Source organism: Zootoca vivipara, chromosome 12, assembly GCF_965207765.1.
Source record: "Zootoca vivipara chromosome 12, rZooViv2.hap1.1, whole genome shotgun sequence".
Taxonomy (NCBI): Eukaryota; Metazoa; Chordata; class Lepidosauria; order Squamata; family Lacertidae; genus Zootoca; species Zootoca vivipara.
In genome coordinates this window covers 25765644-25909822 of record NC_142595.1, presented here as the reverse complement: position 1 = coordinate 25909822, position 144179 = coordinate 25765644, and the positions used below count along the sequence as shown (strand labels likewise).

The window sequence follows — 144179 nt, the reverse complement described above, 5'->3', positions numbered from 1 at the left end:
TAGGTCCTGCCTACCCACAAAAAACAACAATCAATTCCTCACATTCTGTCACACTTTAGCATCACCCAGAAAGAGAACCCAGGGTGGCACTATGAAGGGTCAAGTCTGCTTAGATAGAAGCAGGTTTGATACTCTAGCTACTGAGTTTCCCAGGGACCATAGGTCAGCCTCAGCCTTAGCCTCAGCCTCACACATGCCCCTGGATATATATACCCCTTTACTTAGTAGTGACTGGTCCCCTTTGGGGCTGGTAGGGCGGAATGCTGGGAGGCCAACAGGAGGTGGCACCAGAGTTAATTACAGGAAGTCAAATCTAGTCCCGCCCCCTTTCTCCTCTCTGCTAAGTTCTACGGGAGCAAAACTGAGCCTAAGGAGGAGCAATCCGACAGCCAGAGCCGCCCCCCCCCCCCCCGGACTAATTGTATGTAAGAAGGCAAGTCAGTGGGGGTTAGCTGAGGGCAGATGGAGACTGGTAAGGCAGAGGCCCCTTTGTCCTTATGGACTGGCTTCCAATGCCTTCACTTTCTCCCATGCAAGTGAATGGATGCCATTCACAGACACATTATGACAGGTGTTTTGATAGAAGTCCGTTCCAACACTCTGCCACACTCCTGTGTGCTTAAAGAAGAAAATGCAGGGTGGGAGCAATGCAGAAAACATGGAGTCACTAGGGGCAAGGGGCAGATTTAGCTCTCTGCCCCAGGATTGTACCCTTTTATTCCTCCCATGTAATTTACGACAATTCCGTCTACGGGGAGAAATAAAGCGCAACATTTGGGGCCACTGTTAACAATGAGGGGAGGGGAGGGGGTCTTTGATGCATACAAGTCTCCCCCTTTGCCATCCCAATGGGTGTTTTGCTGGATTACATCTCAGCATGAAAATCGATTTCGGCTAAAGAGGCAGCCATGTGCATTGTCCTGAGATCCTTGGATAAAAATATCATATGTTCATGCACGCATATAAAGCCTTCGCTTGCAAATGCTGCAGGCTGTGTGCACAACGTACCTTCAAAGCACATTGGAAGCGCATTTCCATCCCCACCCCCCCAAAAAGAATTATGGTCACTGCAGTTTGTGAAGGATTGCTGGGAATCGTAACTCTGGGAGAGGGGTATACTTTTTTTGAGGGTGGAAATGTGATTCAAATGTGCTTTAAAGGTGTTGTAAAGGTACACAGCCTCAAAGTTGTGACAGGGTGGGTGGGTGACCTACGTGTATTCTACCTCCCCCCACCCCCGAGGCACACAATATTTACTGAAACCATCACTCCAGCTTCTCCTGATCCCTGTTTACCCCCCCCCCCTTTCCTTAAAAGCTAGCAAAACCATCAACTGACCCTTATTCAGTTCCTGGTTTGCTTTGCCAGCAAGAGGAAGGCGGGGTGGGGGTGGTGGGGAGAACCCTGCAGGGATCAATTTCAGCTGTGTTTTGGAAACTCGGGATGGATAATAGCAGGGTGAGTAAATGCCGAGGAGTGCGCAACATAATAGGGTGTCATTAGCACACGTCTCAATACATCTTTATTTCTTTTCATCTGAAAAGCTCCCATTAATCAAAAGATTCCATGGGCAGCCTTGTTTTCCCTTTGCACTCTCCAAAGAAAAGTGACCCATTAATAAGCAGTGGCAGCATTGGATCCTCGCCGATCCTCAATGGCTTTCAGCCAGCTAAAACTGCACCAACCCAACAAAGCCAGTGGGTTTGGTGCCTTTGATAGGAATGTGCTTTTAGGCCCAGTTTTAGGCCCATTTGGCGAGTGTCAATAGGCATGCCAGTCAGCCAATGCTAAGCACTTTACGGGGTTTAACTCTCCTGCTGAAATGAATGGGCCTATAAAATGCCTAACTTTGGCTGGATCGTGGCCAAAATGTACAAAAAGAGAGAGGAATTCCAGTGGAATATCGCTGTTCACATAATTCAGAATCCCGCTCTGAAAATTCTGCTGGCTAGGCCCAATCTGCCATGATTTTGACAAATCTGCAACATATTCAGCCTGGCCTGAGAAGCTTTTATCGTTGTCATGCTCACTATAGCTATATGCATCTTGTAGTCTTGCAGCTAAATCTGCCCCAAATGCTTTAACTCTTTCTGCTTCGTTTCCCGTAAGTTCCCAAAATACAGTGGTACCTTGGTTTACAACCATAATCTGTTCCGGAGGTCCGGTTGTAAACCAAAACAGGTTGTAACCCAAGGCGTGCTTTCGTCAAGGGGGGGTCTCCCCCCCCCCAAAAAAGAGTTGTAATCCAAAATAAGGGACATGCACTTCCGGGTTTGACGTGGTTGTAACCCAAAACAGCTGTAATCCAAAATGGTTTCAAACCAAGGTACCACTGTACCTTGGCGTCACCTTTTAAAGGGCGGCTGCTTACATCTTTCCCTTTTTACACGCCTGTCGGTCTTCTTGTGACCTACAAAGAGCAGGTGGTCTCCAAGGGGTTGTGAGGCCTGCGACCCACCCGAGTGGCAGATTCCAACCCATCCACCTTTGGGTCTAGCCTGCAAGCACTACAAAGCCCATGAAATAAACACGTATGCTCACGAGGATCGGCCAAATTGCACTTGCGAATCTGAAATGTTTTGAGTAATCTGTTTCTGGGTTCATTTGTCAGGGGCTTGTGGGTGCCCGTTGTGAGGTGGTGAGTAGATGACCTTTTAGTCTATTGTAACTATATTGTTCTATCTCAGAACACTTTTAAAATCTCCTTATATGGGTGGGTGGGGCCTGGCAGGCATGTTTCATCCTTCCACTGCACTCAGCACGAAAACCAAGAGGGTTGCCAGAGGAGGAACAAAATTCTCCCTCCCTCCTCTAACAGCCCTCAGTAGGCTGTTTTATTTCATTTTATTGGAGAACAATTTTTGTGAGTTTAGTTGCAAGACTACTTCGCTGTCAGCAACATCGTGTTCCTTTCCATAGGACTGACAAGAGGTGCTCAGTTCTCCGACTGGTGGTTTTGGTGGGGCGAGATATGTATTTTGCCTTGCAAATGGACCCCCACCCCACCCAAGCTGGTCAGGTTCAATAATACAACTGGTGGCATCTAGCAATAAAGGTTTTGAAGTTGTGGGGCATGCTCCAATAGAGGCATTGCATACAAAACCCCCAAGTGTTAACATTAAACTTTGGGCTATTCATTTCTAATCATTTTGACCCTGCTTTTCTGTATAGAAAATCATCGTGTGACAAGGAGCAAAGTTCAGCATAGGTTTCGCCCCAATGTGCATTTTTACTAGTTGCAAGAAAGGGCTTTTGTGTGTGTGTGAAGAGGGGAAGCATTAAAATGCAGCCACCCACATGCAGCCCAAAATGCCATAGTTCTATTTTACTTTCCTCCTCCTCCTCCTCCTCCTCCTCCTCCTCCTCCTCCTCCTCCTCCTCCTCCTCCTCCTCCTCCTCCTCCTCTCTCTTCTTCTTCTTCTTCTTCTTCTTCTTCTTCTTCTTCTTCTTCTTCTTCTTCTTCTTCTTCTTCTTCTTCTTCTTCTTCTTCTTCTTCTGTGATCACTCGTAGCTGAGTAAGATTGTCTTCCATGAACACAGTTTTAACAGTGAGTCCGTAAGTGACTGTGGAGGCCAATTCTGGAACCACACATCCTTCCACAGGTTTCCGGGCAGGAGTTGATCACGGTGAGGGTTTGCCAAGAGTACCTTCCTCTTAGCGCATTTCTCCTTTACATCCTGAGTTCGAGCGTCTTCAAAGCCCATGACACCTTTGGTAAAGGCTGTTCTCCAATTGGAGAGCACACAGGGCAGTGTTTCCCAGTTATCGGTGTTTATACTACATTTTAAAAGATTTGCCTTGAGAGCATCTTTAAACCTCTTTTGTTGAACACCAGCATTATGCTTTCCATTTTTATGTTCGAAATAGAGTAGTTGCTTTGGAAGATGATCATCAGGCATCCACACAATATGACTAGTCCAACGAAGTTGATGTTGAAGAATCATTGCTTTGACACTCGTGATCTTTGCTTCTTCCAGTACACTAGCATTAGTTTGCCTTTCTTCCTAAGTGATATATGTATAAATCGGTCAGAGGTAATGAAATGTAAAATGAACTGAGTACTTTGGAAAAGGACTTCGGAGATATTAGGAACATAAAATGGTGACTTGCGTTGCATCAAGCCACTGGTCCATCTGGCTCAGTACTGTCTACTCTGACTGGCAGTGGCTCCCCAGGGCTCCAGGCAGGGAGTATTCAATCCTCACTTCAGTGTGGAGGTTTCTACAATGACCGCTTCCCCAACATAAAAGGGAGGCGCATTTTGCGCAGTCACGCGCAGCCCCCCTTGGGAACCCTAGGGCAGACCTGGAAGTTTGGAGGCTGGCACTGCCTACCTGAGGCTGGAGGCTGGAGTCACCGCCCACTCCATCAGCCAACCAATCCGGCCGAAGGGGGCGTGCCAGGGGGATTGGCCAGGTAGGATCAGGTAGGCTTACCTGCACACAAAGAAGAGGAGCCATTCTTGGGAAGCAGCCGACGGATTCAGAGCTTTCCCACCCTCCACTCCCTAACCTTGTGCTTGCTTTACAGGTCCATTAAAAATAAAAAAATAAAAAAATAAAATAAAAAATATTTACTTCCACAGGCTTCTTGCTTTTCAGGTTTTCTTCCACAGGCTTCTTGCTTTTCCGGTTTTTCTTCCACAGGCGTACACGCACGCAGGCGCTGCTACGACCGGTCGCTGTTAAAGGGCTGGAAAGGACTTTCCCTGCATTGGCAGGTTTCGCCCGTAGCAATTCGTCACAACTTTGGCGATGCAGGCCTTGGGCAGAATCCTTTAGTCATTTACATAAAGGGGAGGGGCGTGGGGGCGGTGACCCCCCGCCCTATTGCGGCGGCGATAACAGGGGTTCCCGTAATCGGGCATCAAGGGGGGGGCATTTGGCGATGCCACTTGGCTGGTTATTGCCCTCCCCTTCCAGCGGCGTCGATCGGGGGGGGCGGGCTATCTGCTTGAACATATGTTCTCCAGAGTTAGCCCAACCCCCACTCATGCTGGACAACCCTGAAGATCACCCCACCCCCTGCTGGGGGCTGGGAGGGATATACACCCAATGCCTGCGCCAAGGTCTTCCTACATCTGAATTTTAATAAAGTTGTGGCCAATTTTTAATCCCATAAATACGTGGTCCTGTGTCATTATTCCACTCGGGGCTGCCCTGGGGGCCGGGGGGGGACTCCGCCTGACTGCGCAAAATAATAAAAAATAATAATAAATCTTTAAGTGACAACTTCCAGCCTGGGGAGTTGGGAGGAGAAGGTGCCCACACAACTTTGAAGACATTGCCAAATCAAGTTAATGGACTATTCCGAAATGGCAAAATTAACTGGGAAGTTCAGGAACCAAGAGGACAAGAAATTCAAAAAAGAATGGGAAATGTTTAGAATATATGTATAAAATCATTGTATACGGGTTAAAACATTAGCAGGATTTTAAATACACTTATAATTTAAGAGAACTTATAAACAACTTAGGAAGATGAAGAAATGGAGAAATATAGATATGCAGTTGAAAATAGAATTCAAAGGACCCATGGACAGGAAGGGGGGGGGAAGTCAGGAGATTCAGAGTAATCTCAATATTTGGATTTTGTACTGTTTTTTGATGTATGTATATCTATGTTTTTTCTCCTTTTTCTTGTTTTACCCTTTTTCTTTTTACTTTCTTTTTCTTGTTATTCTTTTTGAAACTCAAATAAAAACATTTCCAAAAATAAATAAACAAAGGCACACCAACATCGTGGACATGTTCTAGAAATTCTAGAAGATTTCAACACCGTCGTCAGTGGATTCAATGGGTTACAAGAAAGAAGATTCCGGCTAAATGTTAGGAAAACCTTTCTGATGGTAAGAGCTGTTCAACAGTGGAATGGGCTACTGTCCATTGGAAGTTTTTAAACAGAGGATAGTTGGCCATCTCTCAGGGATTCTGTAGATGTGATCCCTGCTTTGCAGTAGTTTAGACTAGATGACTCTGTGGGATGTGATACACAGCAGTCAAATACAACATTCCTAGAGTGGACATGAAAGGGGATGTTTGCTCCAGCCAGTAGGAACTTCCTGTTTCCTCCTGAGCTGGGACAAACTTCCTCTGCATGTGACTAGAGGTGGGTGTGATCTTACCTGCCTAGGTAATCAAAGCCACAAGGCACATAGCCCTCCCTCTCTCTTTGACTCCATTTGTCGCAGAAGCAACAGATTTTAGCTAGAGATGTCCTGTTGGGTATCTTTCAGCCAACAAAGGGACTATCTCCATATGGGAGAGATTCCACATGTATATACGTTGTAACCTAAGTCTGCCTTCAGGGATCCATCTGTGAACTGAATTTGTGAGTAAACCTCTTTAATACTTTTTACACAAGACTGTGCCTATTCTTTTTAAGGGGAAGAAAAGGGAATTACCAGGAATCATATATTGAGAAATTTAAACAAGCTTGCAACAAGCTAACCGCTGTGTGTTTAAAAGAGGAATGCACTCTGCTAAGTAAAGGGAATTGCTAGCGTAAGTTAGGAAGGATGTTATTAAACAATATATCCTCTCCATCCCTGAACATTCCCACAGACCCTTCCAAGTCTGCAATCCTGTGACTCTATCTATGCAAGCAGAACTTTCTTTGGCCATACTGGGGGCCCTCTGGCGGCAGAGGTGCCATCTGGCCTACTGACTGCCCCTCTCGACTGGCAGAGCAGCAGTTACGCCACATTCCTAAGGCTCATCAGTTGGCCTCCCAAGCAGATACACAGAATTAGAAGCGCAATGCTTGCAGCTTGCATAGGTTTACTTGGATGGACATCTCAGAGACTTCAAAGGGGTTTTGATGCAGGATAATTGTGCCTAGGATTGGAGCCATATCAAGGATCGATTGATTTCAAATATTTTGATTTGACTAACAAGGTGTGCCCAGTTAATCAGGCAGCAGATATTTAAATTGGTAAAATTACTTTTTAGTGCAAGTACTTATAAAAGGGGTTCCTCTTTCAAGATGATGTCTTATGAGAGAAATGTTTGGCATCGTCTGAATCAGGAATGGGGAACATGTGGCTGTTCAGGCAGCATTGGACTACAACTCCCATCATGCCTTAACACTGGGGAATGTTGCCTGGAGCTGATGAGTGTCCACCAACAACAAACACCAAGAAGGACTTCATAGGTTTCCCATCACAGAATTATGTATGCTTCCACCATTTTAGGACTAATTCTTCACATGCAAATTCATGGCAATTCAGCCATTCGGCTGATCTGCTAAAACTCACAGAATAAGATTTCTTTCACTAAATGACAGTCCTAAAAATAAGTGATCCGTGTGACAAAATTAGGAAAAAATATATCTGCCTATGTGAAGTCTCACAGGGGATTTTCATTTTATTTATTAAATTAATGTGTTTCTGTACAGTTTCCTGTGCTGGCTCATCATTGGCTAATGATCCCATGGTGAGTTACATAGGAGAAGGAAATACATATGGTAAAATGTTACTGAATGAAATTAAGCGGCCTTAAAGCAGCATAGGTAAAGGTAAAGGTACCCCTAACCATTAGGTCCAGTCACAGACGACTCACTCTGGAGTTGAGGTGTTCATCTCGCTCTGTAGGCCGAGGGAGCTGGCGTTTCTGGGTCATGTGGCCAGCATGACTAAGCCGCTTCTGGTGAACCAGAGCAGCGCACGGAAACGCCGTTTACCTTACCGCCGGAGCGGTACCTATTTATCTACTTGCACTTTGACGTGCTTTCGAACTGCTGGGTTGGCAGGAGCTGGGACTGAACAATGGGAGCTCGCCCCGTCCTAGTGATTTGAACCGTCAGCCTTCTGATCGGCAAGCCCTAGGCTCAGTGGTTTAGACCACAGCGCCACCCCCATCCCTTTTAAAGCAGCATAGAGCAACATAAAACATGTCCGTAAACTCACTTAGTAACCAGCTCCTTCTCAACATACCACAACTGGCCTCGAGAAAACATGGGCATAACCCAGCCTATCCTAACCTGATGCACTGCAGATGATTCGGAGTCCAGCTCTCATCAGCACCAGCCATATCAATGAGGCACATGGAAGTTGTACTCTAAGATATCTGAAGTGTATCAGCTTTGGGAAGTCTGCTGCAGTCTCATAAGTGAAACAGCTCAAAGCAGCTCAATTTAAAGCAGAAAGTGATGGCTTTTTGAGATTATGTAATGGCTACATAATCAAGGGTCTGGAAATCAAGCCTTATGAGGAACGGTTGAAGGGGTTGGGTATGTTTAGCTTGGAAAGGAGGAGACTGAGAGGAGATATGGTAGCCACCTTCAAATATCTTAAGGGCTGTCACATGGAAAAGGAACAAGCTTGTTTTCTCCTGCTCTGGAGGGTAGGACTCGAACCACTGGGGAAAGCTTTATGACAGTAAGAGCTGTTCAACAGTGGAACGGTCTCCCTCGGAAGGTTGTGGACTCTCCTCCTGGAGGTTTTTAAGCAGAAGTTGGATGGCCATCTGTCATGGGTGCTTTAGCCGAGATTCCTGCACTGCAGGGTGTTGGACTAGATGGCTCTTGGGGTCCCTTCCAACTCTACTATTCTATGATTCTATTATTCTAACTATCAATATATACATAACAAAGACAGCAGCTATAGGAAGTTCTAGGAAATGCAGTGATAAATCAGAAACAATGGAACATATAATAGCAGGCTGTCCTGGCTTATCCAGTACAGAATATTTTGCCACATGCCACCAGGTTGCAGAAAACAAAGCCTATTCTCTATCAGTGTGCCAACCAAGCAGTTCGGAACAATCCTGTTTGTAGAAGTGGAGTCGTGACTTTAAGAATGATATCACTCTTTGCACTGGGCTGAGCCTATTATAACAGAGAAAACAAGAGATGACAGTAGGCCAAACATATTTCTGGAGAACAAAAGGATGAAAACAGCTCCTATAATAGATGTTGCTATATGTCTCGCATATGGCATCAGGGGAAAAACACACACCTGAGAAAGAGACTGCAGTCCCAAACCCACCTACCCATCAAGTAAGTCTCATTGAACTAAGCGGAATTCACTTGTTATTGTTATTGTCTAAATCAGGGGTAGCCAATGGGGTGCCTTCTAGCTGTTGTTGGACTACAGCTCCCATTGGCCATGCTGGATAGGGCTGATGGGAGTTGGAGTACCACAACATTTGGAGGACACCCGTTGACTACCGCTGCTGGAAACGAATGGCTATCCAATTTTAGGAAGGAAATCCAAAATCCACTTTGGGGCATAAAGCCTAACTGGAAAACGAGGGGCAATACATGTACAGACTTCCCTACGAAGTAGGTGGGGGAGAATGCCCTTCTCAAGATTTGACATTCTTTATTTTTTTTAATGATTTTCATTAGTTTTACATATATTCACAATATGCCACATTGTATCCTCTTATTAAAACTCTTGGCTCAACCAAGCCTAAACGACTTCCCTCCTTCCCACCTAATGGTCTACAAAATTAAATTTTACTTCTTTGCATTTCACTTCCTTTTCTATTCTTGTTTATATCATTGCTTAAGATATTAAATTACTCAACCTGAATAGGTAACTAGTTCATCTTACAAATCTTCAGATAACCCTGCTAATGATGTTAATTGCTTACAGCCGTCTTTCAAATATAATATATATATTTGTTCCAGTCTTTTTGGAATACTTGATCTTGCTGGTTCTGGATTCTTCCTGCCAGTCATTTTCATCTGCCACTCTTCTTTTGTTGGTACTTCATGCTGTTTCCATTTCTGGGCTAATAAAAGTTCTTGTTGCAGTTGTTGCATATAAGCACAATTTTTTATCTTGTCTCGGTATCTCTTTACCCACAATGCCCAGTACGAAAGCTTCTGGTTCAGATTTGACATTCTTAGGCAGGACATTCTTATGCAATGGATGAGTCCCCTTATAGAAACAGCCTGAGCATTTAAGATCCTTGAGTAAATGCCAGAACACTCATGGAAAATAATAACCACGGTGGAAATGATATTGTTAGTAATGATTATCCTATGAGGCATAGTGGTGCCGGGGCGGGGGCTTTTCTGTGGTGGCTCCCCCAGGCACCAAGATGCATCTGGCACCATCATTGCATGCTTTTAGAGCAGTGTTTCTCAACCAGTGTGCCTCCAGATGTTTTGGGACTACAACTCCCATCATTCCTGACCACTGGTCTTGCTAGCTAGGGATGATGGGAGTTGTAGTCCCAAAACATCTGGAGGCACACTGGCTGAGAAACACTGTTTTAGATGGCTGGTCAAGACGCACCTCTTCACACAGACTTTGGTTACCTCCTGCACTGATGCTATTTCATAGAATCATAGAACTGTGGAGTTGGAAGGTACCACACAGGGTCATCTAATCCAACCCCCTGCAATGCAGGAATCTTTTGCCCAGTGTGGAGCTCAAACCCACAACCCTGAGATAAAGAAGTCTCATGCTCTACCGACTGAGCTATCCCAGCTTGTTAAGTTCGTTATAGGTTTCTTTGTGATTCTCTCACTTTAATATAATGGACTTGTTTTCTCCCATGTTTTCATTGTCCTATTTTTATAATCCCTCCCCCAGGACCATTTGGTGAAGGGGGGGGCGTGGAACTGTAAGTACAAACAAACAAACAAACAAATAAATAAATAGAAAACACTACCAATAACTATGATGATCGTGATACTACTACTAAAAATAATAAATGGGGCCCAGGGGAAGGTAAGAGGAAGGGCACAAAGGCAGGTATTTATGATTGTACCCAATGGTAGTCCTACTGAGAAAAGACCCTTTAAAGAAATGGCGATTAAATTAAATCCATTCAATTCAATGGAACTAGCCCAGGACACAATCCTTGGTCTTGCCTGTCAGCCAGTCTGGGCTTACTGTCTGAAGTGGTTCTTTAGCTCCTTCTCCCTTCCAAGAAGCACATTCTGAGCCCAAATCCCCAAGCATTTTCTGAAAGTCCTCCACCTTCCCTTTCCCTCGAAAAACATCACTCATGCGGCCCTGATGGAGCACACCACTGTTGTCCATGTGGCCGCTTGCCTCGTCCTCTTTTTTTGCCGCCAGGGCCCGAGGGCTGCTTGAGTGTGCTTGCAGGCACCCTTCTGCTCTAGTGCCTTCACATTGAGGAGATTGACGGTGATTTTCCTTGTCTTAGCACATTAGGAGCCACAGCTCACCTCCCAAGCTATCTCCAGAGAGCAGGAGCTGGCATAAGATGGCAGGAAGGAAGGAAGGAAGGAAGGAAGGAAGGAAGGAAGGAAGGAAGGAGAGGTTTAGCGGAGCCATATCTTAATGGGACGCGGGTGGCGCTGCGGGTTAAACCACAGAGCCTAGGGCTTGCCGGTCAGAAGGTCGGCGGTTCGAATCCCCGCGACAGGGTGAGCTCCTGTTGCTCGGTCCCTGCTCCTGACAACCTAGCAGTTCAAAAGCATGTCAAAGTGCAAGTAGATAAATAGGTACCGCTCCGATGGGAAGGTAAACGGCATTTCCGTGCGGTGCTCTGGTTCGCCGGAAGCAGCTTAGTCATGCTGGCCACATGACCTGGAAGCTGTACGCCGGCTCCCTCAGCCAATAATGCAAGATGAGTGCCGCAACCCTGGAGTCGGTCATGACTAGACCTAATGGTCAGGGGTCCCTTTACCTTTATCTTAAGGAAGGAAAGGACTGTTAACCAGGAGGGAAGCCAAACACATTGAGAAAAGTTTCCGTGCAATTTCTCCCAGTCCGAATTGTTATGTATGCATTCAGCATTCCCAGTTATGGATGCTCTTTGACTGAAAAATAAATAAAATAAAGGGTGCAATTCAGCAACAGGAAGCTTTCCTGCCCAAGACCCCACTGAAATGAATGGGAGCTGTGCAAGAGGAGTGCTTGAGGGCAGCTCCCATTCACTTCAATGTGGGGTGTGTCACAGAGGAGATTCTTCCCACTAGATTGTGACTTGGGCTTGTTGTTGTTTAGTCGTTTACTTGTGTCCGACTCTTTGTGACCCCATGGACCAGAGCACGCCAGGCACTCCTGTCTTCCACTGCCTCCCGCAGTTTGATCAAACTCATGTTCGTAGCTTCGAGAACACTGTCCAACCATCTCGTCCTCTGTCGTCCCCTTCTTGGGCACATGTGGCTTGGGCACATGGGTTCAATTTCAAGTACTTGGCAGACTTCAAATTTCAACGGCACCCTGTGTGAGGCCAAAATTCAGCACCCGCCCACCTCTCACCTTTCATTCTAAGTCACTGTTGTGACACCTCCTGCAGTACACTCTTGGGTCAGTGCCCAGAGCGGGCAAACCGGTTGCACTCCCCTAAATCCACCTCTGAGGCTCATTGTCATCTAACGTCCCCGCAGACAAATCAGAAAAGGTAAGGTAAAGGTAAAGGACTCCTAGGTGGTTAAGTCCAGTCAAAGGCGACTATGGGGTGTGGTGGCTCATCTCACTTTTTAGGCCAAGGGAGTTGGTGTTTGTTCATAGACAGCTTTCCAGGTCGTGTGGCCAGCATGACTAAACCACTACAGGCGCGCGGAGGACTGTGGCGAGTGCCAAAGCACACAGAAACCTTCCCGTCACAACGGTATTTATCTACTTGCACTGGTAGACTTTTGAATTGCTAGGTTGGCAGAAGCTGGGACAGAGCAACGGGAGCTCACCCCATCACACGGATTTGAACTGCTGACCTTACAATCGGCAAGCCCAAGAGGAGGCCCAATAAAGACCAGACATAGCCAAACCTCTACAGAAGCTTTGTGCTAGCAAATTGGGACGACTGCAGAAGGAACAAGTCGTGTGCAGGACGCTCTGTCCCCAGGTGTCTTCCGCATAGCGTTGCTTGAGTGCTTGGGAAATTTGATTGGCACCACTTTGATATTCTGCAATGCGAATGGCCTAGTCTGAGATCAGGCCTTTAGCACAATCCTTTCTCTCCCCCCCCTTCTCCCCATCAAAGAGTGTGTTGCGCACACTCGCATGCATGAGCAAACAGGAAGGTGGTGCCCATTAGAGGAAGTCCATAGCGCAATTAGGAAACAGTTGGGTTTTCATCTCCAGTTTCCTCCTTTCATCTGGCAGATCTTTTTTATGTCTTCACTTTCTTCTCTCCTCCAGCGGCTGTGCTGACTGATGAGAGGAGTGGGGGGCTGGAGAGAGAAACCCATGCTAACAAACCTCAGATACTCATCTTTAGGTAATTAGTCTTTGAAAGGCTCCTTTCTCTTCCCTCCCTTCTTTGGTCACATGGACTTGAGGAGAGATCCAGTCTTGGCTCTATGGCAGGGATGAGGAACCTCAGGCCCAGGGGGCCCATCTGCAGCCCTCCAGCCCTATATGGTCCTTGAGACTCCCCTCTCCCTAGGCCACACCCCTTACCAGCCTTGGTAGGCATCCTCCACAAGTGTTTCCCAGCCTGGCTGGAATGTGTCCTCTTCCTGCTTGCCTAGATAGAGAGCGCATGAGTGTATGTAGGAAGGTAAAACCCGCATTCGTTTCTCTGCCCACTTTTTCCATTGGCCCTGCCCACCATTTGCCCCCTGGAAGGTTACTCAGGAGGTAATTTTGGCCCTTGCACTGAAAAGTGTTCCGCACCCCTGCTCTAAGATTTGGGGATGGGTGTACCCGGGCATGGCATTCTCAGTGTGTCCTTTTAACTTTGAGGAAGCTGCTCTCTCATGCTGCTTTCAGCTCCATCCAAAGGGAGAATGGCGTTGCTGTTGAGGAAATTGACCCTTAAACAAGAGCAAGCCAGTTGTAAATCACACTGAGCTAGTTGGAGTTAACTCTTTATTAGCAAAGCAGGATCTGCACAGGAGTGTCAGGTCTAATGAGAACAGCAACTCATCTCCGTCAGGTTTTGCCCGATTAAGCAGTTGCCGAGACTAAAGGTTCCCTACCTCCCCACAGCCAGCTATGTCTCCTCTTTTCCAGGGCTTTCCCCCAAGCAATTAGAAACTGTGCCTGTGTCTGTCTTTGCTCCTCCAACCTCATGCCTCTCCTGGTTCTGGAAGGCCAATGGGGAGGGGAGCTTGTTGCAGCAGGAATTGGAGACACCGATGCCTCTTCACAAGCCTGACCCACCTCTGCCTCTTGGCTTCCCTCCTCTCCTACTTCACATAGCTGCCAAGTTTTCCCTTTTCTCGCGAGGAAGCCTATTCAGCATAAGGGAAAATCCCTTAAAAAAGGGATAACTTGGCAGCTATGCTGCTTCAGCTTCTGCCTCTGATTCTGGACTGCTCTCTGCCACCAACTCTCCCAGCTCACTAAGCCCTGTTACCTCCTCAGCTTCCGATACTTCCTCCTCCCCATCTTCTCCCTCTGACCACTCATCATTGTCCCATCACCAATCCCCAGGCTCCGAGTCTTCTTCCCTCGGTGGTTCCCCAGCTGGTTCCTCCCACCACTCCTCTGCAGCCAACCAGTCCATGATGCCCTTTGACAAGGTCCTGGCAAATTCCTGACTTTGCCAGCTTCTGGAGCCATCGTTCTTAACCTTTGTTCCACTGAGGACCAGATCCCATTTTGGTTTCCCGGTACTACGTACGGTAGGTACCAGTAGCCACTCTTTACCAGTGTTAGCAATCATGCCACAGGATGATCGAAACTGTTAAAACTCACCTGCTGAGAAGGCTACTGTGTACTCCCTAATTCTTATCACAGACCCTGTTAAAAAAAGATGTATATTTTGCATGCCAGGCCTCCACTCTGGGAGATGCAAAGTAGTCATGAGAAGATTCAGTCTCTGGGTATGCGCAGAGGAACAAGAACCAGTTCACTCAAATCTGGGTGATTATGCCACAATTCAGGACTCTTGATTTTGCTGGCACGCAGAAGACCGAGCTCCATAGATATATGTCTTTTGTTTGGTTGTGGGTGTGTTACAAATAGAGCCATAGCTAACCTCACTTCCTCTGTGATGTTCCTCCATTCTTGCTGTGTGGCAGAGCAGCTGTGGGGTGGGGGGGGAGAGTCCTGGGCGGTGGGGGGTGAAGGGGGTGAAGTGAAGAGAGAGGAGGAGGGAGATGTTTGGTAGTAGCGCCAGATGGAACAGCCTCAATTCTGCCGTATTTCTGGGAGGTGAAGGTAAGAGACAGATCACAGTGACAAAGTGTGTAATGGACTCATTGCACGGAAAGGGGGGGAGGGAACGAAAAGTCAGTAGAGATGTGGGGTGCAGGATGGGGAGGCTCGCCCCTCAGTTTTCCACACCACCCCATAACCAACATGCGCACACGCACACACGTGCACGCAGATGCTCAGATTCCTCCAGTGAATAAAGGAGCTTCCTATTTAGGCATCCCTGCGGGGGTGCAATTCATTAATACCCCTCCCTTCCCCCCACCTGCCCCCCCACATCCCCACATCGATGCAGATGTTTCTAATGGGGCACCGGCGTATTAATAAGCCACCGTTCCCACTCCATCACCCCAGAGCATCTTAACGATAGACAGCCGGGGCTGCGCAAAGGGGATCTGGCTACCAGCCAAACTGGCGAGCTGCTGGGGGAGGGAGGGATTTATGGTGGTGTCAAAGCACGGTTGGTCTGTTGATGGTAGAGGGTGGGTGGGGGGATATGACTGGGAATCACAGCAGCTGGGTTCCATTCCCATCTGTATATTTTGATATCTGATAAGCCGTTCCTTGCCTCTGTGAGCTTAGCGAGACAGTAGCTCAAGTTTCCTTTCTCTTCTGTCCGGGGCATCCCCTAGCCTAGCTCTGCTACTGACTTCCATTAACACCTTGCTCACATCACTTCCCTTCCCTCATCTTTCCCTTCCTCCCTTCTTTCTGTCTCTATTGCACTTTGGGATCACCGCTTGAGGCAAATACCGATGACCATTCCCTGGACAATTCAATGGACTCCCCACGGGCCATGAGCTTGGAACCGCCAGTCGTAAGCTGCATACCACCCTGCCAAGTGATAAAGAATGTTAGCCCAGCCTAGATTTCTGACCAGGTTATAGAATAAAGAACTCTTCTCCCATTAGGTCTGGCTCCAGAGTATCATGAAGGGAGATGGCGCTGCACAGAAAAGCTTCCAAGCCTATTGTCCCCTATGGACAATCTCCTGCTTGGGCTAACTTGATAGCACCCAGGATCTATGGCCTGATGGCAGGACAGGCCCTGACTTCCGTCAGTATCTCACTTCTGCTGAGTTTTTCAGCAATGTGCAAATGTAGTGGCATTTGTCCAATTAGCTTGTTGCCGAAAAAGCAAGACGGTGTTCTTTTTGTCGGTAAAGGTAAAGCGACCCTTGACCATTAGGTCCAGTCATGACCGACTCTGGGGTTGCGCCGCTCATCTCGCTCTATTGGCCAAGGGAGCCAGCGTACAGCTTCCAGGTCATGTGGCCAGCATGACAAAGCCGCTTCTGGAGAACCAGAGCAGTGCACGGAAACGCCGTTTACCTACCTATTTATCTACTTGCACTTTGACATGCTTTCGAACTGCTAGGTTGGCAGGAGCTGGGACCAGGCAATGGGAGCTCACCCCATCGTGGGGATTTGAACCGCCGACCTTCTGATCGGTAAGCCCTAGGCTCTGTGGTTTAACCCACAGCGCCACCCATGTCCCCATGTCCCCATGTCCCCATGTCTTTTGTCGGTAGGTAGCCCTGATTGTGACTTAAGTCAGGGGTGGAGAATGACAGGCCTGGAGGCAAACGGAGGCCTCCCAAGCCCTTCTCTCTCCAGCCCTTAGGATGCTCCTCAGTCCACATCCACACACCCCTCTGCACCCTCCTCAAGAGTTTTGGCCTGGCTGGAATTTGCCCTTGCGCTGCTCCAATGGCTCTCACTCACCCGGACAGAGAGATACATAGTCTGACTTTTGCGTAGGTGGAATCAACCCTACTGTGCAACAGAAACAGCCATTGCTCTACCCACTTCTGCCCCTGGCCCCACCACCCATTTTATCTCTAGCTACACCCGCCACTGGCATGCCACCCCCAGGAAACTGCCTGGGTGAGAATACACCTGGCTAGCTATTGCCTACTCTGACTGGCAGTGCTGGGGATTGAACCTGGGCCGCTTTCTCCATGCAGAAAGTTGGGCACTGTGTCACTGAGCTACAGTACTTCCAGCAAAGGGCATTTGCACGGCATCAAGGTGAAGAATCCTGCCCCGGTGTCATTGCTAGAGCCCAGATTGTATCTCTCTTTCTCTTTCCCCCCTCCTGACAAAGGCAATGTTGGTGGCTGCTAGGATGCATCTTCCTCCCCCTTGTTTTCTCCTCGCTAATTTTGTTTGTCTGTCTCAATTTCGCTGCTGTCGCTCTCTGGCTTGATCTCTATTTCCTCGGCACTCTCTATAGCCAGAGTCATTCAGATGTTTTTGTCCCTGCTACCCAGCTGTGCCAGGCCAATACAGCTGCTGGGCTCCTTGTCCATCTCCCGACACCCCCTTCCCCTTCTGTGCCTTCCCCTGGCTTTGACCGTTTGCCTCTTTGCAATAGATGTTTTCTGATTTTTCCTGTGTTTTTAATACGCAAATACCCGTTTTTTCTCATACAAGCCCAGAGTATTAGATCTCAAATAACAGGCCATGCTGGACAGCAGCCTGGGAAGGACACAGGAGGCACCAAAGAGCCAAGTTTTCCGTCCAATGGCATTTTTGCAATCAAGTGTCCTTTCAGTCTCTCAGCCAATCAAGTGGTTCCCTGGGGACAGTGGGGGAGAAAATATTTCTGCTTCTTTTGGCTAAGCAGCTCTATCAGGGAAGTTAGAATTCGGCATTATTGTTATTATTTTTAAGTCTCATTTTCTGCAACCACAAAATTCTAATTCAGCAATTAAGATATCTTGCACACAATGGGCATATTTGGAAAGAGGGAGGGAGGGAGAGAAACAGGATATATTTGACGAATACATTATCTTTCCATCAACACAAAAGGCTGGAAGCTCAGGGAAACTCTCACATTCAAAAAGACCATGTTTTCAGCCCCCACTTGACTGGTGGGATCTCTGGGAAAAGCCTATCCCCTAGATCTTAACAGATGATGGCAGAGGCCAGGTGGAAAGAGGAGTTCCCTAGGCAAGGTTTCCCCAAACTTGGGTCTCCAGCTGTTTTTGGACTACAACTCCCATCATCCCTAGCTAGCAGGACCAGTAGTCAGGGATGATGGGAGCTGTAGTCCAAAAAGAGCTGGAGACCCAAGTTTGGGAAACCCTGATCTAGATGATGTAGAATCATATGTTATACCACTCTGACCCTTGGCCATGCTGGCTGGGGCTGATGTTGGAATTGTAGTCCAACAGAATTTGGAGGGCACCATGACATCATCCCCTCCCAAAGGTATAAAAGACTTAGCTGGATTGTGCATTAAGAAAACTTCTGCTCCTGTGGAAACTCTCTCTTCCAAGTTGAAAATTATACATGTCGGGCTCTTCCCACCACTGATTTTTCCAGGGGGTGGCAAGGTGGGGCTCTGGTGAGCTGGGACCCAAAGGCCAACGAGGATCCCACAGAGAAAGCTGGAAGGCGTCTGGTAAAGGCACTGCCTACTCTTGGCTTTTCCTTCATTCCTCATTAGGCTTCCCATTAATTGTCTTGCTATTTTAACCATGTTGGTGATATCTTATGGCACACATTTGGTGCATACTTCCTTTGGTAAAATGAGGCTAGGGGATCTCTCTAAACTTAGGTTTTTCAGTATGGATGCAGATATTATTCTAGAGATGAATGGTCCAATATAAAGGTGTAGCCTCATGCAGATGTTCCAAGTGATTTGAGAAATATCTAAGCAGAGAGTTGGAACGTGTATTTTATTTAAAGGGGGAATGGCAGAATTTGGCACGTGAATAGGCTTGTTTGCATAAGTGATCTGGGCTAAAGATTGAGGTGTGATCACCATTGTGATCATTCAGGGCTCCCAAAGCTTTGGATTAACACCTGGCTCCTTCAAGGGACTACCTAGTGTCAGACTGGTTCTTCTGTTGTGGGCTTTCTCAGGAGCTCTCCAAGGTCCTGCAGAGCTTTTTTCTGGAGGCTGCTCCTGCTATCTGGAACTGTTTAAGCAAAAGCAGTGGTGTACTGGTAAAAGCAGTGTGTGTGTGTGTGTGTGTGTGTGTGTGTGTGTGTAATGATAATGATGACTCCTCCTGCCCCACTCACTGTAAAAATACTGGTCTACTTTGCAGGACTGGTGTAAAAATGATAGAGACTGTCAGGCCCAACGAGCTCATTAGCTCATCCCCTGTAGGACTTACCCCATGAATCTGTCCTCTCATCTCGAGAGCTTTCCCCAAGCAATTGGAAACTGTGCCTGTGTGCAATTTGCCACTGCTCCACCCATTTCAGCCCTCTTCTGTTTCTGGGAGACGGGGGGAAGGGAAGCTTGTCGCAGCAGGAGGGGGAGACACCTGCAACTCTTCACCAGCCTGACTCATCTCTGCCTCTTGGCCTCCCTCCTTCCACTAGCCTGCTTCAGTTCCTGCTCCCAGTTCTGGACTTCTCTCTGCTACAGACTCTCTGTTACCTCTTCAGCTTCTGACACCTCCTCTTCCTAGTCTTCTCCCTCTGCCCACTCATTTTTGTCCCACCACCTCTCCCTGGGCTCTGAGCCTTCTTCCCTTGGGTGTTCCCCAGCTGGTTCCTCCCACCATTCATTCCTCTGTATCCAGTAAGTCCATGACCTGGGTCTGAGCCCCTCTTGGAGCACAGAAGGATCAGAACATCAGTAGAGCCCTGCTGGATCAGGCCAATGGCCCATCTAGTCCAATACCCTGTTCTCATTGTAGCCAACCAGATGCCTAAGGGAAGCCCACTAGCAGGACCTGAATGTAACAGCCCTCTCCCCATTTGTGAGTCCCAGAATCTGCCATTCAAGGTCAAGGTAGATCATCCCTTGTAAGCAAGTGGCACACAGTACGGCAACGTTGAGGGAATCTGTGGCCCTCCAGATGTTGTTGGACTTCAGCTCCCAACAATCCCTTGCAGCATGGCCAACTATCAGGGATGATGGGGGTAGCAATCCAGCAGTATCTGGACCCGGCCCTACAGTACAAAGCCTCTTGATTGGCCAGGCTTGGAGTGTGGAGAAGCTTGCTGGCCTCCTGCTCTAGCCAAGTCGAACACAGCAGGGCCTCAGCTCTCAGCTTCATCATCTGACTGTTCTGACATCAACCCACCCCCACCCCACCATAGCTGCCAAGTCTCCCATTTTTCACGGGAAACCCCCGTTTTTAAAGCCGTTTCCCGCTGACAGCCCAGATTGAAAAAAATCCTGGAAATCCCCCGGATTTCCTACCTGCCAGGGAGGCTCCATTTTGGGTCCTGGCGCTGCCCGATTTCCGGTGCCCATACATGGGTAGCGCGGCACCGGAAGTCGCTTCTACGCATGTCCGGACATGCCTAGAAGCGACTTCTGGTGCTGCTCCGCCCATGCCTGGGCACCAAAAATCGGGTAGAGTAGCATCGGAAGTTGCTTCTACGCATGTCCAGACATGCATAGAAGCGACTTCCGGTGCCCATACATGCTGGTGACCCTGCATTTTTCAGCAGGAGACTTGGCAGCTATGCACCCCACCCCAGTCTGGAAAACTCCAGCCCCAGGCCCAGATTCCTGACCCCAGCCTGGCCCAGAAATCTCATTTCTCCCTTTCCCCCATTTTCAGTCCACCTCAAGAACTGCCTAATTCTTGCAACGACGACAACCAAAGGGTGGGGTGTAGGAGGCAGCAGCAGAACCTCATACATTTGCAACCCGGAATGGAAGCGACATCTTTTAAACATGTTATGCAAATCTCCCTGTTTTACATAATTAATTCTGATTGCAAAAATAAAAAAGGGGGGATGCTGCTGCTGAGGTGGGTGGGTCTGGGGGTATGAGTGGAAGATCGGTGGTGGTCAGGGCACGGTTTTTTTTTGCCTTGGCCTCCCACAACACGAGGGGCGAGAGTGATAGGAGAGCACGAGATGATATCCTCCAGCACAGCAGCCGAACTGGGGAAAAGGGTAGGTTTTTGCAGCCCAAATGCATGCTTGGCACCCACACCACCACAGTATGTCATGGATTAACAAGAGCTCTTTTGGCACTCGCCAGAGCCAGTCTGCAGGGAGAGAGAACAAGTGCTAAAAAAACCCTCCTCCCCCCCCCCATTGCCCAGATGGTGTCGGCTTAGTCCCATTTCGAAGGACGTTGTGCAATTGAGCTGGCACTGCCAGTTTCAGAAAATGCTGGAGCTGGGGAGGGCTGTGGTGTGTGTGTGTGTGTGATGACCCCATTTTCCATGGCAGCACTGCCAGATCGTGGCTGGTCCCTTTTCCCTCAGCTGCCCCCATGGGATGGGCAATAACCCCTCTCTTCTTTGTGCCTCTTGCTCCAGGCCCTCGCAATCCACACCTCCCCTTTCTTTCTCTTTTGCTAAACCCAGGCAGCAGCACCGTATGGAATATTACAGAGTTGGCTGCCTGCCACAACATTTGGCACAGAGAGGAAATGGTGCTATCTATCTATCTATCTATCTATCTATCTATCTATCTATCTATCTATCTATCTATCTATCTATCTGATCCCTTTTACTCCTTATTAATTTGCACTTTCCACTTTACCTCTCTTATCTCCCTGGCAGTCTTCTGCATGAATGGTTATTGTTATTTCTTCTCTTTTTATTGTTTTCCCTGCCCATCTTTCTAGGCAAGGCTGGAAACCCATGGTGGAATACAGCTTTGTGGACTGGAGACAGAGCCAGCATAAGGTACTGGTTAAAAGCACACACTATGAGCCAGGAATCTCTAGTTTAAAACAAGCTGCTATCTTACTAAAGGGCATCTGCACATTGTTTTGAAATAGCCCAGTCTGGGACATCGGATGATGGAGGAAAGATCTTCAAAAGATCTGGAGGAGCCACCAAGAGCGCTTTTATGTCTGCAATCAGCACAAATGCCCTAATTCATACTGCACTGACTGGTTATGTTGCATGATCCATTGAGCAAGGAGTTGGACCAGTGTCCTGATCTATGCAAGGATTTCTTCTACTAATTCAGCATGTAGTGCAAGAACTCTGCTAGATCACACCAAAGGCTCTGCTGGATCAGGCCAAGTCCTACACACTCAGCATCACCGTATCCAAGCTCTAGTTCTCAATGAGTTGATAGACCTGTGCTTGGACCATACCATTTCAGCCTTCAGGTTGAGGGCTCCCACAACTGAATGTTCTTCCATCAAAATATTTCCACACTCACAGTAATCTGGCATGCCAAGGAAGAGGCTAGGCAATAATCATTCTCCTGGACATCTTGTTTTCATTGTGCAGAGATGATTTTATTTACATCTGACATTGAGAAGCATTCGGTTATGTGAAACCACACCTGGTGAATGAAGTGGCACAGCCCAGTTGCAATAGGTGCACAGCCTGATGATGGGTATTCCAGATACCACTGTTGTTCAAATCCACCACTGAAAGTAAGATGCAGTTCTCCTGGGTGCAATATTTGGATGCAGCTTTTCTTCAAGGCCCAAGTTTAGGGACAGAGGAAGAGGAAGAGGAAGAGGAGAGGAAGACGAGGCTGCATTGCAGAAGAATAAAAAGATGGGTGCAGTCTTGCTTGGTGTCACCCAAAATAGGTGCTCTGTGGGTCATAGAGTGTATGGGACGATTTCACACTTTATGTTGCCATGTGTCAGGGCTGGGCAGAGGAGGAATGATGGAGGCCGCCTCCCCAGCACGACCCTTCCAGAGAAGAAGAAGACAATTCACAATAACAACAGAAGTTTGAGGGAGATCACAGCTCAGAGGCAGGTGAAGGGAAAAGCTGGGAAATAATGGGAGAGGAGAAAGCACCACCACCAGAGGGGTGACAGCTGATGGACACAGTGTCTTCAGAAAGCATTCCAGAACCTGGCAAGCCTTGAAAGTAGGAAAGCAAAAAGCTCAGAGGCAGAGGGCACTTCTCAGCACCCTTCGTGATGATGCATGAAGGGGGAGAGGGAGGGGGTGGAGACACACTCTGGGCAATGCCATTATTCCAAGAGGCTGAATTTCCAAGCCTCTCTCTTTTAATATTGAATAAAAAGCAGTTGGTAAGAACTTTTCATTGACTTATCTGTTCCTGGCAACCTGCCGTGGAGATTGGATTCTCTACCACTGGACACCATGAAACCTGAATTTAAACTTGCCAAGTCCAGCTCTTGATCAAATGAAGGATATCTGTATGCTGATCTGCACATCACTACATGTCATTAAATAATGGTGCACAAGGAGATTGAAGCATGCACTAGAATTTATCAGAAAGTTTGATTCTATTCTCACTCAGGAATAGTGATGGGCAAACTCGCCTCCACTTGATTTAGAATCAGGTCAGCAATTAAGTTTACTATCATAAAATTGATGAAGAAAGTGTCCCCCCCCCCACACACACACTATTATTATTTTTTACTGAGTTCACTAACTAGCCTGCAGTACTTTGCACACAAGTGTTCTCACAATGCTGCTTGGGAACTTTAGTGCAGGGCCAGGGGAACTGTAGCTTCTAGCACAGCCATGAGGGAGAACCACTTGTAAATTCAACTGCTTTCCTCCCAAAGCCAAAATAACCTGGGAAGAAGAGAATGTTTTAGATCTCGTTGTGGCATACCAGCCACATTGATCATTTGCCAGAAAAAGAGCTGACTCGGGTAGAGAATTTGCCCAGGAAGTGAAAGAAAGCTGGTGTGGTGTAGTGACTAGAGCAGGGGTCAGCAACCATTTTCAGCCGTGTGGTGGGCCAGACTATATTTTGAAAAATAATAATGAATGAATTCCTATGCCCTACAAATAACCCAGAGATGCATTTTAAATAAAAGGACACATTTTACTAATGTAAAAACACGCTGATTCCTGGACCGTCCGTGGGTCAGATTGAGAAGGCGATTGGGCCGCATCTGGCCCACGGGCCTTAGGTTGCCTACCCCTGGACTAGAGTATCTGACTAGGAACTGGGAGACCAGCACTCAAATTCCCAAGCAGCCATGTAGCTCATTGGGTAACCTTTGGCTAGTCACTGCCTCTCAGCCTAACCTACCTCACAGGGTTGTTGTGAGGATTAAATGAGCAGGGGGAGAACCAGGTCAGCCACCTTGAGCTTCTTGGAGGAAAAAAATGGTAGAAAATGTGTGTGTGTGTACACCAAAGGCTACTTGGTAAGGTGTTCTGATCACATAGTTCCTAGCAATCCACTGTGAACTGCAACACCTACAGCAATCACAGAGAGTTTCAAAAAGAATAAAGGGGTTTGGTTTGGTTTGGTTTCCAATAACCGTGGACTGCTAGAAGATCAAACCTATCCATTCTGAAGGAAATCAGCCCTGAGTGCTCACTGGAAGGACAGATCCTGAAGCTGAGACTCCAATACTTTGGCCACCTCATGAGAAGAGAAGACTCCCTGGAAAAGACCCTGATGTTGGGAAAGATTGAGGGCACAAGGAGAAGGGGACGACAGAGGATGAGATGGTTGGACAGTGTTCTTGAAGCTACGAACATGAGTCTGACCAAACTGCGGGAGGCAGTGCAAGACAGGAGTGCCTGGCTGCTCTGGTCCATGGGGTCACGAAGAGTCAGACATGACTAAACGACTAAACAAACAAACTTTTGCACGTGGGCCTATAAAGTAGCCAGCTTTGAGTGTGACTGGCTGTCTGATGGCACATGAGCAAAATCTCATTTTTCACTCCGAGCTGGAGAAGAACTTTATAATGGGTGGGGAACTGGCTCTGAATTCAGAATGCAGCCTGTTGGACAAATGCATTCAAATGGTTATAAGAACACAGCCCTGTGTTTTTCTCCTCGGGAAAGAATGTGTATTCCTACCAGAGTTGTAACCATGTACTAGAATCCGGCTTAATGCAGGGTACGTAGGCCATTAGCGCAACTGTACTCGCATAGAATGAATGCGCATATAGTTTGTGAAACTATGTAGTTTGTGAAACAATGAAAACACTGTTATACTTTAGGTGACCCTGTAGCACCCTGGAAAATGCCTGGAGTGCAACACTTTTTCGGCCCTGAGGAGCTGCCCTAGGAGACACTGAGGAGGAATTTTGGTGAGGTAATTCTGAAGGCGAGGGAGTTTAGACAGAGGGAAAAGATGGCGAAACCATAGGGAGAGTGACTAAAAAAAGCACCATCTAGAGAAGACAGTGGAGAAGAGAAGCTTTTTTTCCCTCACACACACACACATACAGAAATTCAAGAAATAAAAGATTATCCAGCAGAAGTGAAGGAGCAACAAAGGCTGCATTCTAAACTAGGCCTGTATATCAGCAGATAAATGATTTATCAGACTTCCAGTGCTCCCCACCCCTTACTTTTGTTTGTTGATTTGTTTACAGATTTACCTTAAATGGAATATTTATCTGAATTTCCCTCTAATACTTCCTCCCCAATTCCCACCCCCTCCCACTTTGTGAAATAAATCCTTTCCAGAGGGGTATTTATTTATTTACGACATTAAATTCTGCCCTTCCTCCCAAAGGAAGCCAGGGCAGCAAACACCAAAAGCAGCAATACAATTAAAAATAAAATAAAAACATACTAAAGACATCTGAAAATAATTCAAACCATTAAGAAAACCTAAAATCACTTAAAAACATCTGCATACACTCACATCTGATAATTTCCAGGTAGTTGGGAATGGTACTTTTCAGCCATCAAACGTCGGGGTGGACAGGAGGAAGGTTTTTCTGTTCTTCCTGAATGTTAGTGATAGGGGAGGCAGACACTCGCCTCAGCTGGAAGGGTATTCCACAAGCAAGGAATCACCACCGAGAAGGCCCTGTCATGCATTAGGGCAGCACCCAGAGGTCATAGCTGCCAAGTTATCCCTTTTTTAAAGGGATTTTCCCTTATGCTGAATAGGCTTCCTTGCGAGAAAAGGGAAAACTTGGCAGCTATGCCAGAGGTGGCTGCACCAACAGGGTCCAAGATGGTTTACATTGTGGGAGGAAACTTGAGTTGCACACCACTTTGGGCTCTCAAGCCATTAGTCATGCCTTGAAGTGGGTAGCCATGAACCATGTTAAGTAGGTTGTGGGAAAGAAAGGAGTGCTTTAAGAGTAGCAAATGTATTATGGCATAAAACTGGTTTCCCCTACCTCAGGCATCCCTAAACTTCGGCCCTCCAGATGTTTTGGACTACAATTTCCATCATACCTGACCACTGGTTCTGTTAGCTAGGGATCATGGGAGTTGTAGGGCAAAACATCTGGAGGGCCGAAGTTTGGTTATGCCTGCCCTACCTGGTTCCTTAGGACACCCTCAGGCACTCATTCCTCTTTGCGCCTGCCAAGGCCAACTGCCCCTCTAAATATTTATAAAAATTGATTTTTAGTTGCTTTTTTAAAAGGAGTTCTTTGTTCTGAGGGCATTGCCTTGACAGTGGGCTGTCGCCTGCTTTTTGTGTGTGTCTGTTTTGTTTAGGCGGCACCTGAACATCCCCTGCTGTGGGCAGTTTCTTCAATTTCCAGATGTGCCTCTCTGGCCCCAAAACATTAAGGACCAACTGGACTACATCGAGAGCCAGCGTGGTGTAGTGGTTAAGAGTGGTGGACTCGTAATGCTGCAGCTTGCTGGGTGACCTTGGGCTGGGCTAGTCACACTTCTCTGAAGTCTCTCAGCCTCACTCACCTCACAGAGTGCTTGTTGTGGGGGAGGAAGGGAAAGGAGATTGTTAGCCGCTTTGAGACTCCTTAAGGGGAGTGAAAGGTAGGATATCAAGTCCAAACTCCTCCTCCTCCTCCTCTTCTTCTTCTTCTTCTTCTTCTTCTTCTTCTTCTTCTTCTTCTTCTTCTTCTTCTTCTTCTTCGCTATACACCTAAAAGAATGTAATGTGTGACAAGCCCCCATCATGGTAATAAATGGCAATCACACCCCCAGAACCAGCCTTTCCGTCAGATAGATATTGCAGTTGACCCATGTTGACCTGGAAAGGGCATCAGGAAGGGGCTGAACCCTGTTTCCTGGAGGTTCTCCTTCAAGGCTACTGGCTGAGCTTTGGCCAAGAGGTGGAGCCTTCCACAGAGAAGAACACTGTGGATATATAGCCTGAGAAGAAGTCACCATGGAGATGGGCCTTGGTGGAGACAGGCAATGTGGAGATGATGGCACACAACAGCCATTGCCATGGCAACAGTACATAACGATGGCAGTTGCCACAGAGACAGTACATGGCAATAGCAGGGGGCAGGGGGAAGAGAGATGGGATGTGGCCTGGGCCATCACTGAAGATGAGTTGTCTTTGCAGAATTTGAGCCCAAAGTGAGTTTTAGTGAGGAGCTCACTCCAATTATAGTGGGAAGTGGGACTTCTGGAGTTGGGGGAGGAGGTGAATGGAGATAAACTTAAAGGTGAAAGAAGGTGACTCAACATTTCAAGGTGTCTCCATTGGCAATAGCAGGGCTCCCCATAAGGTGTTTCTGCTTTGAGGGAACGGCAATTTATCAGTCCTGAAAACTGCCCTGAATACCAAATTCCAAATTGCCCCAGTATCCAAGATATTGCTCCTTATAGAGAGGCATGGAGAGAACAGTACCAAGGGCGATAGTTGCGGGACTGCCTATCATTTGATGTAAAATGCCACAAATCCACACCATTTTGAAAAATTCACTTTTTAATTAAATAAAAAATAAAAATTTCGCCCCCCTGCTTTGCCTTTCTGAAGCCTGTGAGCTCACCCTTTGTAGCATAACCTCCTACATGTGAATGATAATATCACAAGTCATTCCCCACCTTGGCAAGGCTATCTCTAGCTGCTAGGAGTCAGGATCAGGCCAGGGCTGTAGTGGGTATATCCAAATCCAACCTAGAGTGTGTGTACCTACCCCCCGCCCCCAATCCAGAGTCCTCAAGGTCAGTTGCAAGCGCCAGACATTGCAGCAGACAGAAGGTATTGCTTTATTGACCAGCTAAGGGCAGGAATCCAGCCTCCTAATATTTCTATTAGTCCCACCTGGCCAACCTGGAGGCATCGTATTGCCTAATCGACTTTGGTTCTGATGCTGTAGTCTCCTGTCTCCATTCTGTGCTCAAAGAGGCATCTGAGAACCTTCTGGGAGAGGAGCTGCAGAGCTAACCATCTTGGCTTCTGGCAATCCCAGGCATGGTGTTCCTGCAAAAGAGCCTTGTAACTGCAATGTGAGAGCCAGTGTGGTGTAGTGGTTAAGAGCAGTGGACTTGTAATCTGGTGAACCGGGTTCGCGTCTCCGCTCCTCCACATGCAGCTGCTGGGTGACCTTGGGCTAGTCACACTTCTCTGAAGTCTCTCAGCTCCACTCACCTCACAGAGTGTTTGTTGTGGGGGAGGAAGGGAAAGGAGAATGTTAGCCGCTTTGAGACTCCTTAGGGTAGTGATAAAGTGGGATATCAAATCCAAACGCCGCCTCCTCCTCCTCCTCCTCCTCCTCCTCCTCCTCCTCCTCCTCCTCCTCTTCTTCTTCTTCTTCTTCTTCTTCTTCTTCTTCTTCTTCTTCTTCTTCTTCTTCTTCTTCTTCTTCTTCTTCTTCTTCTTCGTCATGGAGACAGGTCTTGCTGCCTTCTGGAAAATGGGGCAAATAATAAAATTTGGGGGTCTGCATGCTCCAAGAGAGGTTTACTGGGAAGCAGCAAACATCTACAGGCAAGTCCAGGGTGCAAGGCTGCCCCAAGATACAACCTTGTGCACATGGCTATCAGAGGGGAATGACCAGACGGGGTGGCTTCTGTAATTCAGGGATGTCCTGGTCAAATTGGGATGGTTGAAAGGTATGTGTTGGGCACTCCTGGGCCACAAACACAATCTCTCTCTCTACTCGACATCATTTGCTGTATGCAGGAAGAAGATCTGGACAGATACTCTGTGCCATTAAAAAAAAAAAGAGGTCCAGTCCACAGCCTGTGTTTTTGTGATTGAATTATTATTGTTATTACTACTACTAAGTTATTTCCCAGCCTTACACTCCCATGTGTTACATTCAGATGATTAGCAAGAAGAAGTCCACCTCGTGATTTTCAATTTTGACTTCAAAAATCTCTGCAGCTGGCACTGACAGCTGCTTGGGGGGAGGAGGGAAAGTGTCCCAGTGGCCAAGGAACAAGCTTTGGATATTTCTGACTCAAGACTTCCAAGGAATGCCTGGATGCCAGCTATCTTGATAAGGGCTGGCCCTACCATTGGGCGTTCTGCAGCAGCAGCAGATTGCAGTCAGCCAGCACTTTTGCTGTAGCAGCAGAGAGCATGTTTTCACACCCCACATTCCTACTGCACTGTTATGCTCCCCGCTTCTCCCCAAAAGGAGGGAGGGAGGAAAGGATACAACAGGGAACATCTAAGCTACAGGTAAATGATTCCTTCCCATATCAAAAGCAGAAGCAGAAGAACTCAAGCTGCAAACTGTAGAGGGCAGCCACCCCCATCATGTCCTGCTCATGAGCTTCTCCAAGGTATCTGTTTGGGCTCCTGTGGGAAATAGGATGTTGGTCCAGATCAGGGATGGAGAAACCTGTTGCTCTCCAGCTGCAGATCCCACCATCCCTGACCACTGGCCAGGGCCAGCCCACCTAAGAGGGAAGCTGGGGAAGTTGCTTTAGGTGGCAGATCAGGGGCTGAGGAGCACACTGCTTGCCACTTCTGCCTTGTGCTTTGCTCCTGCCACTGCACCCTCCCTGGTGGCATGGGTGAGGGTGCAGAGGCGGCATATGGGCGAAGGTGTGGACCTGAATCTGCAGGGGGTGGCAGTGGGGCATTTTGCAAAATGCCCTGTGCCACTGATCATCCTGGCTGGTGTTGATGGGAGTCCAGCAACAGCTGGAAGGGGCAGGTTCTCAGGATATTACCGGTAGGAGCCTCCCAACATGAGGGTCAGGAGGGTAGTGGTGTAGCGTGGAGGGAGCACAGGGGCAGTTGCCCCGGTGCAAAAGTGTTAGGTGGTGCAAAATTTCAACACCCAGTGTTGCCTCAATACAGCTGCATGCTTCCGTATGGGCTCTGTTGAGAATGGCTTCTCCATGCAAACCAGGAAGTGACCTCTCCAGACAACAGAACGACTCTTCTTTTATTATTTCTGAGGCTGCGATCACCTGGATGCTGCGGACGCCATTAGGCAGTTGAATGTGCATGCGTACTTTGTCCGTTTCTCTCCCTCTCACCCACCCCTCCACATGGCCCTGGGTTCTGGCAACCCACGCTACACCACTGCAGGAGGGTTATAAAGTTTACCCTTGGCTGCCTGTTCCCCAGTTCAGATCTGGAACAGAGTCCCCTGAGCAAGCCTTTTGATGCTGGATGTTGAAGTGCAGCAGGCAGAAGATGGTGGTTTTTCAGTTTGGGTGTCTATAGATAGGTTCCTCCTGGTACTTGGGCTTGGCCAATCCAGAGGCTTCATACTGCTAGCCAATAGCCAGGGCTATTACTTTCCTTTCCCATTTCCTTCTATGCCAGTTGGGAACTCTGAATACAGTAAAACTGTGGTATTAGGAGGTGCATATGCTTTTGCAACAAATAAATATTTAAAAACTGGATTTTGTAATTGTGTAAAGCAGGCACTATGTTGTACTATGGTCAGACCACACCTGGAATACTGTGTCCAGTTCTGGGTCCCACAATTATGAAGGTTATCGACAAGCTGGAACATGTGTAGAGGAGGGCAGCCAAGATGATTAAGGGTCTGGAAACGAAGCCTTAGGAGGAACAGTTGAGAGAATTGGATATGTTTAGCCTGGTAAAGAGGACACTGAGAGGAGACATGATAGCCATCTTCAAATATCTCAAGGGCTCTCACATGGAAGAGGGAACAAGCTTGTATTTTCCTGCTCTGGGGTGTAGGACTTGATCCAATGGCATCAAGTTATGAGATTCCGACTAAACATCAGGAAGAACTTTCTGACACTAATTGCTGTTTGACAGTAGAACGGACTCCCTTGGGAGGTTGTGGCCTCTCCTTCCTTGGAGGTTTTTAAGCAGAGGTTGGATGGCCATGTGTCATGGATGCGTTAGCTGAGATTCCTGCATTGCAGGGGATTGGACTAAATGACCCTCAGGGTGCCTTCCAACTCCGCGATTCTATGTTTAATTTCTTCTCTTGCTGCTTGCCATTGAAAGAGGCACATCGCAACGCAGGCTGCCGAGGCCCTCCACTGGCTTTGCAGATGTTCTTCATGCCCTTTCGAGCCTATCTTATTAACCTTGAAGGCTAGGAGCCAGTGGCGGAGCAAGCCGATTGGGCGCCTGGGGTGGCGTGTGTGCCCTACGCCCAGGGCCGGCTCTAAGGCAAGGCTGGGTGGCGCAAGGCGCCAGGGGGGCTCCGCGTGGCTGCGCCCACTGCAGCGGTGCTGCACCCGCCAGACAGGCGCGGTGGGAAACAGGGCGGGGGGGCGGCGGAGCGATCTTCGCACCACGGCGCCCCGGGCGCCCGACATGCTTAAGACGGCCCTGCCTACGCCCAGGGGTGGGGCCAGCTGGGGCAGGACGCTTTGCAGGGCCTCTGAGGAGTCTGCCTGCCTCCTCCCACTCAGTCGCCCTACAGCCGAGGGGGAGATGGTGGGCGGACCGTTTGGGGTAGAGCGGAGCGTGCACATGCCCAAGGCATCGCATCACTCCCAGGAGAGACGCGTGGCTCGGGCGCACTGCAGGTCCCATGGTGAGTGCCGCCTGGCATTTTGTCTGTAGCTGCCCGGCATTTTGTCACCCCCCCCCCTCAGTGGTGAGACCTGGGGCGGATTGCCCCCACTGCACCCCTTCCTCCGTCCCTGCTAGGGGCTGAGGCTTTTTCAATTAAAATGGAAAGCTGCATTCTGTGTTCGCTTCCAACTCCCTATTCCAGAACAGTGTGGTTGCAGACAGAGAAGCCTGGGAAATAATAAGGGGAGCAGGCAAGACTGTGCGGGTGTGAGAAGGATGTCTTCCTGCAATTACCATTGGTGGTACACATACCACAGTCACTGGGGCACCCTTCACAAACACTCAGCATTATGGGAGTTAATGCCAAGGGTGGGATATAGTGGTAATCGCTTGCCTATCTGGGACTGTATCTTTACCATCAGTATCAGAACTGTTAGCATACAAAGCACTCTGGCATTCTTGCTCATCTGTTTATGCGATTTATGTTTAATTTTTAAAAGCAACCCCACCAAACCATCCTAAGTTAATTCTTCAGGTTGGCGGCGATCGCCAGCTTGCCAGCATGGGAGCTGTAAATGTGAAACATCCACAAAAGAAGATGTACAGAAGAGGAAAAAACAGAAATAGGGTCCGGCACCTTTAAGGTGTCACTGCTACGATACCAGGCCCGGGTTGGGAAACAGCTTGCGTTATCCCATTACACATAGCTTAGCTACGAAAGGGAAGCGTAATGCATGACAATAAGGTTGGATCTCAGCAAAGTTGGAGCCGTGCCATCGGAAGAAATACATGAATAAAAGGGAGCTTTTCTCCCCACCCGTTTCCACTGGAAAGGGGTTGGTGGAGTGGGGCGGGCAGTGTGGGGGAGAGGAGAGATTTTTGCAGCATAGACAGCTTTGATCTAGCACATGTACAAGTTTGCAGGGAGGGGAGGTTGGTGCAAATCATGTGTTCTTACAAAGTGCAAATCCGCCTCGCCTTTTCCTCCTACCGCACACCTAACCCCTTTCCCTTTCCTTTCCTCCCCCCCCCCAATCAAGGCCTTCTGTCTGTCTGTCTCTGTGTGTGTCTCCCTCTCCCCTGCCTGCCGTGCGAGAGGCTGTTTAAAGTTCATTTGCACACCCCTTTCCAGTCCAGTTCACACCAACATCTGACAAGCCCAAGTTTCTCATTTTCAGAGTAATCACTCCACTGCGCTAATTGCACATGCAAATATGCAAATTCGTATTAATTAATTACTATACTAATTAGTTCTGTGGTATTTGCGAGTAATAAATCATTCGATGGGAGCGAGGAAGCTGGAGACTTGCCCCATTTACACTTCGCATAAAATTTTAATAGGCGCTTGGGCTGATCCAGGACAACGGCGGCATCTTAAAGGGACAGAGGCCTTCTTCAGGGGTGGGCACTACAGATATAGATTAGATATAGATATATCGGTAGATTTGCTCTTTGTCTCAAAGGCTAAAAGCAAAACCAGCCAGCAAAGGATTTCCATTGAAAGGTTCGCAGATAACAGATGGACCGCGAGGACAAACCGTAGGGCTGTCACTATCGGGAAGGAAAAAGGAGCTGGGAAAGATTTTAAACCCAAAGAAAAGAAATGCAGTCTCTTGACCACTTCTAGATCACATGAAAAGTCTACCTTCCATCTTTGAATGAGACTGAAGTTCTACTCAGCTATGTCAGCTACTAGCCATACAGAGACCGGGTCACTGGGAAGCGTTCTTCATTTTTAAAGCCATCCAAGTTAGAAGTGACTCCTGCCCCCAATGCCACCCCAAGGGACGCTCTTGGCATTAGGATGGGCCACTGCACCTCCCATTGCAGAAACCATCTGAGACAAGGAATAGCCAATGATATAGCTCCCTCCAGATGCTGTTGGGTTTGAAGCCCCATCAGCCTCACAGCTGATACGACTAATGCTCAGGCATGATGGGAGTCGGGAGCCCCAACAACAGCACGTTGGCTACCTGCTCTTTAAGCCTGCAAGACCTGGTCCCTGTTCTCTGTCTGTCCCATTTCCACCTGGCCTGGGACAGAAGAACGCTGAGCAGCTTCTGCTGCTTCTGGAGGTGCCTAGTGACCATCTAGCTGGCTGTGGGTTCTGTACAACCTAGAACAGGCATCCCCAAACTGCGGCCCTCCAGATGTTTTGGCCTACAATTCCCATGACCCCTAACTAACAGGACCAGTGGTTGGGGAAGATGGGAATTGTAGTCCAAAACATCTGGAGGGCTGAAGTTTGGGGATGCCTGATCTAGAATCACAGATAGGGTTGCCAGACTCAATAGAAGACAGGACTTCTATGCCTTTAATTGCCCTGCTCTCTTTTGAGTCTGGAAACCTTAAAGAGAAACCAGCAGACCCTTTGCTTGGAAATTATACCAAGGGTCTGCTGGTTTCTCTTTAAGGTTTCCAGACTCAAAAGAGAGCAGGGCAATTAAAGGCACAAAAGTCCCGTCCTCTATTGAGTCTGGCAACCCTATCTGTGATTCTAGATCAGGCATCCCCAAACTTCAGCCCTCCAGATGTTTTGGACTACAATTCCCATCTTCCCCAACCACTGGTCCTGTTAGACTTCTTCAGATACACTGAAACGGAAGTCACCAGACCTTTATGTATAGTCAGAGGGTGGGGAGGGGGTATTATGATTGGGTGTAACAGCGTTCATTTTTTAACCGGTTCTGTGCTGGTTTATTTGGCGCTTTGGCAAACTATGTCGGTGCTGCGTGTTAGTTCCAGCGAAGGTAGTATTCGTCATTTATTTCTGTTCTCTTTCCCGCCCCCCCCAAAGCAAAGCAACTTTTGCACCCCCCAAAAAAACCTCCAAAAACTTTGGTCAGCAGCTCCCTCCAAAAAGCTCAACAACTCTGGGCACTTTGTGATAAATAAGGGTGTTTTGGTTTGGTTTGGTTTGGTTAAATAATTAGGTTTTGGTTTATTAAATACAGTTATTACAATTATACATTTTTGTTATTTAAACTATAAATATTGCGAAATTATGATTTTTTTTCTCGAAGTGACACACCACCTGAGTTATGCTCGGTTTTTTGGCGAATTTTGACACACCAAGCTCAAAAGGTTGCCCATCACTGTGCTATACCAACAACTGAGGACCTGGTTCCTCTGTCTGACTCAGCTCCATCGGGCCAAGTGAGGGACTTCAGCTACAAAGGCTGCAGCTGCCAAAGGTGCCCAGGAATGCTTAGGGGAATTTTTGATGTGAATGTTTTTCTCTAGCTTGCCAATGCGTATTTAAAGTAGTATTGCCATTGTTTCTTAAATGGTGGGGTTAGGGCCACTGCTGGGCTTCCATTTCCCATTCAGCTGGGCCTCAGGGTCCCATCCTGCCCATGGTCTCCTCACTTGCCTGCCCTGTCCTCTGGCTGTGCTGATGTCAACCCCAGCAACTCCCCATACTGAGTAAGACCCCGTCCATTCTTCCATTTGTCCTGTGCTTTTTAGGCCCGAGCCTACAACATCAGAAAAACCTGATGTTTACCACTGAATAGTAACAAACATCAATCAGGTATTCTGCAGATTGATGTTCGTTCCAATTCAGCTGCAAGCCGTTGGTTTTCCCAGGGAAAGCAGCCAGGCAAATGAAAAACTTCTCCGACCGATGCCTAGACAAGACGCAATGTGGATGAGGCCTAAAGGAGGCCAGGAGACAGATGGATTTTGGGGAGGAGAAGTGAGGGAAAAGATGTCTCTGTGGGGAAAAGAACTAGAGGAGGTGCCGAAGGAAATTTTTTAAAGACAGAGTTTATATTTTAAAAATAGTAATAAACTGGGAATAGAAAAGGAAGGGATAAGAGAGGGAAGGAGGAAAATGTGAATGTGAACGGTGCGGGGCTGGATGGTTGAAAAAAGCCGGCAGTTGGGGAAGGGAAAATGAAGTACAAGATAAATGTGGAAGACGAAGGGAAGAAGAAATCTTAGGAGATGGGTAAAAATACTTTCAGAGGCATCTTGAGGGGGAAGGGGAAATATAAAATAAGAAGCCCTTTCTTTTAAAAGCCTCTGGATCAGCTACTTCTGCCTAAAATGGGGTGTTGATTCACAGTACCTCAAGAGCCAACGTTTGGCCTTAGCACAAGCAAAGCTGAATGATGGAACTCCTTGACACAAGAAAATTGCTGTCGTAAAGAACTTTCCAAAAAGAGAGTCGCTATCAATAGAAAGCTATGTCAGTAGCTGCTAGCTAGTTATGTGAAACTGCAACTCCATCTGCCACCATTTTGTGGCCTGTGCGTCTCAACAATTTTCACCTCTCCCAAGTGGGCCCTGGGGGTAGAAAATCTGAGAACCCCTGTACTATTTGAAATGCATCAATATATCTTTGGGTGTGTGGGTGGGTGTTTGTACTTATATATTGATGAATTGTTACTGTTACTGTGAGGTGATCTGAGTAACATTTGGAAAAGCAACATAAATAAACATTACACACACAAACATGCACATCTTGCTTAGTTCACAGAGATGCAGGAATGGAACAAGCCCCCTATAATTCCATAAACAATCACAGCTAGTGATGACTTGATTTAGGGACAGACGTACTGACTGCATGTCACTCTTAACTCCCCGACAGGCCATCACCACAACTGTGGCAACCAGTTCTGGAAGATGGAAAGTTACAGACATAAAATAAAAAAATTCCTTCCAGTAGCCCCTTAGAGACCAACTATGGTAAGTTTGACTTTGGTATGGAGAGACCTGGTCTGAGAGACCTGGTCTGAATAAGGACATTGGATTCTTATCTCATTATACATGATAAAGCTTTCTTTAGCACCTCACCCCTTGCTTTTTCCTGCAAGACCAATTACAGTCTGCAAGACCAATTACTGTTAACAGTCATTAACAGTAATCAACAGGTTTACCACTCCTATCAGCCAATCACCCATTCCCCCTACAATCAAGCTATCTAAATTTTATGAAATAAAAGAAATAAAATACACGGTGCTACTGAGGATCTCTGAGGAACTAGTTTTGGCATTAGTGGTTAAATCAGTGCAGTTTGAAAGGTGCGGCCTGCCATCTTGATCCAAAATGGCGTCCAACTGTATCCAAACACAGACGGAAACCTGCTTCTTGAGCTCAGGAACCATCACACAAAATTTGGTAAGAATTAGTGCAGTATTGTAAGATTCATTCCATCATCTGGATTCAAAATGACATCCAATTGTACCCATCAATTGTATAATAGCCTAACCTCCCCATAAACTTTGATCTGCAAACAATTCAAAATAAATGCTACATAAAGAAGTTGTCCGGAAGTTCTCTCTCTCTCTCTCTCTCTCTCTCTCTCTCTCTCTCTCTCTCTCTCTCTCTCTCTCTCTCTCTCTCACACACACACACACACACACACACACACACACACACTCCAGCCCTGGAGCCCAGCTGCTCCATTCCTCCTCATGCTACAATGGTGCAATGTATAGAGATTTAATTGGGTGAACCAAGGTCTCAACAGGGACTATGGATTTCTTCCTCATTATAAAGCCTGATGGAAGAAATTAAGGTATGCATTCGCTTTAGGATGAGGATTCCACCGAGGCGCTTTCTTTCAAAATCCAAACAACTGGCCTTTATTATACTTCTTGCTGTTGGTGGTGGGCTGTAGCAGATAGAAGCTCATGCAAAGGTCAAGTCTTTTCTTTCTTTTTCTAATGAACAGCCTCAGACGAACATAGCTTTGAATAGCACAAGATGCTGAGGAAGGCTGCTGCTAGGAGATGATGTGTGCTTGGCCGCTTAGCGGAAGCTTCCTGAACAGGCTATGCCGGAACATTCCGTAAGTGTCAGCAGAATCAGCACCCTAGCCTATCCCCGGCAAAGAGACTCACGGACTTCACAGCAGCCGGTTAGATGGCTATAGTTTTGCAGCAATGGAGAACCTGTGGTCTTCCAGACATTGCTGGGTATCAGCTCCAGCCAATGGTTTATAAAATGCTGGCTGCAAAACTAAGAGATCAGAACGATGAACTGTTTATGGAAAATTGGATACCTTTTTTTGGTCTTTCTGTTGAAATATTTTAGTGATATGAAATCGTGTGCAGGATTTGAGATACGAGCGGTGGGGGGGGGGGAACGTTGATAAGACGGAGTTAGGGGGTTTAATAACAATGCAGCAGTTAAGGATAAGAATAAAAAACATGAGTGTGGGAGGGGTGGGAAGTCAAAAGTAAAAATGTAAGTGAATGATATATTGTATGTTAAGTAAATTTATTGGTTTTTTTATTTTAAAAAAAAACCTAATAAAAATCAATATATTAAAAAATAAATTTATAAAATCCTTCAGAGCTAATGTTTCTGAAGAGGACTGCTATAAAGGTACCAGAAGACAGAATGTATAATATCAGATTTCACAAATCCAGTATACACAATAAAATGGCTGCCTCAGTCAGACTCTTCTTTAAAAGGTAAGTTTTCAGTAGTCACCCAGGTGCTTCTATAATTTTAGAAGGAACAGATTCTAGTCGGGGTCTAACAATATCAGGAGGGTGACAGGTTCCTCATCCCTGCTACAAAACCTCACTAGCGGCTCACGAAGACAGCAGCCTCCTTTGCTGATTGTTATCACCGTTTGGAACTCAAGTCTGCTTCCAAATCAGGTTCTGTGTCCCTGTTAAGAGCTAGAAGCCATTGATCAGGTCTCTTCCCTTCAAATATGCCAAATACAAATGTCCTCGGGGTTGCTGGACTCTGAAGTCAGTCAGCAGAGGACGAGGTTTCATTTCAGTCCTTCTTCAGTCCTTCATGGATCTGGTGCTCTGGTGCAGTGCTCCTGTCAAACTGGACACCTTGACTAGAGACTCTAGATCTCTGCCATTCCTGAGACACTGTGGCATCAGCACTTCAGTTTCCGTGGGCTCTCCTGAACTGTTTCCATCATCTGCACTCACTTCTTGCTTAGCCCTCAGTTTTCTTCCTGCTACCTGAGTCATGGAAGCCATTCTGCACATTCCTGGCAGGGTGTGTGTGCTCTGAAAAGGTGAGGTGTGAGAGGGGTTTGGATCCTGGACTTTTGTGCAAATGGAGAGTAAGACTGTCTGTGTCAGGCTTCAGGGAATCCGATCCCTCCCACGATGGGCAACCAAGAAGCAGATAACAAGAGCGCTTACCAAGTCCTTTATTCAATATTCACAGAACGAGGCTTTGAAAAGCGCCTCTATATTCCAGTAATGGCATTGCTCCAAGTAAAGTCCCACCCCCTGTCTCTCCTATTCTATGTCATCCCTGCGTCGGCTGATCTGTGCTTTCTGCCCCTGTGCTTTCTGTTCTCCTACTTTCAATGCTCGCTGGGACCTGGGAGAGGGAGGGAGTCTGGCATGCTTTTCAAAGACACTGAGTCTGTCAGCTGTCTCTCCCCTGGTGCTTCTTCTTCCTCCTGTTCCTCTCCCGATATTTCTCAGCTTCTCCCCTCTGCAGCTTCTGAACTGTGACCTTCTGCAAACCACTCTTCTAAATCTGCACTGTCTCCGTCTTCTCTGAGAATTGCAGGAGGAGGGGGGCGGGCGGTTTCCACCATTCCTCAGTCCAGTCCCTGATAATCTGTGACTACTAGCCACAATGGAATACGCCCCCCCTCATCCACAACTGCCCTGATTTTCCTGGGACATCCTGGGATTACAGAAGACACCCCTGCTTCTGATTGGATCCCAGAATGTCCTGTTTTGGTGCTGTGCTCTCGTAAGAGCTCCCGCAACAGCACATCACTGAAAGACGTGCTGCGCTCTTGCATGGGAGATCGCAGCACCAAAAATACACCCATCCCTAATTTAGTCAACAGTCTCGACTCTTGTGTTTTAAGGCAAATCTACCCCACACATTTAAAAGCACACTCAATGCACATTTAAAGGGCACGACTTCCCTCAAACAATTCTGGGAACTGTATTTTCACCCCCCCACAAAGCTACAGTTCCCAGAGCCATGTGCTTTCAATGTACATCAAGTGCTTGGTGTGTGGCTCTGCAACTTGTACTAATCCTGCTCTGATTTTGCATTTATTTCTACAACTGATTTTTAGCCCTGGCTGCCGTGAAGCTTGTGACAGTCCATCCCCTCCGCAAGGAGGAGCCAGGTGTCTCGCTGCTGGCTATCTACAAGTAAGATAGACCTACCAGCTCTCCCTGGCCTGAAGTGGTGGTGGTGGTGGTGGCCTATATCTCCCCTTGTTTCCATCCCACTTTGGGGAATTCTGCAGGCTTTTCATTGTCCTAAGTGTGGATTAATTAAGTAGCAATAAACACAAAGCTGTGCATTATTGATGGAGGGGAGGGGGAGGAGGGAACCACAGGAGAGACCAGGTTGACGCAAATGTTGTAGCTAGAGGCAAACCTCCTCCAGGTGGCCATTGTTCATTTCCAAATTCGAGTTTTTACCCTGGTACATATAGCCAGAGCATCAAGGTGTCCCCTAGGACAGGGACCACCAACCTGGCACCCTCCAGATGGGGACTCCAACTTCCATCAGCCCCAGCCAGCATGGTTGATGGTCAGGGAGGTCTAGTCCACATTGTCTACTCCCTCTCTAGCATGTACCCACATCATACCTCTCAACTGTGCCGATTTGAGTGGGATATGCAGGAATTAGAAGAAGCCACCCTGGCTTCTGATTGGATCCTAGAATGTCCTGGCACTCTATCGTCAGTCAACTGGCTCAAGCCAGAGCGCTGAACCAAAAGGCGTTCTTCTTACCAACAATGGGGGGGGGGAGTTGTCTGTGAGTTCTCCTCAAGGAAGAACACATCATTTTGAGCTGTACAATGGACTTTTGTAACTTATAAGGATCATAGCTTGCCTGATTTTCATCACGGTATCTGTCTGAATCCTGGCAAGTCCTTCACTGTGAATAAACCTGGTATTTTCTTCTTTACTTAAACAGTCTGAGAGTTATTTCTTTGATGAGAGGGAAACATAGGAGAAAAGTGATCCAAGTCTGCCTAAGCATCCTTGCATATCACAATTGTCCTAGGTTACACAATTGTTCTAGGTTTGCCTCTAAAAACTACTAGAAATAAGCTGCAAACGGATTGTGCTTTTTAAAAAACTCTACTGGAATAGGTGCAGTCGTACCTTGGTTTTCGAACAGCCTAGTTCTCAAACATTTTGGCTCCCGAATGCCGCAAACTCGGAAGTGACTGTTCCGGCTTGCGAAGCTGAACTTCCAACGAGGACCTTCCTGCAGCCAATCAAAAACCATGCTTTGGTTTCCGAACATTTTGGAAGTCAAATGGACTTCCGGAACGGATTCCGTTCGACTTCCAAGGTACGACTGTATTTGCATTCTTACACAAGTATGAAGAGGAAGGATAACAAGTAAATAAAATATCCTCTCCTACTCATCTAAAACCATCCAACAATATGAACTTTGGAACTAAGATGTCGTGTGCCTTTGTTCCTCCTGCCTTCCAATATATTTGCCTTTGTTGTCATGTGTTTTAGACTGTAAACCTGGAGGGAAGGACTATGTTACACTTGGGTGGAATCTACACACATATTAAAAAACGTTCTGAAAATGCTTTTTTAAAAGCGTTTTTAAAAAAATACTCTGAATTTTCCATAAGGTTCACCATTGCCACCTAGTGTCATATTGTATATTGCACTTAAAACACACTTAAGACGTTTTATTTGCAGCTGCATAGCTGAGTCTTAAATCTTCAAACTTTTGGAAACTTGAAAAGTGAGGTAAACAACAAACAAAAAAACCTTTAAATAAATAAGTACATTGGCGTGTGTCAGGTCATAGCTTGCCATTGTGCCCACCAGTACATCCTATGGTGCTCACAAATGTCTCAGTAAATATCCCCTCAAAAATCCACCCTGCACAGAGATGGTTTAGTCTTCCTGCTCAGATCCTGCTAGCACTGGCTCGGTCTCTCCTACATTGAACATGCTCCCTTAAACATGCCCACATTTCAAAGGATGCCCTGATCGGACACCCACCCATCTGCTCTACACAGTAGAAAAAGCTTTTCTCTGTGAGTGAGCATGGCAGTGGCTGATATACATGCCTTTTTTCCCCCTTTAGTGGAACGTAGGAAGCATGCCCTCGCCATTTTGTGGCCCTCTTTTTCGGTTCTTTTAGATGTGGCAGCCATTTTGTTATGCCATGGTAGCCATTTTGCGACTGGTGCCCTCAGCACTTTCTCAAAATCACAGATGTGCCCACTGGCCTGAAAGGTTGGCTGGCTCCCCGAATTATCGCAATTTAATGGATCTGATTCAAAAAATTTTAACGGAGTAATGACATTCCTATGAAGTGGGATGTCCCTATGGACAGTCTATTTGTAGGAGTAGGAACCTGGTAATGGTAAAGCACACCTGAGCATGTGCAGAGTGTCTTTCCCCCCTTTTAAAGAGAAAAGGCACACTGAACATGATTAGGGGGTGTACCCCGAATTGCCAGTCTTCTCTCTTAGCAACTCTCTCTGACACAGGAAATCACTCTAAACACGAATTAACAATCTCACACTAAGAATTCTGGCACTTTCTGTTATCAGCCCTTGGTACTTGTTCCCCAGGTCTTATTCTGAGAGCTGATTCGCATGTCGACACAAGTCGTGGTTTAGCATTATGTGTATCCGTCTTGAACTTGTTTATTATGCAATTCTGGGCTGCATCAATAGGAGTATAGCATCTAGATCAAGGGAAGTAATAGTACCACTGTATTCCGCTCTGGTCAGACCTCACCTGGAGTACTGTGTCCAGTTCTGGGCACCACAGTTCAAGAAGGATACTGACAAGCTGGAACGCGTCCAGAGGAGGACAACCAAAATGGTCAAAGGCCTGGAAACAATGCCTTATGAGGAATGGCTTAGGGAGCTGGGCATGTTTAGCCTGGAGAAGAGAAGGTTAAGGGGTGATATGATAGCAATGTCCAAATATATAAAAGGATGTCATATAGAAGAGGGTGAAAGGTTGTTTTCTGCTGCTCCAGAAAAGCAGACACAGAGTAATGGATTCAAGCTACAGTACAAGAATGAAGATTCCACCTAAACATTAGGAAGAACTTCCTGGCAGTAAGAGCTGTTTGACAGTGGAATTTGCTGCCAAGGAGTGTGGTGGAGTCTCCTTCTTTGGAGGTCTTTAAGCGGAGGCTTGATGCCATCTGTCAGGAATGCTTTGATGGTGCTTCCATGTTGGACTGGATGGCCCTTGTGGTCTCTTCCAACTCTATGATTCTATGATCTACCCCCTTACAATGAGGTGACCAGAAACAGCCACTTCCACTTCAAGCTAACCTCAGTTTGTTACTGCATCCTAACCGGAAACTGCAGTCAGTGCTAACTACGGTTTATCCAAACAAGCTGGATTAAACCATAGTTAAAACAAACCACAAACAGAAGTCTGTTGAAAATGGCAGCAAACATTTCCAGTCCTCTCCATCCCAGAGAGGTGCGTGTAAAAGTCTGAGATATCACATTACATGTGAACCAGCTCCTTGGCAGCTGTCCACTTCTCAGTCCTAGTGTGGTACCTGACAAAATAAAAAAGAGTGCATCTGAGCATGTGAGGTGTGCCTTTCCTTTACTAGTAAGGAACAGCAACCGGCCGCTTGCTCATATGGAGCTGGGTGGGGAGAAGGGGCCCAGAGCAGAGAGGGCATCTCTCTGGGACAGTTTAGAGTCCTGTTCCTTCTGAATCTCTTCTTATTTCAGAAATCAAGCAGCATGGCATTAGTGGACAGCTTAAACCAATTTTTTAAAAGCAAGAGGTGCCAGCCACTGTCTGCCGCTTGCATCCCAGCCCACCTGTCCGACAGACCCTCAATATTTTCGGAAAGAAGGTGATTCGATTCTGGGAGAGAGGAAGTTCTGCAACCATGGCTAGAGACGGGGGCAGCGGGGAGTGAGCAAAATGCCACATGTGTGCCCAAGAAAGGAGACGAGTTTTTAAAAAGGCAGCTCAATTAATCTGTTCCCATCCTGGCTCCCAGAGTGCCCTTCTTCTGAGCTAAGGGGTAGTGGAATTGGCAGCTGTTCGCTATTTATTAACCAGTCATGGTTAAATTGGTTTATAAATTAACAGATGTTTTAACTTTAGTCTTTCTTCAGGGACTGGAGGCTGCAAACTGGTTGGTGATTGTAAGTCAAGCATCAGGTTGGGACTATGGGAGGAGAAGGATACAGGGGAGGCAGTGGAGGGGGGCCTGCCCTGGCTCCTTTCCGCAAGCCCCAGCCCACCGGGAGAGCGGACCACAGACAGCAGGTCTGTTCTGTGGTGACTCTGCTCTGTGTAGGCAATCTGGGCATGAATCATCATTAACTTCCACCTTGCTTCTCACATCTTTATTAGCTGGCATGGTGGGGCGCGGGGGGGGGGGCAGGAGAGTCCTTGGTTCGGTAGGTGGGAAGCCCATGTGTCCAACCTTCCGCAGAACCAGGAAAGCTTCACTGCTGGCCTTGCAAGCTTTCATAAAATCATCGATCGCTGAATCATCGAATTGTAGAGTTGGAAGGCACCCTGAGGAACATCTAGTCCAACCCCCGGCAATGCCGGAATCTGCAGCTGTCCCATACGGGGATCGAACTTGCAACCTTGGCATTATTCAGCATGCTTCCAGACTGTCTCTATATGCCCACTTTGATCTGCGGAACTGGCACGGTTGCAGGTGCCCACATAATACTCATTCTGCACTTGTAAGAAATTGAGTGTTCAGTGTGGCAGCGCCTACACTTCGGAACTCCCTGCCTATTGACATCTTCGCTGTACTTTCTTTGGCCTCGACTAAAAACGTTTTGGTTTAGGCAAGCCTAGGTTTTAATCTGTTTTTGCTTGCTGTTGATTTTAATTCACTTTTGAATATTTTTTAAAGACCTGGTTTTAACTGTCTCTTATTGATGATTGTAATGTTTGGTTGTTTTTGTGAACCGCTTCAAGTTTTTATTGCAACTGAGGGGTATATATACCTTTTGCTAGATTAAATAAATTGTAGCCCAGCAATATCTAGAGAGCCTTGAGTTTGCTACCTGGAGCAGTGCTTTTTCTAGAGGTACTCGAGGGTACGCACCTATTTTTCCTCAAAGGTTTAAAGTGTGGCACTTACTGTAACAACACCATGGCGACTACTGGCACCTTCCCTCCTCTTTTTTTAAAATAAAAAAAATCTCTTTACAGGAGCAACAAAGAATGGATTAATGTGTCAGCTGGTGCAGAATTTGGTGGCCAGGTTTCTCACTAGGACAAGACGGTTTGCACATATTGCACCAATCCTGGCCCAACTGCACTGGCTGCCAATTAATTTCCGGGCCCAATTCAAGGTGCTGGTTTTGACTGATAAAGCCTTAAACAGCTCTGGACTGCAATACCCAGGAGTCAGCAAACTTTCTCAGCAGGAGGCCAGTCCACTGTTCCCCAGACTTGTGGGGGGCCGGACTATTTTTTTTGGGGGGGGGGACGAATTCCTATGCCCCACAAATAACCCAGAGATGCATTTTAAATAAAAGGACACATTCTACTAATGTAAAAACACGCTGATTCCCGGACCGTCCACAGGCTGGATTTAGAAAGCGATTGGGCCGGATCCGGCCCCCAGGCCTTAGTTTGCCTACCCATGCCTTAAGGCAGGGGTCCCCAAACTAAGGCCCAGGGGCCAGATGTCCTTTTATTTAAAATGCATCTCTGGGTTATTTGTGGGGCCTGCCTGGTGTTTTTACATGAGTAGAATGTGTCCTTTTATTTAAAATGCATCTCTGGGTTATTTGTGGGGCATAGGAATTTTTTTTTCCAAAATATAGTCTGGGCCCCCACAGTGGGACAGTGGACCGGCCCCCTGCTGAAAACGTTTGCTGACCCCTGCCTTAAGGCATTACCTTAAGGATCATTCTCTGAGGCCCTTTTTTGTGTGCCTCTTCCACAAGAGATCCTGGGGGGGGGGGTCAACATGAGAACGGGCCTTTTCTGCTGTGGCTCCCCACTTGTGGAATGCTCTCCCCTGGGATGTTTACCTGACCTTTAGACACCAAGTGAAGACATTCCTCTTCAACCAGGCCTTTGGCTAATGAACATCCGATGCCCTTTTAAACGTGTTGTGGGATTATTGTTTTGTTTTTGTCCTTATTTTTAATATGTATTTTGTGTTTTTTTAATATTGTAATTTTATGCTGTGAACCTTTGCTGAGAACGACAGATGAAGGGCGGTGTACAAATTTAATAAATAAGTAAATACATAAGGCATGTTATAATGTGGGTTGGGCCTAGTTGACATGGCATAGCCTCTCATGTGATACTGTAGGAGCAACTGCTTAACTCTGAGCAACTTTCACGGAACATAATCCATATTTTAAAACATCAGCTGTTAAGTTATTTTTATTTCATTGGTGGTGGCAATGTATTTTTCTATAATTGACTGGAGTGTCCTTATATCCCAGAGGAACAGGGTTGCTGGCACCGTTAAAACATCCAGTGTTTGGTTATACTTTTCATCCCAAGCAGGAGGCATCAGAGACTGGACTTAGAGCCTGCCTGAGAAGACACTCAACAGTCTTTTGCAGCCGCATATTGCAAGAGAAAATCACCCCCTCTCCTTTTCTCCCAGTTTGCCTACGTAGGAAGCTTCTGCCAACCTAGCAGTTCGAAAGCACACCAGTGCAAGTAGATAAATAGGTACCACTGCAGCGGGAAGGTAAACGGCGTGTCTGTGTGCTCTGGTTTCCGTCACGGTGTTCCGTTGCACCAGAAGCAATTTAGTCATGCTGGCCAGATGACCCGGAAAGCTGTCTGTGGACAAACGTCGGCTCCGTCGGCCTGAACGCGAGATAAGTGCCGCAACCCCATAGTCGCCTTTGACTGGACTTAACCATCCAGGGGTCCTTTACCTTTTTACCTTACATAGGAAGCTGCCTTGTATTGAGCCAGATCATTGGTCCTTCTAGCTGAGCATTGTCTACACAGAGTGGCAGTAGCTCTCCAGGATTAGAGACTGGGGTCTTTCCCTACCTGGAGATGTTGGCGATGGAACCTGGGACCCTCTGCAAGGGAAACAGATGTACTGTATCCTTGAGCTACTCAAACCTACCTCACAGGGCTTTTGTGAGGATAAAGGGGGGGACCATTTACATCATTCCCCAGGGGAAAAAATACTACCTGTGGCACATGTATTCCTACTGACCTTTCCATGGGGATATTGAGAAATAATAGTTGCTGTTATTGTTGCTGTTATTGTTTATACCCAGTGCTTTTTTCTGGGGGGAACGCAGGAGTACGCATAACCCTAAACATTTTGTGAATCTAAGACTTAGTTTGGCCTTATTGAGGGGCAGTATTTCAATATGAGTAGGAAAATAAGAATACCTCTAAACATTTTTTAAAGAAAAAAAAGCACTGTTTATACCCCACATACCTTACTGGGTTGCCCCAGCCACTCTGGGCGGCTTCCAACATATATAAAAACATAATAAAACATTAAACATTTTAAAACAGGATATCTTCTAAAGGTTGTATAGTTACTTATCTCCTTGGCTTGGGAGTTGCATAATTCAATACCCTCCATCATTTCTCCCATGAAAATAGGGATGTCCTAAGAAAAAGCGAGGTATTCAGGGATCAAATCAGGATCTCGGATGGCTTTTGTAAATCCGGGACTGTCCCTGGAAAATAGGGACACTTGGAGGGTTTGGGTAGCCTACAGCACAATCCTAGCCATGTCTACTTGGAATTCAGAGGGGCTTACTGCCAGGTGTGGAGTTAGGATTGCAGTATCATCTCCCTCCTGCACATGGGCGTACCCAGGATCAAAGCTAGGGGGGGCACACCAGCCACGCCCCCCAGCCACCCGATTGGCTAGCTGGCAATGACGTGGCCAGGATCCCCCCAGGAGGCATGGTCAACGTCCAAGCCCCCCAGGGGAATGGGGGCCATTTACAAGGCAGCACACGGAGCCACCTGCGCTTGCACTCCTGCCTCGCCCGCTCCTTTAATGGCAGCAGTGACTAAAACGAGGCAGCAGCTGCCTCCGTTGAAGGAAACCTGGACCTGGACCTGGGCTAACTTCAGCCCACACTCTTTCAAGTCACAGCGAGCACAGCACAGAAAGTGCTGCCCCACAATGCTCCACGGCGCTTCAGGTGCCACTGAGCATTGTGGGGCAGCACTTTCTGTGCTGTGCTCGCTGTGACTTGAAAGAGTGTGGGCTGAAGTTAGCCCAGGTCCAGGTCCAGGTTTCCTTCAACAGAGGAAGCTTTGCTGCCGCTGCTGCTGTTTCGCTTCAGCCAAGCAGGCTGAGGCGGACCACAGCAGGCAGCGTCCCTGCCTGTCCTCCCCAGCTGCCCTGCTTCTAGGGGGCAGCTGCCCCCCCTGCCCCATGCTGGGTACGCCCATGCTCCTGCAAACCAAAATTCCCTGGACACTTGACTTCAGCATTTCCTTATAGGGAACCTCTTTATCTAAGCTCCTGGTCAGGGCAGCCAGCATGACACTCTCGAGATGTGCAGACTCCCAAGTCCCATCAGCCCATTCAGATGTGATCAACAGTCATGATCTTGTTGTAGTCCAGTGACATACAGAGGGCAGCACATTGGCTCCTACAGCCCTGGACCATTGTGATTGTCCCTTGGGGGACACAGCCCCTTGTGTCTCTTTTCCACTGGCCTTCGGAGGGGGTTTCCCCAGGTGCTCTGCTTAGAACTAATAATTTTTTTAAAGAGGCGAGCTCACCTTAACTGGCATTAACCTTGTTTAGGCAACCTAAGGGAAGAGATTTTTGTGGCACCCTGGAGGAGGCTGACCAGATACACACACACCCCTCACAAATCTGAAACTTCTCAGACAGATTCCAGAGCGGTAGGGAGGTAAGTCAGCCTTAAAACGAGGCGTTCGTCAAACTCTCAAGCTGGTAGAGTTGGCAGCGATAGAGAGAGATTTTGCTGTCTGCTTTTGGAGCCTTTTTAAAAAAGTGATTTCTCTCCCTCCCACACCACACACAGACACACACACACGTATTCGCTTTACATGCAATGCTGTTGAGGGATTTGTGAAATCGGCAGATGGGGTAAAAGCCCACTGGGGTGCCATTTAATCCATCCCCCTTGGCAAAGGCAGAAGCTTTTCCTTCCCGTGTCCCCAATTCCCACATTTAGATGCATCGGAACTGAAGCCAGAAGAGACCCTCTGGGACCAGTCAACCCAAACGTCGAGTTACAGTGCAGAGAAAGCAAAGAGGAAACTGATTTGTTTGGGTTTTATATGTTGGTTAAAAAAAAAAAACCCATTCCTGTGCTAGGTCTGTTCCTCTTCTGTAATTCCATGAGTGCAGGATCCCATGTGGAATTTGATGTCTGATATAGAGCTGGATTCCTGAAAAAAACACCACTTGGTTTTCCTTTTCAAAAAGAAAACAAGTCTCTAGTCCTTATGGTTATTTATATAGTTAGGGTTGTTGTTGTTAATACGGGTCTGAGGGTATTAGCAACAGAGCCAAAGGGAAGTGGCCAGAAAAATAACTGCATGCCATTTAGTTACGCCAACAATACACACACCTTCTATTCAACTGCCTACCTTGTTTTCTCCAATTTTGCATGATGCAGACAGTGATTTGATGGTGTAGGCTGGTCATCGTGACTAGGAGCTATTCCATTGCTCATCCTCCCTTAGGGGTTTATATATTCGTGGTGTTAAAATGCACATTGACCCCCCAAGCGAACAATGTAGACAACTAGTTTGCAGCAAGCACAGAGCCATTTTTCTTGGATTGTGAAGGAACTATGGGCTGGACGTTTGAATAACCCGGCCCTGCTGTGTGCCAACTTGGGCCCTGCCACCTAAAGCCAAATCGAATAGCTTCCAAGGGCTGTTTGAGCTCTGATTTTGGTGAGCCTCCAAGGGTCACAGAACAGGCAAACAATTGGAAAGACATAGTTAGCATCTGTACATGTTTCCAGCATTCAAATCGGGTGTGTGTGATCCGTTTTTACATAGTACAGTGGTACCTCGGTTTAAGTACACAATTGGTTCAGGAAGTCTGTACTTAACCTGAAGCGTACTTAACCTGAAGCGAACTTTCCCATTGAAAGTAATGGAAAGTGGATTAATCCGTTCCAGACGGGTCCGTGGAGTACTTAAACTGAAGCGTACTTAACCTGAAGCGAACTTTCCCATTGAAAGTAATGGAAAGTGGATTAATCCGTTCCAGACGGGTCCACGGAGTACTTAAACTGAAAGTACTCAAACCAAAGCGTACTTAAACCGAGGTATGACTGCAAATGCTTGGTGCCCTCATCTCTTCCTTACACACACACACACACTTTTCACTGCAATCAGCCTCACACCTCCGTCAGTTTTAGGCCTAAATCGTAGAATTGTAGGGTCAGATGTTGACCCCGAGGGTCATCTAGTCCAACCCCCTGCAAATTGCAGTGCAGCAAATCAGGTGCTCCACAACCCTCTACGTTTGATCCCACCATATCTTCCAGCAAGCAGGAATCCTGGCTTACAGCATCTCCTGCCCTGAGCCAACCAGACCCAGGACTGTATTTCTTTCCTATCAGAGGAGTAATATGCAGGCATCCAGCCTTGGATATTTTTTAAAGGGATTTCCCCTCGCCCCACCCATCCGCCTGTAGTTTTTGGTCGCCTCTTTTCACGGTCAAGCTACCCTAAGTGATCTGGATCTGTGTGGTGGAAGGGGGGGAGTCAATTAATTTGAGAGGGTGACATGGGAACCATCCCCCCCCCAGAATTCTGGGAACTGCAGTTTGCTAACGTTGCTGGGAGCTGTCGCCCTGTGAATTGTAAACAACAGTTCCCAGGACTCTTTCCCTTTTTTTGTTGGGGGGGGAAAGCCATGTGCCATGTGCTTTAAATTTTCGGTGTGTACACAGCCGGAAAGAGCAGGTGGGGAAAGGGTTAAGCCCCCCCCCTTGCCATTTCTCTGGTTCTGGCTGTCCCCTCTCTGTAAGGAGCTTTCCCTGTCCCTCCCCGCCCTTTTAAAAGCGGGCACCTTCATCGGCATCGAAGGTCTAGTTTGCCCACCCCTAAAAAAACGAGCTGACGCATCTAGGCATTATTGTCGCACTGTAACTCTACATCAGGCTTTGTCTGTGGGCTGCAGGCCTCCCTCTTGCATCTCTCTCTCTCTCTCTCTCTCTCTTTCTCTCTGTCTGTCTGCAATGGGTCCCTTTCTTTGAGCTGTGCTGAAAAGAGAGAGAGAGAGAGAGCGCTGATTGTGCAGGGTGAAGGGAAGAGGTCAGAGCCACAGCTGACTCCATCTTGGGTTCTTGGCCGCCGTTCAAACTTGTCTGGCAGTGGCACTGGGGACTTGGCATATGGGGTGGCAAAGCAGGTCGCTCCTGCAAGGAGGCGGCAGGCCTGGCGCCGTTGCCCCGTGCCCACGACACGTGCCAGGTCTTTCCCTTGGCTCACGTCCCAGGTCCTGTCTGCCACTGATGGGCCCAGGATCGGCTGCGAGCAACCAGGGGCGAAATTGGGAGGGTGGGGGGGGGGAGGGTGGCGGCGGAGGAAGCTGCAAAACACACAAGTCAGCCATGCCAGGCAGTTTCAGTGCTACGGCGTTTCATCTGAGGCAGCCCTTCAAGACCCGTTTTTTTAAGATTCCAAAACGTTTTCAAGAACGCTCAGAAAAAACAGGCGGTCCTGACATGATTTTTTTTAAAAAGCTTTCTTATTTATTTATTTTTTAAAAACATCCCTTTTTGTACATATTGACATTCCCTCTCTCTCTGTTTTGAAATTGGCTGAATATTTCCAATGACCAATTGCCCTGCAACGAGGCTTTAAGATGAGAGGAAGAGGAAGAGCTCAGCTTCGAAAACTGCTGTTTGTTTTTCCAGTGTAGCTTTTGGATGAAAAGAATATACCAATTAGCTGTGCCATTTCCAAAGAGAAATGATATTTTATTTAAATTGTTATACACCGCCTTTTAGCTCTTAAGATAGAATCTCAAAGAGGCTTTAATAAAAGAGAGAGAGAGAGAGAGAGATCCCTTAAAATCACAGTTAAGCCAGCCCAGTAAAGGAAAACTATAAACCGAAAGCCTATATAAATAAAATGATCCTAGGCAATTTTCTAAATTTAACAGTAAACAAGCATGAAGAGGTTCCCTTGGCAGAGAGTTCCAGAGGGTAAGATGTTGGAAAAGACATACTGTACTCTCTTGTGGGCAGCTGAATCAATTCAAACAGTGGAGGTATGCAAAGGAAAATGCTGGCAGAATTTCAGTGACTCCATTTTTTTTAAAAAAAAGCCTTTCTTTTTGGAAGGTTTAAAGCAATGCAAACATTTCAATCAAAAGGCAGTGTTTTTAATGTCCTCCCCCCAATTTATTTATTTTTTTAAAGTAGTAATGGTATCAATGAAGTCCACCCATCCTTATACTGTAATAATAAAAAAAAGGTTTTAAGAAATTTTACATCAGAAGTCAGATGGTGCCATTTATACACCTGCTTCAAAAACATGCATTGGCAATATTTTGGGATATCTCTCTCACATTCTCCAGAACGGCGCTCCTTTGAAGACAAAAGGAAAAGAAAAATATGTTATTTTGGAAATAAAGAGGGATGATTTCACATAGTCAGTGAGATTTTTTTTGTGTGGGGAGGGGAGATTTTGGTATATTTATAAAGTGATGGCTCTAATCCAGAGATTTGCCTGGTGATAAATACTGTGTGTTACACATGAGGTTATATATGCAGATGAATAAAGCGATCTATGGGGTTTAGGTGGCTGCTAATCCATTACTAAAGATGATATTTCCCCCTCACATACTTAGTCCTGTAACACCAATTCTGTGTGTGGGAAAGCTGGGATAACATCCACAGAGATCACTGAATCAGGGTTTCTTTGGAGGCCCTTATATTTCTGGTATAAAATATTTTTAAACCAGGCGACAACATTGTCAAAAGAAAGAGGCCACCTTCCATATCTCTGGCCAGCAACTAGATCTCTCAAGAGGACCAGTTTAAGGAGTGGTGAGCCCAGGAATAGCCCACTGTCATGGAGGCTGTGACCGAATTTCTGGAGCTCCAGGGCTAAATGAGGGGAACTCTTTGTCTCTTCAACCCCACATCCTTGGGGAGAGCAGAGGCCTCTGAGGGATGTGTCCCCTCGCAATTGCTTGGCTGCAGTCCTTGTCACCCCAGGTAAGGTAATGGGCCTTTAATGTCTATTCACTAAAAAGAGCCTGCAGATTGGAAGGCGAGGCGGGAACAACCTTAGGCGGAGAGAACACAATTATTCCATTGTCCTCTTTTTGGGGGGTATTTTTACCCAAGATTTCCCCAAAAATGCTCAACAACTTTGGCACTGTGTTCTGCAACTATGACGTAGCAAATGAAGTATAACAGAAGGAGAGAGGAGAGGAGGCAAATTCTGGGCTCGCGCAAGGCCCAGCTGAAATTCAAAAGACCAAAGTATGCCCCTGCTGTTACGTTGCTGGGGACAATTGTCTGCGAGGAGGCGTGTGTGTGTGTGCGCACACACACACACACACACACACACACATGCACGAAGTAAATTTTCGGCAGTATCTTGAGGTGGGGCAGCGCTTCAGCCTCTGTATTCTGAAATTTGACGCTGTCACATTCTGTCCCCCCCCCCCCCAAAAAAATATCATTTCCTTCATGCATCTTCCTCCTTTCAGTTGCTGACTGGGAATCAAGGGAAGCAACTCTCCTTGTGAAGCTGGGTTTGGCCCAGAGCCTTCCAGTTGCAGATGGCAAACCTTAAAAGAAAAACCCCACCACTTGGCAGTGGCTCCCTTTGCATTCAGTGGAATGTGCCATGAAGTGATGTGACTAGGATGAGTTTTAAATAGTTCGATAATACAGTATTTATATGATACTTTTTTCAGTTCTCAGAGTGTTTCATATATATTATCTCTATAATTTTTACACCAGTCTGGCAAAGTAGACCAGTATTTTTATGGGGGGGGAGGAATATTATTATTATTATTATTATTATTATTATTATTATTATTATTATTTCATACCACTACGAAACACATTACATAGCATTGGTGCAGTTTAGTAGTTAACAGTGCAATCCTATACAGTGGTACCTCTGCTTAAGAACTTAATTCGTTCCGGAGGTCCGTTCTTAACCTAAAACTGTTCTTAACCTGAAGCACCACTTTAACTAATGGGGCCTCCTGCTGCCGCCACGCCGCCACCGCACAATTTCTGTTCTCATCCTGAAGCAAAGTTCTTAACCTGAGGTACTATTTCTGGATTAGTGGAATCTGTAACCTGAAGCATTTGTAACCCAAGGTACCACTGCACATATTTACTCAGAAGGAAGTCCCACTGAGTGCAATTGGACTTACTCCCAGACAGCTGTGAATAGGATTGTATCCTAAAAGCCACAAACAAAGGAGCTGGAAGCCTCTGGTTCTGAATAATCTCAGGCTACCCATGAACCAGGTATCTAGGTTGTCATTTATCTTCTTCCTAACCACTAATCCCATTCCAGTTTTGTTTAAGTTCCTTCTTCTTCTTCTTTGTACATCTGAAGGACAAGCCTCCTTTCAATTGTGCCCAGTGTGACTTGAAAGCTTGCCTATTTTTATAGCTGTCACTATAAAAAGGAAAAAGAGATTCTTCGTGATTCGCAACCACCATTGTGGCGGGGAGCCAAATCTGCGGCAGAGGGTGTACAACAGCTCGTGGCGATGGGATGTATAAAAAGCATCCGTAAAAACAAAGGAACGGAATGTAATGCACGCAGATATTGTGCAATCAGAGTTGAAGTCCCAGATTCGGAATGTGGCTCCAAGGCTAGACCCTGGCTGCAGGGAAACCCAAACTACACCTTGGTCAAACCTCATCTCCACCATCCTGGAGAAACACTATCCTCACCCCAGGTGCTCATAAGGAAGCAAAAGGGGGGGGGCATTTATAAAACGAGAACTATATGGGACTGGACAAAAGTCTAGAGTCAAGGTGCCAGCAGTGGCAGCCTAGCAACAGATCGAGAAAGTAGATCCCAGCAAATATCCTCCCATTCTTGCTTCTGTTGCCAGAGAGAACCGGGAGTGTCTTGGCTTCCAGCCACTGCCTCGTCCCCCAGATCTTACTCTCAGCTGGAAACTGCTGGAACTAGTCTTTGTTTGCAAGTAGCAAGTCAGTGGGTGGTGGTCCATGTGGGCGAACAGGGCACTGCCCCACCAGCCTCCATCTGCCCTCAGCCAGTTCCCATTTGCCTGCACCTTCACACTTACACACAGACCAGGGAGCAGCCAGGGCCGGCGCGTCCATTAAGGCGAACTAGGCAGTTGCCTAGGGCACCAAAATGGAGGGGGCGCTGGTGTGTGTGACTCCCTGCTCGCAAACGCTCTCTCTGCCGCCGCAGAGCTCAGGGCTCAGGGCTGCGCCACACGACGGAGCCAGAAATGGGGGGGGGGGCGCTCAAACCAATCAATTGAAGCAGGCGGGGAGGCGGGGGAACCTGAGCGTGCACGCCCCCAGTTGTTAGGCAGACGGGTTTTTAAAAAGAAAAGGATAAAAGACCTTTGGGGTGGGGCGGGGTGGGGTGGGGCGGCGGAGGACACGTTCCACACTCCAGGCTCCGCCCCTCACGTACCTCCTTGGCCAATCGCCGAGCGGGAAGGTGGGGGGGGCAGAAGGTGATCTCGCCTAGGGCGCAAAAAACCCTAGCACCGGCCCTGGGAGCAGCAATGGCAGCAGGCCTCTTCCTATATCTCAGCGTGGCTCTTGCAGAACTTGGCAGGGAGGAGGGTGGCGGGTGGGGAACTAGAATGGGTTAGTTCTGCCTGCCCTCGGCTCTGGCTCCACCTTCTCTTTGCCTTCTGCCCTACCAGCCTCAGTGGGCACCAGCCACCCCTATGGGAAGTTCCAGCAAGGGCCGCCTCTGATCTGAATACAAAAGGACAAACAGGAGCTTGCAAGTCTGCCTGGGAGGATATTCTGCACTATTCCAAAAGGCTGGTAGAGGGCATCTCTCGCCCTGCTAATTCGCTTGCCAACCCTATATCCGCCACAAACATTGTTCTTCCCCACACTGCCACCCTTTAAGCCAATATGACATCCTTCGCAGGGAATGATTTAGGCTGCAGCCATCATAACCCCAGTTACCTGCGAAGGGAGCCCCACTGAACTGAGTAGGGTTTACTTCTAACATGACCTGGTTGGGAGTGAGCTGTAATTCCCTCTCAAAAGAGAGAATTGGGTGCTAGTTGTTCTGGAGTCACTTAGTGGAGAGTAAAAGGGGAACGGTCGTTTGCATGGGATTTCGGATTGACATTTGATTTCGTTTTGTATAGGATTCTACTGTGTGTTCCAGCAAAGAACTTCTTCCAGTGCCCTTTGGAAACTGAGAATTTAATTTCAGATCTAAGCAAAGGAATGGAGCCGGGATGTCCTTAGCATCAAAAATAGCACTCACATAGCCTTGTTATTTCATGATGCACAGAGGGAGCAAAGGTTGTCAGCAGGCAACGAAGAGGAAGCAGATTCAAGGTCTCCCTAGCCAGCGCTGCAGCTAGGGCTGGACCTCAAAGTCCCAATGGCCACCCAGAGATTGGCAGATGGTGGCAGCAGAGCAGGGGCAGCGTTAGGACCCACTGAGGCTGATGGTCATTGCTGCATCCTCCTCCTTCCTTTCTCCTCACTTGCAAAAACATGCTCTAGTCAGGTGGCAGCTTGCAAGGCATGTTGCACACACAGTTACAGATGCTCGTTTTGTTATTTTCACTTTAAGAAAATATATTATCCTTTCCTGCAACAAAATGGTGCTCATTCCTAAGCCAATGTGCTTAGCATCAGGGCAGCAGAAGCAGACACCACTTTATTTCTGTAGACTAAAGGCTTACCTACCCACACTTTCTCCTGTCCTGTTGCTTTCCCCTAGGGAAAACCGCTCTTTAGTGCTCAATCGGAGCAAACGGCAAGTCAGGTTTTCCCTTGGAAAAGGAGTGGGGCTAGGGAAAAACCGCTCAGAGCTGTGCTTTCAAGACATGGCATGAGCCTTAGGTGATGCTTATGATCAAAGTGGGTTTAAAATGACACACAGCACATGTGCAGAGTATTTCCCCTCCCCCTTTGTTTAAATCAGGGTTGTTGTGATTGCTCTAACACAGGGATGGAGAAACCTCTGGCCAATCCACATGTTGTTGGATTTCGACTAAAAATACCTAGTGCTCTAAAAATACCTAGTGCTGCACTGTTGCTCCTGGGACCCAGCTATACAGCTGCCAATAAAACGTTTTAAGTGTGTTGTAAAGTGCATTATACAAATGTGACACTAGATGGTGATGGTGAGCTATGGCATATTTCAAAATGTTTTTTTATTTAAAAAAAGCATTTATATATGTGTGTAGAATCAATCCTAGTCTAGGCATGACTTGTGGCCCTCTAGATGTTGTTGGACTACAGTTCCCATCAACCCTCACCACTGGCCGTGTTGACTACAACTGGTGGGAGTTGGAGTCTCAGCCTAGGCCAAGATCCTGTTTACAACAGCAGCCAGCTGGTTTTTCTGTGGAAAGCCCAAATGCAGGGTATGAAACCAACAGTCCTCTCCCACTGTTTGTCCCCTACTGACTGGTATTCAAAGGGCAAACGCAGAGGTGGTGGGGGAAACCCATGGTTTTTTGCTGCCTGAGGCAGCTAACACACGTATAGAAGGCTGCTGCAACATGGCAGTCTTCATAGCACGCCCAACTCTGCCATCCAGCACTTCATTGCCACTCCCTGCCCTCCAGGATCTGCTGCCTGAAGCAGCTGTCACACTATGCCTAATGACAGGGCTGGCCCTGTAAACCCTCACAGCTCATAACCATGGACGGACCTGCCCTTTGTGAATTCTCATGGCAGTGACTTCTACAAGGCAACTGAATTATTTTCTCTCTAGGAATCTGGTGGCCAAAGCCATTGCTTCGTAGCAAGGGTGGCCCCCAGGTTAGGCTTCCATTAGCCATATACAAGATGGCAACCTGGTCTTCCACAGCTTTTAATCCAGATATGGTGGCCAAGTCAGGACTCAGAGACCTTGGGAATCTCCAAGTACCCAGAGATCTTTAGATGCTTCAAGGCACTGAATAAGGCCACAGTCACTGAGCTTCTTGACCCCACGTATCTATCGCTCACCCATCCTCCTTCCCATATCTATCATGGGGCATAATTAAAGTATTGTTCCTTACAGCAGACAAGGGACGAGGGTGGGAGACACTTGGGGGAAGGCATGGGGATGTGCAGTGCTTGCAACCTTCTTTGGTCCCTTGTGAAGCATCTGAAGATGTCGACAGACATCTACAGGTGAAGATCTGTCCCTCGGGAATCCAAAATTACTTCCACCTCTATTGTTGGGTACTTCCCCCCTCCGCTGAATCCTGGCCCACAGATACAATTATTGCATCATTCTCTTCTGGGTTTATTGGCACAGAGTGGCTGAAGAATCGAAGAGATCATACATACGGTAGCAGCCTAAATGTGCTAGGAGAAGAAATCTTGCGGCACAAATTCAGGCAGAATTCTGAAGCCATTTTGAGCTGCATTTGATCCCTGACCCAAAAGGTGCGGAGGCTGAAAGCTGGCTTGGAAGGCCGTGTGTGTGTGTGAGAGAGAGAGAGAGAGAGAGAGGAAGGAAGGAAGGAAGGAAGGAAGGAAGGAAGGAAGGAAGGAAGGAAGGAAGGAAGGAAGGAAGGAAGGAAGGAAGGAAGGAAAGAAAGAAAGCTATAGATATTCTTTTGCAAAAGAAACTCAATTAAAGACACTACCCTCCTAATCCCTTATATACCCAGTAGGTCACTGCCTTCTGCAGGAGAGTTTCTCCTTGAAGTCCCTAAAATACCAGAAGCCCACTCCACAGTAACTCTGAGCAGGGCTTTGAGTGTGACTGCACCTGTTTTGTGCATCCCCGTTGAGATACAACAGGTGCTCACTATTTTCCCTTCCTGGAAACAGTGGAAGACACTTTTGTTCCAATAAGCTTCCCTAGCTGGGTGAAAAGGTCTCTGAGCCTCTTGTTTTTAAACTTACCTTTAGTTGAGTATTGTTGTTTTGGTACAGTTTTAAAAACAGTTTTTAGTTATTTTTATGGTATGCTTGTAAATTGTCGTCAGACTCATGTGGAAATGGACGCAGAATAATAATAATAATAATAATAATAATAATAATAATAATAATTATTATTATTATTATTATTATTATTATTATTATTTCCTTGTGCCCAAAAGCATCATGATGAATTTATATTGATTTGACCATGAGAACAATTTCTGGGCCTCCTATTTTGAGCAGGAGAGTAGAAAGGGGTCTCTATTCTGTTCTGCTTTGTATTGCCGGTGTGAAAAACTCGCCTGTCTTATAGGAGAACGCGAAGACGGACCTTGATTGCCCAGCAAGGCTTGGCAGAGCCCAGCAGGCTGCAATTTGCCAAATTCTGTCTAATCCAACCCCATCTCCCATCCGCATCTCTCCCTGCCAAGGTCATTGATCTAATGCCCAGCTCTTAACTTGTGACACGGGGACTCTGCCAAGAGCCAGACACTGGCACGGGTCTTGCCAACAACTCTGGCCAAGGAGTGACACCTGCTGGCAGCCTGTAGCACTGCAAGCTCCTGCAATCCGTGGGCAAGGAAAACAAGAGACTCTAAACACCAGTTGTAACAAATTCCTGGTGGAGGAGCCTGTCAATGGCTACTAGCTGTTTACGGACGCTGTGTTATGAAACAGCAGAAAGGCAGAGTGGGAATCTGCTGAATAATCATGATAACAACAACAACAACAATTGTGTTATTTATATCTTCTTCTTTGGTGATCACTTGTAGCCAAGTAGAATGGTCTTCAATGAACTTGGTGTGTCCATAAGAGACTGTGGAGACCAAGTCTGGATCCACATGCCCTTCGACATTGGGGACATATGTTCCCAGGCGGGAGTTGATCATGGTGGAGATTTGCCAAACATGCCTTCCTCTTGGCTCATTTCTCCCTTTCATCCTGAACTCGTGCTTCTTCAAAGGCCACAACGCCTTTGGTAGAGGCTGTTCTCCCACTGGAGCATTCGTCCATCAGACTGGGTTGCCCCAGCCACTCTGGGCGGCTCCAAACAAAATATGAAAACGTCAACCGTTAAAAACTTCCCTGAACATGGCTGCTTGTGGGTTTCCCACAGGTATCTGTTTGGCCTCTGTGAGAACAGGATGCTATGCTAGATGGGCTACTGGCCTGATCCAGAAGACTAGTTTTACGTTCTTGTGCTTCAGTTCTGACTTCCTCTTTGGCTTCTGTTTGCTTCTTGGCTCTGTCTCCTGATTTGTCCTCACTTAGCCAGCAGTCAGTAGGGCTGAGGGGGGTGACTCCATTGTTCCTAGTTCAAAGCTCCTGGCCCACCTCCGACTGTTTTCCAGGAAACCGCCTGGCCACGAAGAAAATGGAAGGACCCCACGAGCACCATTCTGCTAACCCAGCTGCCAAAACTACCAAATCGTAGCAGGACAGAAGACTGTGGAGCGTGTCTACCATAAACCTCTCAGGACATTCCTTAGCCCATGCCTACACACACTCTCCCCAGGCCGCAGCCATCGCTGGTGATGCTTTTCACCCTCCTTGAATATTTTCAGCTGGCTGAAATGTGTCCTTGAATTCTGATCATGCCTCTTGTTTGCCTGAATGAAGCATGGGGTGGTGTGTGTGCCGAAAACTACCCTGCTGTACAAATGAACAATTACATCCATTGTTCTGCCAACTTTTGCCTTTGTTCCCACTCGCCCCTGGCACGTGGCCCTCAGAAAGTGGTCCAGAAGGGAATGTGGCCCTCGGGCCTGCAAAGCTTTCCCCATCGCTGATATCGATGAAGGCTGCCATCCTATACTCACTTACCTGGGAGCAAGCCCCACACCTTGGGATTTGATCCTGAGCGGAAGCATCTGCTAATTACCCGACTGTCCGTTAGGAAACTTCGCTGAGCATGAAATTCATCAAACCAAGTGAAAGCTGAGACCTCACCCTCCAAAACGGGAGCAAGCATTTTGATGTTTAGAAACAGGTGGCAACATAGGGCATTTTTTTGCAGGCCTGGGACTGTTACATCAGGGGTTTGTCAAGCTGCTATGCTTCCAACAATATACCTAAAACACTTTTATCTGTGTCAGAAAGGATAGAGCCAGCAGGGGGCAATAGCAGCCCAAATATTTTTTTTCATTTCCTCCACCTTCACCACCCCGAATCTCTGCCTGCCCTACAGAAGGCATTCTTCAAAAAACACAGGGAGTTCGTCATCCCTGAATCAAGAGCAGTCCTTGGGCCGCCTAGCATGCCAGTCCTCTCTTAATCTCCTTTCTCCTCCCTCCCTTTTAGTGCTACTCTTCTACCTCCTCCCCATCTGTAAGGCATAGCTGCCAAGTTATCCCTTTTTTAAAGGGATTTTCCCTTATGCTGAATAGGCTTCCTCGCGAGAAAAGGGAAAACTTGGCAGCTATGCTGTAAGGCAGGGGATAGGTAGCTGTGTTACTGGAAGAAAATGAGGCACGTTGATGGATGACAAACACACTGTAGAAAAGTTGACCCTCTTATGGTCCGGAACCGTAGGAATCATAGAATCCCTTCGATAGCTTCAAGCCAGGATCACTTGTGAGAGAGGTGACTGGGGAAATGTGCTGGAAAGTGTGGGTTAATGGTGAAAGTATCCTGTAACCTCTGGGCAAACAAATCAGAAAGGGTGCTTACTAAACAGCTCATCTAGGAAAGCCCTTAAGGTAAAAGGTAAAGGACCCCTGGATGGTTAAGTCCAGTTGAAACAGTCACGGCGCTCATCTCCACTTTCAGGCCGAGGGAGTTGGCGTTTGTCCGCAGACAGCTTTCCAGATCATGTGGCCAGCATGACTAAACCGCTTCTGGTGCAACAACAGGACACCGTGACGAGTGCCAGAGCACACGGAAATCCTGTTTACCTTCCCGCCGCGGTGATACCTATTTATCTACTCGCGCTGGTATGCTTTCGAACTGCTAGGTTGGCAGGAGCTGGGACAGAAAAGCCCTTAGCATTATAGCATTAGCACAATATGGTGTTGTAGTAAAAGGTAAAGGGACCCCTGAGCATTAGGTCCAGTCGCAGACAACTCTGGGGTTGCGGTGCTCATCTCGCTTTATTGGCCGAGGGAACCGGCATACAGCTTCCGGGTCATGTGGCCAGCATGACTAAGCCGCTTCTGGCGAACCAGAGCAGCGCACAGAAACGCCGTTTACCTTCCTACTGGAGCAGTACCTATTTATCCACTTGCACTTTGACATGCCTTTGAACTGCTAGGTTGGTAGGAGCTGGGACTGAGCAACGGGAGCTCACCCTGTCACGGGGATTTGAACTGCCGACCTTCTGATCGACAAGCCCTAGGCTCTGTGGTTTAGACCACGGCGCCACCCACATCCCTCATGGTGTTGTAGTGCTATACTGTACCTTTAAAAAAAGTGCAATATTGTTATAAATATTTCTTATTTAATTAATTTATATTAATAATAATTGAAAGATAGGTTTAAAATTTAAAAAATGGCACCCGGCGAATGCCCCAAATGCTCCCAGCCCCAGCAGCACAGGTGTGAATGGGACCCAGCAAGAGGTTCGCATGGAGAAAGCACAAGACTCTCAATAGTGTAGGAAATTGGAGCCCCTTATGCCTTATTGCAGGTGAATTCTGAAACATGTTCTTGTCACAATCATAGTGCATTAGTGGGGAGTTCATTCTGCTTTATTAGTTGCCCTGCAGCGCTGCCACAATACCGTTGTCCGGTGGGGTGGGGGCACAACAAAAGCAGGTCAAAAATGAAACGGGGCATTTTTGCAGTCTAAAAGGTTTGCAGGCACAAGTGGTATGGAAAGCGGGATTGTGTGTGACTGCCCCGATAGCAACCGTCCTGAATGTGCAATTAAAAGGATGACCGTAAGGGCCCTGGATGGCCTTTCTGCTTGCAGCTGACAACAGAAGAACCATAACTCAAGTATTAAATGCTCCAGCATCTAACTACAGAGACTCCTGCAGCGCTCAGGTACAAATGGCGTCACACGTCCCAGGAATGGGCTCCAGCTTAAATTAAGCCCTCAGGGGGTGGGGGGGGGGGAGAGAGAAAAGAAATGGTTCTAAATGTGGAAGCTGCGAAACGGGTCACATCTTCCACTTCAGAACCAAAAGCCAGCATACCCCTGGGATTAGGAGGGCAACTCCTCCTCGGTTGTTTGCCCTGAACAGCTGTTGCTTGCTTAGCCCAAGTGATACGGCCACAAAGACCGAATCCCATACGAGGGTAAACAACGTGTCAACTAGTAATTAATGTCCCAAATGTCCTGGCATTACTTCGTCCTGCGTCAGCACTTGCCACAGATTAAAGTTTCCTTTTGTAATGGGATAAAATTAATTTTTAATAAAACGCCCGGCATATGTGTACAGCACAGTATGCGAGCTCATTTTAATTCAGGGAGAGCTTAAGGTCTGTTAGCTTTGGTGGAGGGTGGAGAGGCGAGGAGTTCATCTAAGTCGGGGGAGAAACTAGAGGCAGCGGGACGTCAGAAACACCAGAGAGGGGTGGTGGTGGTTGAACCTGTTCCCTGCCTCTGTTTGTGGCCCTAACATCTGGGACAAGAAGCAGAAAGCCATTCACCCGCCCCCACTTTCACCTCCTGTGAATCAGTTTGAGACCTGTCTGCTTTGATTAATTTAAAGGGAACTGCTAAGAACTCTGAGCTCCTTGGAGGAATGTTGGAATCTAACTACATGAGTTAAGCCCCCAGCAGAATTATGTTGGTTATACTAAGAGGTATGGGGAATAGGGTGATGACTTTTTTCATATTTTTGTCCCTCAAAAATTATTTCCTGTAGCACAAATGGATGAACTTTTGCCTATTAATGACTAAAATGAGGTATATTCCATTGAAATATTGAAAAACAATTATAAGAAGAAATTTGTGGGAAATGCCAACCTCTTAGCAGAGAGGTGAAGGGTTCAAGTAGCATAAATAATCAAGATATAAAATATACAAAAAGGTATACAAAAATTCTTTTGAGAAACCCATGTCGAAATAGAGAATAGGCTGGAAGTCACACAGGGGGTGGGGGTTGGGTGAAGGGTGAGAGGGAATTGTTTATCTTGATTTGTGTGGTAGTTTTTTTCTTTGTATTTTGTTGTATTATTATTTGTATTTTTATTATTATTTGTATATTTATTTATTTATTTATTTATTTATTATGTTTTGGAATTATATTTCTTTCTATTTCTTTATTTCTTTTTTCTGTTGTATTATGAAAACTCAAAAAAATTAAAAAAAGAAATATTAAAAAAGGTTACGCACAAACCGTTTTTAATTTTTTTGTATGCCGTTTTACCATTTCATAAAATTGTATTAACAATTCTATATATATTTCGTATCAAATTTGGACAACAACACCACATTCCACAATGGGGAGTGTCCTTAGCAACATAGGGTATACAAATGCCACACCTGCGCAAGGTAAAAGCCCCTTTTGGGGACCTCAAAACTCAGCCAGCAGACCCTGCCGGGCATGCTGGGAAAAGAACCTACAGGAGAGGTAGCAAAACATCGTCCTCTAGCGGCGTCTATACTGTTACTGCAGCTAAAAAAAGCTTCCTTGTGTGTTTGATGACCCTATATAATGTTGTATATATGTGACTCTAAAGCTTGGGTTCAATTTTATATCTGCTTACAGTGACTTCAAAAATGGTCAAAAACCTGATAAATAAAAATTTTAAAATCCTTTTCTACGTGAGGTTTTTTTTTGTCAAATCTCTTTGAAAGTAAGATTTTATCTAATCTTTAATGAAAGCTCATCAAATTATGATACAGGGAAATGAGGTTGTAAAAAAAGTCATCACACTAAATTGGGGAACCTTTACTGAACAGCAACTCCCGTCAGCCCCAGCAAGCACAGCCATCGGCCAAGGATGGTGGGAGTCGAAGTTCAGCAGGGCCAAAGGTTCCCTGCACTTGTACTTGAGCATGACTGAATGCTGGGAAAGTCAGACAGAATTTATATGGTTGTGTATATGCAGATATATAATAATAATAATAATAATAATAATAATAATAATAATAATAATAATTTATTTGTACCCCACCCATCTAGCTGGGTTTCCCAGCCACTCTGGGCGGCTTCCAACAAAGATTTAAAATACATTAAAATGTCACACATGAAAAACTTCCCTGAACAGGGCTGCCTTCAGATGTCTTCTAAATGTCAGGTAGTTGTTTATCTCTCTGACCTCTGATGGGAGGGCGTTCCACAGGCCGGGTGCCACTACTGAGAAAGCCCTCTGCCTGGTTCCCTGTAGCTTTGCTTCTCACAGTGAGGGAACCACCAGAAGGCCAGATATGGCTGTACGTATACATTAGTACCTCGGTTTACGATCTTAATCCGTTCTAGAAGTCTGTTCTTAAACCGAAACCATTCTTAAACTGAGGCATGCTTTCCCTAATGAGGCCTCTCGCCACTGGTGCCCTTCCACTATTCTGCTTCCGTTCTTAGACAGAGGTAAAGTTCGCAAAATGGGACACTACTTCCGGTTTTGCGGAGTTTGTAAACTGAATACTTCGTAAATAGGGCTGTTCTTAAACAGAGGTACCACTGTACTAAATATACCAAGGGACGCGGGAGGCGCTGTGGTCTAAACCACTGAGCCTCTTGGGCTTGCCAATTGGAAGGTCAATGGTTCGAATCCCTGTGACGGGGTGAGCTCCCGTTGCTCTGTCCCAGCTCCTGCCAACCTAGCAGTTCGAAAGCATGCCAATGCAAGTAGATAAATAGGTACCGCTGCGGTGGGAAGGTAAATGGCGTTTCCGTGCGCTCTGGTTTCTGTCACAGTGTTCCGTTGCGCCAGAAGCTGGCCACATGACCTGGAAATAACTGTCCAGGGGTCCTTTACCTTTACCTTTTACATATACCATTAGCAGAGCCAGTGCAGAGGTTAGGGGACAAGACCACCCCCTGCCGATGAGTGGCTTGCCTAGGTGTCTCCCCACGTTGGAAGGTCCCTGTGGTAATTTGACAGGAAAGCTCTTCAAGCATACAAATCAATACCGGTTTGTAAGCACAATGTGCCTGGAGTCCTAAGGGTGCTCACCTAGAAGATACAACCTTTAAGTTCAGTAGGACTTACCGAAGGGAGAGCTTGTTTGGAGTCAGAGCATTAGTGTGACTGATGCCATTCTTATTAACAGAGGTTTTGAATCCCAGTCACTTAGTCAGATGGGGTTCTAGCCCAAGCTGGGGGTTCCAGACAATCCTTCAGATTCTTCTCAAAAGAAACAGGCAAACTTCATTTTTTGCAGAAGGCAAGGCAAGGCAAAGTTAATGTTCTAGGTAGCACCCTGGACAGCTCTGTGTGGTGCTAAGGCTGGAGATTCCTAAGTACAGGCTCAGATGTTGTTTCAGCAACAGACCACCCCAGACCCAGACCTTCAGAGAGCTTCAGCACCATCTGGGTGCTTAGCTCTGCCTTCACTGGAAGAAGCCTCTTCCAATTAATAGACCATTGCCTGCTTCAGCAGCCACTGGTCCCAATCATAGAATTGTAGAGTTGGAAGGGACCACAAGGGTCATCTAGTCTACCATGACTGACCACCTCATCAAGAAGCCCCTAATAAGTTCCAGGGGGACATCATGAATGGATTTCTGAGATGTCACTTCAGTCTCCTTGTGCCTTTCAGGCTTTTATGCAACCCTAAAGCTGCTTTGCATGCAGGAACTTTTCCTGCATGCAAATTGCATTTGCTGGGTTGGGGTGCTCAGTTCTCTGTGCTTCCCCCCCCCCCATCATCTCCCCTCCCCTCCCAACAAAGTTGATGACTATTCTGTAACAAAAAGAGACACATTATGTTCCATCAAAACAACCCAAAGTCATAAAATATAATTTAATTCCTCGAGGAGGGTGAAGCTGTAAGTGGTAATTATCACAAATGTTCTTCTATTTTTATGCTAACACTCTCTCTTCTCTCTTTCTCTCTCCCCGTAACTAAAATTGCCGCTGCGGCAAAATGCAGCTTTTACCACCAGCTACAAAACCAGCATGGGGGTGGAGGGGGAGGCGTTCCAATGTCCCTGGATCCATGAGATGAGGGTCAGCAGGAACCAAAAACGAGATAAATGTGATAAAGTGATGATGTGGGGGGGGGAATGGGTCTACATGGAAGGGTTCTCTTTCCTTAGGTCAACAGGATGCCCTCCAGGTGTCATCAGACTCCAACTCCCATTAACCAGAGCCAATGTGTCCATTGATCAAGGATGATGGGACTTTTAGTCCAGTGAGAAATGGAGGACGCCACATTGGCTACCCTTGGTGTCTTTGACCCGCCATTCCTGCCAAATTTGCAACTTCAGCCTCTAATTAGTTCTAAGCAATGTGGTGATTGCCTCACTTAAATGATAATGGGGGGGGGGAGGAAGGAGAACACCCCTGGATGCTTCTCCTGAGTTCCCTGGATGTTCCTCCGGAGTCCTTCTGGCCATTCCCATGCTCTTAAGCTGACACTCCAGCAATGGGAACCCTTGCTTGTTGCTGGCCTGGGCTAGCGGAATGACCAACTGCAGAAGCCTGTGCAAGATATCAATCATTTTTGACTTCCCACAATGCCCTGCTGTAGCATCACTCTGGGGCAATGCGCAACATTTTTAACGGTGGGCCGGTCACATGCCCTGTAAAAACCAAGGAAAGGGCAATGGGTGGCTGGTCAGGCCCAATTGCACAGTAGCTATGGAACCTTGGCACCTGCAAAGACTCAAAGTCGAGGGCAGCCTTCCCCAACCTGGTGCCCTCTGGAAGTTGCTGAACCACAACTCCCATCAGGGCCAGCCAACATGGCCAATGGTCAGGGATGATGGGAATTGTAGTCCAACAACATCTGAAGGACACCAGGCTAAGAAAAGCGATGTGGAGGCTTGTGTTCACATTAGCATTTTAAAAAACAACACGAGGACGATGTACAGTATCTCTAAAATTCCCTTAAGGCAAATCAGGGGTGTTGTTGTTTAGTCATCTTAGTCATATTTGACTCTCCATGACCCCATGAACCAGAGCATGCCTTGGAAACTCTCGCTTTCTTCTCAAAGCTTCTCCTTTTTTATGTCCATGGAGTTTCCTTTGCAAAATACTGGAGTGGATTGCCAGTTCCTTCTCCAGGTGGATCACATTTAGTCCAACTCTCGGCTATGGCCTGTCCTTCTTGGGTGACCCTGCGTGGCGTAGCTCATAGCTTCTTGGAGTTATTCAAGCCCCTTCGCCACGACAAGTCAGTGATCCATGAAGGGGAAAACAGGGGTAGCCTCTGGTAATCTGAGAACAACAACTGAAGTGTATGATTGTAGAAAGATGTTTACTTTGTGTGTGGCCGAAAGTGCAGACAAAAGAACTGATGGGAAGGAAGTCAAATGACCATGTGGCTGGTATGGTTTGAGAGTGGTAGAGAGAGGCCAATGAACCCTGAAAGCAGTTTTTGGCATCTCCACGGAAGAACCTAAGCAGATTGCGTTGTGCTCTTATGCACTCACAGGCCCCGTTTGGGGCGTGGGGAAGAGGTGGTAGAAGATCGTGCCGCATACTTGCAAATCCTGTCAAAGCAAAGGTGGGGGAGTAATCTCCGCGGATAAGTTTTTCTGCAGTTTCAAAAATCAAGGAAATATTATCTAATAGTACTTAAAACACACACGTGAACGCACATGCAGCACTTGTTGCTATAACAACCGTGCGGCCTTCTCTGTCTCCACTGTGCAAGCTGCATCTCAAAGTCACAGCTTCAGTCAAAGTAAAGGGAAAGTTTTCTTTCCCCTCCTATCTTCAAATGTAACCAGTCTCTCTCCACAGGCAGCCCTTTTTCATTTCCCAGAGGTTTTAGCTCCCTGCTCCCTGCTCCTTCTAAATCAGGGGTCAGCAACCTTTTTCAGCTGTGGGCCGGTCCACTGTCCCTCAGACCATGTGGTGGGCCGGACTATATTTTGGGGGGAAAATGAACGAATTCCTATGCCCCACAAATAACTCAGAGATGCATTTTAAATAAAAGCACACATTCTACTCATGTAAAAACACCAGGCAGGCCCCACAAATAACCCAGAGATGCATTTGAAATAAAAGGACATATTCTACTCATGTAAAAACACACTGATTCCCAGACCATTTGTGGGCTGGATTGAGAAGGCGATTGGGCCGCATCCAGCCCACGGGCCTGAGGTTGCCTACCCCTGTTCTAAATGTCCATATCCACGATTCCCAAATCTATTTCCCCTCCACCTCTGACATTTAGTCTTCCGCCCAGTCTTGTATCTCTCGCTACCTCACGGACATTTCCCTCCAAATGACTCACCGGCGTCTCAGACTGAAAATGGCAGTACCTCAGAAACTCCACCAACCAGGAAGGTGGCTGAGGCCTGGGCCTAGCAAGCGTTGTGTGCAACTAAGCTTAGGCCTCAGAGTCCCTGTCCATTGTTGAGCTTACCCAGGCTATCTGCTTTATGGTGCGGATGTGCCCAGCTTTTGGTTGGTGCCATGCTGCTGCTGCTGCTCCCAAGCTCTTGCATGAAACTAGCCAATGTGCTGAGGACCTTGCTTGCCACTGACTGTGGGACATACTTACTAGAACCAATCCAGCAGTGATGGGAACCGCCATGTTCATGTGTTCCACGCTTGCCCCATTCACATAGAGTTATGGTCTAATCGGCCTTCATCAACCTGGCACTCCTGAGACGTTTGGGGCTGGTGGACGTTATAGTCCAAAACATCTCAAGGATACCTGGTTAGCCAAAGCTGGCCTAATTTTTATAACAACAGGTGAGCTGATCTCTCCCTCCTCACTTTCTAGCACTTTAGTCGGAAGAGAGCCATTGGCTGCAGAGGAAATCATTGGAAGTCAACCAGTTCAAGGTGATGTGGTGTGAGAAGTGGGCAGATTTCAGCTACACGACATACATCTGTGTGTGGGCAACTGATTGTGGAAAAGGAGGGAAAGATACACTCTGCCTTCCCCGTGCTCCCCCCCCCCTTACTGGACACAACTTGGCGTGCCTGCTCAGGGGCCACTGAAAGGCCAAAAGAGCTGTGAAGGGAACAAAGGGAACAAAGTTAGTCTTGTTCAAGCGGAAACAACAAAGCAGTACTTTAAAGACTAACACATTCATTAAGGCGCAATCTATCCTGGACTAAGTTCACACTTCATCAGATAAAGTGGACTCTAGCCTTTGTGGTTCTTTCTAGGCAGAGAGATGGGCAAAAGGGCAACCCCCCACTGCTTAATTGGCAAAGTACAGGTTTCAGATGCTCCCAGATTCAGCTCCCAGTGCCTCCAGTTCCAAAAGCAGTGGTCAAGAAGCACATTCCCTCAAGGGTGATCTGACAGGGTCCGAATATCAGGACCCAAGGCAGTCAAAACCTCTCCTGCCCCTCGCAAATTATATTATCTTGATCCGTTGTTGTGGGGCCCCTAAAAGGTGTGGGGCCCATAGGCCTCCTCTGCCTATTTTGTAATCCAGCACTGGAGGCAGAGATAAATGTGGCTTAAGCCACACACCCTTCTCATATCTTAAACCCCATTCTCTCTATTTTCTATCACTCCCTCTTATTTCTGCCACTTCCCCCCTTTCTTCATGCCCCATTTCGGCCACAGACCCCTCTCTTTCTTACTTCTGTCACCCACTTCTCTAACCCACCATTCCTCCCCACTCAGCAGACTACCGGGGAAGAGATGGTCATTTTTGCCAGATACCTGAACTGATCACTCGACAGAAGGCTTTGGATATTAAGCCAGGGCCCCATGCAGATGTAAGTCTGCAGGCTGTCTGCCCCTGGTTTCAAAGGAGAAGGCAGAGGAGAATGAGACTAGGAAATAATAATTCTTGAGACACTGGGCTACCCATCACAGTAGGCAGCAGTAGACCAGATGGACCAATGGCCTCCTAAGGTGGCTTCCTATTTTCATGTCACCACCGCTCACCTATTTGGGGAAGGCAGCTGGAGGATGGGCTGGGGCTAAGCTCAGCTACCTGGCTCCTTAATGCACACGGGTGGCGCTGTGGTCTAAACCACTGAGCCTCTTGGGCTTGCTGATCAGAAGGTCAGCAATTCGAATCCATGCAACAGGGTGAGCTCCTGTTGCTCTGTCCCAGCTCCTGCCAACCCAGCAGTTTGAAAGCACACCAGTGCAAGTAGATAAATAGGTACCACTGTGGCGGGAAGGTAAACGGCATTTCCGTGCACTCTGGTTTCTGTCACTGTGTCCTGTTGTGCTAGAAGCAATTTAGTCATGCTGGCCACATGACCTAGAAAGCTGTCTGTGGACAAACGCCGGTTCCCTCGGCCTGAAAGCGAGATGAGCGCCGCAACCCCATGGTCGCCTTTGACTGGACTTAACCGTCCAGGGTCCTTTACCTTTTAATGCACATGCATGACCTACTCAGTTCAAATATGCACACTAAGTGGAAATGCTACTGCTTACCGCACCACCACCACCACCGCCACTGCCCAGACACAAACACACGCACACCAGAATTCCCGGTTTATTTTTAAAAATGCACAAGTAACTAGTCCAAAGCTCAAACTTTTAAACTGAAAACTAAATACTGTCAGCTGACACAGAGGTCGAAAAGCTGTCTGGGCTGGGTTCCCTTTGCCCACCGTCAGCTGCAACCCTAATCTTAGTTCAAAGTTCTGTTCCCCAGGATTACCTGGATCATGTGTAGGGGATACTCACCGTGTAAGCCAGCCCTATAAGAACAGGCAGGGAGCCTCATAGGACTTCAAAACAGCACTCCTTGTTCTGCAAAGAGCCTGGCATTTACGTATATATATGTATATATAAAGAGGCTGCCTTCACGCTTTCAAGCTTCTCTCCAAAGCTGTGAGGATTGTATAACCAGGCAGGTATAATTGGCAGGCTTTCTCTCTCCCGCCTCCAGCTTTTGTACAACACGCGGGCAGAGTCTGCCTCTCCAGAGGGCCCTGGGTGACTCACAGCTCTGTTGTGCCCACCTGCGATGAGCTCTCTGGACCGCAACTGATGGGAAGCTCTTTTGCTCACTATCCTGGGGAAAGGGGAAATCCTCAAAGAGCCGAAGGAAGGGAAAAGAGGCAAAACACAGAAGCATGTGAAAGGATGTTTACTAGTGTGAGTCAACACTGGGCATTTTAAAACCATAAGATTGTGGTGATCTCTGGAACATCTCTAGTGGCCTTTCAGGTGTTGATGGGCCATCACCAGGGCCGGATTTAGATGGAGAGGCCCTAGGCTACTCCACTTTTGAGGCCCCTCCCCACCCCCACCCTCACAACTAGAAGAAAATGGAAGAGTGTTATAAACAAAATTGAGTGAAGCCAAGGATGATGACGGATATTTAAAATTCTGAAATTCACAATTTCTCCTCTACAGGACATAAGATATTATTGTTAAATACCATGGTGATTTTTAAAAAATGCATAAAATTGACACTGAAAAACTTTTGCAATTACTGAACTTTGTAAACCTTTGGTGGCCTCAAACAGAGAAGCAACCCCAGAGATGGAGTTTTCAGAGATTGTTCAAGCCTTGCATTGGCCAGGAAATGGTGTACCTGAGTGGGAATCCATGAAAGACTGCTCTTTGAGGGCTGGTGCAAAGGAAGGAGCTGCCTGCAGGCAAACAGACAAACGAGAACAGCCCAAACATAGGCTGTTGAAAGGACAAACATGATGAGACTGTATCTCACTGGTAGAGAAAGCTCTATAATCCAGAGGAACAATAGCATCATTCAATTCCACTTAAGATATAATAACATTTATTTTAAAAAATGGAAAGTTACTCTTAGTTTATCAAGCGCTTTATTAAACATTATATAGATCCTGAAGCTGAGGCTCCAATACCTTGGCCACCTCATGAGAAGAGAAGACTCCCTGGAAAAGACCCTGATGTTGGGAAAGATGGAGGGCACAAGGAGAAGGGGATGACAGAGGACGAGATGGTTGGACAGTGTTCTCGAAGCTACCAACATGAGTCTGACCAAACTGCGGGAGGCAGTGGAAGACAGGAGTGCCTGGAGTGCTCTGGTCCATGAGGTCACGAAGAGTCGGACACGACTAAACAACAACAACAACAATACAGCCATGCAGGTAAGAAAAGCCCAACAGTTCCCCCCCCCCACACACACACACAGAAATGCAGCTTGGGGAGGGGGGATTTCGAAAGCTAGGCTGGAGGCTGTTTAACGCTTTCCCCCACCCACTGCTTTTCCATGCCAAGTTCCATCATGGCCCAGCTACATATTTACTCACATGTAAGCCCCAAACTACTCTGTGGGGCTTTCTCCCAGCGAAGCACCCATAGCATTGCAGCCTCTGTAACACAAATCATGGGAGAGACTTGTGTTGCCACAAGCCAGATAATTGTCAGGGTACAACTTCCATTATCCCTGAGCATTGGGCATGCTGGTTGGGACTGTTATGTGTTACGAGTCCAGCAACATCTGAACAGCTAAGGTTTCCCATTCGCAGTTTAAACGTTCTTCATTAATGGGAAAGAATGCAGATTTTTCTGGATGCAGTTTTTTAAAATATAAAATATATTCAATTATATAGAAGCCTGAGTCTATACATAGCTCTGATAATAAGGAATGCATTAACTGTTCAGTGTCTCTCACATCTCTCATACTCTCCAGGGGGTCCTGGCAAATCATTGCCTTTCAGGGAAATCTTGGGAGTTGTGTCATTTTCCTCGCGTGCAGTCACACGTGGTAGAACAGCGGCGAGGACATGTTGTCAGACTACCATTCCCATCCTCTTCACTACAGAGTTCTGCAAGGGCATCACAGAGACAAAGGAGAGATAGGGGGCTGCCAGGCAGTGACATCCTCCAGATTGCTTGTAATTAGGGAGGCTGGCTAAGAGCAGATTGGGTTCAGTGGGTCAGTGCCCCTTTTGCCCCAATGGACCCTCCTCCTCTGGGTAGCTGCCACTGGCTGCTTGCTCCTTGGTTTTGCCTGGCAAGAGCAAGCCGATGAGGCAGAGGAGCAGGAGCAGTTGGCAACACCGACAGCATACCCTCCAACATTTCCCCAATGAAAACAGGGACATCCTATTCCATGATGGTGATGGTGATGATTTTATTATTTATACCCCGCCCACCCATCTGGGCGGCTTCTAAAAAATAAAAACATAATGAAACATTACACATTAGAAGACTCCCTTATACAGGGTTGCCTTCAGGTGTCTTCTATAGGCTGTAGAGGTACTTATCTCCTGGGCTTGGGGGGGTCGCATAACCCGCTACTGTCCAATGAAAATAGGGACGTCCTAAGGAAAAGCAGGACATTCTAGGATCAAATCAGAAACCAGGATGGCGTCTGTAAATCCTGGGCTGTCCCTGGACAGCAGGGACACTTGGAGGGTTTGTGACAGTGAGCGAGTAGACTCTCAGAGATAAAGGGGGTGCCTTGTGGGTGTTCTGCCACCCCTCGCAAAACCAGGAGCCAGCACTTTCATTAAATGAGCTGCAGCGATATTTTCCCCATTCTGTCCAGCAGAGCAAGAGGGCAGCTTAATTATAACACGGAGAAGGCCGCAGCCTGGAATCCTCTCTCATTTGCCCACATCCCTCTAAAAATATATAAAGAGAACAGGCAGATTTGCTCCCACACACAAACTTCTTTTTTTTTTTTTTTGACAACAATCCAGGTATGTAGAAAACAGAGCGGAGCTTCTGGCTGGATGTCTCTGTCAGGGTAAATATTTTTCTTCTTGCTAGAACGGTTGGAAGCCAGCCATGGAGGCAGTTGAGTTGCCTTGAAAATCCCAGAGTTTCAGCTGCTGAGGACTTTCGTCCCTGCTTTCTGAGCCAGGCTAAACGTTTCTGTAATGAATCGTGCCCGCCAAGTTGTGGGATTTTGCTGCCTCTGGGAGATCCCTTGGAAAGGGACAGAGATCTCGGAACCTAGCAGAGTTCTTCTTTTTTTAAAAAAAAAAAAACATCACCACGAAACATTAACGAATGGGGGCACTGGGGTGGTAAACTGTTTTACTACAATTCTGATGGGGACTGCCATAAGTTAGAATATTGGTTGCCGGGATAAGCTTGGGCACCCGTGAAATAAATATCTTCTTTCTAATAAGAAGATTCAGTTGGGTTTTGCTCATGCGCAGAGCCTGACTGCCATACCTAGAAGTGGGAAATGATATTCCCCCAGGTTGTTAGATTGGCTTATGGTGAGGCTGTCTTCTCCTGTAATAGTAACTAATAATGTTGACACATTCCCTAACTGTTGATAGGTCCACAGACTCATTTTCTCCTCCTGAAAGTTGACTTCTTCAGAAAGCCTGTCCTGCTCCAACCAGCTTTGTCAGGGATGGCCCATCCTGTTTTGCCACAAAGTGCAGCCCACCCCTCCAATGAAACTTTGCTTGCCTGGGTCGCACAAGATCACACCGGAAGCCGCCATAGCCGTTTCTCCTCACTCCTCTGGTGGCAGAGGAAGGGGGCATGGCAATGGAGGCGCCCCTTGGATTCTGCTGCCTGAGGCAGCTGCCTCAGTCTGCCTCATGGACAGGCCGGCCCTGAGCTTTGTGTTAACCCAGGGATGAGGAACCTGTGGCCTTCTAGATGTTGGTGGACTACAATTCCCATCTTCCATTGCTGTTGGCCATGCTAGCTGGGGCTGATGGGAGATTGAGTCCAGCAACCTCTGGAGGTTCAAAGGCTCCCCATCCCTGCTTGGAAGGGTCAACAGCACCCAAATCCCACCCTCTTGAACCTTGCAGAAAGTGACCAATAATCTTGTCGACACAGATATTGATTGTGGGGGACATCCGGTTTCCTATTCTGTCCCAAGGAGAATTCAAAACAGCCTATACCAAAGTAAGGACATCCGTGACTTAAGTGTGCCCTTTCTGGAGCAGAGCATTCATTTTAAATAGAGCCCTAACTATTTGAAACCGAGGGCATGTTGTGTTTGAAAACCACCCATTTATAATCCTTTTGCTTCCTACTGCAATCACTGGGACTTCAAAGTACTAAACATTGGCTGCATTGTCCCCCTGCCACTGGTAAGCTGTCTGGGGCAGGGTCTCACCTTGGTTGCTTTGCACAAAATAAATGCTAACTAGTAGTAGGAAATGAGATGATAAAACGACTTCTTCAAGCATCAATAAAACCCACAAAGGGAAATGTTCTTACACCTCCATCGCCTTGGGCATTGCTGTTGCCCTGACTTCTCAGGTCCCTTCTGCCAACACCAAGTGTTTTCCCCCCTCCTGTTGGGTCACAACCAATTCCTGGGGCTTATTTTATTCTGTCAGACGCCTCCAGAATAAATACCCAAGGCAAACAAGGAACGATCTGGCTGTTGGGTTAGAAGGGGCCACCCGGATTAAACTGGAGCCTGCTAGCTCACTAAGCTTGGTTGTGGAGGTGGCTTCTGAAGCCAAGGTTTTCCAGTTTGCTCTGCACATCTTGCTTGCTGTAAGTCAATGCCGCAATGTCCAGAGCATCTTGCCCTGGGCAAGCTGTTTTAGAGGGGCACCGCCATTTAATGGAGTTACTTGGCACCAGTAGAGGGCAAGGTGTTGTATCAAAGAATCATAGTGTTGGAAGGGACCCTGAGGATCACCTAGTCCAGAGCTTTACAAACTTTCCACTGTTTAGACATGCATCGTTTCGCGACACAGTAATTCAGTTTTACCAGCAAACCAGAGGTTAAACTAACCACTTTTAATCCCCTGGAGAAGCACGGGGAGCATCCGTGCGACACAGCTACACATTGCAGCCGACACGCTATGTGTCGTGACACACAGTTTGGAAAGCTCTGATTTAGACCAATCCCCTGCAATGCATGAATACGCAGTTGTCCCTTACGGGGATCGAACCTGCAACCTTGGTGTTATTAGCACCACTAACCAACTGAGCTATCCATTGTCACAGGCTGCAGTGCTGTGCACATTTGCTTTAACTTAACGGGTCTCACTTCTGAGCAAACATGTATAGGATTGTGATGACCGCCTCGGTTTCCCAGGAATGTAGAAATGAAAGACAATGGAGGAAAAGGTGGTGACAGAAGATTTTAAAAGACGAAAATGACAGACAGAAAAAGTTGAGCCATGGGTGAGGGCTTTGATTGCAGGCAGGGCTATACGTATTGATTCTGCACTTTCATCACACAGATCTGATGTCGAACACAGAATTCAGTACCCTAACAATCTTAGTGGTTCACCTTTATTCTTCTGTTTATTCTTGCCTTCTGATATAAACTTAGTGACACAAGTAAGGCCCCTCCAGACTCATGTTTTATTATGGGTGTATTCTGCAACAGTGCATTGAGAGTGGGTTTGTTCTGCTTTATTAGTTGTTCTGTGATGCTTCCTCAATGCTACGATGCTGTTGCTGCCTGGAGGGGCTACAGTGGGACCAAAAAAACCCCAACCAAGAACATTTGTGACATGAAAAGTTAGCAGATTTCAGCATGATGTTACAGGATATGCACTGGTTGGAAATGAAGCAGTATAAGCACCCAAAAAAATTGGCAGGCATAAATAGTATTGAAATTAGAATTAGGTTTGCCAGACTCAATAGTGGACAGGACTTCTGTGCCTTTAATTGCCCTGCTCTCTTTTGAGTGTGGAAACCTTAAAGAGAAACCAGCAGACCCTTTGTTTAATTTCCAAGCAAAGGGTCTGCTGGTTTCTCTTTAAGGTTTCCAGATTCAAAAGAGAGCAGGGCAATTAAAGGCACAGAAGTCCTGTCCACTATTGAGTCTGGCAACCCTAAGCAGGATGCTCATGACCTCCCCAATGGCATAAGGTAAAGGTAAAGGGCCCCCTGACCAACAGGTCCAGTCGTGTCCGACTCTGGGGTTGCGGCGCTCATCTCGCTCTATAGGCCGAGGGAGCCGGCGTTTGTCCGCAGACAACTTCCGGGTCATGTGGCCAGCATGACAAAGCTGCTTCTGGCGAACCAGAGCAGCGCACGGAAACACCGTTTACCATAGCTGCCAAGTTTTCCCTTTTCTCGCGAGGAAGCCTATTCAGCATAAGGGAAAATCCCTTTAAAAAAGGGATAACTTGGCAGCTATGCCGTTTACCTTCCCGCCGAAGCGGTCCCTATTTATCTACTTGCACTTTGATGTGCTTTCGAACTGCTAGGTTGGCAGGAGCTGGGACCGAGCAACAGGAGCTCACCCCATTGCAGGGATTCGAACCGCCGACCTTCTGATCAGCAAGCCCTAGACTCTGTGGTTTAACCCACAGCGCCACTTGGGTCCCTAATCCATAATGAGCATAAATACTCATTAAGGACATGGGGAAGGGCCCTCGGTCTGCTGTCAATGTTTTGTCTGCTGTTTTAGGTATGCTGAAAGTAGCCTGGAATCTGGTGTGCTGAAGGACAGTAGAAACAAATGATTTAAATCGTCAAACAAAACAAAAAAAGTTATTGCAGGACATGCCCAGAACCCAGAGAAGAATGTGAGAAGATTTTCTGGTCTCAGCATTCCATATGGACTATACCTTTAAAGCACATTCAAAGTGCATTCTTTTCCTCAAAGAATTCTGGGCCCTGTATTTTACCCCTCATAGAGTTCCAATTCCCAGCAACTGTAACGAACTACAGTGCCCAGAATTCTTTGAGGGATAGAATGTGCTGCAAATGTGCCTTAAAGGTACAGAGTGCACCCAGCCACTAGTGATCAAGCAGAATAAATAAGTAAATGACAGAAGCAGAATAAATGAGTAAATCTCAATGCTGGGAGCCTTCATTCCAAGTATCAGATTACAATTTGTTTTGCATCTATCCTCCCCCACTTGAAAATGGGCAAAGGGCTCAAGCGGATGTTTGAACTGTGGACAGAGACTGTGCAAATGTCCAAGTTTTGTTATGATAGTAGGAGAGGGCTGCGCTCCAGGGAGATATCGTATCACAGTGTTTTTTTAAACCTTTTTCCTGGACGCTTTGAAAATGGGGCTCTTTCGGGGGGGGGTGTCTCCAGTTCATTTGTCTTGAGGACAAATAAGGGGTTAATTGTTTCTCCCCGTCTAGGATATCCCTTCAGATATTGCTGGACTCCCCTCCCATCAACCCAGTATGTAAGGGATGGTGGGAATTGTAGTCCAACAAAATTTGGAGGGCCACAGGCTCTCCATCCCATCTCTGCATACCCTCCAACATTTCTCTGGTGAAAACAGGGGTGCCCTATTCAATAAGAATAATAACAATACAGTTACCCATCTGATTGGGTTGCCCCAGCCACTCTGGGCGGCTTCCAACACACATACAAACATAATAAAACACTAAACATTTTTTTAAAACTTCCCTATACAGGGCTGCTCTCAGATGGCTCAGGAGTCGGATAGCTCCATACCCTCCAACATTTCTCTGATGAAAATAGGAGCATCCTAAGGAAAAGCGGGACATTCCAGGATCAAATCAGAAACTGGGGTGGCTTCTGTAAAGGGTCTGGCTCTGGCGTTTTAACCCATTCACATGAAACCTGTTGAATCCTGAATCTCCCAGAATTAAGGGCACTATTTTCTCAGCCTTACGTACCCCGCCGGGTTGTTGTGAGAATAAAAAAGAGGATGTCGAGAAGTATGTATGCCACTTTGAACTCCCTAGAGAAAGTATGTCTGCCTCCCCCCCCCATGTACCTGATGTCATGTCATACCTGTGACCTCAGGTATGGGGCTGGTGGAAACACGGTTGCCCATGCACAACCAGGAGCCTTAAAGCCTGGTCCTGATGGTGTGTCAGCAAAGGAAAACAGCTTTCGGTTCTACCATCCATTGGCTGGTGGGAGACGGAGTCGAATCCTGCTGGATAAGCTGCTCAGGGGACGCCCTCTCATAGCCAATGCCTGGCATAGCTCTTGCTCCCAGGTGTTCGTAGGCTGCTTGTGGTCACCTATTGGTGAGAGTGAGGTAGGAGCACAAGGAGGTAGTTAAAAGAGCCTATACCCATGACCCCAAAAAAAGTGTACTTAAAATTTGCACATGCTCCTTTATATATATACAGAGGGTGGATTTAGGTCTCTGAGCAAAATACACTGGTGGGTGGGGTCCCTGATATGCTGTTTGCCCTGCAGTTCTACAAGGAAAAGTTCTCTCTCTCTCTCTCCCTCTTTTAAAAACTACAGTAAGTTTGTTTTTAAAGTGGGATGGAGGCAAGGGCAGGAGTATGATCACTGCAAAAGATTATGGACTAGGAACCGCAAGACATAGCTGTCAAGTTCTCCCTTTTTTTAAGGGAAATTCCCTTATGCAGAATAGGCTTCCTCGCGAGAAAAGGGAAAACTTGACAGCTATGCTGCAAGATCAGGGTTCCAATCCCTACTCAGTCAAAAAACCTCATTAGGTGGCTTTGGGCCAATCAGTTCCTCTCCAGCCTAGGCTACCTCACAGGGTTGCTGTAAGAGTAAAATGGGGGAGAAGAACCTTGAGCTCTTGGGGGGGGCTATATAAAACATGGGTTGTGGATGTAAAAATTACCATATTTTTCTGTATATAAGAAAATGTTTTTTGCTTTATTTGTGTGTGTTTTTGTCAAAAGTTGAGTGTCATCTTATACATGGATGGTTAAAAGAACTTTGAGATCAATTCCCCCCCCCCCCAAGGTGAGAAACTTGTTGCCGCCGCCGATCATCTGGATTTTCACTTCTAGAGATACGGCAACCCTAAAGATTTGGGGTTTTTTAAAAAAGAAAAGCATTTTTTAAAAAAAGGGGAGTCATCTTATACATGGAAAAATACAGTAATAAATAAAAGGTGCCAGCACTAAAGCACTCTGCACATGTTCAGAGGCACTCTCTTTTTCTTCCTCATTATTTCAAATCTTTCCATTTTAGTATGTCTTGGGGCTGAAGACCTGAACCTAAAGAAAGGGGGAGGCTCTCAGGCTAATGAATCGAAGCCTTGCCAACTTTGGGTGTTTGCTCCCTCCCCCCCCCCCCCCGGTCACCTCCAGAGCTCTGTTCATTCACACACACAGCTGAAGGCGGGCAGTTGGCATCTTTTGACTGGCGTCCTTTTAATGGGCACCCAGCCGAGGGCTTGTTAAGAGGCTGAGTCCTCCTGATGCCCACCTGCCTTGGGAGAAGAGGATTAAATAATTCAGATTGCCGCTGGAGAGCAGCCAGCTGCCCCTCCCCTCCCCTCCCCACCTTCTCTCTTCCCTGCCTCCTCCTGCCCTCGCGTCTCTACCTACACAGTTCCCCAACGCAGCAGGAATGAGGTTTGAGCTCAGCTACCCTCAGTTGCCTTTCGCAGAGAGAGAAGTTGGCACCGGGCACCTCTGCTGCTGTTGTTGAGGGGGAGTCCGTCTCTCCAAGGGAGCTGGATCCAGAAGGGGGCTGGCAAGAGATCAAGAGATCCCCATCCCCATCCTTCACAAGAGGGGCAGAGTGAAGCGTAGGGGGTCTTCCTTGGCGTAGGCTGGAAGAAGACACGGGCTCTGCTACAATGGACCCCAAGGAGAGGAAGAAGATCCAGTTCTCTGTGCCTGCTCCCCCTAGCCAGCTGGACCCCAGAGCGGTGGAAATGGTAAGGGGGACAAGGGTTAGGGTCAGGGTGGCAGCAGAGGCGGCTTGGGACTTAGGGATCAAGTTGCTGGGAAGTGTGAGCTGGCACTGATTTGCCGGAGTCTCTCGCATGCAATCTTTCAGCTTGCAATGCAAATAAGCACATCCAATGTGCTTCATGTTCTAACACACACACACACACACACACAGAGAGAGAGAGAGAGAGAGAGAGAGAGAGAGAGAGAGAGAGAGAGAGAGAGAGAGAGAGAGAGAGGAAACACAGGAACTTCGGTCTTAAAAATATATATCACAGGGAAGGAAGACTTGCTGAAATCTGTGGGACTTATTTCCGAGTCCTCAGGTTAAGCGCGTCTATGAAATGCCCTTTGTACGATGCATATTTTTTTGTATTGAAAGTGTGTGGCTCCCACTCTTTTATGCTGTGGGCATTTTAGTGCTCCCCTTTTTAAAGGCGTTAAGAGTTTTCTTGTAATTTGCATCATTGCAGTTTTAACTTTTTGTAAGCCTTCTCAGAAACCTGTTGCAGAGTGGGGTGTATGATGAACCAGCTACGTAAGAGAATTTTGTATTTGAAGCATTTTGTATTTACGTGGGGATTTAAGTGACTTGCGTGTAAGTAACACCTGTGAATGCAAGACCAAAATGAACTAATGAACCCAACCAGGAAAATACAGTTAATGCATTTGAAATGCACTTTATTTCCTTCTTCCACAGGTGCACATACACGCCCAGATGTGCCCTGTTCGCTCTTCTTGCACAACCACCCCTGAATCCAAGCTTATTTATAAAAAGTAGGCACTTTTTTCCACGATGGACATTTAAGTATAAATTCCAGCATACCCCACATTCAGTGTGCGTCCAAACTTTCTTTTCATGCTTTTATTTTTACCCCAATGAGCAAATTCTCACATTGGATGCAAATCCCGGCTTTTCACGCTTGCCTTTGCGCTTTCTGCAATTTCACACTTAAACCATGCAATCACACAGACTCACACAAGGCGAAGAAATCAACACTTTGAAAATTGTAACTTTTGTCCAGTTTTTTTTTTTTTACAACCATGGTTTCTGGTCCTTATGGCTTTGGAAACATCTCAGTGGAAGTGTGAGGACAAGTCCTGGTGGAATCTCTGAAATCAGAAACAGGGCTCTTAAAAACAGGATCTCCAGAGATCAGGGGGTGGAGCTTCTGCTCTACTTTTTGCTCCTCCCGGTGACCAACAGAGGAGAATGTGTGATACAAAATAAGCAAATACAGTATATGTGTTTTTGCAGATGCCCACTTTTTCCGAATTTGAGTTACCTAGATGCAGATTTCTCTCTCTTTCTCATTAGTTAATTCCACGTGACCACATACTGTAGTATACGTCATGGGTAGGCAAACTAGGGGCCGGATGCGACCCATTCACCTTCTCAATCCGGCCCGTGGACGGTCCGGGAATCAGTGTGTTTTTACATGAGTAGAATGGGTGCTTTTCTTTAAAATGCACCTCTGGGTTATTTGTGGGGCATAGAAATTTGTTCATTCCCTCCCCCCAAAAATATAGTCCAGCTCCCCACAAGGTCTGAGGGACAGTGGACCGGCCCCCTGCTGAAAAAGTTTGCTGACCCCTGGTATACATAGCCTCTGGCCAGAAGTTTTCTGTGAGTGCCGTTGAGCAAATAAGTCACTGGCTTGCGCAAACTGTTCACCATCTGTAAAATGCAAATACTTACAGCCTATCTCTTGGGTTTGTGTATGTAAGGATATGCACACCCACATCCACACATGCATAACCATCATGTAATTTGCACACTAAAAGTGCCACAGAAATTACTGTAATTTCTAGGGCCATGATCTAGTAAGAAAGATGCACTTTCGAGTGTAAGAGTTAAGCACATGTTTAAACTTTTTCTCATGGAAACCAGTGGAACTTAACTGTATCAGTGTTGATGCTATCGACTGCACAGCATTGATGAATTGCATTTATAAACCACCTTTTTGCTCCACAACAACCTTGTGAGGTAGGTTAGTCTGAAAGGCAGTGAATCTGCCATTCTCTTACACACAGAGAGCATGGGCTGGCTAGAACAGGGGAAGAATAACAGAACCACAGCCTTGTAGAGTTGGAAGGGACACCATGGGGCATCTAGTCCGACCCCCTGCAATGCCCAGTGTGGGGCTCGAACCTACGACCCTGAGATTAAGACTCTCATGCTCTGCTGACTGAGCTATCTCAAGAGACTGTTAAATCCCAAATTCCAGAGGGGTACTCATAGCAACCAAAGCAAAGGAGAATCTTTTGGACCTTTGAAGACTAACCAATACATGGCAGCTGGCGTAAGCAGGGAATGGATTATAGAAAAGATCTTGTCAGATGCACAAAGCTGTCAGTTATATATGCATGCTCATGCATCCATGAGTGCAGCTGCACAAAATTGTAAATATGAAATGCTTCTTCTAGTGCAGTGATGGGCAACCTTTTGAGCTTGGTGTGTCAAAATTCGCCAAAAAACCGAGCATAACTCGGGTGGTGTGTCACTTCGAGAAAAAAAACACAATTTCACGATATTTATAGTTTAAATAACAAAAATGTATAATTGTAATATATAACTGTATTTAATAAACAAAAAACTAATTATTTAACCAAACCAAACCAAAAACCCCTTATTTATCACAAAGGGCCCAGAGTTGTTGAGCTTTTTTGGGGGAGCTGCTGACCAAAGTTTTGGAGGTTTTTTGGGGGTGTGTGCAAAAGTTGCTTTGCTTTTGGGGGGGGGATGCCCCAAAGCTGCTGCACTTTTGGGGGGGAGGGAAGAGAACAGAAATAAATGACGAATAATACCTTCGCTGGAACTAACACGCAGCACCGACATAGTTTGCCAAAGTGCCAAAAAATCCAGCACAGAACGGGTTAAAAAACTAACGCTGTTACACCCAATCATAGTCTGCCAAAGCGCCAGAAAAAAACAGCACAGGAAGGGTTAAAAAACCAACCTCTGGCTACCAGCAACAACAACAAAAAAAGGATCCGGGTTTTAACAGCGGAGACAAGCTCCAGCGGAGACAAGCTGTAGGAGGAGCGGGAGAACAAATGGGGGGGAAACAACAACAACAGCACGAATGGGCCGATGGGGCACGTGCCATAGGTTCGCCATCACTGTTGTAGTGGGAGCAGCTTAAAGGTTAACACCACATGTGCTGCTTTAAAGGGTCTAGCCTTCTCCAATAACCTCTTACTACAGTGGAGGTAAAGGTTAAGGGCCCCTGGACATTTAAGTCCAATCAAAGGCAACTATGGAGTTTCAGTGCTCATTTCGCTTTCAGGCCGAGGGGTCTAAACCACTGAGCCTCTTGGGCTTGCCGATCAGAAGGTTGGCAGTTCGAATCTGCACAACGGGGCGAGCTCCTGTGCTCTGTCCCCAGCTCTTGCCAACCTAGCAGTTTGAAAGCATACCAGTGCAAATAGATAAATAGGTACTGCTGTGGCGGGAAGGTAAACAGTGTTTCCATGTGCTCCGGTTTCCATCACGGTGTTCCGTTGCGCCAGAAGCAATTTAGTCATGCTGGCCAGATGACCTGGAAAGCTGTCTGTGGACAAACACCGGCTCCCTCGGCCTGAAAGCAAGATGAGCACCACAACCCCATAGTAGCCTTTGACTGAACTTAATCATCCAGGGGTCCTTTACCTTTACTGCAGTGGAGAAGTGAGCCTTCGGTCTTCTTGAGCCTTTGCTCTCATTATGCTATTGGGGCGGTCACACGCAACCCAGCTGCCTGCTCCTGGAAAGCCTTTTGGAGTTGGTCACATACTTCCTGTCCAATCGGTGCACATCCTGTAACTCCCTGATGAAATTCCATAACTTTTCATACTACGGATGTCCTGGTTTATTTCTGTCTTGCTTTTGTTACGCTATAGCCCCTCCGGACAGCAACAACACTGGGGGGGGAGAATCGTGGAACTAATGAAAGCAGAATAAATCCACCCCCTACCATGCACTATGATCGTGTCAAAAACATGTTGCAGAATACTGTACAATAAAACGGAGGTAACCCTGAAAAGTGATGGGGTTTCAGCAAGAAGTTTCCAAACAGGCACTGGCGGAAAATGAAGTAGTGTGAGCACCCAAAACCTTTGCAGCTACAGGCAAGATTAGCAGGGTAGCATATTATTATTATTATATGGCTGCCCCAACATCATCACAAGCACAAATAATGAAGAATGCACAGGGAGGGGAAAGGATGCCTGAGGGGGGGGGGCTTAAAATTAAAATCCTTCCAACTCTTCTCCACCCCAATGCTTTCTTGTGATGCTGCTCAGTAATATATTAGATTATGAAGAGCTGAGTTGGCTGCTTTTTTCCTCATTTGCATCTGATGTGTCTTTATTTCCTCCCCTCTGGGCAGCCAATGGAGACCAGCAGGGACCCAGTCATGTTCTCTGGCATGCCAGCCAATTCAGCTGCCTCCTCCCAAGATGCAGGCATGGGCTCTCTTCCCAAGCCGCTTACGTAGCTGAGGGAGGCATCCCTGAAATCCAAGCACCTCCGGCAATTACCCTGGGCTGTGTTCAAACAGCACTTTATTCCAGTTTCCTTACCTGATCTTTTTTTCTTTCTTTTTTTGCATTTTACGTCCTCTTTCACATAAAGTAAAGGCCACTTCTGGCCGTCTAGCAGAATCTAGTTGACATTTAGCACTCATCTCCCTGTTAATTGCTTCCAGAAAGTTTTCTTTGTCCGCAACCCCGTTAACCTGGAAAATTGCAGTACGAAATGGGGTGGGGGTGGGGGTTCTGTCATAGAGGTCCTCCGTGCTGTTTCCATGTGTGAATCCTGGGGGGGAACAAAAGTGCACATGCACATGAAGGGTGGGGGTGCGTGGCAACGACATGTTCGATGACGTCCGCTGTTGAGTCATACCACGCCCACCGGTGGGAATGAAGTTTAGAGCGACATGGTGGTGTATCGGTCAAAAAGCCACAGTTTCGTAATGCAGCAGGTCGATGCAATGTGAAACGAATGTTACGGACGGGGACAGAAGTGCTGGCATTTCAGCTGGGAGACAAGGGCATCCTCTATAGCTCAGTTGGTAGAGCATGAGAATAGTAATCTTAGGGTTGTGGGTTCGAGCCCCATATTGGACAAAAGATTCCTGCATTGCAGAGGGCTGGACTAGACGACCCTCGAGGTCCCTTCCAATTGTACAATGCTATGATTCCCCATGTCTGAATGCACCCTAATTTGCCTCTACGGAAGGAACAGGAGAGGCAAGCCAAAAGCAGTACCTTAAACTGTGCCCACAAGGAGGACAGGGCATGGGTGAAACTGGTGGGCCCAGTGCTCATTCCCAAATCCAGCATTGGGGCCCAAGTTGCAGCTCCCAAACATTCTCAAAGGTTTGTCTCATGGAGAAGACCTTGGGGTAGTTGGCTTGTGAATTTGTACAGGCAAAATGGGCAGGAGTGGCGTGTTCTCAGAACCTCACCCTAAAAAAAATAAAAATGAACGCATTGCCCACCTTTTTCACTCTCATATTCCTCTGCAAAACTAACAAATCCTCCATATGATTTCCGTTCCAGATTCGCCGACGAAGACCAACTCCAGCCTTGCTGTTCCAGCTGTCAGAAACATCATCCCCTGGTGAGTCTTCATTCTTCTTATCAGGCCAGGATGGGGGAAGGAGAAGAGGACAGATGGCTTGGACTAGACAGGCCTTTGGCTTTCCTTATATCCTTACGTCCACAGTGGCAGCATTTGAATATGTATGAACATTCAGAAGTGGTTTATATCAAGTCAGAATGTTGGCCCATCTAGACCAAACATCCCCAAACTTTGGCCCTCCAGATGTTTTGGACTGCAATTCCCATCTTCCCTGACCACTGGTCCTGTTAGCTAGGGATCATGGGAGTTGTAGGCCAAAACATCTGGAGGGCCACAGTTTGGGGATGCCTGGTCTAGACCAAGAGTGAGGAACCTATGGCTCTTCAGGAGTCACTGGACTACAATCCCATCATCCCTGACCATTGGCCATGCATGCTAGGGCTGATGGGAGTTGTAGTTCAGCAACATCTGGTGTACAACGTTCCCTGTTCCTGATTTAGATCTTTCAGCTGGAGATAGCAGGGGTACAGGCAGGGTTAGGCAGGAAAACAGATAACAGACTGTATGGCAAAGAGCTTCTTTTGCAAAAAAAAAAAAAAAAATCGAAACACCGTTTTCTTGAGAACAAAAATGGGTTTTTTAAAAATCTTTTTGGGATAAGCTAAACAACTTTCCTTCTGATTCCTGTTCTCCATTTATAAGATCACTGCATGTGTATTATAAGATGCATACCGAACATTGCAAAATTGTTCAGATGTCTGTAAACCCCAGTAACCCAAGTCTGTTCTGGAGCTGTTATATTTGACTGGCTTGGTTTTACAACTTTTTTTTTATTTGTACAAATGATGTCAGCCGGAGAACTCTGGTTACAGAGCAACTCAGAAATACAACGCTATAAATAAGCAATCCCTTACCCTGCCCACCCCCCAAAAGGTTGGCTGGTAAAATCTCCAAACTGCAGATAAACAGAAGTTAGAAGCTGAGAATTTTGTGGTTTAGGGATATAGGCAAATGCCTTGTATCAAGCCAGGTGATTGGTCTGCTTTACTGAATAAAGTCTGCGTCAGCCTTCGTCAATTTGGTGCCCTCTAGGTTGGCGAAAACTGGTAGGTGCTTACTGGCAACTTCTCAGACAGGGATCCTTCCCAGCCCTACGTGGAGATGCCAGGGTTTGAACCCCTCAGCTGTGACCCTTCCCCACCTAGTGCGTTTGTGGCTGGGGTAAGACCCAGCCTGGAGTCTGACCAGTTCACAGTCTTAGCTGCTACAATACATTAAAGGTAAAGGTAAAGGGACCCCTGACTGTTAAGTCCAGTCACGGACGACTCTGGGGTTGCGGCACTCCTCTTGTTCTATGGGCCGAGGGAGCTGGCGTTTGTCCGCAGACAGCTTCCGGGTCATGTGGCCAGCATGATGAAGCCGCTTCTGGCGAACCAGAGCAGTGCACGAAAATGCCGTTTACCTTCCTGCCGGAGTGGTACCTATTTATCTACTTGCACTTTGACGTGCTTTCGAACTGCTAGGTTGGCAGGAGCTGGGACCGAGCAATGGGAGCTCACCCTGTCGCGGGGATTCGAACCGCCGACCTTCTGATCGGCAAGCCCTAGGCTGAGTGGTTTAACCCACAGCGCCACCCGCGTCCTGCTACAGTACATTACCTGCTTAAAAGTAAGCAATATACTGCATAAACACACGCTAAACAACTTAAAGATTCGGAAATCTTTTGTAAGGAAAATGCAAACTAAGAACCAAGAAAGGGAAATACCGTCATCGTCATCCCCCGCCCCAACATGGAAAGCAGAGGCAATTGCCCACTGCCCCCCCTCCTCCCCATAATAGGCTTTGCTTGTCAAACTGCATTGCAGGAAAGCTCATCGCTGGAGTTTCTTTCTGTGCTCAAGGTTCCATCCAAGCAGCTGGAAAATAAGACTATGTTCCTCGGTATCTCTTGCTAGAGGTGAACAGCCTTCCAGCCCTTGGTAGCTGCTTCTCTGGACAACAGCCTTCCTTGTTGTACAGGGACAGGCAGGGCGTGAAGGACAGAATCTACCTATTCCACGGGCTGATTCCCTCCCAAGGAACATTCCACAACACATCCTCCAGCTATGTTTATGTGGCCAGGAAACTTTCACAGCCGGAACAGTGGGTGAGCAGTGTTGTTACTTAACTGCAGCTGGAATTTGCCAGTGGTTGGCTCCATTCCGGATCTCAGAGTTTGGCCCAGCGAGTTTCTCACAGCGCACATTGGGGTGTCTTAACACACAACAGCTTAATTTCTGAAATGAGACCTAGCATGCTTCCAGAATGGAAGGCTCTATATCACACATAGTGTTTATGAGTGTGTGACTGGCGTATCTTTTGCAAGACCTCTGTATTATTATTATTATTATTATTATTATTATTATTATTATTATTATTATTATTATTAGATACATGCACTGTGCAGAGGTCCTGAGCAAACACTTCCTCTGAGCTGCCTTGTTGAAATTCAGATGTGCCTTTAGTAAGCAGCAATAAGCGGAAATAGACACACTTAAGAATCGAAGAAGAGTGTGCTGGATCAGGCAAAGCATCCCGTTCTCACAGTGGCCATCCTATGGGAAACCTGCAGGCAGGATTTGAGCAAAAGTGCACTCTCCCCTCCTGTGGTTTCCAGCAGATGGTATTCAGAAGCATTGCTGCCTCCAACTGGGGAAGGCAGAGCATAGATAATAGATCATGGTCGGTAGTCATCAATAGCCCTTTCCTCCATGAATTTGGATGAAAGGGACGCGGGTGGCGCTGTGGGTTAAACCACTGAGCCTAGGGCTTGCCGATCAGAAGGTCGGCGGTTCGAATCCCCATGACGGGATGAGCTCCCATTGCTCAGTCCCTGCTCCTGCCAACCTAGCAGTTCGAAAGCACGTCAAAGTGCAAGTAGATAAATAGGTACCGCTACAGCGGGAAGGTAAACGGCGTTTCCGTGTGCTGCACTGGTTCGCCAGAAGCAGCTTTGTCATGCTGGCAACATGATCTGGAAGCTGTACGCCGGCTCCCTCGGCCAATAACGCGAGATGAGTGCCGCAACCCCAGAGTCGGTCACGACTGGACCTAATAGTCAGGAGTCCCTTCACCTTTTACCATGAATTTGTCCTCTTTTAAAGCCATTCAGGTTTCTGGCCATCCCTGCCTCCTGTGGGAGCAAGATCCGTAGCTGAACTATGCACTGCATGAAGAAGGACTTTCTTTTATCTGTCCTGAATCTTCCAGCATTCAGCCCACCCACAGAAACGTCACATAACAAACAGCCCACCACAAAAAAATAAAATCCATTTGTGATTGTGAACATACACAACAGGTACGGTAATTTTTTTACTGATCGGAAATCCAGGTGGATCCACTGAAAGGCAGACCCATTGGTGGTAGCAATAGGTCCACGATGCAAAATCATCTGAGCAGTTCTGCAACAAACTTCCATCAGGAAGCACTCCTAGCCATGTTCATGCAGAGGTGACCAAGGTGGTCCATGTGGGTGGAGATGTGCCCACAAAGACCTTCAGTGCGATCTACGCAGTACCACCCACCTCTTAAATTAGACTTGAAAGAAGCGACTGTTGTAACCAGTAAAATAGGTGTGCTTGGTCCCTGGGTGTGGGTGGTTACCTACATTTTTTACCATGCTAGGCGACCCCTTGCTAATGCATTCCCATAAGCCATTGCTTTCACTCTGGAAGATCTAAACTCCAGGTGGCTACACACTGGTGATGGAAAGGAGCACGTGAGATGCAGGGTGCTGCCTTGTACCAACTCAAGCCACGGGTCTATCCAACTCAGTGTCACCTGCTCTACCCAAGCAGTGGCCCTCTGGGATTTCAGGCAAGAGTATTTTCCAGCCCTGTCAGAAGATACCTGGGCCTGAGCCGTTATGTAAACAATGAATGTGCTCCACCCCCGATCTGTGGCCCAATGTACAGAAATGTGTTCTGTGTTGCTCAGGCACATTACGCAAGGTTTCAATCTTTTGGGATCATGCACACATTTAATTGAAGAGGCTCTTCTTCACACAGAAGATCTGGGCAGCTCACAACCAAGTCACAAACAGTATTTTTTTAAAAAATGAAGATAATTTTCAGAAAACAAGATACACAGAGAGAGCATTGTTTATCCCTGGCAGTTGAACATTTTTTCCAAGCCAAAATGTCTGGCAGAGGCCCAGGATGAAACCTGGGTTTTGGCTAACCACTGGAGGGTGAGTTCCAGAGTTCCATCTTTCTGAGTCCTCTCCTTGTTCTAAACTCCATGCTCAGCTGATCTAAAAACAGGGTTGGGAACTTTGTAGCCCTCGAGATGTTTGCTGGACTACAACTCCCATCTTCCATTGCAATTGGCCTTGTAAGCTGGGGTTGTTGGGAGTTGGAGTCCAGCAACAGCTGGGCAGCCAGAGGCTCTCCACCAAAAACATGGTGGAGGGCAGAGTGCCCAGATGCATTTTTAAGGAGCTAAGGAGAAGAGGGCATTTCAACAGCCAGGCTTGGTAGCCCTGGCACTGTTCCTCTTGGAAATGAAGCTCTACCCCTATCATAGCTGTCAAGTCTCCCGTTTTTCACGGGAAATCCCCGTATTTAAATCCGTTTCCCGCTGTTATCCCGAATGGCAAAATATCCCGTAATTCCCCCGGATTTATAAGGAAGCAGCTCCTGCCGGCTGAAAATTGCCTCTGCGCATGCCCGGGCATGCGCAGAAGCGATTTCTGGTGCCCAGACATGTGGGCACTGGCAGCCCGGCACCGGAAGTCGCTTCTGCGCATGTCTGGACATGCGCAGAAGCGACTTCCTGTGCCGCTCTGCCCATGTCTGGGCACTGGAAATCGGGCAGAGACGGCGCCAGAAGTCGCTTCTGCACATGTCTGCACATGCGCAGAAGCGACTTCCGGTGCCGCGCCGCTACTGATCCCTTATTTTCCAATCCAGAAGTTGACAGCTATGACCCCTATCCCCATACCTTCCAACATTTCTCCAGTGAAAATGGGGACTTCCTATTAGATAATAATAATTTTACTATTTATACCCCACCCATCTGACTGAGTTGCCCCAGCCCCTCAGGGTGGCTTCCAACACATATAAAAACATAATAAAACATTAAACATTAAAAAAAAACTTCCCTGTACAGGGCTGCCTTCAGATATCTTCTAAAGGTTGTATGGTCACTTATCTCCTGGGCTCCAGGGTTGCATAACTCCATACCCTCTGACATTTCTCTGATGAAAATAGAGACGTCCTAAGGAAAAGCGGGACATTCCAGGATCAAATCAGAAATTGGGATGGCTTCTGAAAATCCGGGACTGTCCCTGGAAAATAGGAACAATTTGGAGGGGGGGTCTGTGTTCCCAGTTGCTGACATGGGCCTGATTTTGAAGAAAGGCCCGTGCGTTGGATTGCGAGAGGAGTGGCTTCCCACGAAAACGGCACAGTTACAAAAGACTTTTGGCTTGCACTGACTTATGCCCACCAACAGCTGCATTCATCAGTGGGCCCCATGAAGCTTCAACAGGGAGGCAGCTGCTCCCACGCTAGGCATAATGGATTTAACCAGGTTATTACTGCTGAATAGGAGGTGAAACATCCCAGCCTGGTTCATAAACCCAAGCAGCTGAGCAGGTACTCTCTGAACACAACTGCAGGCAATTCCACGCAGCAAAGCTATTTGCGTAAGCGGCTCACTGTGCTGTTTGGGGTGGTTTAAAAACATGCTGATGAGCTCCCATGGTTTGCAGAGGCACTGTTGAAATCAACCCAATGCGGGGAGCCAGTCACACAAATAGATTGCTGTGCCAAGCTGCCTCCGCACAGTCAAGTTGCCAAGTGGTCACCTGCCTGGTTCCTTGAATGCATGAGTTAGACGCCCTGCGCCACCAGCACAACTTTGCCATGAGACGCCTATGAGCGTGAATCAAGTCCTTTGCACCTCTCCTGGAGCAGGCCTCCCCAACCTGGTGCAAATCCCAGCAGCCACCGCCAATGGTCAGGAATAATGGAAGGTGTCCTCCACAACATCTAGAGGATGCCACATTGGGTATTTCTGTCTCAGGTTGCGGAAATTCAGATTGCAATTCTACGCTTCTCTGTTGTTTGTTTTTACTGACACTGCTCTCTTTTCTTGTTTCTTTCTTTCTTCACCTGCTCGCTGCAGAAGACGAAGCTACTCCATACCAGGTCAGTATCACCAGTTATACGTAGGAGAAGAAGGCATGCAAAGGAAAGGAGCAGTTGGGTGAAAGAGGACACAAGGGCATATCTGGTTTAATAGTACAGTGGTACCTCGACATCCGAATGACTCGACTTCCAAAGGTTTCGACTTACAAAGTCGGCAAACCCGGAAGTCTTTTCGCCGCGTGCACATTCTGCACCTGCGCAGAAGCGCATGTGCAGAACGGGCGCTTCAACAACCGAAGGATTCGACGTACGAAGAGCACCGTGGAACGGACTGCCTTCGTAAGTCGAGGTACCACTGTAATTCCTTGTCCCCAGAGATTCCTGGAGACATTGGGTTGCCTGTCATGCTTATATCTCAGCTGTCTTCCATCCTGATGGAACGCCAAGTGGCAGAGGCAGGATTCCTAGGTGCAGTGGTGTGTGGCGAAATTTTTCGTAAGGGGAGCAGTTAGGGCCAGAAGCGCCGGCTTGCAACTGCAGTGCAAGGGCAACATTGTGCATGCATGAATATAGCGCCTCCCTCCCTAAACAGGGCAGAAGATTCCTGGGCTTTGGGAAGGAGGCGCCAGGCCTCTGAGAGGATGCCAGAGCTCTGCTGCCTCCTTCCCAAAGTTGGGAAGGTAGCAGGAGGGCTCTTGGACCACATCAGAGAGAGAGAAGCAAGTAGCATGTCCCCATTATTCTTTTTTAATTGGTATACTTACTCAGGGCCGGATTTAGGTTTGATGAGGCCCTAAGCTACTGAAGGTCAGGGCCGGCCCTAAGGCAAGTCTGGGTGGCGCTGCGCCCGCCAGACAGCCGCACGCTTAGAAACGGGGGGGGCGCCAGAGGGATAGTTCGCACCACGGCACCAGGGCGCCAGATATGCTTAAGACAGCCCTGCTGAAGGTAATGGGGCCCTTTATACGTCCAGCTGTCCTTTGTCAACAACAAATTGTCTCTGTTTTTTGTGTTGAATATATGCTATATGGTGATTTATGGACCTAATAGGTATCTAAAGCCATTTGCACATGTTGCCATGCAACCAGTCCATGCAGAATGTAGGTACCCTATAGGAGCAAACCAGTGATAATTTAGAGAGCAGGCTAGCAGGCAGGGCCCATTACTTACATCATAGGAGCCTACACAACACAAAACACTGTTGCTGTATGTAGGTTTTATTTTATTTGTTTTTTATCTTGTATTTTGGAAATATACATCCAGGTGTTTTTTCCCTTTAAAATTTTTGGGGGGGGGGGCAAGAGAGTGGGGCTCTAAGCTATAGCTTGTTTAGCTTATACTGTATGTAAATCCAGCACTGCTCTTACTCAGCATTGCTTGGGAAGTCTAAGAAACCAAAAATCAGTGCTGTGCAAAAGCTTCAGCCCTCCATCTTAATTTAAAATGGCATCCCATCGTATCCAAACATGGACAAGAACCTGCTTCTTGACCTCAGGAACCATCATGAAGACTTTGGTTCGGATATCTCAAGAGGTGTCCACTGCATAAAGAACAGACAGCATTCCAAAATACACAGTAAATTTCACAGTAATGGCCATAGCTGCCAAGTACCCTGTATTTCCCGGGAAACCCCTGCTTTTCCTTACCGTTTCCCGGAGGTCTCCCATTTCAGGTCCTCTCCCGTTAATCTCCCTTATTTTGGTTCCTGTCGGCAGCCATTTTTCTGGTGCCGCTTTGCCCATCTATGGGCACCAGAAAATGGCCGGCGCCAGAAGTCATGTCTACACATGTCCGGAAGTGCGTAGACGCAACTTCCGGTGTCGCTTTGCCCATCTATGGGCACCGAAAATGGCCGGCGCTGACACCGGAAGTTGTGTCTACGCACTTCCGGACATGCATAGAGGTGACTTCCAGCGCCAGCGCCGGCCATTTTCGGTGCCCATAGATGGACAAAGCGACACCGGGAATTGTGTCTACGCAACGTCCGGTGTCGCGCGGCTGCCGATCCCGGATTTCTTCGCGAGAGACTTGGCAGGTATGGTAATGGCATGCCAGCTTTTTTTCAGGGAAGCTTGTCACCCATCATTCATTTCATTGGCTACATAACAATAGGATTCTGAGGTGCCCCAATTTTCTCCAGAACACATTCTGAAAAGGATTGCTGCATTATATTCTGGAGGAGTACGGTATGTTATACGCCGCCCAAAACGGTGTGCATTTTCACTCTGCACACGTGTGTTTGTGTGTGTGTGCCTGCCAAGGAAGGAGGCTGCTTCTGAATAAGTGCAGGGTGCTTACTACCCCTCAGTGCTGTTGAGTAAGCACAGCCAGCCTCCCCCTCCAAGTATCTATGGGTGTGAGGAGGCAGAATTCCTGAATATGGAGGAGTGGTTGACTTCCTTACCGCTTCTCTGAACAAAGGCTTAGAACATTTTAAGGTGATCTGTTTAACGTGGAAATCAAAACTCCGGCTTTTATGCAACCAGTGGGGAAATGGTTCTGCTTGAGGAATATTGCATTTTCGCAGCGTTCAAGTTCTGCTTGCATGAGTGTCAGAGACAACACATGAGAGCCAGTGTGGTGTAGTGGTTAAGAGCGGTTGACTCGTAATCTGGGGAACCAGGTTCCCGTCTCCGCTCCTCCACATGCAGCTGCTGGGTGACCTTGGGCTAGTCACACTTCTCTGAAGTCTCTCAGCCTCACTCACCTCACAGAGTGTTTGTTGTGGGGGAGGAAGGGAAAAGGAGATTGTTAGCCGCTTTGAGACTCCTTAGGGTAGTGATAAAGCGGGATATCAAAACCAAACTCTTCTTCTTCTTCTTCTTAAATGGGGGGTGGGGGTGGGAATTGTTGGTTCAAGGTGAATAATTCTCAAAATAGGGGGAGGTTGAGGTTTTGTTTATTTGCTAATTAGTGGATCAGTGTGTTTATTTGTTTATCATTTGAGTATTGCTAATATTGCTCACTACTATTTATGTGACTTGTTCCCCCCCCCCACAGATGTTATATGAAAAAGTAATGTATGATATAACACACACACCCCTTTCCCCTATAGTATTGTGTATTTTTCTTTGCTGTAAATCACTTTGAGACTTTCAGGTGACATGCGACTAATAAGTAATAATAATAATAATAATAATAATAATAATAATAATAATAATGGTGAGCAACTCAGGGTTTATCCGTGCCTCTGCTTGCCCCGCTGCTCCTCCACCCCCCAGGGAAACCTACTCTTTGGCAATAATCCAAACAAATGGCAATTGGGTTCTTTGCAGACTGCTGTTTGTTCCGATTTAGCTCTAAAGAGTGAGGGAAAGCCTGGAAAGCATGGGACAAGCAGAAAAACACTTGGACCCATGCTTTCTAGGCCCAGGACAAACAGGAGACAGGAGTGTGGATGAGCCTTTAGCTTCCCGTGCTGTGCTGAATAGCAGCCCTTACTTGCAAAGAGGAAACTCACAGGAGAGCTGGAATGAATTAACCCAGGAATTCTCAAACTTTGTGCCAGTGCATGCTAGTAAATTATTGTGGCGAGGTCAAGTAAATACGTAACAGAACCCAAAATACTTGATGAGGGGTGCCAGCTCAAATAAAATAATCACAAGACACAACCTGGGGGTGGCAGGCCCCCTCAAATGTTGGCTCCTAGGTACTACACAGCTGCAGCAGTGTAGCTAGTTGCTCAGGTGCCCGGGGGCAGGGCAAACCATCCATGGGGGCGGGGTAAGCAAGGTGGGGTGGGGCTCTCTGGGCGGAGCCCGCATGGAGTCCGCCCACCGCTCCCTGCATGAGTCCCTGCTCTGAGGTTGCCTCTTTCCACCAGCCTTCGCTGGCTCGCTGTTTCTCCCTCTCATCTCTGCAGAAGAGCGTTCAATCACACTTGGCACAGAATCACACCAGAATTATCCACCCTCAAAGCAGGCTGCACATGACTGCTATCTCTGCTCAGGTCGGCAATTCATTTAGAAACTTCAGCAGGCATCAACTCTTGGCAACCACTGAGACAGTTGCCAGGGCCCCAGCGCTCTGGCAGACACACTGATACCTTCAGGTCCATTATTATTATTATTATTATTATTATTATTATTATTATTATTATTATTATTTTCTGGCCTGATGTTCTGAAAAGCAGCAGGTGACTAGATCCAGCCCCCTTTCCCCCCACAGTGCCCCCATCCTAATATCGCTGTGAGAAATTAAGTGTGGTTAGACCCATCAGCCCAGTCCTGCTTGGAAGCTATGAAAGTCCATCGGGCACACTGAGAGAAGAGGGGGCCCACCCAGGACCCGTTGCCCAGAGCCCCCACAAACCTGTCAGACACAGGAGAGGGTAGAAACCTTTGGAGGGAAGAAGTAAGGCTTATGGACTGTAAAAGTTTGTCCACATTTGAGCATTATTTAGCTGTTAATCAAAATCCGCCCCTGCACACATTTACATTTGTATAGGAAGCAAAACTTTGGTCTTTCCCATTCATACCAGTAGGCATTCCCTTTTGTGTTTGTCCTTGCCTTCACATTTGCTGATTCTATTGTGGCAGCTAAGTACCTACAGGGTGTGTATATAGATAGCTGTGCAGGCACCTTGGTTTTTTTTTTTAAAAAAAGAAAATTCCCCGCCCAAGAAGTCTGCAAAAACCCACACTCAGGCTATTGCAAGTTGCTTGTGCAGTTTTCTGCAAAGCTGAGGCACAGGAGCCAACTCCTAGGGGCCAAGATCACTTTGGATCCCACCCCATAAAATATTTGAGGGGCTGGGGGCCCCCAAAATCATTGGGCATTGCCATTCAAATGGGGTGTGTGTGTGTGTCATGGTTTGTGATCAATTATGTGGTGCAGAACTTACCTGTCCCCTCCCCAATACACACTTTTATTCAGGCTGGCACCTCTGACTGAGGGATCAAATGTGTGTGTGTGTGTGTGTGTGTGTGTGTGAGAGAGAGAGAGAGAGAGAGAGAGAGAGAGAAATCTTCTAACACACTTGCAAACACACAGTAAACTCCATTTACAGGTAGGTAGCCGTGTTGGTCTGCCGTAGTCGAAACAAAATAAAAAATTTCCTTCCAGTAGCACCTTAGAGACCAACTAAGTTTGTCATTGGTACCAGTATGAGCTTTCGTACCATAGCTCATACCAATGACAAACTTAGTTGGTCTCTAAGGTGCTACTGGAAGGAATTTTAGTAAACTCCATTGTGTGCAAACCCTGAAAGTGACATCAGAATGAGTGCTCAGTCAACAGTACAATGGTACTGCTGGTTACGAACTTAATTCGTTCTGGAGGTCTGTTCTTAACCTGAAACCGTTCTTAACCTGAGGTACCACTCTAGCTAATGGGGCCTCCTGCTGGCGCTATGCCGCCGGCACGCGATTTCTGTTCTCATCCTGAGGTAAAGTTATCAATCCGAGGTAGGTACTACTTCCGGGTTAGCGGAGTCTGTAACCCGAAGTGTTTGTAACCCGAGGTACCACTGTAAATAGTCTAACCTCCCTGCATACTTAGCGCAAACAAATTGGGTGGGAAGGATGCTCAGTAAGCAGGTCATCTGCAAGCAACTGTTTCCCAAAACGTTTTTAAGATGGAGAGGAAAGAGAACAGCGGCACAGCTGCCCTCCTGCCACACAGGAAGGGCACCCCTGTGGCAAAGCTGACCCCCCTTGTTCTTTTAACAGCAGCATGAAACTTAAATCCAGCACGTGACGCTTTTCACTGTCACTTATCTCCCACACTCAGAAAAGCTTCGCCTGCTAAATTTCTGTGTCTGCCAAGCCAGCTGCAAAAGATGAAATAGATGAGGCAGCCACCCTATCCATCAATGTGGCCTGAATAACTGCTCTTTTGTTTTTTGAACTGAGACGTGAGAATACCCAGAGTTCTAAAAGGTGGCAGAGAGGCACAGGACACACTTTGAACTGAATGTGTGAATAATCCTGTTGCTGAGGGAAGGGAGAGAGAACTGGCTGACTTTGGAAGGCAGAGGTAGACTCTTCCTTTCTTCACGCTCCCCCATCACGGACCCTCCAAGTGTCCCTATTTTCCAGGGGTGTCCCTGATTTAGAGAAGCCATCCCAGTTTCTGATTTGATCCTGGAATGTCCTGCTTTTCCCTATTTTCATTGGAGAAATGTTGGAGGGTATGGAGTTATTCGACTCCCGAGCTGCCTGTATAGGGGATTTAAAAAACAACAACAAAGTTTAATGTTTTATTTCATTTTTATATACAGTCATACCTCGGTCTAAGTTCGCTTCAGTTTGAGTACTTTCAGTTTAAGTACTCCGCGGACCCGTCTGGAACGGATTCATCCACTTTCCATTACTTTCAATGGGAAAGTTTGCTTCAGGTTAAGTACGCTTCAGGTTAAGTACGGACTTTCAGAACCAATTACACTCATACCTCGGGTTAAGTACGCTTCAGGTTGAGTACTCTGTGGACCCATCTGGAAGGGATTAATCCACTTTCCATTACTTTCGATGGGAAAGTTCGCTTCAGGTTAAGTACGATTCAGGTTAAGTACAGACCTCCGGAACCAATTGTGTGGGGTATAAATAGTAAAATCATCATTATGGAATGGGACGTCCCTATTTTCATCGGAGAAGTGTTGGAGGGTTATGCCATTATTTCAGTAATAGTAAGCGTGCGCAGGGTGTGTGTGGAAGAGATCATGAAGGCCAAGGGATTGCAACAACTGTGAGACTGGGTCTCTTCACTGAATGCCCTTCGCCTGGGCATTGCAATCTGCAGTTCTGCTGCGCTAGAAGACCTTGGAATTTACGCAAACAAACGAAGAATGCCCCATTGGAAAGTCTGGCTCGGGAGCTTATCCCACCCCTCTCTCACACAAACAAACACACACAAGCCTGCAGAGTAAATTTATTCCTGCTTGCATTTTTCCATGACTTCCCCTTGATCTTCAATCACATTAAATTCCTCTTTAATATGCGACAAAGTACTGTTCTGGAATGGGGTCCTGGGGACAGCAAGTCAGGAGCCAGAAGCTTAGTGCCTTTGAGAAAGACTGGCTGCTTTTCAAACTCTCCCCATGACTTGTCTGTTGTTTTATCAGATTATCCCTTTAATCGCTGAGTGTGCCACCCCATTCCCCATTTGGCAGCTTTTTTTGAGGGGGGGGGAGGTAAAGCCCTTGGCAGAGGTCAGACAGAATGCGTACCTTTCTCACCTGTTTCCCAACCCCAAAATGAGCAGGGAACATGGCCATTTTCCAAAATGGGATCAGAGCTTTTGTCCAGTGAACGGCGTCGGGGGGGGGGGGAGGATTTTGCTGGTTTCCAGAGCTGGATAGCTAGGTAAAGGCTTTCTTACATAGCAGTCAAAAACTGCTTTGAAAAAAAACTTTGCTGCGATTAATCATCTGGCTTTTAGCTCGTTCCAGTAATTAAATGTAAAAATTATTTCCAAAATCTATATATTTTCAGATTTCTTTTTTTAAAAGCTACTGAAATATTTAAGCTACCGAAAGAACGTGTGAGAACTCAGAGTTTAATGCAAAAAAAGGCCATCATTTTTATACATGTGAAAAAAAAAATCCTTCCATTCTGTATTACAGTTACATCACAAGAACCAAAATAACCTCAACAAAGTGTGAACATAATTCTCAGCCCTGCCTTTCAAATATTTCCATCACCAATTAAACAACGAACACTTCTGTTGCTTAATTTTCTGAGTAAAGGCTGCAAACCTAATAATGCAGATCTTATTTATTTATTTATTTTTAGTTCCATTTAAGAAGCCCTGTCTAACGCCATAAACACCCTCCCTTCTCTGTGAACTGGAGTTCAGGGAGGAAGTGGGGCCAGTGAAATGACCTGCTTCAGGCAGCACCAGGGAAGGGGGAAAAGTGTGGGCGGGGGAAATAGATGAAGGCAAGATTTGGGGTCTAAATGATGCAGCAAGGAGACGTTTCAGGGGAGGAGACTTTCCCGAGGGCTCTGCTTTGGGTCTCACCATGCCTTGGGCCAGCACTGGTGAGAAGGACAAAAGCAGGTTCTCTTTTTCAAGAGAAGTACTGTACACTTCCTGCCACTTCTGAGGATCATTCGTGGGACTGTTTCAGCAATAACCCTGCTCCTGCTTTTCCCAGAATGCCTCTGTCCACACCACCCCTTTCTTTTCGCTAAGGTAAACAGGTGTCCTCACTATCCTCTAAGTATTGCCGATGTGGGTCAACTGCCCTGTGCCAGATGTTCCTCCTCGACTGTGGCAACACGTAGACCAGGCACCCCCAAACTTTGGCCCTCCAGATGTTTTGGACTACAATTCCCATCATCCCTGGCCACTGGTCCTGTTAGCTAGGGATCGTGGGAGTTGTGTGCCCAAAACATCTGGAGGGCCGCAGTTTGGGGATGCCTGACGTAGACCAATGAATGATAAAGGCATAAATTCATAAATTCATGAAGCATAATAACAAAGCATGATGCAAAACCAGAATGTATTATTTAGAATAAGGTTCCTGACATCATAATCTCTACAAACAAAGTGAGTACTTTTGTTGTTGTTTAGTCGTTTAGTCATGTCTGACCCTTTGTGACCCCATGGACCATAGCACGCCAGGCACTCCTGTCTTGCACTGCCTCCCGCAGTTTGGTCAAACTCATGTTCATAGCTTCGAGAACACTGTCCAACCATCTCATCCTCTGTTGTCCCATTCTCCTAGTGCCCTCAATCTTTCCCAACATCAGGGTCTTTTCCAGGGAGTCTTCTCTTCTCATGAGGTGGCCAAAGTATTGGAGCCTCAGCTTCACGATCTGTCCTTCCAGTGAGTGCTCAGGGCTGATTTCCTTCAGAATGGATAGGTTTGATCTTCTTGCAGTCCATGGGACTCTCAAGAGTCTCCTCCAGCACCATAATTCAAAAGCATCGATTCTTTGGCGATCAGCCTTCTTTATGGTCCAGCTCTCACTTCCATACATCACTACTGGGAAAACCATAGCTTTAACTATACGGACCTTTGTCGGCAAGGTGATGTCTCTGCTTTTTAAGATGCTGTCTAGGTTTGTTTATAGCGAGTACTATAGTCTCTTAATAGTAACTGAAATAATGTTCATCTGGCAACACACTCTTTGAAATGCCTGTCAATGCCTGTCGATACACGTGAACTGGTGCTAAGGTGATTGTAGACAGTGATCCGGATAATAACACTGTTTTGACTTAATCTTCCTCAGCGTTGACTACAAAAAAAAATAATAATGTCAGGGACGAGAACCCGCATGAACAGGAGTCCTGATGACCAAAATCATTTACAAAACATACATGATAAAATTGAATAAATTCCATTAAATTAAACAAATGCATACCTCAGCATTGAACAAAGTGGACTTCTAAGGAGCAGTGGTCATAATAAGCCTATGTAACCACTGCTACCTGTACTAGGAAACCCAAGGTCTAATAAACCCAATCCTGAACCCAGGTGACTCTCATTCTAATCATGGAAACAAACAACATTTAAAGATACAGGACAACTGCAATAATGATGAAATAAAACAATTACGATCCAACTCAAAATTTAACCCTTCTAGATAGAGTGTTCCTCCTTGGGCATTCCCCCCACCTCCAATAAAACTCTTTACTGTTTAAAAAAAAGCTTTACTTTTGTTGTTGCTGCTGCTGCTGCTGTTCACAGCCACTGTTCCCTCCATCTGCTGCTGCATTTATTAATTTCTGGTAACGTTTATTTCACTACTTATCATTACATTTATATCCCATTTCCCCCTCAAGGGAAGCTCTTTGGTGTGGCACATGGTTCTTCCTCCTTCCCCATTTTATCGTCAAAACAACCCTGTGAGGTAGGTTAGGCCAGTGTTTCCCAACCTTGTGCCTCCAGATGTTTTGGGACTACAACTCCCATCATCCCTAGCTAGCAAGACCAGTGGTCAGGAATGATGGGAATTGTAGTCCAAAAACAACTGGAGGCACAAGGTTGGGAAACACTGGGCTAGGCAACTGGGCCAAGGTCAGCCAGGTAGCTTCATGGGTTGAGTGGGGATTTGAACAATGATCTCCCAGGTTCTAGTCTGACGCGCTAACCATTACACCTCATAGGCTCTCAGGGGTGCTGACTTAAATAAAATATTGGGGTAGACCGGGTAATAACCTGCTCTGCATAATGGATCACAAGATCACATAATCAATGCACATCATTTGAATGGCAAGACCCATCAACTTTTGGGGGGTCCAGCCCCTTAAAATATTTTATTTAGGGTGTGAAGGGACCTCGGCTCCTAGGAGTTGGCTCCTATGAAGGCTCTCTGTCAAAGTGTTTTTTTAAAAAAAATACTTATTAAGTTTCCATTTTATAACATATAAACACAATCTTTGTTTTTTCACAAAGTTCATGAGCTCAAAGGAGCTCAAAGTGATGTGAAAAAACAAATTCAAAGTGTGTTTTTAAAGGCTTTCTTCTCCCATCACCACATGATCCCAGCTGATCAGGGATAATGTTGTGAATGTGAATGTGATCATAGCACCATTGTGTGCTGCATTGCCCTCTTTCGTGGCACGAGCGGAAAGTAAATCCATCCCCACTGCCGAGGCATCATGTTCAACATGCTCTTCCTTGACATACGGCGGCGTTACAGTGAAACCATCACAGGCAATGTGTAGGCCTGGTTGTCCTGGCAACAAGGATCCCAACACATTCTGACAAACCTTTTTGCATGCCCTCTTTTCTCTCCGCCACCCCTATCCCGCACAAAAGGTGGGGCATTTGTGTATTAAAAGCACTGCCTGCCTCCTTTTGGCTCAACGCCGCTTTCCAAATCAGTTGCGATTTTGCCTCTCGTGCACAGCGCAGAGGCAAGGTCCTTCAGGCAAGGTTTTGAGGTTGCCGAGAACAACATCACAGCCAAAACAAGCATCGCTAAACAAAGGGAAAACATATTTAAGGACAACCGAATGTAATTCCAGACACTGCAAAGGAAACTTAAAAATAGCAACTCTCCCCTCTCCCTTTGTTTTATTGAGACACCCTGAACAAGCTACAGGTGGGGACAGGATGCTCCTGGCCCTATAAAAATTCTCTTGGGGAGTCTTGGTGGTGTGTTTTGCTTACACTCATCTGACCAGTTACCATATTTGGCATTGGGAAGGAAAGTTCACCAGTGTCAGATCAAAAGACACCTCTATGTCTTTCCAAACAGGAAGCCATGTTATTGGCCAATGGGGACTGAGATTCCCATTCCTTGGAACGAAAGGGGATGCCTCAGTCCTTGCTGGAAAGCAGAATAGCCAGCGTAGGAGGTGAATTTTCTAGGAGGCATGTGGCTCAGCGCAAGAGATTGGGCAAGAGATGATCACAGAGACCCCTTGTAAGGCGCCCATAACTAGGGACTGAAAGATCGGTCAGTTTCAGTTCTCTCGTCTGCCTGTCTTAAATCCAGTTCTCCAGGTTTCTGGAGCAATTTGTTTTGTTGCCACAAAATTCGGACAAGTGCCAGTTTTGAAGGATAGCTGAGTTTTGGCTCTCGTGTTGTTTCAGTTTGATATACGTGTCCTTAACTGCGAACTGAATCGAGTTTCCTATTTCTCCCAGTGACATGGCAGTAAACACTTACGCAGAGCTTTCAGCGCATAGCAACATAGAACGTTAAACGTTAAGTGCATCATGGATATTAAATTATAGGAATTAGGGGGTCCTTCCAGACAGGTGTGCATTGTGGGCTGACAAGTGCTCCTCGCGCATGCAACTTTTTGGCAGAGCCCACGCAACCTCGTTGGCATCAAAATGCCAGCCCCTGTTCCCCCTGCAATAATAATAACAACAATACTTCGAATTTTCCCATTCTAGGGTAAAACATCTGGTGGTGCTCTCCAGAAGTTGTTCGACTACAACTCCCATCATCCCTGACCATTAACCTTGCTGGCTGGAGGCTGGTGGGCATTGTAGTCCAACAACATATGGAGGGCACTATGCTGCCTATCCTAGCCTAGACCCGTTTTTGTAATATTTAGAAAACAAGCATTTAGAAAAAACCTTGCAAGCAGTTGGCACCCCCTTAGAAGCGCCTTTCTCCCTTCTTACTCTTCTTAGATTAAGACTGCTAAATTATCGAAAAACATGGTGCACTTTCCCTGCATCTGAATTATCATTACAGTTACCTGCAGTTGTACGCAGATTTAACTGATGAGCTCATCATCACAGTTAATTGACTGCAGTTTCTTTAATTGGGTTATAAATGGCATTTATTTGTGTGCCCCCCCCACAGGAGGTCTGGAGTGTAGCAACACGAGAACAGGCCTTTCCTGTGGTGGCTCCCAGTTTGTTGAATGCTCTCCCCAGGGAGGGTCACCTGGCTTCTTCATTGCATATCTTCAGGCGCTCAGCAAAAACATTTCTCTTCAACCAGCCCTTCAGCTGTTAATCAATTTATGGCATTTGTGTGTGTGATTTACTATTATTATATAATGTATCTTGTGTTTTATGCCGTAAACCAGGCATCCCCAAACTTCGGCCCTCCAGATGTTTTGGACTACAGTTCCCATCTTCCCCGACCACTGGTCCTGTTAGCTAGGGACCATGGGAGTTGTAGGCCAAAACATCTGGAGGGCCGCAGTTTGGGGATGCCTGCCGTAAACTGTCTTGTGGTCTCTTGATGAAAGGAAGTATATAAATTTAATTAATTGTGCTAGCCGTGTTTAAAACCCACAAGTTTCAGAAGCCCTTTCCAATGTCAAAGAGTTGGGGAGCAGCTGCTGAAAACAAAATAAGAAATGCCAATCCAAGCACTCAGAACCCTGGATCAAAGCCAATGTTTTAATTTAACAAGTGTTTATATGTTGATTAGTTAAAAATTAAAATATCATGCATCGTCACATTTCCTTTTTTCTTTTTTTTGAAATCTTTGGAGAGTTGTGCGTTTGACCTGATGACTCTTGTTTTCTTTTCCCAGAGAGCTTTGGGTGAAGGCTACCACCTTAAAAACAAAAGGAATGCCCCATGTGTCTACACCCCACCTTCTCTTAAAGGTAAGGTAGCTTTGAATTGTTTGTGACTTGCAGTTTTAAGTGTTAATGCAAAAGGGCTTCCTTCTGTCTGTCCTGAATCGCCCACCATTTGACATCATCATCATAAATGGGTTTCCCCAGCCACTCTGGGTGGCTTCCAACAGAATGTTAAAATACAACAATCTATTAAACATTAAAAGCTTCCCTAAACAGGGCTGCCTTCAGATGTCTTCTAAAAGTCTAGTAGTTGTTTTTCTCTTTGACATCTGGTGGGAGGGCGTTCGACAGGTAGGGTTGCTAGACTCTATAGAGGACAGGACTTCTGTGCCTTTAATTGCCCTGCTCTCTTTTGAGTCTGGAAACCTTAAAGAGAAACCAGCAGATCCTTTGCTTGGAAATTAAACAAAGGGTCTGCTGGTTTCTCTTTAAGGTTTCCAGACTCAAAAGAGAGCAGGGCAATTAAAGGCACAGAAGTCCTGTCCTCTATTGAGTCTGGCAACCCTATCCACAGGGCGGGGGGTTGCCACTACCAAGAAGGCCCTCTGCCTGGTTTCCTGTAACTTGGCTTCTCGCAGTGAGGGAACTGCCAGAAGGCCCTCTGGGCTGGATCTCTGTGTCCGGGCAGAACGATGGGGGTGGAGATGCTCCTTCAGGTATGGATGCATCTGCACACATGCACACAAAGTTCTGGAATTTAACTTTTAACACCTTTTAACTGTGTGTGTGTGTGTGTGTGTGTGTGTGTGAGAGAGAGAGAGAGAGAGAGAGAGAGAGAGAGAGAGAGAGAGAGAGAGAGAGAGTCCACTTGCGACTTCAGTCCATACATAATTCCCCAGAAAAACATTGACTGCAATAAAACTCCCTTGCTGCTACCCCCCTGTCATCCCCCCCATCCCCCAGGCTGCCAGGGAACTTGCAGTTCTAAGGAAACAGACTCCGCACGCACTTGATTTAGATATGTGAGGTGCCCCCTCTCTTCCCACCCTATGCTTTTATTTTTATATTTTTTCATAAAGAGTTGACAACTCCATCTGCTCGGAAAGCTAACCATTCCACAGCAGCGAAGGTGACCTTGGGCACACAGAAAGAAGGGCTGGGGAGGGAAGGAATATGTGTGGGTGAGTGGGTGGGTGGGTGGGTGGGTTATGCATGAACCAAACTTTGCATTACCTTGCGCCGACTTTCTTCGTTTCGGATGAACAGAACCAAGATGCCAGGGAGATGGGGTGACTCATAGCAGTGTGTGTATTTGAGTACAGTATATAAAACGGGGTGGGTGGGGGAATCTGATCTGGTCAGCAAGCCAGAACCTTATTCTCCCCTACCCCTTGACAGGTGGGCAGGGTCACTCACCTGTCAGTCACCTGATGATGTCACAATGGCATCAGGCGATATCAAAGCTCTATGCAGTGCTTTGAAGTGCTGCTTATCAACAGGCTTGAAGCTGCAAGAGGGATGACTCCAAGCATGAATTTTGCAGGATTGAGTTCCCCCATGGAGAACTCAGCCCCGGAGCTGATGCAGCAGACTTTTAAGTCACCCATCAGCTGTTGGGTGGTGACTTCAGGACTACTTTCTGCAGGGATCAGCTGCTCAATCGAGTTCCCCATGTGGAGCTTGGTTGTACAGCCTGCCCTACACCTGGCAGACCAAAAACAGCCTCGCAGACCAAACTGGGACCCGTATAAGGACAAATCTAGCCTCCAGGTTGGAGATTCCTCACCATGGTCCCCCCATGTTGATGAGCATTGCTATTCAAATGGTGTGCCTGCACTGCGTCTTGTGATCAGTTATGCTGCATGGGGCTTACTGCCCCCCCATATTTTATTCAAATTCACCCCCCTGTTATGAACTATGCTTCTCTGCATTCCTCCTTAAGCCATGCAGCTTTTAAATGCTCCAGCCAGAAACATATAAAAGTTCAGTTTCTTTCCAAAAGGTCACAATTTAAGGACAATCTGTTCCAAGTGAGGTTCATCTTGGAAGTGGAAGAGGGTTAAATGACCTGCTCCCCTACCAATTTCTCAGTGGCAGTGTGCCCTGCTGTATGGAGGACAGTCCTCTGTTTGAAGGACTCGCAGAGGATGTCCTTTCAAAGTCCATTTTGGATTTAAAAAACCCTCAGAAGCATGAGCAGGGGGGGGGTGTCTTGAATTTGCCCATAAGCAGCTAGCACCTGAGCAGCAGCCCGAGCAGGTACGCAGATCACCTGGCCTCAGGTTCCTCACCATTAGTGAGATAGCTCAGTTGATTAGAGCATGGTGTTGACAACGCCAAGGTTGCAGGTTCGATCCCCGTATGGAATAGCTGCATATTCCTACATTGCTGGGGGGTTGGACTAGATGATCCTCAGGGTCCCTTCCAACTCTATGATTCCATGATGTTTTCTCTTTCTTTATAAACAAGAGTAATCATTTCTTCATTTGCATTTATGCACATAAATCAACATGTGCCAGTTTTATGCAAATCTCCCTCTTTCTTTATGTGTGATGCATTCTCACTTTTTAAGCAACGCATGATCAGCTTCTTCCCGCAAACAAATATCTAGATATGAAAATGTTGGGAACTCGGAACTGTATGCGATTAACAACACGTGAAATCTGAGCCAGAGAGTCCTCAATTTGAGATTAATTCATAACGCTGGCCTGGATCCCTTTAAGCTTCATTTCAAATGCCTTAAGTCAGATATACCCCAAACACTATCAGGCTCCTTTGGGGTAGATGTTGGTATCAAGAAAAGGCCACAGATAATTAATGGCAAATTACCACAGTCAGGTTTGTCCTCCACAAAAGATTACTCTCCAAGGGTCCCTATTTTCCAGGGACAGTCCTGGATTTTTAAAAGCCACCATAGCTGCCAAGTTTTCCCTTTTCTTGCGAGGAAGCCTATTCAGCATAAGGGAAAATCCCTTTAAAAAAGGGATAACTTGGCAGCTATGAAAGCCACCCTGGTTTCTGATTTGGTCCTAGAATGTCCCACTTTTCCTTAGGACGTCCCTATTTTCATCAAAGAAATGTTGGCTGATGTGCATTTTAAACATACCAGAAATAAGTTTATAATCAATGTGAGATGCAAAAGTAAATGACCCTTCCTGGTCATCAATGATACTTCCATTATATGTTTTCAACTGTAGGCTGAATTAATCAGAAGCTTTCTTGGCCTATTAATCATAGCTGCCAAGTTTTCCCTTTTCTCACGAGGAAGCCTATTCAGCATAATGGAATTTCCCTTAAAAAAAGGGAGAACTTGGCAGCTATGCTATTAATCACCCAAGCCCCTTGGTGATTTCCTCAAGGAAATATCCACGTTGAAATCATTGCATAAAGTCTCCCTCACTAGAGCACATTCTGGCATTGTTTAGAAACCTCCCACCCAAGTAGAGATCTGAAGGCTGAAGGTAAAACTTGAGTTTGACTTGAGTAATCCTTGGCTCCCTTGGGAAGGAAACAAACACAGGCCTTCCCCTTTGAATGGGAGAACCAAAGAACTCTGGTTTGCAGCTACATTTAACAGCCATGCAATGAAATCAGAGTCTGTTGAAACTAACATCCAGGTCTCTTTGCTGCTGCCTTCCAAAATACAACATTGACACAAACAACTGACGAGGATCGCAGATGCTCATAGCTGCCAAGTTATCCCTTTTTTTCAGGGATTTTCCATTATGCTGAATAGGCTTCCTCGCGAGAAAAGGGAAAACTTGGCAGCTATGCAGATGCTGGTTTCTTGAAAGCGCAATACCTGAAATTTCTGGAGGTATTCCAAACACTTCTTATTACCTACTTTACACAGAGAAAGAGAGACACACACATACACATTATGCGTCAGTTTGTCACTGCAGTTCCTTCCAAGCTCTGGGAGCCAGACTCAATTATAAATTATGTTTAAACTCGCTGTCGGTCACGTTAGGAAAACATGTTATTGGCGTCATAGTTAAGCCAAGTGTTGGTCCCTGAGCATACATTAACATCACAGTCTCCTGGGCCATTTATCCCTGGCATACTAAAATTGTGCACACAAATGCCAGTGGCCCAGTTCATATGTGATTCTGAGCACATGGAACAGCATACAGGTAAGGTTTTTCCAAAACATGCCCCACATTGTGCTTAAACTGAGCCTCGTACCCCTAACACCTTGTACTTCTGACTGTGCATTCCCCAATGCTGCTGATATCCATGCAGTAGGAGGTTACCACTGACTTTTAGTTCTCATGGTGTCAACTTTCAACAGACAGTCCTTACTCATCCCTTCACAAAATCAAGCTCTTTCTTTTTCGCTTTGACACATCACCTGGTAGAAATGAAAGGCAGCCAGTCGAAGCGTGGATGTGTGCACACACGCAGAGCTTTCGATCCAGTCGTTTGCATTTTCCAGTTTTAGCACAAATTTCAGCAGCAGGAACATCCACTCTTCCCCACCCCCTGAGTGACAAGTGGCACTAACTTCCCAAACGGAGGTTGGAAGCGCCAAGGCAGTTGGAGGCCAATGTGTTTGACAACAAAGCCCTATTTAAAGACCTTCCCTTGTGCTGCGTCCTCTTCCCACAATCTGCTGTTTGTGTCGTGAGCGCTGCCAATAATCGGCAGCATTTCCTGCAGAACGCAGCCTGGAGAGGAGGGCATCCCAGGAGAAAGGAGCAGGATTCTCGACTCTCTCCAAGGCTCAAGGCCACTTTTGGGTGGTGATGGGGAGGGCAGGGAAGGAAGAACTTGTAACGAGGGCTGCGCCAGGAATTCTCTATCCAACTGTGGGTGTTTGAGAAAGGCGGATTAAAAGTGGGAAATGATGCAAAGAGGAAGAACTGAAATGAACATAGGAACAGGGAAATCAAAAGAGTTTTTCCTATATAGAAATTAGGCCGAGCAGAGTACACGAGAGTGCCCTAAAAATATGCAAGATGATTACTATATTATTAGCTAAGGTTATGATTGCGGGTGCCACCGGACTGTCAGTAATTTGCAGGCAGGATTCAAGAGTGTGATACAATGCTAGGTTTGCGCAATTGAAGTGGATGAAAGAGCTCTGGACCCCCTTCAAACGTCCTTTGTATTGTGCATTCATGGAGATTTCTGCTCTTGATAGTATCGGGGCAGTTGTACATCACCTCACCTTCAGTATTGTTTGTCCCTGCAGATGTTTTGGGTGAACATAGGCCTTTTGCTCCAATCGGGACAAGCCCAGTAGCTTTCTGCTGAAATCCTGCAACTTTTTTTTAATTAATATTAATATTAAATGTTCTGGGGGTGGGGGGTGGGGGTAGGAGAGGGAATGTCCTCTTTTCATTGCACTATGGCCCAGGAGTGCCCTTCCAGACCATAATAATGCAGGAATGCCATGGTGGCATTGCGTAGCAACTAAAAAAGCTGAATGATGTATGGCAGTCCAGTATAAATCCACCACCAATGCACTATTATTGCATCCAGGACTTGTGGCAAAATACTGTACATATGCAAAAGCAAATCCACTTTTTTAAAAAAGTGGTTGGTGGTTTTTTGTTTTGTTTTTTTGCCATGCAGAAGGATGACAAGGTGGGGTTTGAAAGGTGGGGTTTGAAACAATGACTAACAGGAAAACTTATAAAGACCCCACAAGCAAATCCAAATGAATTCTCGTTGTCATCCAGCCACCCTGAAAACAGATTAGATCAAATGTTCAATAATGACCGGCAAACCCCCACATAGCTCAGTTGGGTAGAGCATGAGGCTCGTAATCTCAGGGTCGTGGGTTCAAACCCCATTTTGGGCAAATGATCCCTGCATTGCAGGAGATTGGACCAGAGAACCCTCAAGGTCAACTCTATGGTAAATTCTGTGGAAGCAAATTGGGATGAATGCCAGACATCGTACTGTACATGCCTTTAAATCAGGGCAGGGAGCTGCAGCCCTGGGAAGGGCCTCTCTGGGAATTCTCCCCAGGAAGAGAAGCTCACTTTGTTTCGAGCCAGTGCAGTTTTTAGATAGGTGCCTGGGTCGTGTCATGGGTCGAAGGCGAACTCCCATCTCACAACAAGCAGTGGATTAATCTGTCGTAAACAGTTAGGCGAAGGAGTCACAGACTGGACTGATAGATCAAGCCAGAACTGGGGGGCTGGGGGCTGGAGATGAGCAGTCTTTGGAGTGCACATACCCCTGGTACTGGAAATGCGCTGCCTGTCAGAAGAATGTGAAAAACGGGCATGCTAGAATGGTTTTTGTGTGTGTGTGTGTGTGTGTGTCACATCCTTCCTGTTCTCCGACAGGGGAATGCTCACTGCCAGTTGCTCGCCCCCCACAAAGTGCTGCACTCATCCATTTCCCATCAGCCTTTGCTCTCATCATCACTCCCCCGCACCTATTGTTCGCACCTGTCTTTCTCTAATTCTCTTCTTCTCCCCCCCCCCCAAAAAAGCTATTTGATCTTCTTAGGGGGAGTTGGCACATTGCCTTCCCACACATACCTAAAGCTTTTACAGTACATTGTTTTGCGGCTGCTGCTTTTAAAGGGGCTCTTATCTCTCCTTCCCTCCCAGGGAGAACTGGGGTGTGGGGAATCTTAAGGCCATGGTGGAAGTAATGAGCTGTAGTCTTGCACACAACTAGGCTTGTCCGCTCTCCCTTGATTTGACAGGGATGTAAAAGACATAACGATGATGATGGGATAAAATGCAGGATGGTGGGGAGCTGGGGAGCTCACCCTAGGAACCAAACACAATCACCTAGCAGTACTGCTCCCTAATCCCAGCCTTTTTTAAAGTTAAAAGCAGCTGTGGGAGCCTGAATTAGATTGGAGGAACTGCTTAACCCTTTGCATTCCAGCCATTTCCCCCACTAAACAAAAACCCCTTCCTCCCCACGGTTGCTTTCCCGTTCACGTGGTGGGGAGGGGAAATGATATAGGCACCTGTCTTCCCCCACCCCACGGGCACAGGTGGAAATGCCTGCCGATTAGCTCAGTTGGTAGAGCATAAGACTCTTCATCCCAGGGCCATGGGTTCGAGCCCCACGTTGGGGGGGGGGAAGATTCCTGCATTTCAGGGGGTTAGACTAGGCAACTCTGGGGGGTCCCTTCCAACTCTACAATGCTACGATTCCATGAAAAGCGAAAGGTGACCAATGCAGAGAAAGAAAGAATTAAGCACCTCCCCTGCCTTGCTACTCCGTAGATCAGTGATGGCCAAACTTGGCTCTCCAGCTGTTTTGGGACTACAACTCCCATCATCCCTAGCTAACAGGGCCAGTGGTCAGGGATGATGGGAATTGTAATCCCGAAACAGGTGGAGGGCCAAGTTTGGCCCTCACTGCCGTAGATCAAACATGCTGCCAACCTCCCAAAGTATCGTATAGCCATATAGCATCTTGCTTGTCCTTAGCAGCATTCCTCCAGCTGTTGCTGACGGTGACCCAGGTCCCCTGGCTGGCTCTCCCTGCTGTGTTTACATCCCTGTCTTCCTTTGAGGTGTGGCATATATTATTCTCCCCATCAGGGCAAATACCCGGATGGCTGCCAAAATTAGGGCAGTCCCACCTGCTTCCCCAGGGCATGAATGACAGCATTATAAGTGGAATTTATGTCTTTTTGTGCATGGCACTCTCCAGAGTACAAGAGGAAAGGGCATGCTCCCATTTCTGCTTCCTCCACACCCAGCGCTTTTAATTTTTGAAGCCGCGTTCACACGGCATTAGCCACAATCTGTATCAATCCTGTAGTTTCTAGTGGGGTAGGAGAGAGCTGAAAAGAAATTCACATCTGGCAACCAATGCACCCCTTTGTTTTCAGATAGCACATGGGTGGACGAGTCTAAAAATCCCAGGACATAAATTTCCACGTCCCTCCATCAGCTATGGTGGCTCACTTACCAGAAGTAATTTATTTAGCGTTAACTTTGGAAGTGCATACTCGATTCTCACCAAACTAAGCCTCTGAATGTATATTTTGCTCTAGGTGGAGGCTTAAGGGTGCTTTTAGGCGAACTAAGATTCTCCATTCTTTATTTTAAGGCTTTGGGGGCAAATGCAAAAGAGGACAAGGCCTTTGCACCTCCCATAGCTGTGCAGAAGATGGAATTTCAGCCGCACAAGCAGACGTTGGTGAAATTCCCTCTTTTGCAAAACTGTTCCCTGTCGCATCTGGACACTCTGCTTTGCACGGGTATCTTTTCAAACTCATGTTGCCCTGGCTTCTATCTAGTCTTGGTCACCCCTGTCCTCAATAGCACAGTCATGTGGAGGAACACCCTTTCTGCAGATTTTGCAAAAGTCTGCTGTCAATGGAAGGATGTGGCCTTGTAATCTTAGCTCCATGCGCCCTTTGTCCCTAGCTAATGCAAACACAAGCAACTCCCTACAATGCATGAATCTGGGATGTCGACATGAGCCTTAACCTTACGTTCTGCCCCACAAGCAAGCTCCAGTTTCCCCTTCACAGAGCTACAATTCCCAGCACCCTTAACAAACTACACTTCCCAGAATTATTTGGGGGTAATTGTACCTTAAATGTGCTTTAAATTGGCTCCCAGTACGTTTCCGAGCACAGTTCAAAGTGTTGGTGCTGACCTGTAAAGAACTAAATGGCCTTGGTCCAGTATACCTGAAGGAGCGTCTCCACCCCCATCGTTCTGCCCGGACACTGAGGTCCGGTACCGAGGGCCTTCTGGCAGTTCCCTCGTTGTGAGAAGCCAAGTTGCAGGGAACCAGGCAGAGGGCCTTCTTGGTGGTGGCGCCCGCCCTGTGGAACGCCCTCCCATCAGATGTCAAAGAAAAAAACAGCTACCAGATTTTTAGAAGACATCTGAAGGCAGCCCTGTTTAGGGAGGCTTTTAATGTTTAATAGATTATTTTATTTTATTTTTCTGTTGTAAGCCGCCCAGAGTGGCTGGGGAAATATTATTATGCCCGACAACCTTTCTTCTCCTGCCTGCACCAGGGCTCCAGTTTTTGGCCAGATAAACATGTTTTTAAAACAAAAACACCCCCCCCCCCAGCAACCTCCATCAGGATGGCAGGTGGATTTCCACACTGTCAGGGTAAAAAAACTACTCGGCTAAACAACACCCCTGTCCCTTTCAGTCAAAGGATTGCTGAGAAGCGATATGATGGCCACCTTCAAATAGCTCAAGGGCTGTCACATGGAAGTTAGAGCAAGCTTGTTATTTCCTGCTCTGCAGGGTAGGATTCAAACCAATGGATTCAAGTTACTGTACAAGAAAGGAGATTCTGATTAAACATCAGGAAGAACTTTCTGGCAGTTCTGACAGCGGAACGGCCTCCCTTGGGAGGTCTTGCCAGAGTGGTGCATGCTCTAGTTATCTCCCGCTTGGACTACTGCAATGCGCTCTATGTGGGGCTACCTTTGAAGGTGACTCGGAAACTGCAATTAATCCATAATGCGGCATTAGACCACATAACACTGGTCCTGAAAGATCTTCATTGGCTCCCAGTACATTTCTGAGCACAATTCAAAGTGTTGGTGCTGACCTTTAAGGCCCTAACGGCCTCGGTCCTGTATACCTGAAGGAGCGTCTCCACCCCCATCATTCTGCCCGGACACTGAGGTACAACGCTGAGGGCCTTCTGGCGGTTCCCTCGCTGTGAGAAGTGAGGTTACAGCAAACCAGGCAGAGGGCCTTCTCAGTAGTGGCGCCTGCCCTGTGGAACGTCCTCCCAGCAGAAATCAAGACAATAAGCAACTATTTTACTTTTAAAAGACAACTGAAGGCGGCCCTGTTTAGGGAAGTTCTTAATGTTTGATGCTGATTTGTTTTTAATATTCAGTTGGAAGCCGCCCAGAGTGGCTGAGGAAACCCAGCCAGATGGCCGGGGTATAAATAATAAATTTTATTATTATTATTATTATTATTATTATTATTATTATTATTATTACTGTGGACTCTTCTTCATTGGAGGTTTTAAAGTTTTAAAGTAGAGGTTGGATGGCCACCTGCCATGTGGTTGGGATTCCTGCATTGCAGGGGGTTGGACTGGATGACCCTCAGGGTCCCTTCCAACTTTGCAATTCTATGATTTTATGATCTCACCATACAGAACACGTGGCCTGTGTGGCTGCTCAGGCTGCTGTCCAGCTGCTAACTGCAGATGGGCAACTTCAAGTCCCTCCTGCTCCCCGCCTTCCTAGGTTTTCAACCATACTGGGATCAGGCAGCCCTCCAAACAGAGGGCTGTCCTCTTTAAATTAGGACACATAGCCATCCTAAATGATGTGGTCTAATGTTTGACCTTTGGTAAACAAACAGCAGGGCTTGTGTAAAGGAACACAAAGGAAGGTGTGTCCACAAAGAGGGTACGAAGAGGAAAAAGTTGACACTACCAAATAAAAAGCCTCTTCTCAACAAGGAAAAGATTGTCTGTCTGTCTCTCCCTTGTGGCTATTTTTCTTCCCCAAACAAGGCGAATCACATTCCTCACTGAGGACTAGGTGCCTGCCAAGTTTATTGAACAAGGAACCCCCCCCCTTTGTGCAAACTTTTCTATAGAACTTTAAGCCAGTTCAGGTGGTGTGGGAAAATTCCCGCCCTACCCTGCATGCCTGTACTTTCTCAAAGAACTAATCTCTTCTTCTTTTTTAAATAAATGCACATCGATGTTCTTTTGATCCCATCAAAACCGAAGTTCCGTCTGTCAAATGTTAAGGTGCTCTTATTGTGGGCAGTGTTTCAAATTATCCCCTTCAGAGATTCTGTGATTGAAAAGGGGATAGGGTAAATAAATAAATAAATAACTTGCTGATCAGACTTTTCAGCTGCCATGGAATGTTTAGGGACATTCTGATTGCTGAGGGTGAAGGTGCCAGATATAGAATTATTTATAACACTGTGGTATCTCTGAGAAAAGTGAAAGGTCATTTTGGCTTGGGGGGGGGGGAACGTTGCAGTGGCCTGGGGCAGGGAACTGTGAGTGTTTCTGGCAGCAGGGGGAGAGACTGGATTATTAATGAGATTATGTCTTGCTTTGGGGTTTGTCAGTTTTAGCAGACCTGCAGATGTGCGAGCTGCAGCCGTGGTTTCTCTTGCTCCTCTTCCCACTCGGTCCCTTTACCCCATGCTCTCTGCTTCCCTCCAGCCAGATGAAGCAAACAAGCTTCTTCTGTGGCCCCCCAAAAGCTGGAGGGGAGTTTGGGCAATGGGACTCGGTAGGGAGTGGGGAGGAATGGGGCAACGTGGCAACGGCTTCTTGTGCAGTTCTGGATTTGCCAAAGAAACAGGCATGATCTTAGGCTTGTGCGACCTTAGACCCCACAGTCCTGGATTTACAGAAGCTGCCCCAGTTTCTGATTTGATCCTCGAATGTCCCGCTTTTCCTTAGGACGTCCCTATTTTCATCAGAGAAACGTTGGGGGGGGGGGGTATGGAGTTATGCAACCCCCTTTAGAATACATCTGAAGACAGCCCTGTATAGGAAAGTTGTTGTTTTTTTAAATGTTAAATGTTTTATTATGTTTTAATATATGTTGGAAGCCGTCCAGAGTGGCTGGGTATAAATAATAAAATTATTGTTATTATGGAATAGGGTGTCCCAATTTTCATCAGAGAAATGTTGGAGGGTATGAGCATGTCAGGGAGCAGGCTAGCTAGAACCTTCACCATGACATGAAGGGACATCATCATCACCATTATTATTATTATTATTATTATTATTATTATTATTAATTATTATTATTGGACCTCTCCACCTGTACTCTGTATTATTGGACCTCTCCACCCATGGACCTCTCCACCTGTACTCTGAAGTGGTACCACTCAGATTCAGGTTTCCCATCTCAGTGACGCCAAGGCAGATGGTTCTGTGAGGTCAACCGGGTGATACGTATTAGATTTCATACATTTATTTCGACCCACTGGCCTTTTAAAAAAATGTTAATTGTTTCCCTGCAGGCTGCTTTAATAAATTCTGGCGATTCATGCAAAATTTCTGCAGACATTTTAACTTCCTACTAGGGTGGGAACTTAACACATTGTTATTGGTTTTTTAAAGGAAATTCAGCACCAAGAAGAGAACAAGGACACCGATTTGCACATACCAATCCATACATAAAATATACCTTAAATAGAAAATGCATCTCACTGGGGTGGGAAAGACTGTGGCTAGGTACCTGCTGTGAGCCTGCTCAGTCTGTTTTTTCAGGTGCTCACTTTTGATAGGCTGCGGTATTTCAAGGCCTCCTTAAAGTGATAGCAGGAGAAGGTTGCTTTGAGTGGATGGAAATCTTTCAGAGTTGCTAAACACAGCAGGAGACCCGAGAGGCAAAGGGCAAGACAGGAGAGGAATAAAAAGAACATGCAGGGTTTGGAATCTGGGTGGCCTGAGTCTTGCCAGAGGAAGTTGTAGGGATCAAGAGGAAGGAAAGAGGATGATAACTGAGGACTAGGGTAAAGAGGTTGATGTGCCCAAAGGATCTCCCTCAGCTGCAGTTGTGAGTCTAATGTGGGGCTGCTTCAAGGTGGGAGTCAGGAGCAAGGCAGCAGTAATTCACAAGGTGTCAGTGAAGTTAAATTCATTATTCGAGGTTCTCCAGTTCCAAACTCCCATTTCTCTTTGAGTGCTCCTAAGCAAATCTCACGAGGGACGCGGGTGGCGCTGTGGTCTAAACCACAGAGCCTAGGGCTTGCCGATCAGAAGGTCGGTGGTTCAAATCCCTGCGACGGGGTGAGCTCCTGTTGCTCGGTCCCAGCTCCTGCCAACCTAGCAGTTTGAAAGCACATCAAAGTGCAAGTAGATAAATAGGTACCACTCCGGCGGGAAGGTAAATGGCGTTTCCGTGTGCTGCTCTGGTTCGCCAGAAGCAGCTTAGTCATGCTGGCCACATGACCCGGAAGCTGTACACCGGCTCCCTCGGCCAATAAAGCAAGATGAGCGCCCCAACCCCAGAGTTGTCCGCAACTGGACCTAACAGTCAGGGGTCCCTTTATCTTTAAGCAAATCTCACCTGCCAAACTTTCAATCCCTGACAGCTGTGCAGCGCCTAGCGCAAAGCCATTTGGAATCCAACAGTTCCTGGATGGATGACGACTACCCTGAGGATGTTGAGGAGGACGAGGAAGATGAGGAGGAGGAAGAGGAAGAAGCTCAGGATTCAGATGACACCGTGAGGGAGATGCCTGGCTTTTGCAAGCCCGGGGGTAAGCAATGACAATAGTAAGCAGACACACAAGAGGTGGGGGAGGGAGACTGTGGTGCCAGCAGGGGGCAGCAGAGAATGCCCATCTTGAGCTTGGCATGGCTGGGCCTGGCAGCTTCTAGGCAGCTCCTACAGCGGATGAGCCACATGTCTATTTGTTTTGAAGCCATTGTGTTGGTTTAGTAACGGCACCATCTTAACACCCGTCGTTGCATTTGCCCTCTTTGGTCAGTATGGTATGAATGGATAGGGAAGGGAAGGAAAAGGAGAAAGGAATAAGAAAACACATTACACTGTAGGAGCCCACATCAAAAACGGGGGGGGGGGGTAGTGCAGGAGTATTTTCTGGGAAACTGCAGGAAATTGCTTTGCACTGCCTTGAGTCTAAAGCACCATAGCAAAGCAAAGGAAAGTTTAATCATTCATCCAAAACCACAACAGAGAAAAGGATATGCCTAGTTTATGTTACATAGGGGGGGAAATATAAACAACCCTTCGGACTGAAGGCCCATCTAGCTAGTCCAACATCCTGTTTCGAGCCACATGTTTCCAGGAAGCCCGCAAGTGGAGTATGGAAGGGCCAGCTTAATAACAAATCGTTTTCCAAGCCTAAAATAGATTGATACTTCCCCACTCTCTGCCTGCACTGCTACTGGCAACAGGAAGCAGCCCAGCTTTCATTTGCAACAAATACGGATTTGAATGCTGCTGCGATACAGAGAGGGATGAGCTGACCACTCCGGCTTCCATGTTTTCCTCTTTTCTTCTCTTCTCTTCTCTTCTCTTCTCTTCTCTTCTCTTCTCTTCTCTCCTCTCTTCTCTTCTCTTCTCTTCTCTTCTCTTCTCTTCTCTTCTCTTCTCTCTAGCAAACTTCTTGCCCTCGTGGTTGCAGCAGGAGAGCCCACTCCCCAATATATAGGGAGAATCTACTGGAAGCTCAAATTTACGTTGCTCCATCTCCCCAGAATCCAGTCCTGCTCCTACTGTCTATTTGTAATCCAAGTCATCCTAACCGCCTAGCCTTATGGGTGCAAAGGTGGACCCATCCCCTGTGACTTCGCCTCCCGCCCGCTCCTTGCCAAGCATTTCCCAGTTTGTTAAAACCTAAATTTTGCACGCAGAATTAAATATGCAAAGATAACCAGCGCAGACCTGAAAATATACATCGTCCCCAATACATCTGAGGTTAGTCATCGCAGTCCCCCATGCAACCGGGGGAATGAATTAGACATGACTCACTTGGGTTCCGCTGCTCAGCCATGAGTCACTTACCTGGATCAAGGCCCTCATCTGCAAAGTGAATTTGAAATTCATCATTTGGGTTTCTTCGAACCAAAACTTGGCTTTTTGTGGAACTCGGCTGCATGCATGCTGCCTGCCTCTTCTAAATCCTACCCTCCAGTCTTTCTTCACGAAATGCATCGTTCTTCCATTCATTGCCAAATCATTTAGCGCTTGCCTTCACTGTTGGTTGCTCTTAAAAGGATAGGATATATTCATCGGGGGCAGGTCTAGTAGCCATGACAAGCCAAATGGAACCTCCACAATTCAAAGCAGTATACCTCTGCAGGTTGTTGGGGGGAAATAGCAAGTGATGGCCCCAGCCGCTCAGTTGCCTACTTTTGACTTCTCAGGGACATCTGACTATCGGCTGCTGCAGATACGCCATGTCTAATGCAGTGAAGCAGCTATGTTCTTAACCAGAAACACCGGAGTCTTGTGTCACCTTAAAGACTAATGCATTTATTGTGGCATTTGCTCAAAGGCTTGTGCCATATTGAATTCAGCAGCCTTCGGGGCTATTTTTTCGGAGGGGGGGGGGAGGTTGCTGCAACAGTCTAAACACAGCCGGTCCCCTTGGAAGTTCTTAATCAAGAAACTGGCTTCTGCCATCATAATGGCACTGCTATTAAAAGTTTTGCAAGTTTTGGCAACCCCTATAATTTTGCTATTGTTTCAGACATGTCTTTTCACTCCATGTAAAAGAATCAAAAATCAAATTATAACTCTCCGTTTTGGCATCCTGAGTCTTGTTTGAATGATAGAATTCCTTCCCCTACTTCTCCCCATTTCCGCCCCCGCCCAAAAAACTTAAAATGCATTTGCTTCAGCCTGAGGTGATAGCTCAAAGGGTGCTCTGGAGAAGAGGGAGGGGCTGGTTCTCCAGGTCAAGTCGTTCTCAAGCAGGTGGGCTGTTTCCATGGCAAAGCTCTTCTATTTAAAGGGCTTTCTCCTGCTGTTCACCATGTATCCCACTCGCTGGGGGGTTCGCTGCATGTACTGAATACATTTCCCTTCATTTAGCACCTCTGCTGCCAGGGAGAAACCTGTAAATGGTTTCTCTCCCCCCCCAACTCACTCACTCTCTCTCTCTCTCTCTCTCTCTCTCTCTCTCCCTCCCTCCCTCCCTCCCTCCCTTCTCTCTCTCTCTCACACACAAGCTCCTTACCCCCAGTACGGGGAGAAGCTGCTAGTCTCCTAGGAAACCATCTTCCTCAGCAGGAAAGAGCTGTGAGATGGGAGAGGTGGCATCTATACAAGGCATCTTTCTCTCTCCCGCCTCCAGCCCCTTCTGTCCACATATTCACTCCCTCTTGCTATATCAGAGCAAAAGGTCTGGAGTTTGGGGAGGGTGGTTGCTAGGTGTCCGGCAGTTTTTTAAAAAGCAGGCTTCTGTGGGTTTCAGATCGTCTCGAAATCGTGGCCACATGGAGCCTCTTTCAAACTGCGGAGGGAGGGCAAGGGGGAGGCAGAGAGGAGGACGGTGCCAAATTGATACAGTACGTGGATGTGGCTGGGGTTCATAAGATCCTAGCGGGAGCTTTGTGATTACACGCTGATTCTCAGGCTGTGTGTACACACACACACACACACACACACACACACACACACACAAACACAAACACACGCACACTTACTCTGTGTCTAGTGGGCTCCCATCCCAAGTTTGGGAAACTGGTGTACATACAACATTAGCCACAATTCATGATTCCTGCAACATCTTGTGAAATACTGTGTGTGTGTGTGTGTGTGTGTGTCCCCCAAAACCAGCTGCAACTAGGGTTGCCAGACTCAATAGAGGACAGGACGTCTGTGCCTTTAATTGCCCTGCTCTCTTTAGAGTCTGGAAACCTTAAAGAGAAACCAGCAGACCCTTTGCTTGGAAATTAAACAAAGGGTCTGCTGGTTTCTCTTTAAGGTTTCCAGACTCAAAAGAGAGCAGGGCAATTAAAGGCACAGAAGTCCTGTCCTCTATGAGTCTGGCAACCCTAGCTGCAACCTGAATAAAGGGGAAAAGAATCACCTAACCATGTTCTGTGCCAGTGATGAGTTGACAGCGTCAGTCTGGGCAACCCCAGGGACTGGAAACTTGGTTTCTTTTTTCTTTTCTTTTCAAAATGCTGCCGCACAATTATCTTTTCGTGTAGCGCCAGCAGTTAACATGTTAAATTGGTGAAAAATCATTACTACTGGCATCTGTTAAGCATCGGAAATTTCGTATGGGCTTTTTGTGCAGAAAAAGAAAGCAAACTTGTAATATCTGGATTTGAAGATTGAAAAAATGCTGGTTTATAGATGATAGAATGGTTGGATTTTAAGGAATGGATATTAGTAGCTGCAGGACAGAAACCTACAAGTCCTTTGACTCTTTTCTGCCTTTCTCTAGTTTAATAATAATAATAATAATAATAATAATAATAATAATAATAATAATAAATTTATTATTTATACCCCACCCATCTGGCTGGGTTACCCCAGCCACTCTGGGCGGCTTCCAACAGAAAAATAAAATACAATCTATTAAACATTAAAAGCCTCCCTAAACAGTTTTCATTTATTTCCCTTTTCTCTCCCTTTCTCTCTCTCTTTTTTTAGTTCTCTCCTGTTCTTGTCTTTTCTTCTTTCTGACTTTGTTCTTTTTTAGACTAAGTAGCTGTTTTATCTTAGCATATTAAAAAAAGAATCTTTGTAATGTGCTTTTTTCCTGGGGGGGGGACGCAAGGGTATGCATACCCCTAAACATTTTGTCAATGTTTGTACTTTTACCCATTTACTGTATTTTTCCTCATTTGAACTATAAAATGGTGATTTTCTTGCGTCAGTATGAGAGTAACCCCTAAACATTTTCTTAAAGAAAAATGCACTGTATCTATGAATAAGTATCAGTTGATAAGTTAGTAAAAGAAAAAGGGGGGGATGTTTTGACCATGTCTTCCTTTCCCAACTCATATTTCTTCATTGTCTATTACAGCATCCCAGTTGGGCCCAGCTTCCAAGGCAGCCTTGCTCCGGCAATGCACTGGTAAGAAAACACCTTCCTCTCATATCAGAGCTGTGTCCTAGCGATCTATCCTAGAGTTACATAATCAGAGCAATCAGCACTGGAGCTGTCCAAAGTCAACGGACAACAGCCATGTGGGCTTTGCAGTTGTGCAAAAGAGGGGTTCTCTTACCCTTTCATGATAAACTGCATGTACCAAATAGTCTTGCAGACTACTGTGAAAGTTACAGGAGGTTCTGCCCATCTTTTTTCTTCTGGTTGCCTTCCTTAATTGGAACTTATGAGAGCTCTGGTTAAATAGCGAACAAGCAAGGAGACTTCCGGCAAAGATGGCGTCAGGTCAGAAAGTTGGCTCCACGGATCACACAATTTTAACCAATTTTAAATTGGTTTTAACCAATTATTTTATCAACCTTTTCATAACTACCAACCAGCAAGGAATGCCTGCCGGTCTTACAAGGGAAATTCAGGAAGTGCCAAGTCTACATCAAGTGTTTCAAGTGTAGAACTTACAATTTGAATACGCAAGATGTATTCCATGCAGAGGCATACCTAGGGTCCCTTGTGCCCTTGGCAAGGACTGGTATTGATATTCTCCCCCCCCAAAAAAAAAAATCTCTTTACCGCAATAGCCACATTAGAAATGACAACTGTAAGGGGGAGGGATTATAGAGAACCCTCCCCCCTCATCAGAAGCAGCCCGTCTCCCAGCAGTCATGAGAGCGAGGGGTCTGAAGGGGGAGTCAGGAAATGGAGAGGGGGTGCCAGGGCTCTGGCAACATCAAAGAGCCCCTGCTCCATAGGCAGGAAGAGAGGGAGGCGGAAAAAGTGGACAGGAATAGGTCATACCGAAGACCCGTCCCCCCGACGCCGGAATTGAGGAGGAGGAGGAAAGGGAGGCGTTTCTCAGTTCCGAGGCTTTTATGCTGGTCCCGAACGTGGAGGGGGGTAGTGCAGGAATCTGACTCGAGCGGGTAGACATGAAATGAGCAATCCGTTACACTGTAAATAATGTGCACCAATAAAAACGTCTGAAAGACAAGCATGTGGAAGGTCGTTACTCAAGAGTAGTCACAACACACCCTGACAACAACATTTTATGCGACCCAAGTATGTAAAGCGTCCAGAGTGAGGGCGAGGCGAGGAGGAAGGGCCAAAAATTTGGCACGCCTTTGTACCATGGTGTGAGAAGGATGGGAAGCTTTTCCTGCATTTGATCTCTCCACACCAGAAGCAGCACTGCACCATTCATCATACGCCCCATAGTCTCTATCTACCTTCATACTGCCCTGCCACTTTCCCTACCACTCAGCTCCCAGCTTACACAGATAGCTGAGGCAGGGAAGAGAGGAGATCTCTTGGGTGCTATTAGTCCCAGGTTCACAGTGGCAGGAGCCCAGCAGGAGTGGCAAGGGAGAAGAATGTCGAAGAGCTGAGCTGCTCAATCAGCAGATACAGTGGTGCCTCGCAAGACGAATTTAATTTGTTCCGCGAGTCAATTCGTTTTGCGAAAAATTCATCTTGCGAATCGCGGTTTCCCATAGGAATGCATTGAAATTTCTTTCTTTTTTTTGCCCATAGGAATGCATTAATTAAATTTCAATGCATTCCTATGGGAAACCGCGATTCGCAAGACGGATTTTTCGCAAAACGAATTCGTCTTGCGAGTCGCCATCAGATTGCAAGACGCATTCATCGTGCGAAAAATTCGTCTTGCAGGGCATTCGTCTTGCGAGGTACCACTGTATATCTATCCCTAGATTATACACCCCTCAGGTGCAGCTCAGGAATGGTGTGCTTGAATGCTCCATTGCTCCACCATACCCCCCCCAAAAAAATCCCAAATCCACATAGGAAAATGTAACATCCGCTTTTCCATGACTATATATGGCTGTACTCTTACATGCATTTCCCATCCGCACTCTGAAAGTGGTACAGTCTGGCTAGAGCTGTATTATATGTCCATGTATTTTGGCTCAGAGTTAAATATATCTCCTTCTGATCCGCATCTTAGATGTCAGCACTTTGATAGAATGCTAGATTGCTGCTTTCCACACATGTATTGCTGTGTGGGCGTGACTTATTAATTTACTTCTGTTATCCTTGGCTCTTAATAATTTGCCTTTTCCCCTCCACCACTAAATGATCTGTGCATATTACTCTTGGTGTTTTTTATATCGATCGCCTGCTTTTCCTTTGGAAGTGCAGAGCAATATGCATGGGGCTCCATCGCAGTACGGACCTTAGCTTCCGCAACACTCCAATATCAAGTGCTCCCAGATTGTTCATTGGTTCATATATGTGCGTGTGTATGTGCCACCTTCTCACTGTTAGGTGTGCATTTGGCAACACTGACTGTTGCTTATGGGCCTTCCAAATACTGTGAAAGATTGTTGTTGAGAGAGTGCTGCAAAAAAACAAACAACCGACAACTTGCATGTGTGAGGAGCACTGATCCCACAATAAATGTATTTCTGGAAGCACCCTTGGAAAAGATTGTGTTGCTATAAAACCAGTTGAATCACAAAGATGCTGCAGCCTCTGTTATCCTACCTGATAACGTTGCTGCTGGGTGCCTCCAGATTTAATCCAAGACACAACAAGAGGGCTGCAACATCGTGTTTAATTGGAACACATGGTCTTCAGACTAGCGAAAGAAGAACGCAGGCAGAGGAGACAACATACAAGCTCAAACGCACACAATGGGGCATTTGTGGGTAGTGAATTTCTCTCTCTCCTTTTTCCTTTTCAATCACCATTGTGGCTGCCTGAGAAGTCTTGGAAAACAAGCCCAAAGAATCTGAGCATCCCATCTATCCTGCACTCTCCAAATCACAGAAACGGAAAGGTAAATGCGTGTGTGGCAACTGCAGGGCTTAAGTGGGATTTATCACTCGGGTTATATGGGCAAAGGCAAAAAGCTTTCGAGAGTTAAAGATGGCATGGAAGCAGCATCATTGCCCATGGGGTACATACTTTGTTGTTGTTGTTGTTGTTGTTGTTGTTACCACCCCACCTTTTTCCCTGACGGAACTCAAAATAGCTTACAGATAAAAATAAGAACCACTAAAAGCATAGGAGGGAAATCATTAAAAAACAATTAAACATTGATATATTAAAACTACACAATATATAAAACCTGTTCAAACCATACGAATAATTACAATAAAAACAGCACGGCCCCAGCCCTTTCATTCAAAGCAGTCAGTTCCCAAAAGCCTGTTGGAACAAGAAAGTCTTCACCTGCCGGCAGAAGGACAACAAGGAGGGAGCCAGTCTAGTTTCTCTAGGGTCTCTAGGGAGGGAGTTCCAAAGCCTAGGAGCCACCACCAAGAAGGCCGTCTCCCGCGTCTCTGCCAAGCGCGCCTGTGAGGTGGCAGGAGCAAGAGAAGGGTCTCCCCCTGAAGACCTCAAAACCCAGCCAGGTTCGTCTGAGGGAATAAAGTCCTTCAGATAGCTTGGACTGAAGCTGTGTAGGGCTTTATAGGTCACAACCAGCGTTTTGAATTGTGCCTGGAAACCGACGGGTAGCCGGTGGAGTTGTTGTCGCAAGGGAGTCGTATGCTCCGTATGACAAGCCCAGGTAAACAATCCGGCTGCAGCTCTTTGAGCCAGCTGAAGTTTTTGAGCACTTTCCAAAGGCTGCCCCACAAAGAGCGCATTACAGTAATCCAGACGGCATGTAAATAAGTCGTGCATCGCTGTGGCCAAATCAGATAGCTCAAGAAGCGGGCACAGCTGCCTATGCACGAGAAGATTATGCAGGATTCTAATGCTCTTAAAAAAAAAACTTTTGAAAGCTGCAAACAGTGGCAATGGTGGGCATCTCTCTCTCTCTCTCTCTCTCTCTCTCTCTCTCTCTCTCTCTCTCTCTCTCTCTCTCTCTCACCACTGACCACTGTCAGCTGCCTGTAGGAACTCATGTCCTTCTCCAGCCACTGTTTCCATAGAAACAGACTCATAGGCGGATCTGTACATATTCTGTGAGTACAGAAGAGGACTCTCAATAAAATGTTGTGGCATGTCCCTTCTCCACTACAGCCCCTTTGAACAGGAACCTTGTACCATTGTTGAGGGCTTGGAGTAGAGCCCTTTTTTCCCCTTTCCCAGAATCCTCTGGTGCACCATATAGTGGCCAAGAGTTCACAGTCAGGGATAGCTGCCAGCCCTGAACATCAAGGTTTCATTGCGTATATACTTGGGGAAGAAGAGTTTTGTAGGCTTGTGGTGTGTACCCGCTGGATCCTAGTGCTCTCCTCTGGGACACTACTGAGGATGGTGGACAATGGGCAGGATGAGGCCCACCAAGCCATTTGAAGTGGCCTGCTCTGGTCTTCAGAGATCAGTCTGTGAAGAGCAGAGACAGGGATTGCCCTCCTTACTGCAATGCTGAAAGGCTTCCCAATTGCACAGAGAGCCTTCAGACACAGCGACTATTAAAGCTGTTTGATCAGCAAGCAGGTTAAATATTATATACATGACTTAACAGCGAAGAAAGGCGTTGACTTTTTTCCCATTCTGTCACTGCAAAGCTTCATGAAACGAGAGGTTTTGTCCTATCCACGTGAAATTTGGCATAAAGACTATGCCTTGGGTGGGCTGAGGGCAGCATAATATGGTGAAATTTCAGAAAACCCTGCAGAGGAATGGCTGAATTAGAGCAGTTCACACATTTTGCATTCAGGTTCAGGCACCCAATGTTCCCTGTTGTTGTTGTTGTTGTTGTTTAGTCGTGTCCGACTCTTCGTGACCCCATGGACCAGAGCACGCCAGGCACTCCTGTCTTCCACTGCCTCCCGCAGTTTGGTCAAACTCATGTTCGTAGCTTCGAGAACACTGTCCAACCATCTCATCCTCTGTCGTCCCCTTCTCCTAGTGCCCTCAATCTTTCCCAACATCAGGGTCTTTTCCAAGGATTCTTCTCTTCTCATGAGGTGGCCAAAGTATTGGGGCCTCAGCTTCACGATCTGTCCTTCCAGTGAGCACTCAGGGCTGATTTCCATCAGAATGGATAGGTTTGATCTTCTTGCAGTTCATGGGACTCTCAAGAGTCTCCTCCAGCACCATAATTCAAAAGCATCAATTCTTCGGTGATTAGACTTCTTGATGGTCCAGCTCTCACTTCCATACATCACTACTGGGAAAACCATAGCTTTAACTACGGTATACGGACCTTTGTCGGCAAGGTGATGTCTCTGCTTTTTAAGATGCTGTCTAGGTTTGTCATTGCTTTTCTCCCAAGAAGCAGGTGTCTTTTAATTTCGTGACTGCTGTCTACCATCTGCAGTGATCAAGGAGCCCCCTTCATGGATCAATGCCTTGTCATGGCAAAGGGGCTTGAATAACTCAGAGAAGCTATGAGCTATGCCATGCAGGGCCACCCAAGATGGACAGGTCATAGTGGAGAGTTTTGACTAAACGTGATCCACCTGGAGAAGGAACTGGCAAGCCACTCCAGTATCCCTGCCAAGAAAACTCCATGGACAGAGACAACAGGCATATAAAAGTTGCTGTTGTTAAACACAGCCAAAGCATACCTTACATTTACCCATTTGGGGCCGTTTTCGTTACGTCGAAAACTTGTGCCCATTTCAGGGATCTCCCTTCTGCTGATCAAAATCTGCTGTGTATAAATCTGGAACCGTGAGGTTTCAGAATTCCCATTCTAATCAGTCATTTAACGAAGAGTGAGTTGTTCAAAACATTGCTCGTTGCCAAACACTGGCTCTTCCCAGAGGGCGCTTGCTTCCCGGAAGAAAAATGGCCATCGCTGAGGAGGAGGCTGCTGTGGAAGACAGAAGAAACGGTGGGAGAAACGGAGCTGCTGTGCTTGTTTTGATGTGTGCAAAATGTTGCAGCACGAGTCTGGGTGTGTTGTGAGTGAATTGCTGCTGCATATGCGTGTGAGAGGAGAGTGTGTGTTAGACAAAGGGAAGCTGCCATGACTGAATGGGATTTGCAGTCTCTGGCTTACCCCCCACCCCACCCCACCCCCCTACCCCCGGTGATTCCCGCTGCAACTTCTTTTGAGATCTCTGCCCTGTTTGCAGTGGATTTTGGCCCCATACATTTGAAACACATGGCTTTCCCCCAAAGAACCCTGGGAACTGTAGTTTTCCCCTCACAGAGCTACAGTTCCCAGCACCCTCAACAAAACACAGTCCCCATGATTTCTTGGGGGGAGGGAAAGATATGTGTTCTAAAGGCACTTTATATGGTTGTTGCAAGCTATTCTGTCTGAGCTTTAGGCACTTAGAGTGATCACAGCAATAGACTGCATGCGAGGCCTGCTATTGTTCGGGACCCATTGAGCCGGCTCATTATCGTCATCATAGCTCGTTCCATGGTTGAAGAACCGCATCAGGACTAAAATACAGTCCATTACGGCAAAAGCGGGGATAATGTTGAGATAATTATAAAAATGGCCTCCTTTAGAGGGCTGATGTAAATATTACTAAGATAATAAGCGCAAAGTTATTTTGACATCTTAAAGGGTAGTATAATTCTTATGTATTATAGGGTACCCTCCCCTCCCTGCCCCCACTCCCACCACCAGAGGGGGCTTAATGGAATTCAGTGAATGTGTTCTTTTCAATAAACGAAATAAATTCTAGAGGGTTTTTTTAACCCTTCAGTTTAAGCAGAGGCATATTTATTGGGGCGCCACCGGTTTGGTAGCATTGGGTGGGGGCCACAGGGGGCATTGCAACAATGATTTAGAATGGAAGGCGAGAGGCAGGAGGTGCCAAATTTTGATGTTGTACAGGGCGCCACTGAGGTGTCAGACCCCAAGGTCCACTACTGGTTTAAATCTTTAACACAATTACCGAGTGTCTTCTACACCAGAAAGGATGGAAATTGTAAGTTAAGGTACCTGTGCTGATGTATCTATATGGGGCTCTAAACAATATGGGATGTATCGAAACCGAGGCTCCTTAGAATTCCCAAGCTTTTCCCTGGCACAAGTAATTTTTAAGTTCCCTGTCTCTTAAATGGAAGGGGTATTTGATCCCAGAATTAACTTGCAGTGAGATGTGAATGGCCTCGTTTGATCTCTGCTGTCTATAGCTATGTGTTCTATAGCCTCCAAACAATTCCCCCCGCACCTGATCTGGCCAAAGCTGTTAGGCCCAAGGCTCCAGTAGGCAAGAACATGGTACCGGGCTGAGCATCAGGGAAACATCCCAGTGCTGCTGTGGAGAGGAGTTATCTCTCTGTCTGCTCTTCCAACCATTTTTTGGCCATGTCCGCCAATGTGGCAGTGGCGCCTTCAGGCCACAAGCTGAGGGTTAGCCATCCCTGCTCTAAAGGATGCTTGCAGGGCAAAAGATGTTTTGTCACTTCCTGCTCGTCAGCGTAACGCTTGTTCCCGTCAGGTGGGCAAAAAGTATCCTTTGCTGGATCCGTAGAAGAAGTTCCCAATGAATCTGAGCAACCGGAAGGTGCTGAAGGCGAAGCCCAGGACCAGCAAAACCAGGAGACAGAGGTGGGACCGGAGCAGGGAGACCCGCCACTCACAGGTAATGTACCTGAACAAAGGGACTCTGCCTCTGGTGGCTGCTAACCAGCACAGCGCCTGCTTTTAACATGCTGTTGCATTTCTAGTGTTGCAAAAGTTTAACAAATAATAATGTATGTTTTGCCTGTTTGCCTCACAAGAACCCTGTGGAGTACCCTGAGTAAGGCTGAGTAAGGGTCTGATCCATGGGCAGAAAAAAAATATTTATTTGGTTTTTCATATTAAAGTTTTACAATCACATATCCAGCATCCAAACAAGATTCCGAAGAATCTCCTGGACTTCTCTCCTCCCCTCTGTGGGTTCTATTGTAAATCATTTCCTCCTGCATCTTTAATAATAATACAAATCTTTTACATCTCCATTATGTCCAAAATTCACCATTGAACTACAAGTGTTATTCCAATCCTACTAACGATTTTAGCTGTTTACGGTACAATGGCTTTTAAGATAAATGACAAATTTTCCCCATTCCTTATTAAAAATTTGGTCTTCCTGATTTGTGATTCTTCCGGTCATTTTTGCCATTTTGGCATAATCCATCAACTTAATCTGCTATTCTTTTCTGGTCTGTACTTTATCTTATTTCAATCTCTGGGCCTTCTATGAACTATTTTAAGTTCACTTTACAACGCAAAGGACAAGTATAATGCTGGTGTAATACTGTGTAACCACCATCTCTCAAACTGGGACCTCTTCCAGAATTTGCTGTGGTACACAAGATTATGCTCTGTGATGTGAGGCAGATGAAAGATAATGACTGACACACACACACACACACACACACACACACACACACACACACACACACACTGAGTTTCAGATCAGAGTAGTGATGTGAACCCTGATTGCCCTGGCCCAAGCCCAGTGCTCTATACAGTATTCCGTATTCCACACTGGCTCTGGTTTAAGATCATGGCTGGGAAGTGAATGGTCTGTTTATGAGTATTTATCTCCTGCATTTGGGCCCTACGGAGCCCCACCCCCCAGCAGCAGAAATGGCTTCCTCACCCCCACCTTCACTACATAGCTTAAAAGTTGCCTTAGCTGGCTGGTCTAGAACTACCTGATTTTCAAGGGTCTTGGTCTGCATTCGAAATTAGCCGGGCGCCACTCGCGTTTTACGACTGGCAACCAGCCCTTTGAGACTGGCTGGAGATGTCCGGGCACCACCTTTGGTGCCTAACATCTCCACTTGCCTGGCTGCAGTCAGGTGATCTGCCATGCACCCCCACAAAATACCTGATTCGTCCAGCAGCGCAGTCAGATGGACAGGGTGCAAAAAAAACAAATTGTGTTGATGGTGATGTGGTTTGGGTGATGTCCCATGTCCAGAACAGAAATTAATCCAGTGAATATGATCATTATTCACTGTTGTTGTTTTCAGCCTACAAACAATATAGAATGATTGTCATGTTCCCCCTCTCCAGTTTGCACTGCCTTTTCTTTGCATTGAAATGAATGGTGCAGAATAACATAATGCAGTTATGAAAAGTTCAACCACAGTGGGCAGTGAGATGAACAAGGTAGGCTTCGTCAGAAGCCAAACGCAAAACAGGAGTCCTGCATGCGACTGATAAAGGGTGGGACGGAAGTTGATGCCTTCTTAATTCCCTAACTGTGACAACCATCTCATCCCCTCCTTGCTTTGGCTTCTACAAGGGAAGATTACTTTTTTTAAAGTTAGTTGAGAACCAGTTTTGACTGTCACAGCCAATCCCACAGGAAACCCTGGGAATAGGAGCCATAGGAAAGAGCAACGGGCTTCTTTACCAGCTGCACTGGCTCCCGGTGGAATACAGGGTCAGGTTTAAGGTGCTGGTTTTGACCTTTAAAGCCTTATGCGGCTTAGGACCCTCGTACCTATGGGACCGCCTCTCCCGGTATGCCCTGCAGAGGGCATTAAGGTCCACAAATAATAACATACTGGAGATCCCGAGTCACAAGGTGGTTAGACTGGCCTCGACCAGGGCCAGGGCCTTCTCAGTACTAGCCCCGACCTGGTGGAACGCTCTCTCAGGAGACTAGGGCCCAGCGGGAGTTGTCATCTTTTCGTAGGGCCTGCAAGACAGAGCTGTTCTGCTTGGCCTTTGGACTGACTCAGTCTGACCCCAGTGTTCCCCTCCCCTAAGACTTTATCCTACAGATATTTAAAGGAGGTTGCACTTGTAGATTCCTAATTTTAAAATTGAATTTTAACTTTGTATTTAATCTGCATTTTAATTGAATTGTTTCTTTTATGCTTGCTTTGATATTCTTGTTGTTAGCCGCCCTGAGCCCGGTCTTGACTGGGAAGGGCGGGGTATGAATAAAATAGTTATTATTATTATTATTATTATTATTATTATTATTATTAATTATTCTTACATGGAAATGTCAGCACCTTCACAAATGATGGCTGCCATATGAAAACCCATCTTTAAAGTGATTTGAAACTGGTGTAAAATTTTGGCATGTAGATGTTCTACACGTCGAGAACTCCCCCTCCCCAAATGCTTGTGTTTTTCCTCTCCTTCTGTAGATCATGTTATGGAACTGAGTCACTCCAGCTGTGAAGAGAGACCTCCCTGCGCTCTTAGCTCCGAAAACCGTCCCTCCCCACCCCCTATCCACCCCACCACCTAGCGCAAGCAGTGAAGGGGTAGAGTCGGGAGCTGTCCCATTGATGGAAAACCTCTCCTTTTTCACCAAGATGGATTGGATTATTTCCTTTTAACAACTATCTTCTCTTTTCTGTTCCAGATTTGTCTTTCATTTCGCAGTGTTTGGTTTGTGTTCAGTGAATTATTTAGCACAAGGGGAAAGGAAGTGGGGGGGGGAGGAGCCACAGTCGCTGGTATCCAAACCTTCACATTCAGAAGGAATATACTGTATCATCTTTCTGACGGCCAGAGGCTGGGCACAAGTGACAAAAGGGTGGCTATCTTTACTGTGCCTTTGCTTGTGAGGTTCCGGGGTTCGGGGTGCGTGCATAAGAGCTGTCGTTGTCCACAGGGCTGCTCGTTTGGTGTAATCCAGCATGGCGGTTCTTAACATTTTTTCACCCATCCAAATCTGAAATTCTAAAACTAGTATGTGAGACTAGTGAAAATAACCAGGTAGCTGGCCTGAAGACTACCGTTAGATTCCCGGAAATCAAGTTTGAAAAAGCACAATTTGCAGCTGAATTCGAACTGATATGCTGGAGGGGATATCTGCAATTGATTCACTTCTGAATCCCTGCCGCCGCCACCTCTCTCTCTCCCTCCCTCCCTCTTCTCTCTCACCTGCCTCCCCAATGCCCCATTCATCTCTCTGGAAGCTGCAAATTAAAATCTAATCATTTTGTATAGTTGAAACTGCTCTCTCTCCCTCCCTATGCTCTTAGACCCTTACTCCGCCACCTGTGTATTGGGCAATGCCTTTCCATGTGCCTCTCTGCTCTATTAAAGCTTTGTAAATAAATGAGATGTTTGAAGAGTGGTTTATGGAGGGGGGGAGGGAATGGTCACCAGCCCTGAGTAAGCCAGCCCTGCCTCACTGCATCAGCCAAGAATGACAGAAGGAAAGGATTTCATAACTGCAGGAAGCGTTTATCTTTTGCAAATCAACCCTAAGTGCATGAGCCATGATTCATGGACAGGAGGAAAGGGTTCAGGAGGTAAAAGTCTTAATTCCCAATGATTCCCAATGGGTGGACTAGGATACTCCCAGTTTCTGCATCTCCCTTAAAACAGTAACCCTTGCTGCCAAAAGGCAGACCAGCTAAAACGCTTGTGGTCTGGGATTTTGTGATTATTATTTTTCCTGCAGGAAAGAAATTCAATGGCTGCTTAACACTTGTGCTTCCAAGACAGCCACTACTTTTTGTGGGAGGAATTCAAGCCGATGTCGGAAATTCAGGTGTACACAATTAAAACGAATTAAAGGGCTCGGTCATCCTGTGCGCAATAAATCCGCTTTTAAAAAAGAATCACAACTTTTTACTGTTTGGAAATTGATGAGGAAATGCCTTAAACAGTGATGGAAAGGTATGTAAACGACCCACAAACCAGGATGTAGGACAATGTTCATTGTTGTGTTACTTCCTTGTGGCCCAATAAACATCAACGCTCAATAAAGATTGGATATAATCTAACTTCTGGGTAAGCTTTATTCAAGCAACTCAGTACGCTTACAAATAGGTAAACTGGAGAGGCCCTCAATCAGCAACAGTTGATGGATCATTTACAACCTATGTGAGGTCCTTTCACATAAATAGTCCGAGTTTTTGATGGGGTGAGGTAAGATCATGGTGGCTGCCTGTACACTCCTCCGACGATACCTATTATGTACGTATTAAACTTGAAAGCTAAGCCTGCTGCTTGCTTGTGTCTGGTACTATCATGCACACCTTATTTGAGAACTAGCTTTAAATCCCCTCTCCTAGCATGAAATTGCCTGTAATTGTGAGCACTTGAATATGCGGCATGAAATGTATACAAACATTTGTCTCCTGAAATGTGAAAGTGAAGGGGGGAATTTATGTTTTGAAGCTAATATTTCTAAAAACGTCTGCAGCAGAGCAAGGCACCCAAACCCATGCATGCAATGTGGCTGTGGGGCTTTCGCTCGAGCAGGCTATGAATCACTTGTTCATCTCTCCTCAGACAGGCGTCCTTGTTTTCTTTCTGTCAAATGATTGACTTTGTACAACTGTGTATGTCCACCGGGTGTTTGGTTGATTTCCCCCTCCACCTAAACCCTCCACTCTCCCCCACCCCACTCAGACTCTGCTCTCAGTACACAGGAAAAATATACTCCCTACTAATACTTTGTGTTAGTATGGAAACTGTTTTCTTTTCACGCCAGCTCCCAGCTGGGACCGTGCACGTAGCAAAGAGACATTGTTGTTGCCAGAGAGCCACTTGCAAGTCGTCACTCGGCCTGCAAGGAAGTGAGTAAAGCCAGCTGGGTCTTGGCACTTACCCACTCGAGGAGACAAGGGCTGTTTTCATGCCGCCTTAACTGCTCCAATCTTGCCTTCTCTTAATCAAGCTTAGTCTGTTCCTTGATCCTTTCCGGGGGAGCTGCTCAGAGCATGTAGCAGCTTGTTCTCATTTGGCTAGCACATAGTGTGATGGGATGAGGTGGCAAGGTCTGGAGAGTGGAATGGTGCCCAAACCTTGGCGTATTTTTCGTTCTCCAAGGCCTCAGTCGTAGGTAAGAGGGCAGGCCGATGTGTTTCAACTTGCCTAGAAAAAGGAATCCACACTCCAAGGAATATCATATGTGAATGGGGAGACTCGAGATGCCTTATGAGGAACGGCTTAGGGAGCTGGGTATGTTTAGCCTGGAGAAGAGAAGGTTAAGGGGTGATATGATAGCCATGTTCAAATATATAAAAGGATGTCATATAGAGGAGGGAGAAAGGTTGTTTTCTGCTGCTCCAGAGAAGCAGACACGGAGCAATGGATTCAAACTACAAGAAAGAAGATTCCACCTAAACATTAGGAAGAACTTCCTGACAGTAAGAGCTGTTTGACAGTGGAATTTGCTGTCAAGGAGTGTGGTGGAGTCTCCTTCTTTGGAGGTCCTTAAGCGGAGGCTTGACAGCCATCTGTCAGGAATGCTTTGATGGTGTTTCCTGCTTGGCAGGGGGTTGGACTGGATGGCCCTTGTGGTCTCTTCCAACTCTGCGATTCTATGAGATAGTTATCCAGAATATAACATCAATATACGTCTGTAGCATAGATGTGCCCAGACTGAGTGCTCCATTTTCTGCTCCTTCAGCCAACGGAAAGTTCAGCGCAGGCTGAGTAGTGTCAATATTTGGAAGAGTGGGAACCCTGAAGGTTCTGGGAAAGTTTCTGGGACTTTCCTGTCGGTGTGGTTTCTCATGTTAGCAAATCCTTGAGCAGAGTCAACATTTCTTTCCCCCCGGCAACTGCTTCTGTTGCATCAGGAATCAAGTGCTGCACTTCTCAAAACTGCAAAATCAAGTTGCTAGGACACTGCAGCCCTGGCTAATTCAGCAAGCCCACTGCAGAGGGCTACATGGAATAGGCTTGCCAACCTGTCATGGAGACAAGCAACTCCCCACCTCTGCCCCATTTGGATTAAGGATATGGGTTGAAGACATATAAAATCATAGAGCTGGAAGGGACCCTAAAGATCGTCTCGTCCAACCCCCTGCAAAGCAGGAATATGCAGCTGTCCCTTATGGGAATCAAACCTGTGACCTTGGTGCTATTAGCATCATGCTCTAACCAACTGAGCTGTCCTCTGAATAACATGAAGCGGCCATCTTGTTAAAACTAATCCGACCCGAGTAGTCAGTGCTGCCTGAGAGCCACACATATGCCACATTGAGTACCAAGATGGAAAAAAGGATGCAAGAAAATAAATAGAAAAATTGTGCATGCCTCATAAACAGACTGTTTCTCCTTAATTACATTTTAAAGTAACATTTCTGTTATTTTGTTTACACAACACAAAAATCATCCCCGAACAACACACCGTCCCCAGAACATTCCTCCCCTGCGATGCCTTAGTCTAGGCCAGGCATAGGCAACCTTGGCTCTCCAGGTGTTTTGGAACTACAACTCCCATGATCCTTGACCACTGGCTCTGTTAGCTAGGCATCATGGGAGTTGTAGTTCCAAAACGTCTGGAGAGCCAAGGTTGCCTATGCCTGGTCTAGGCTGTGGAACCTCAGGCCTAGTGGGTGCAATCTGCCATGTCCGTCTTTCTGGCCCATGGGTTTCGAACTACTCTGTGCCCCCCTCTCCCTAGGCCAGACCCCTCATCTGCCCTGCTCTGGAGGCTCCTCAAGTGCTTTTGCCCAGCTGCATGTGTCCTTGAAGTGTGGCGATGCTTCTTGTGGGCCTGGTTGAAGAGATGGAGAAGGAGTGTAGAAACCCCTGGTTTTTCTGTGGCTGAAATGTAGCGTACCGTACAAAATCAGGAGCCCTGCCCTTTTGCCTCTGGACTCACCAGCCACTGGCATGTAGCATGCAGAAGCCTGCCCTTCAGGAGACATTGCAGCCCTCAGGGCTGAGAAAGGTTCCTCACTCTTGCCTTAGGCTTAATGCTCAACAAAATAAAATGCAGAGCTTCCAAGTGTCCTTATTTTCCAGGGACAGTCACAGATCATCAGAAGCCACCCCAGTTTCTGATTTGACCCTGCAGCGTCCCACTTTTCCTTCTTGTTGTTTAGTCGTGTCCGACTCTTCGTGACCCCATGGACAAGAGCACGCCAGGCACTCCTGTCTTCCACTGCCTCCCGCAGTTTGGTCAAACTTCATGGATCACTGCCTTGTCATGGCGAAGGGGCTTGAGCTATAACTCAGAGAAGCTATGAGCTGTGCCGTGCAGGGCCACCCAAGACGGACAGGTCATAGTGGAGAGTTTTGACTAAACGTGATCCACCTAGAGCAGGAACCGGCAAGCCACTCCAGTATCCCTGCCAAGAAAACTCCATTGACAAAAACAACAGGCACTTTTCCTTAGGACGTCGTTATTTTTACCGGAGAAATGTAGGATGGTATGGAGTAATGCAACCCCCGAGGCCAGGTTATAAGGAAGTATACCACCAGCACATGGAAACGCCGTTTACCTTCCCGCTATAGCGGTTCCTATTTATCTACTTGCATTTTGATGTGCTTTCGAACTGCTAGGTTGGCAGGAGCTGGGACCAAGCAACGGGAGCTCACCCCGTCACAGGGATTCGAACCGCCGACCTTCTGATCAGCAAGCCCTAGGCTCAGTGGTTTAGCCCACAGCACCACCTGGGTCCCCAAGAGCTCCAGGAACTCCGGTCAAATACTACTAAATTCAGTGCAAACCAAATCTTGTGAGGCTCTTTAACTAAAAGGGCCTCAGTCCAGCTTCACTGCTTTCCAGTGCTGCAAGCTGTATGGAGACGGCAAAAGCCCTTACAAACCACAGCCTTTGATATGATGTAATCATCCACGTAAATATCCAAGGATTGAACCGAGGGCAGAAAATCTCAGAGGTGAGTCAAGAGCAAAGGTAACTTACTGCTCCGCCTCCCGTCAAAATGAATCACTGAGGAACCATAAACAAATACAGGTTTTTAAATATATAACAGTATCACTCAAGCAAAATTCTCCACGGGGTTGCTGGCTGTTGCCCACAGCCCGGCAATCTCTGCAAAGACAGGAACATCCTGCTTTTTCTTTAAATAGAGCCTAATAATCCCACTTGGTACTGAATTGTCCCTTGCGAAGCATTTTAAGGGTGTTCCATGCTTAATAAAACAGAACTATATTTTATTTGCCAGTTTGAAAGGAGGAAGCAGAAGTCAGAAACAATCCATTTGAGCCTCACAGCAGAAATGATTCTGCTCTTGAAACTGAAAGAGCTCAAAGCAGGATAGTCAGCCTCTTTTTCTCATACTGGTTAAGTATAACAATAAATCCCACACCGACTGATGGGTTAAGTGGAACAATAAAAGTCACAGCCCAAATGTCAAAGAGCCTGTCCAAGGGTCTGAGTCATAAGCTGTAACCCTAGTTTGCAAGCAAGGAAAAAGAAAGAAAGAAACCAGAATTATCAGCTGTAAAGCTCCTCCTCTCTTGTCAACATACTGTAGAGATTAATCAATCCATATTTACAGTATCAACACATATTTACAGTAAAGGGTTACTATGCAATGCAGCATAATTAAATAACAACAGTTACAAAAACATATATAAAGTTGAGGAATTTCCAGATAGGTACATTTTCTGTTCAGTTTAATGATGTTCCCCCCTTAACAGCCATCTATTAGTAATAATTCCATCTGCCTGCTGCAGAGACAGCGATGGGGCAGCCTGGTTTACTGCATTCATTTGACTGAAGGACCAGCAGCCATTTGGCTCCTCCTTCTGGGCCAACCCTACCAGTAGACAAGGGTGATCCTCTTGTCTCAGACAGTGATTGAGATGAATGGTGGATCAGTGTCCCCCTGCTAATCTGCAGCTGCCTTCACCTGCCAAGCCACTCAGTGTTGCCATTTCGTTTGCTTGCTGGATCCGACCCATCCCTTCCCCACACCGCAATCTCCACTGCAGCACTCTCAAAGGCCTCTACAGATCCCACAAGTCCTTGTGAGTGCAGTTGACTCTAGCACACACCTTAAACAGTATTTGCAGTTGTTGCAGCAAACACAGTTTAAAGTTTAACTGTAGTAATAAACAGCAAAGCATTATTCTTTGGGACACTTTCACTGTGGTCTAAATCACTGAGCCTCTTGGGCTTGCTGATCAGAAGGTTGGCAGTTCGAATCCGCTCAACGGGGTGAGCTCCCTTTGCTCTGTCCCAGCTCCTGCCAACCAAGCAGTTCGAAAGCACGTTAAAGTGCAAGTAGATAAACAGGTACTGCTGCGACAGGAAGGTAAACAGCGTTTCTGTGTGCTCTGGTTTCTGTCACGGTGTTCCGTTACGCCAGAAGCAGTTTAGTCATGCTGGCCACATAACCCGGAAAGCTGTCTGTGGACAAACGCCGGCTCCCTCAGCCTGAAAGCGAGATGAGCGCTGCAACCCCATAGTCACCTTTGACTGGGCATCCAGGGGTCCTTTACCTTTTTTTAATTTTTACATATTCTTTGGGACCACCACTGGTCACTTCACAGATGCCACAAATTAGGGGAGGTGGGCATGGGCGTAGGCAGGGGGGCAGGAGGGGGCAATTGCCCCCCCCCTAGAAGCAGAGCCGCTGGCCAGCCTGCCCCGCTGCCGTCTCCCTTCTCCCTGGCTGGCTGTGGAGCGGGCGGAGGGGAAGCCAGGCAACCGCTTTGCGCGGCTCTGGGGCTTTCCCTCCACCTGCCCCGGCGATTGCAGAGGGGGAGGAGGGGATCGGAGCAGCCCGATTTCGGGCTGATCCTGGCTCCCCCTCGCCCCTGCTGATCGCGGAGGGGGAGGAGGGAGTCGGAGCAGCCCGATTTCGGGCTGATCCTGGCTCCCCCTCGCCCCTGCCGATCGCGGAGGGGGAGGAGGGAAAGCTGGCAAGGGAGAAGGGAGCTTTCCTTGCCCCGCTGTGGCCCCTCCCCCGCCCCTTGGCCCCGCCCCTTGCCCCCCCTGATTTTCATCCTGGCTACGCCCCTGGAGGTGGGGGAGACAGGCCAGATGCAGCAAGCAAACAGCGTGATATCTATTTATTGCATTTCTACCCCACCTCCCACCCACCCACCCCCCGGTTCTTCCTCTCCTCATTTAATCCCCCCTCAACCCTGTGAGGCAGTTTAGGCTGAGAGGCAGTGGCAGGCCCAAGGTCACCCAATGATCTTCATGGCCGAGTGGGGATTTGAATCTTGGTCTCCCAGGTCCCAACCACGTGGATCATGGCAGAAGATAGCCCAGGAGGACTTAGACATTGTTGTGTTACTGCCAATAACGCAGCAGCAAAAACTATTTCAAGCCAGAGGCGGCAGCAGGAAGAGCAGGGCCACCTTCCTCGTGTGGCACAATGTCTTGAGGCAGCCCTATCCTCCTCTCTTCCTAAACCATCTCCATTATAAAGACAGTTACATTACTGTTACATTACTTTAAGGTGTCTGACTTTGCTTTTTATTCTTTTCCTCCCTGTCCTTTTCCCTTTCTTAAAACTGAAAGCCTGCAAGAAAGACTGCCTTTTGCTTTTTGTCTTAGCGCAGCACTTTATTTTTACATGCTTCCTAAATAATAAATAGTCAGCTTGATTTTTCTGGCAAGCAACATACCCGGCAGGAGAAATAACCTCTCAATGAATCTTCCTTTCACTGCAACAAGACAATGCATCCACTCCTTGTATCCAATAAATGCAGTGTTTGTGCAAAGAGCTTTATGGGCCAGGTGTAAGTAAGTAAGTAAATTTTTATTCATACCCCGCCCTCCCCGGCCAAGACCGGGCTGAGGGCAGCTAAAGGCTGTTGCATTGAGGCAAAGAAATTGTGAATCAGTAGCTTCCTGTGTCTGGAATACCTTCCTCAGTAAAATTAAATCCACAGGGATTTGCAAGCATTCCAAACTCACACAATGAATGCTGTTTATCTTCCAGAATGGGTGTGCAGCTTTGTGTAAATATTGCATTTCTCTCTCAGCATATGATTGCCATTTGGCCAATCTGACGCCAGACCAATCAGGCTATTTATTTTTAAAGCTCAGCTACGTAATTGCCCAATGAAATGGTATACAAGAGGGAGCTTCTCCTTTTCCATGTGTTTTTCTTGGTTACAATCAGAGTCTTCTAAACATGTTGCCTAGTAAGCATTAAGATTTCCATGATAGGCAGTGAGGGCCATCAATGTGGAATGCATGTATGAAAAGCCGACTTAAAATAATGGCAGCCTTCTGCATGGGACCTATTCCCAAATAAACAGGGATGGCATTAGGCTGCATATAATGGGAAAAAGTGTTTATTTATATCATCTTTTATAAAACAAACACCCACAGAGTTACAGAAAACACATACCTCTAAACACAAAACTTAATTATGTATTTGTTTGTGTCTCTGTAAATGCATGACCGACAAAACAGAAAACAGAATTAGGTAATGATTCAGCTAAATATTCTTTTTTAAAAAAATAATTTTTATTAAGGGTTTTCTTGGTTTACAAGGATATGTGCAATGTCTCTCTTAGCATTTTTACATATCAGTTTCATTTGTTGAGACATTGGTGAGGAGAAGGGAAGGAAAGGAAAGTAGATGGGGAGGGTGGGGTGGGGTAACAATGTTTCTATTTTGCTTAATAGGTGTGGGGGGGGTTCTGTCAGCGTCGCTCGTGTAGGTTCTCTACTGTTCACTTGATTTATTTTGATGGTGAGAGATCTTGGGGTTGGTCTAGGATATGGTTGTTCCTTTGTGGTTGGCTGTGGTAGTCTTTGTTTTGTGTGTGAGTGGGGTGGGTGAGTGTTCTGGGTCAGGTTAACCATATTGATTCGTATGCTGTCAGCTAAATATTCTGACTGCTATCTTTGTCAGTAACACAGCTGGATTTCAGACTCCAGGCTGCATGCTAAGGTGGCAATTCTACAAAATCTGAAGGCAGAATTCTCAGGGAGGAAACGTCTGCTGTAGAAATAGAAGAGGGGCTTACAGTGTGAAATCCTATACAGTGGAACCTCGGTTTATGAACACCTCGGTTTACAAATTTTCGGTTTACGAACGCCGCGGACCCGTCTGGAAGGGATTGATCCACTTTCCATTACTTTCAATGGGAAAGTTCGCTTCAGTTTATGAACGCTTCAGTTTAAGTACTCCGCGGACCGTCTGGAACAGATTAATCCACTTTCCATTACTTTCAATGGGAAAGTTTGCTTCAGTTTATGAACGCTTCAGTTTATGAACAGACTTCCGGAACCAATTGTGTTCATAAACCGAAGTACCACTGTACATGTTTAGCTGGAAGCAAGTCCCACTGTGTCCAGTGGAACCTACTTGTTCCTAAGCGTGCTTAAAGGTAAAGTTAAAGGGACCCCTGACTGTTAGGTCCAGTCGCAGACGACTCTGGGGTTGCGGCACTCATCTCGCTTTATTGGCTGAGGGAGCCGGCGTACAGCTTCCAGGTCATGTGGCCAGCATGACTAAGCCGCTTCTGGAGAACCAGAGCAGCACACAGAAATGCCATTTACCTTCCCACCGGAGTGGTACCTATTTATCTGCTTGCACTTTGACGTGCTTTCGAGCGTGCTTAGGATTGCAATAAAACCTGATCTCCCTTTTTTTTCCATACACAAGGGGAAAAGAAAGTAAAGTTTTTCCACCAGCCTCACAAACCTGTTTGTGGAGGACCTATAAGGACTGCCAATGTTTTAAGACCACGTAAAATGATACCATAAACTAAATGCTGTGTTCTTTTCCTTGTTGTGAATGCATTGAATAATAATAATATTATTATAATTATTTTATAATTATAACTAGCTGACCCGGCTACGCGTTGCTGTGGTTCTTTCCTGTGACACCCCCCCACCCTGTCACGATCCATGACGTATCCTGCCCCTCCTCCCTCCACCCCAGCTCATCCCTGTGTTTCAGTAGGATACCCTTCCCTCTGTTGTCCCTGGGGAGTGTTGGCCCCTCCCCCCTGTATTTCCATACCTTGGCCCCCACCCTTCGAAAAGGAACTGTTAGGTTCTGGGTTCTATTTCCCAGCATGCACTTTTGTCTGAACCCTCTGTTGTTCCTGGGGAGTGTTGGCCCCTACCCCCAGTATCTTCCTACATTGGCCCCCATCATTGGAGAAGGAGTTGTCAGTTTCTGGGTTCTATTTCCCAGTATTTACTTTTGTCTGAGCCCTCTGTTGTCCCCTCCCCCCTGTATCTCCATACATTGGCCCCTGCGAACGAATCGTGAACATTTCTATATATTTAGATTAAGGATAGGGGATGATGATGTGCCCTGGGACCCAGATAACTACTTAAAGAATCCCAACCCGGGGGGGGGGGGGTCAAATAGCGAAGCCCCATAGCCCCGTAGCAACAGACAGGCCCAGATAGAAGGAGGGGGGTCATATGGGCCACTTGGGGTGGGCCTCCAAATCTAAAGGGGGCCTTGGTCAGCATATTCACAATCAGTAAAATGATAAAAGTAACAAAAGGGTTAAAAACAGGGCCACATTATCTACCTGGCCCGGGCCCTATAAGGGCCTGGCAATAAAAGGTGCGTTCTGAAGTACCCGAGTTTTTCAGTTCCATAAAAA

The 144179-nt window shown here is 46.8% G+C and overlaps 1 protein-coding gene and 1 non-coding gene across 2 annotated transcripts; both read left to right on the top strand.

The window, feature by feature from the left end:
* Positions 1 to 80391: 80391 nt before the first annotated feature.
* On the top strand, positions 80392 to 133983 carry PPP1R1B (protein phosphatase 1 regulatory inhibitor subunit 1B). The gene is made up of 9 exons (XM_035135147.3): positions 80392 to 80968; positions 86526 to 86586; positions 92716 to 92738; positions 105578 to 105653; positions 118574 to 118741; positions 122993 to 123043; positions 125799 to 125870; positions 130399 to 130542; positions 133061 to 133983. Exons 1-9 carry the CDS (start codon positions 80888 to 80890, stop codon positions 133162 to 133164), a joined length of 780 nt encoding a protein of 259 aa, XP_034991038.3. The 5' UTR covers positions 80392 to 80887; the 3' UTR covers positions 133165 to 133983.
* On the top strand, positions 111302 to 111375 carry TRNAT-CGU (transfer RNA threonine (anticodon CGU)). Its single transcript has one exon. It is a non-coding gene; the product is annotated as a tRNA-Thr (tRNA).
* Positions 133984 to 144179: the final 10196 nt, after the last annotated feature.

Coding starts and splice junctions, on each gene's coding strand:
- PPP1R1B (XM_035135147.3), top strand. CDS start 80,888: ATGGACCCCAAGGAGAGGAAGAAGATCCAGTTCTCTGTGCCTGCTCCC. Junction 92,739..105,577: donor ACGAAGCTACTCCATACCAG/GTCAGTATCACC, acceptor TTCTTTTCCCAG/AGAGCTTTGGGTGAAGGCTA. Junction 118,742..122,992: donor TGGCTTTTGCAAGCCCGGGG/GTAAGCAATGAC, acceptor TGTCTATTACAG/CATCCCAGTTGGGCCCAGCT.